At 40.4% G+C, this 118,872-nt stretch overlaps 6 protein-coding genes and 7 non-coding genes across 16 annotated transcripts in view; 6 read left to right on the top strand and 7 right to left on the bottom strand.

Annotated features, from left to right (window-relative positions):
• Window positions 1-2,672, bottom strand: part of shtn2 (shootin 2) — an 8,956-nt gene extending 6,284 nt beyond the window's left edge. The window contains exons 1-7 of the mRNA XM_019271583.2: window positions 2,511-2,672; window positions 1,708-1,757; window positions 1,282-1,342; window positions 1,059-1,153; window positions 706-886; window positions 312-409; window positions 135-216 (exon numbers count right to left, since the gene is read on the bottom strand). Coding sequence (XP_019127128.2) covers window positions 135-216; window positions 312-409; window positions 706-886; window positions 1,059-1,153; window positions 1,282-1,342; window positions 1,708-1,757; window positions 2,511-2,544 — 601 coding nt within the window. The 5' untranslated portion in view covers window positions 2,545-2,672. The remainder of the gene's footprint in view (window positions 1-134; window positions 217-311; window positions 410-705; window positions 887-1,058; window positions 1,154-1,281; window positions 1,343-1,707; window positions 1,758-2,510) is intronic.
• A 27,641-nt stretch (window positions 2,673-30,313) lies between these two features.
• vax2 (ventral anterior homeobox 2) lies at window positions 30,314-52,346 on the bottom strand. The gene is made up of 3 exons (XM_019271592.2): window positions 51,987-52,346; window positions 47,469-47,656; window positions 30,314-31,982 (listed from the first exon to the last, which is right to left on the bottom strand). Exons 1-3 carry the CDS (start codon window positions 52,219-52,221, stop codon window positions 31,485-31,487), a joined length of 921 nt encoding a protein of 306 aa, XP_019127137.1. The 5' UTR covers window positions 52,222-52,346; the 3' UTR covers window positions 30,314-31,484.
• Window positions 52,347-60,411: 8,065 nt separating this feature from the next.
• On the bottom strand, window positions 60,412-88,674 carry adisspb (adipose secreted signaling protein b). Its single transcript, XM_027284859.1, has 6 exons — window positions 88,303-88,674; window positions 84,108-84,213; window positions 75,101-75,240; window positions 67,945-68,083; window positions 66,123-66,248; window positions 60,412-62,429 (listed from the first exon to the last, which is right to left on the bottom strand). The coding sequence occupies exons 2-6, from the start codon at window positions 84,124-84,126 to the stop codon at window positions 62,329-62,331; spliced, it is 525 nt and encodes a 174-aa protein (XP_027140660.1). The 5' UTR covers window positions 84,127-84,213; window positions 88,303-88,674; the 3' UTR covers window positions 60,412-62,328.
• Window positions 64,078-64,148, top strand: trnag-gcc (transfer RNA glycine (anticodon GCC)). The gene has a single exon. It is a non-coding gene; the product is annotated as a tRNA-Gly (tRNA).
• A 1,396-nt stretch (window positions 88,675-90,070) lies between the features above and the next one.
• Window positions 90,071-113,834, top strand: rgp1 (GP1 homolog, RAB6A GEF complex partner 1). Of its 3 annotated transcripts, none has more exons than XM_027281487.1 (10): window positions 90,071-90,298; window positions 110,148-110,208; window positions 110,378-110,493; window positions 111,486-111,619; window positions 111,792-111,875; window positions 111,988-112,137; window positions 112,274-112,420; window positions 112,577-112,704; window positions 112,793-112,970; window positions 113,117-113,834. In XM_027281487.1, the coding sequence occupies exons 3-10, from the start codon at window positions 110,378-110,380 to the stop codon at window positions 113,338-113,340; spliced, it is 1,161 nt and encodes a 386-aa protein (XP_027137288.1). In that variant the 5' UTR covers window positions 90,071-90,298; window positions 110,148-110,208; the 3' UTR covers window positions 113,341-113,834. The 3 variants fall into 3 exon arrangements, with proteins under 3 accessions (XP_027137288.1, XP_027137293.1, XP_027137279.1); XM_027281478.1 differs by lacking the exon at window positions 90,071-90,298 and adding an exon at window positions 109,807-109,876; XM_027281492.1 differs by lacking the exon at window positions 110,148-110,208.
• On the top strand, window positions 92,985-93,057 carry trnak-cuu (transfer RNA lysine (anticodon CUU)). The gene has a single exon. It is a non-coding gene; the product is annotated as a tRNA-Lys (tRNA).
• Window positions 93,450-93,522, top strand: trnak-cuu (transfer RNA lysine (anticodon CUU)). The gene has a single exon. It is a non-coding gene; the product is annotated as a tRNA-Lys (tRNA).
• trnak-cuu (transfer RNA lysine (anticodon CUU)) lies at window positions 93,623-93,695 on the bottom strand. Its single transcript has one exon. It is a non-coding gene; the product is annotated as a tRNA-Lys (tRNA).
• trnan-guu (transfer RNA asparagine (anticodon GUU)) lies at window positions 93,838-93,911 on the top strand. The gene has a single exon. It is a non-coding gene; the product is annotated as a tRNA-Asn (tRNA).
• Window positions 94,253-94,326, bottom strand: trnan-guu (transfer RNA asparagine (anticodon GUU)). The gene has a single exon. It is a non-coding gene; the product is annotated as a tRNA-Asn (tRNA).
• trnan-guu (transfer RNA asparagine (anticodon GUU)) lies at window positions 94,973-95,046 on the top strand. Its single transcript has one exon. It is a non-coding gene; the product is annotated as a tRNA-Asn (tRNA).
• Window positions 95,426-109,676, bottom strand: gba2 (glucosidase, beta (bile acid) 2). Of its 2 annotated transcripts, XM_027281467.1 has the most exons (18): window positions 108,741-109,676; window positions 107,792-108,495; window positions 104,421-104,512; window positions 104,151-104,266; window positions 103,587-103,805; window positions 102,287-102,526; window positions 102,020-102,122; window positions 101,034-101,187; window positions 100,708-100,833; window positions 100,435-100,619; window positions 99,824-99,928; window positions 99,630-99,737; window positions 99,370-99,521; window positions 99,128-99,234; window positions 98,351-98,493; window positions 98,152-98,261; window positions 97,473-97,664; window positions 95,426-97,071 (listed from the first exon to the last, which is right to left on the bottom strand). In XM_027281467.1, the coding sequence occupies exons 2-18, from the start codon at window positions 107,986-107,988 to the stop codon at window positions 96,847-96,849; spliced, it is 2,574 nt and encodes an 857-aa protein (XP_027137268.1). In that variant the 5' UTR covers window positions 107,989-108,495; window positions 108,741-109,676; the 3' UTR covers window positions 95,426-96,846. The 2 variants fall into 2 exon arrangements, with proteins under 2 accessions (XP_027137268.1, XP_027137271.1); XM_027281470.1 differs by lacking the exons at window positions 107,792-108,495; window positions 108,741-109,676 and adding an exon at window positions 106,530-106,655.
• Window positions 113,835-113,940: 106 nt separating the features above from the next.
• Window positions 113,941-115,676, bottom strand: msmp1 (microseminoprotein, prostate associated 1). Its single transcript, XM_019271588.2, has 3 exons — window positions 115,318-115,676; window positions 115,134-115,242; window positions 113,941-114,600 (listed from the first exon to the last, which is right to left on the bottom strand). The coding sequence occupies exons 1-3, from the start codon at window positions 115,424-115,426 to the stop codon at window positions 114,429-114,431; spliced, it is 390 nt and encodes a 129-aa protein (XP_019127133.1). The 5' UTR covers window positions 115,427-115,676; the 3' UTR covers window positions 113,941-114,428.
• Window positions 115,677-118,872: the final 3,196 nt, after the last annotated feature.

The raw sequence follows: 118,872 nt of genomic DNA, 5'->3' as shown, positions 1-118,872 counted from the left end.
CTGTCCTGTGTGTGTGTGTGTGTGTGTGTGTGTGTGTGTGTGTGTGTGTGTGTGTGTGTGTGTGTGTTAACCTAAAGAAAAACTGAAAGTGAAACTGAAACTGATGATCATCAGTCTAACGTACGTGGGCTCACCTCGTTTGATTTTATTCATGGTCTTGTTCTGTTTGCTCAGTTTCCTCAGTATGACCTCTTTCTCCTCGACCTCCAGAACCAGCTGAGAGAAAAAAAAAAAAAAGAGTCTGTGATAATGCGCATGCACACCTAAACACAAACACACACACACACACACACATCCACACAGTGAGGTACCTGCTCTCTGAGCTGGGCCTGCTCTTTGGTCAGATCTTCCACCTGTTGCTCCAGCTGCAGCTTCTCAGCCAGCAGACCGTCCACTGACGTCTGCAGCTCTGACACACGGACAGGACGAGGTTTGTGATGAGTTATAGACTGTGACACCAAAAAATAAGCCGCTTCCCAAATATAACCACAGCGCGCCTGTGACGATGAGTCTGATTGATCGGGTTATGCATGAATTCATAGCACTTTATTGAAGAAAAACATTTTTAATTGGCTGAACTGTTTAAAATAGCTTCACATCTTCCTTATCATATACACCCCTTAGTGTTTTTGGCATTTTATTTTGAACTCTGTTCATCAAACAGACACAAAGAGTCTGCTTTTGTGTCATTTCACATCATCTAACCTGCGATCTTAGCTTGACTCTCCAGCAGCAGCAGCGTGTCCTCATCGCCGTCCCCGTCGCAGTTAACGGTGAGGTCCGCCTCCGGGTCAAAGGTCACCGCGGGAAAGTTTTCAGGCAGCTCGGGGATGAGCGGCATCAGCATCTGGCTCTTCCTCTTCAGGACTTTGTTCTCTTTGGTCACCTAGGCAACAGAGGAGACCGACGGTGAGTCTGGAGGTCGCTGTTTGTGTTATTTTAATCTATCAGGCGAGGAGAGAGTCTGATGTACAGTATGAAAGGCTGAGCTGTATTCTTATGGAAGGAAAGGAAAGGAAAGGAAAGGAAAGGAAAGGAAAGGAAAGGAAAGGACATACTTGGACAGCCAGCGCTTCAGCGCTCTCCCTACAGGAGCGTTCAATCTGGAACTGGATCTCCAGTAAATTCATCTCCTTCAGGAGGTGATTGGACGCTGGAAATTAAAAGAGTTGTTAGTCATGTCATAAAAATAAAGGAAGATGTGACTCTGTCTCCACCCGTTTTTTTTTTGTCCTGAATCAGGACGAGCAGGTGACTAAAACAAAATAAAACGATTCTCACCTTCCTCCAGCTCAGTCAGCCTCTGATTGGCTTCGTCTCTCTGCATCTCCAGGATTTCACACTAACGATCAATCAATCATCAACAAAACAGTGAGTGAAAAGATCAATCATTGATTTTATTCACATTTTATTTCATCATCAGGCAAAATTGCTTTTGTCCTTGTTAATGTAATCAAGTTTGTGGAGCGTTTTCTGCTTTTTTAAAGCTTTTTAAATCATCACCACGTGAAGTTGTGAAGGCCAAATTACGTCTTTCTATGACTGAACATTCATAATATTTGATTTTAGCATGAAAACTTGTTTGACTTTGGCCAAGGTAACAGTAAATCTGCTCGAGCAGGATATTCAGTGTTGATTGTCTCTAATGCACGTTCCAAAGCGGCGTTAATTAACCAGTAATCTACTGCCTGTCACTGACAGTGATACCTGAATGTCTCCCTCATCTTCGGAAGATAAACCACTCTCTCCGTCAGACCCTGCCGGGGAAAATGGAAAATCATTTTATCTTCACACAAACAGATGAATTGTCAGACTCAGCGGAGGGAGGCGACACAATCAAAGCTCCTCACATCCTGTCAGTGTGACTGCAAGAGGAACTTCACGAGGCCGGGTGAAGGATGTTGGGCGAGAGAAATACGGGAAGTGAAATCACAAGGATCCTTTTAAAAGCATGTTTCACTTTCTGGCATCAGTGTCCCACTTCACTTTCTCCAACAAGCCAAGAAATGGACGCATAACTCTGTAAAACCTCAATGTGTTGATACATAACGTGAGAACAACGCCGATCCTTTCATCTATCTATCAGCAAAAATGTAAATTAAATAGAGTTAAATATAGAACTATTTCACTTCATGTGGCCGGGGAACTGTCTTGCACATAAACTAACCGTAGCTTCATGTTTAATAGAAGTGAAGGTGGTTTTGATCCTTTTTCAAAAGAACTGTGATGAAGCGCTGACTCATTCCAGCAATGAGTCATACAAGCACTGTGTTAGGATCAAAGAATGTGTTTAATCATCAAATAAAGATGATAATATATAATTATTGAATGGATAACAGCATAAAATAGATGCGTTTTATGATTCATCTTGAACTTTCATACATCAAATCACCAATATTAAAGAAAAGTTCAGTTAAAAGTCAGATTTCTCAAATGATTATCTTACCACACAATGAGTAACGTACTAATTAAGATACTGAGAGTCTCTCAGCTACAGTTTATTATCTTACCTGCTGCTGTACTGTCCTCGTCTTGTACCCACATCCTGCCACCTGCACAGTTTTGAAGTCTTTGATATTCTAAATTAGGCCGTAAAATCCAACACAAACAAAAAGCTGCTTTCTTTCTGAGCAAGTGGAAAACAAGTGAGAAATCTCTTGCTTTAACCCTCCCCTGTTGACACGATCTCAAAAAGAGGAACTTTTTCCTTAGGCTGGACAAAAAAACATCTTAATCATCACAGTCTACTCTGAATTTATCGTCTAATAAGAGCATTTTCTGTGTTTTTGATCTAAAAAAGATGCATTTTTACATGCAAACATTGATAATGTTTGATGAATTTTGCTTTTAGTGCTGTGTGTAAGCTACAGAGGATGATGTGTTTGAACTTTCCCCCTTATTTCACACACTGAAAAGAGGGAAATGTACCCTCTGTCCATGCATGTGGTCTCTAAGGGACGACACTGTCTCTCTAAGGCACGATCAATGTCACTCAAGCTGCTTTTATTCCTCTATTAGCATCTGTGCTCCGAGTTCATGACCTCTGAAACGTCAGATCTGCCACGGGAACCAAATTCTGGGTGATAATTCAGGAGATGATGTTGATGACACACATTCCTCCACTATGAATAATTTAAAAAACTTATTTTATTTAGAGTACACGGAGAGTTGGGTCAGGGTTAGGTATTACATGCATTTGAGTCGGATGGTATCTGAAAGGATAAGGCTCGTGTTTTTCTTACCGTCAAGAAACCCTGGTTCAAACTGAAGACGTAAATCTTTAAAAAGAGTTCACGGATATAATTTTATTTATAAAACAGGCTCAGCAATTTCTGCAAACACGCTGTATTTTTTATAAAGCATAACTCAAACATGAGGATAATCATGGGTGCAAAGGACAAATGTAGACTACAGAGTGAAAAAGTTGGTACACAAGACCAAGCGGCACCCTCCGTGGAAACTGCAGTTCCTCAAACGTCCACTTGAGGCTGGCTCCAGAAGTGAGTCAGTCTCCATAAGTCCCCATGTTTCACAGCAGAAATAAACATGTTTACAGCCTGGTACAAAAAACAGTTTTGGTCTCTGTAGCTAATTTCCTCATTCATGACAACTGTACTGAGGATGAATTTATATACAACTCACCTGTTCAGATTATATTAAGGCTTAAAGTTATGCAGGATTAAGAGCATGGACGCTTTGACTGACAATGATCCATGTCTTTACCCATTTGTGGATTAGCAGGATAGCGACAACCAGCCACATTCAGCTTCACCATGGTTCTCCAGAAACCTACGAGTGACGTCATGGATACACGTCCGTGTTTTATACAGCCATTATGAACTGGACCACAATAGAAGATACCGTGTCAGTGTCACGTTTTGTCTCACTTATGTGTGAAAAGTACACGGTGGACAGATGGGTGTATTACACGTGATACCAGATTGTAAACGTGACCAACGGATATTACTATGAGCAGTTTATTACAAGATTGCTTATTTTGGCAGAGAATAAAAGAAATACTTTAATCAGTTTAAACATTTTACTGATAGCACATATGTTAACAAGTATCCCCTTTATATAATAGAAACTTCTGCATTTCTTTATATATCATTTCACTACACAGGTTTGGTTTTTAATAGGCGATATAAACGATAATCAATGATGGTCTATAACACAGAGGAATGAGTTTACACAGACTACCTGTCTTTAGGATTCATTCATCATTTTAGGTTGATTTATTGACATTTTACTGTCTGTGTTACACAAGGTTCTTTAAGTTCTCCATAAAATTTCAAAAATATACATTAAGAATTCAGATTTTGTGTCGAAATGTTTAATAACAGCCTTGAATAGCTGCTTTTTTACATGTGAAGTTATAAATAATGATGTTCTTTATTTGAAACACATTGTTTTTCTCTGAAGAATTTCAATAATTGTAATAATTCCTGGTTTAGAAATAATCAAAAGATCTGTTTTAAATCGCCTTCACATACACATGGATGGCCCGGACTAGCCGAAGGATAAAAAGCTGCTGTGATTCATGGCAGTGATGTCCTTGTGATTTAATGAGGCTTTTCTCTCTCAGTGTGTTGCTCTCTTTACAGCCAGCACCTGAGCGCCAAGTCCTCCTCCAGCCGTCACCCTGACCTTTACTAATGATTCTTCACCATGTTAATAAAGGTGAAATTGTCACTTAACATTAGCCGTTGTCTGGTGTTTCTTGCAGTGGGCGACATTGTCAGGAAAGCTGGTCCTCATTAAAAACTGGATCTTTTAAATTTGGGGGTTAAATGGAGACTGATTAGAAAAGCTGGCAGGATTTATTATAGAGACAACACGCTGAATATAGACGAGGCTTTACTTCTGGTGATGACTTATTTCAACCTGTCATCTGTGTCAAAAACAAAGATCAACATTATAATATAGTGTTCATGTGAGGTTAAAGGGTCATTAAAAATGTGTAGCATGGTTATAAACTTCATATCCTACAGAGAAAAGTCATATTTTATGATGCTTTTTTAATTTGTGCTTCATTTGAATTTATATTTCTGTATTTTATGGCTGAAATCATGTAAACAAGGTCATATCTTGAGTATTATTCTGGGACTTTTTGAGGGTTTGTAGCAACCTGGTGGATGTCCACAAACTACAGCTAAAGTCCCCAATATATAAACATTTAATAAAGGGTTAATACGTCACTATACAGTAGTACTGTAGGCAACAACTATAATTCCTCCTGTGGTGCTAATGCTAATAAAGTAAAACACAGTGTAATAATATCAAATATGTCCTATTGTATGTACTATGTACCTATGTACTATTTATTAAGTGTTTGTATAATGCTTATGCACGCTAAATATGGAGACTTGATGTTTTACATATTCCAGTTGTTTTGTCGACTTATTGTGTTTAAATGACTTAATAAATAAATAAATAATGCCATAAATTAACTTAATGTATTAAAAGCTCTGTAGTGTCATACTGGAATCAGTATTTTTTTTTTATTATTATTTAGTTTAAATTCAGATTTCTCCCAGGTTAATTTTGATGTATGTTTATTGTATGTTTGAATTATCTGTCTCTATGTTCATGTTGAAGGTATGACTGAGCTCCAGTGATCTATTTTAAGTCTCATCAGTGGCACTAGAGTCATTACTGAGGACAACTAGAGGTTATTTCTTCAAAATAAAAGCTTCAGATTTAAAAAACAAAAAAACAACGAAGTTTAACGAAGGTGAAGGCAGCAGGAAGTGTTTGTAAACATCCTGTTTCAGATTTAGCTATTAATAAGTGGTGTTATCCATCCTCAAAACGTGTCTGTCTGAAGTGGGATTCGAACCCACACCAGCTGTTTTTCAAAATAAAATGCCTGAAACCTGCATGTGCGGTTTTATAGTCGTTTGTCAGAGTTATAAATAAAACAAACACGCTTAGGACGTCAAGTCTCACTTAGCTGAGTGGACATAAAACCTCCACACAATAACACCCCAGGCGGGATTCGAACCTGTGATCTTCTTGTGCACCACCTCCTTTAAAACTGCAACACTAAACATTAACCTAACGTTCCCTTTACGCTCCCTCTGTCTGACAGGTTTACATGTCTTGTTTTTACAGCTGCAGCCGAGCGTTAAATTAAACATTTCAGATGTGTTACGCAGCTTTTTACATTATATAACATCTTATCTTATATAACATCCTATACTGCATATTATATAACATATATATATATATTTGGGCAGCTGTAGCTCAGCCTGTTGGGACTTGGCTTGGGACAGTGCAGAGTGTGGATTGGCAGCTGGAGAGGTGCTAGTTCACCTCCTGGGTATTATCCTTGAGCAAGGCACCAAATGGAAATAACACATCACAGTCACAATGTCTGCTTTAACCCTAAAAGACACATAGATATAGTTATACACATTTTTCTTTAAAAAAAAAAGTACCTTGACATATTTGGTACTTTCAGAAACTTTAAATTAAATTTAAAGTTTCTGATTCTTTGAGCACATCATATATCTGTGCTGCATTACTGTGAGAATTTACTGCACGAGAAGGACAAGAAAAGCAATTTTTAGAGTTATTTCTCAATTTTCTACGACTCTTACATATATTTGGTCAACCGACGTGCTTTGACACTTACATTCAGACCGTATATTTACTAAAGCAAGGCATGTGCAACACATTTTAGCAATTCATAAGGTGTACAATGCATTATGATGTAAAATAATCATATAAAAAGACATTTAAATATAATTTAGGGTAAAAAAAAGTTCTAAGGCAGGTATGAATAATTTAAAATATAAATGATTATAAGTGCTGAGGCTAAAAGCACTACTGTCTTTATTTGTGATTAATCAATTTAGATTAAAATGAGGCGTCGCTATGGAAACAGAGAGACAGGAGAGCATCAAAACAACAATCAAGACCAAATTAAAAAGGCTCCGTCTTATGACATCCATTCACCCTCTTTCAGTTTTAATTAGTATTTACATTAATTGCCAGTCAAGCTTTTGCTTCCCCAAACTCTGCCGCAGCTCCTCCACCGGAGGATCCAGCAGCTCAGACCACACCGGCTCGTCCTCTTCATCGTCTTCTTCGTAACATGATTGGCTCGGCATGCCTGTCATCCTGAAATCCTCGATCCTGGCAACCCCTATCTCTCATCTGCATCCACGCATTTAAAAAAAAAACAGAGGGTTAATGAAGCTGAAGCTGGTCTGTGACATCTGGTTGTTTAATACTCGGAGCAGAGTTGGACTGAGGTGACAGATCGCCACTGATCTGATGTGTTTTCAGAGCACGTGGCAATGAGGGTAGAGTTGTAATTATCACAGTAAAAATAAAATCACAGTAAAAGAGCGAGATCATGAGACTCACCTGCTCCAGCTCCGGCCTGTACTCAGCACTAATGACTGTGTGATTGGATTATCCTGGCGTTTTAGCAGCGACACAGCTGCAGCCCACAGAGAAGCTCACCTGCAAAAGGTCAAACTGGAGTCAACAAGAGGTCAGCGGGGTTGTGACCTTTGCATAAGACAAGGCGTGTAGGGGGGTGAAGCCTGCAGGAGAGGCAGATTTTGGAGAATGGTGATAGACAGGATGCACATTTCTGGGAATTCAGAGGTGGAGATGCTGAAGAGAGAGGAGGAGCAGGAGGAGGGAGTGTGTTCGGAGGAGGAAGACGGGATGCGTTGTGACAGCAGAGCCTCGCAGACACTGCTGGCCTCCTGGTGACTCCACTGTACGCTGCAAACAAACAGAGCCTGCCGCCGCCGCCACCACCACCGCCGGCTCCATCCTCTGTTTTTTTCTCCATCTCACACTTTCTCTTCCATCGTCCGAGCCATTACGTTTTGTCCAAACAAACACAGACACTTTCTTTTTGTGTGTGTGTGTTTGTGGAAACAGAAGGATATCATTTTCCATGACCCCAAACTATCCTCTAACCATCTGCTTGGAGCCAGCAGGGATTTTTCATAAGCTCTTAATAGGATATTTAATACGTGGGCCGCGTTTACCACTTGATATTATTATCAGCACGTAGGCACAGATTCAAAGTGCATTCATGTTAGTGTTGGTGTTTTATGATTCACTACTACAGTACATAAATATTTAGTCCAGTTGGCTGAGAATAGCTGCCTGTGAGTCAATTCCCTGCGGGGGATTTGTCTCTGCATTAGTTTAGACCACAGAGGATGATGAGTGAGTCTATTAGTGTGAGTAAATGACAATGTTCTCCTGTGATTAGTTTCAGCACACAGACACGAGCAGATTCACACACTGATCCACTGAAATATTTACAAATGTGTTTCAAATTACGAATGATTTTAAATCAGTTTCTCAAAAGATACAAGGTGAATTTCTCTAAGTTTATGAGCCCACTGTCGTTTAGCTTAAGAACCCATGGTGAAACTTTTCTGCTCCTGTGAGAAACAGTTAATTTCCTCAACAGTTATTATTACGTGTTATCGAACACTTCTTCAGCAGACAGGAACTCCCCTGGAAGAACGATAGTTAAAGCTACTATGCAGCTGTGTATCAAATAAGGGCTGAGTCTCTGTGACGTGACACGAGTGTAGAAATATTGCCTTGAAGCAACTTTGTGTAACTTTTACGACAGATTTTTAAATCATTTTACGTTACTGTTTGTAACCAGAAGCATTTTAGGAGCCAGTGTCGTGCCAGAACCGGAGCTGAGAAAAGCGTGCAATGTAACCGGGCTCAGCAGCCTCTATGGATGTTATGTCAGAAGTTATTAACTCACTAGTTTTTGATCACGTGTAATGTAATCAGAACAAATACACGTGTTTTTAGACCGAGACAAAGGAGAATCTATTTGCAAATGTCTTTTATTATCAAACCTCCAAACTCTTTGCCCGAAATGTGTGAAATCAAGTCCCTGAAGCTCGCACCCAACACTCATTGACATTCTTAGATCTTGGATTAAATATTACATCATATAAATCATACTTTTTTATTCATTTCTTCTGTGTGGTGTGTTCCTCCTGTGGACATGCTGTGTAATGTGTTGGACACCGTTTGCCATTAAACCATTGTGTCTTCATTTCTTTCTTTTCATCTTTTAATCACAATTGAATTATCATATTTTTTCGGAACGCGTACGGGAGCTTTTAGCGTTTATTATATTTGCGCACCGTCTCAGATTTCCTCTTCAGGGGTGAATTAAATGTTCCGAATTGGACAAAATTGATTGGCGTGATTTTGTGTCGAAATTAAACAACAAAGAAGTTTCTTTTATTTAATTAAACAGAAATAAAGAGCTTGTAGAAACCTGTTTGTAGCAGAGAGGTATTGGATTGCATTTAAAATGGATGAATGGGCATGAGATAGAAAATGCTAATGAGAATGAATGTTTTGTAATTAAAAAGAAAAGCAACCGATTTCCTTTAAGTGTCGCTCCAAACTCTTCTTTTTATAGTTTATATCTCTATTGTCTTTCTAGTTTTTACAGTAAACAGTATAAAATGTTCACAAAGTTTGAATGATTGATGTATTTATGTTGCATTGTGCATACATTTCTAAAAGTCTCCCTTGATGACCTCTGAACACTGTGATTTATACATGTTTGTGTGATCCCTGCAAACATGCTGTGATCTCATTGTATTAAATCTGCACAAACTTCCACGCTCACAAATTAAAAGCTTATAAAGTCGGTTTCCTCTCTCGCAGGCTTGGACGAGTGGAGCTGCAGCTCGAGGTCTTTCCTCCCTCAGCTCTGTAGGTGTCACTCTAACTCTGTGATCCGACACCTGTTGCTCTGCCACGCTTCCTCAACAGGTCCTCAGTGGAAACACCGAGCTCTGAATCTTATGAATGCAGGAAGATTTGAACTTTGAGACTGAGAAATTAAACAAATACTGCAAAATTATATCTACAAGATCTAATTTGTACACTGAAAACACTGAAAAATAATAAAGTTTGTGCCTGGTTTCCCTCCCTGGTGTTGGATCATTAATCAAAACACAGAATCCACACAGTGTTTCTTTGCTCCCATAATAATGTTTTATTCATCTATTATTGCAGGAGCTAATAACGAGTGTGTGGATTCAATATTTCCACCAAGATGAGCTCATGCCAGACTGAACTGAAGGGAAAATATAATAATAAAACCACCACTGTACGGCCAATGAAAAACTCCAGACACACCGTCAGTGTCCTCTGTCCATGGCTTTTGCTCCGTCTCCTGTAACGGCAGCTACATCACCATCCCACAGTGATGATGTCAGTGTAGGGGAAGCCGCCGTCTGCTGAACCCGGCACAAAGTGGCACAGACGGGCCTGATCTCCGGGGGTCATCATGACAGGAGAGGAAGCACGGTGTCTGGTCATGGTGGGCACACAGTGGCACTGTCTGCAGCTGAACACACACACACACACACTCGTACTGTAGTTTATACAGATACATGCATTCACACACACACACACACACACACACACAGGCAGCAGACTGTAGCTGACAGACAGATATTGACCGAGGCATCTGTCTGTTAGTCTGTAGTTGTTTCAGAATGATCGTATCACCTCTCGCTCTTAAATCATAACTTGTCTTGACTGCTGTTATTTTCACTTCAGTAAACGTCAGAACATCATTTGACGTCAGTCACCTTTCTGCTGAATGCTGCTTATAAATGCAATCACATATTTTCAGTGGTGCAAGAAGTATTCAGATCCTGTACCAAAGTAAAAGTGCTTTAAAACTGAACTTAAATAAAAGTATTACAGCATTTTTGCAGTTGTTTTACAATGATATCTGATGTTTCTGGGTTAATACTGATGTAGATGTTTAAGACGGAGCCAGTTTTAACAGTTTTATATACTGATTTCAAATTTATGAAAAAACAACAACTAAATAATAATTTTTCCAGCTAATCCAAGAGAGTTTAAAGTAATAGAAATTACCTTAATCCATGAAAGAAAACAAAAAAAATCACATTTATCATTAATCTTCCTGGACAGATCTGAAAACTAAAGATGTGGAATAAATGTAGTGGAGTGAAAAGTACAATATTTGCCCTCTAGAAGTATAAAATTAAAGAAAAATGTATAAATACTCAAAGTAAAAGTACCTTGAGTTTGTACAGTACAAGTAAAAAATTCAATTAGATACTTTTATATTGATCCCGAGGGAAATTCAAGCATCCAGTAGCAGCATGAGAGACACTAAACATACGTTAAATTTGTGAATTAATTAATAAATCAAGATGTTTCTCAGAGGAGAGTTGACATAATGCTATTTATTATTATTATTATGTAATCCTCATGAACATGGCTCGCTTTAGATTGGATAGAATTTAAATATGCAGACCGTCAGAGGGCAAAGGTCAAGTCCAGACTGTCCACACGAGTGTACACAGGCTGGAACAAGTCGTGTTTTTCTTTGTTGAATAAATAAATTATTAAAACATGAAATGCTGCTTGTTTTTAAAACTAAGACAATACTTCAGTGCAGCATGTAGATGTAGATTAGATGTAACAGGTTCTGCATTAAAAAAGCATGTAGATGTAGATTAGATGTAACAGGTTCTGCATTAAAAATTGTATTCAGTTACTTAATGATCTGTCTCATTTTGTTATTTTACCCTAAAATTGCAAATTATTGCGTTGTTATTACTGAAACATTGACGTGTAAACAGCATTTAATTGTAGCTATTTCTGCATGAAGTAAAAAAAAATACATTTATATTGTTATTTTATATATTTTCTGCTGGTTTAATTCATTAAATATTAAATATGTTAAGTAACCAGTGACTACAGCCGTCGATTCATATTTCCTGTTGCAGAGAAGAAGTTAAATGAACAGAAACATAAAATGGAAGTACAACTACCTCATTCTCCATCCTCATAACTCCTCCTAAAGCGTCAGATCAATCACATTTAATTCATATTTATCTGCAACAGATGATTTCCATCGTGCCGTACAAAGACCGACAGAGTCTGTCAGAGAGATTCAAAGCTGGAGTTAAATAACAGATCAGACTTTGTGTTGTTGAATATTCTGAAAATATTCACAGTAAAACTGTACATTTTGACGACACCAGACGGAAGAGAAGATCTGTATCCGTCACTGAGGCCACACCCATTTCTCCACCTCTGTTTCTCTCGTCCTCCGTCCATCCCGCCATCATACCATCACTCCTCCCCTCTGCGCTCACCCAAACATCTCTCCATACCTCGTGTATTTCTTATTTATTTCCCCCCTCCGCGCCTCCTCGACGCTCTCTCCATCCTTACCTTGTGTTTCCTCGCTGGTCGCCCTCCCTCCGTCGCCTCTCTCTATCCATTTTTCCAAAAATATCCTGTTATCCTTTCTTTCCTTTCCAACATTTCCAGCTTCTTCTCCATCCATCCTCCTTCGTCCTCCCCTCCTCGCTCCTCTTCTCCTTCTTCCTCGCCATTTCTCCTCCCACTGTCTCCCAAATCTTCCTATGCATCCCATTTTTTTTCAGTCTTTATTCACCCTTCATCTTTTTTTCCTCCCTCCTCCTCCTCCTCCTCCTCTCTGTGCAGCTGGTGGGGCCCTTCCATTAGTCCTGACATGCAGAGGCACTGATTCTGTAAAGGTCGTGACCCCTCACAGCGGGCTTTGCCAGGGCTTAGTCCTACACACTCACACATCTGCGTGCCCCGGGATGCCCACTGCATGCATAACTCAGCCTTTACACAACACACACACACACACACACACACTTGTATCTGCAGAGTATATATACATAGTGACATAAAAATGCACAAATGTGAACACACACACACACACACACACACACACACATATGCATGCACACACACACACAACTATGGCCCGCTTTCATCATGCTGACAAGACTTAACCCCTCCTTCACTAGCACCAACTGACTGCACAGCTGCTGTGGTTGTAAGTGTGTGTGAGTGTGTGTGTGTGTGTGTGTGTGTGTGTGTGTGTGTGTGTGTGTGTGTGTGTGTGTGTGTGTGTGTGTGAGTCAGATGTGGAGTGGGAGAGAAATCCTGCTTAATTGGACTGCTGCAGGCTTGGGAAAGACCCACAGTCACTCTCTTACTATTTTTCTCACCACCTCTTTATTTCTCTGTATTTCTCATGAGTCGCTGCCGTCCACCTGTACTCGTGTCATCGCGTGTTTCTCTGATCAACACACCGACGGCTGTGCAGCATCCACGCAGAGCCGTGCAGTGAACGCAGGTGTGGAATCCACTCGAACGCAGCAAAACATTAAAAGAAAGAAGAAGAAGAAAGAAAAGCTCAGAGGCAAATGAATCATCATCATCCATCATTTACCGCCTGTTATATTTATCCACACTCATCAGGTGTGCGGGGAGCTGTTTGTCCTTTCACAGGCACACAATCAGATTTATTTTTTCAAATATCAAGGACGTGCTGCAGTTCAGCTTTTTGAGGTTTTCACATATCACGGCCTTCGTATCAAACATGAAACAGACGACAGCTGCAGAGGGTGCAGCCTAAAAAAAAAAAAGTAATAATACTCATAAAGTAATAATACTTTTGGTACAATTTGCATTACTTTATTACCTGGGGGTGTTTAATGTCTCTAAATTTAAAGTTATTACAACTTCTACTGGACATAAAATGATTAGAAATTCTATTATAATAACATAAAAGGTTCACGCCTGTCTCCAACAGTTTTTTTTTTGTGCAAATAATGAACCAACTAAAAGACTAAAATTTAATTCTCACGTCTTTATTTCAGTCTCACACCAGCTGATGAACTTCCATGACAATTATTTATTAATTTTAACTGATTTTAATGCAACATATCTGCCTGTGAATCTATTTTAAAATCAGTTTTGACTGCACTGTTGGATCAGGTTGATTTAATAAATGCATACTTATACTCTAAAAGTTTATTTATGGCCTGAAGTTCTAATAAAGTTACATTTAAATTGTTCTGTACAACTTAACTGTACTTTTGAAAAATTATATATTATGTATAATTATATATAATATATATGTAGAAGTAAAGGAGGTCGGTTTGTTGTCACATTTAGGACTGCTCAGTAATCACCTAGTACAAAAGTATGCTGGCACACACATATACACCTGCATGCATTCAGTTTATTAGTGGAAATAATGATAATAAAACGTAAATAAATCAATAAAAATAAGAAACAGACTCACTGTTCCAGCCATAAAATAAATAAATAGTTATTTCAGAGTGTCTATGAACTTTGGCGATGAGTTAATGATAAAGTTTCATTTCAATTTTTATTTATTTCATCTGATTTTATTTATTTTAACTTTTTGTGCATGACAAAACATCTGCATGTTCATATTATAAAAGAAGTGGCTGCTCAGTTGTTTATTTTTGTTTTTCATAGTTTTGTATTAACAATTTCATTTTCACTGACTTATTTTTGCTAAAACTGTCAGAAAATGAATTTTTCATGTCCACACAGCTCGTTATTATTATTTTTTTTTATTGATAATGAACCACAACAGTCATCTTAGGTCCTGTTCCACATGATTTCAACATGAGTGCACCCAGTGAGTGCAAACCTTCTGCTACAGCTCCATCTGTTTGTGAATGAAACCTGCAGACTCGGCACTTCCACACTGAAAACATACCCCCCCCCCACGTCTTCATCTCATTTTACCACTGTTGTCATCCACTGAACATCTCCCCTTCCTCAGCTCTCCTCTTTCATCTCAGTCACCTCTCCCCTCCTCCCTCCTCCCGCTCTGAGCCCGTCGCCTCTCACTGTAACTGGCAACTTTGCCTCTCTCCCCCTTTTCATGGCCGTGACAAAGGGGGCCGGTGCCCTCTCGCAGGCTATGTTACAGGCTGTCACATGAGGCGGACACTCTGGGACGGCCCAGCGTTATCTGCTGTGACAACTCAGATTACTTCCACAGCCTCCCATCTGATCAGCACATCCAATTCAATTAGTGGCAATTAGTCCTGGTCCTCCTCCACCTCCCTCCTCCCTGCCTCCCTCTGCACCCACCCGCTGTCTCCCCCCTCAAAAAAAAAGCGAAGCTGCCGAGCTTTGAGCAACTCGCTCAAACTGGCAGGCTGGCTGGAGAACAACTTTGGAGCAACTTGTAGCTGTACCCCCCCGCCGCCTCTCTCTCTCTGCAGTTACCCCCCTCACTCCCACCACACACACACACACACAATGACTCATTCACACATCCATACTCATACCGAGCACATATTCAAAGTGACACATCACATAGAAACCAAAGTTTTCTGCACACAAACTCCCACAGATCCAATTCCAGGAGCAGGCGCAGGGGGATGTACATGAATGCACGCTGACTCTGCACCTAAGTGAGTGCACAAACGTGTAAAATTAAAGCAGCTCTACTAATATTTCTGTAATAACAACGACCAAACGTGAAGGGTTGTTGCAGAAACACAGAATTGTCACATAACTCTTTGGAGCCTTTTAGCGTCTTTCAGCTCATTGTTTTGGTTTGGTCGCTGCTATCTTAGCATCATTTTCAGCTTTAAATAGCCACTATATGCTGTTGCTTTCATGAAACAAATGGTAGGCAGAGCCTGTTAACATATAAGGGGAGTTTGTGGAGACTAAAACAGAGTAAATATTGGACTTATATCCACCAAGTGACAGGAAACTCATCAGAAAATCATTTTTCATGTTTTTTTTTGTAAGTGTACACTTCAAAAGTTCCCAAAAAGTTCAGACAGGATCGACAAAAGACTGTGAAAGTTGTCGAATGTTCAGAAAACACTTAAGTGTTTACAGGTTAGTATCATGGTTGGGTTTGAAAGGGGGCATCCTCGAAAAAAGCCTCAGTCACTCGCAAGCAAGGACCAGGGTGAGGTTCAACACCGAGTGGTTAGAAACTGAGTGGGCAAAGAGTCCAACAGTTGAAGTCTATGTCTTGCAGTGCACAATCAAAAGGATTTTTACCGATTTCACCATCTGTAATCTATAATATCATTAAAAGATTTGGAGAATCCAGAGAAAGCTCTGCGCGTAAGGGGCAAGGCTGAAAACCCCGCATTAAACGTCCGTGAACTTCGACCCCCTCAGGTGATGTACGATGAGTCCACTTATGTTGGAGTCACTGTTTGGTGTTAACTGAGGAAATCTTTTCTTCTCTCTGCAACGTGCTTGGCCCTCTGCTCTGGGTCTGAAACACTCGGGAGTTTCTCCAGGACTGGATTATGCAGAATGCATGGGGACCGTCCTGGTTCTTCTGTTCCCTCTTTCTGGAACAGGCCGATATATTAACCCTGAAGCTCATCGAATAAAATAGAGAGACTAATCAGTTTGAAACTGCTCAGCTCTTCTTTCTTCACCAACAACATTGTTACACTTCCTCATATCTTGACTTAGCTTTCTCAAGTTCTTTTTTGACCCGACTTCATTTGTGAGATACTCAACCTCGTCGGAAAGCGTCTTGCTCTGTGATTCTCTGCTCCTGAGAAAGGACTATCATATATTTTACTCTTTGGATCTCACTCTGTAGCTCCTCAATGTGTCTGGGAAACATCCTTTCTGTCTGCATTCATGTTTGTCGTGTGTCTCACGGTGCTGTATCACCAGTTTCCGACGACGACGAACACTGGCAACGCGGCAAATCTCTTCTTTCATGGACTGGTAACATACTCGGCATAAAGCATTACATAACACAGCTAAGCACAGGACTGTGTATGCTCGGTTATGTGTTTCCAACTGAGGCTTACTGTTGTTGTGATTGTTTCTGTGGTTAACTTGAGGTCAGTAAACTCTGGCTCGGTGATACGTAGCATCAGGTTTTTCTTTTACACGGACACAAGGTCATGGTATACAACTCTTTAGATCACACACATACACACATATGGACCTTTGTGGGCCTCTGTCTCTGGTGTTTCATGTTTGTGCAGACACGCACACATCCTTACTTCTTTAGGTTAGTACACATAGATTATTAATGTTGTACAAGGCATGCTATGCTGATCTCCAAATCCTCGAACCCACTAGCTGTTGATGTGGTCATAATTATTAATTAAACTATTAATCAAATTCCATATTTAACAGTTTAGTGTAATTTATAAGACATCAAGAAATCAATCAATTATTACATTTCCTTTCTTTATGCGAATGTTGCAACTTGAACAAAATGTACATGTCAGTGTTGTGTTGCTTTATTGTGCCCGAGTGGCCCAAAAAAATCCATTATTACAGATTTAAGCCACTCATAAACAGTTTGGTGAAGCGTTTTCCAACATTTTTGGATGGTGACCACCTTAAAACAACTCTACCCCGTTATAAACGTCTGCTGGTAGTTGACTACTTCAACCGAAAAGTCATTTTTAGAGGCGCAAAGAGGTAAAATAATCCAATCATTCAAAAAAAAAAAAACATGAAATTAAACACAGATTTGTTGTTCCACGAAATAAACTTGCCCGATAATAATCTACAGCAATGCCCTCTGGTTTGTGGGACCCCTTTGTTGTGCCACCCACCCCTTTCTTTCCCCATGCTCACCCCTTTTCCTCATACAACCTCACTCCCCCTCCCTCCCTCCCTCTATCCCCACTGTGGGTCCATGCACACCTGGCCTTCGCAAATTAGGGCCCTGGAAAACCAGCGAGCGGAGAGAAAAGCGGGATGCATGGCGGAACAAGGGGAAAGGGGAGGGGAGGGGCGTTTGGTCGACGGGATCTTTCAGCATTCCGATGGAGCAAAAAGTTAATGACGGCTCTATTGTGTTGTGAGAAAGTTGGCCGGAGGAGAAGTGTTACAGGGAATCACGGCCTGTGCCAGTGAGCAGTGACAAAAGGGGGCCGGCCAAAAGCTGCATTGAGTTTTTACCATATTTATATCGCTTACATGGTCGCTTTATGTCGCGCTGAAAAAGTGCACCCACTCATCCTCGCTTCTGCTAACAATGTAAACTTATTTGGAGCGGCAAAGTGGCAAATAATGAGAGGACTTTGTTTTCCTGTAACGAACACAACGAGACACATGGGGTCATCAAAAAGAACCCGAATGAGTTCTTGATGTTTCACATGGGGTCATCAAAAAGAACCCGAATGAGTTCTTGATGTTTCAGACGTTTAAAAAAAAACTAAGAAAATGTTTGAATTTCTGCAATATTTAAAAAAAATTAAATAATAATATCCAATCTTCCCCGCTCCTTAACTCCCTCTCTTGGTTCCCTCTTCATAAAAGCCGCCCTAACACGCCCGCCTTCCCTGCAGGCCTTAATGCATGCTGACAGCTTCCCTCCGTAATTGGTGATCACACCCAGATGGATGGTTCCTTAATTTGCTGTTCCCAATAAAGCCAGGCAGCTCAAGGGAAAAAAAAAAGGGGCAGCAGGGGCAGTTGAGCTGCGGTGATGGCGGTGGGGGTGAATCCTTGATTTGTTGGTTATAGATACAAGATCAGTAAACACCCTAGGCTGCGGGCCCGACAGTTTGACCAAGCTTTTGTTCACACGTCCGTTGAAAAGCAGAGTGGGGCCCCCTGCTTTGCTTCAGCCCCCTCTTCCTCCTCCCTTCCTCTTCCCAAATAATCCCGTTCTGAGCCCCTGCTCCGTCTTTCTCACTAGCTACCTCTGTTTTCAGTCCGGCCCGGAAATGCACTGCATGAGCACTGAAGGATGTTCGAGTGTGTGTGGGCGTCCTGGGTTTTTTTAGACGAGAGCAGGACGAGGAAATGATCTCTTGTGTGCATGTGTCTTTTCCCTTTTCATCGACTAAACGGATTTCTGCGGTCCGAGTGAATGAAGTATGAATGGGGGCAAAGAACGCAGTGAAGTTCCCGAGGTTATAGGTTACGGTCCGGGGTAGGAACCTCAGTTCATGTGTGGTCGTTTCGACTCTATTAGGAGAAGGACACAAATAGGATGATGAACTGGGTCGAAGTGGAGACCCCCCCTGTTACTAATGAGGGCAACCTGCGGTGACCCCAGGGGGTGCAGAGGGTCAAGCTGAGCCTGATGGGATGATCCAACTGAATGGTTCAAAATCAAGATTTAAAAATGTGACACCAGCTGCTCTCACGGCATTAAAGTAAAACTTTTTTTTTGGATTGCAGATGTTGAAGCTTTAAACACGCTGATGCTTATTTTCCAGTCGTAGTTAAGCAGCTGTATTTATATATGGTATGTTAAAGCTGGGTACATACGAGCTGTGGTAAGTGAAGAACCAAAACACAAGAGCAAACTGTGCATCTGCTCTAACTTAAAGGTCCAGTGTGTTCTTCTTAGAGGGCCTCGAACACGAAAGTCAATGTTTCGTTTGTCTGGTGGACCCGTATGTTGGTGGAGCATAATGATTCTTATTCTTTCAGGTGATTATATACAAATGAAAACACAGCTATGTATCTAAAGGCCTTATAGACACAAAGGGACTTTGTTTAGGCTGATGTTACCGACTCTTTATTGGGTTTTGGGAAATTGTACACTCAAACTTACCCAAGATTTAGCACCACCACCATCAGTTGGTCTTTATTCTCAAAGTGTTTTCTCTTGTAAATTAAAATACATTGTTTGCAGAGTAACTTTAACCCTTTAGTACTTGTCTAAGTATATTTTTCTAACATTTAAACATGGTTGTCTTCATGAAATGCCTTATTCTTTATACTTCTGTGTCTTCTCTATGGTCGTGTCTCGATGGTAACCCATGTGGACAAAATGTTTGCTTTCAGCAGTTGGCATGGCAGCCTCTTCCGTCATTGTATAAGGTGGGTGAGTGACCGTGAGTGGTCAAAAGATGCTACAAGGTCAGTCCATTTACCATTTTTATCCTCATATGACCGACCACTGAAGCGCTTCAAACTGAGCAAGACAAGAGCATTTTGAAGCGGTTCCCTCTATATTTACCATGCGAGTTATCAAATCTAGGTACATCTCTTCTACATGGATATCATCGTGAGAATGCTGACTTCTTATAATGTTTGTATCAAGTTCATATTTAACACTAAAGTCCACTGGAGACTGAGTTTTCAGGCAGTCGCCTTAACGGAAAGCTCAAGAAAACAACAGTTCTGGTCAATTACAGCTCCTGGAAAGAGAAGTTAGGATTCTTAAAAGATACTCATTCACATGTGCACACTGAATATTATTCAAATCAGGGAGCAAATGAAATTCCTGATCAAGATGAAGACGCACACTCAAGATCCTTTAGAAATGAATCAAGGTGGGATCAATACTAAAGAGACGAGGGGACCCAAGCAACCCAGAAAACTTCATTCATATGAGACGAGTGCCCTTAAGCTTTGAATGAGATACTTAAGACTTCACTGTAGCGACAAATGACTAACATGTAGACATACAAGGACACAGACACGCTCTATTAGGATTGTCTTATACAAAATCTTAAGTACAGTCTGCTTTCTTTCTGACTAAATGCTGTTTCTTCACCGCAGACTGCTCCCTGCTCTGCATCACCTCGCCTGTTATTTATAAAAGTGCACTCGAATGCTAAATTAAAAAAAAATTCCTTCACAGTGTCTCGGAAATGTGATTAGCTATTGTCGGTTTCTTTGAATGCTCCGCTACTCCACTTAATCTTGAAGTATGCGATGATAATAAAATATAAGAAGCTTTCCGGCACAAAAACCTTCCATTGATTAGTCGAGGAAGCACTCGGTGTTACTCCTGCAGAGCGAGAGGAGAGGATGAAAGTGAAAGATGTTATGGTGGATTTAAAAGCAGAGTTTACCAAGTTTCTTCTAACCCAGGTTTCAAGGTTTCCAGACGGTTAATGGCGAAAGATCATTGCTTTAGAAGCTGTGTGCATTGTGCTCCGGGAGACAAATGAAGGTGCCATCTTGTGTCCTTGAGGTGTGATCACTTTCTGAAAATCCACTGACCTAATCAAGGAAGATAAGCGAAGGAACGACTGCACCACAAAAGCAGCTTTATACCCAAGGCCGAATCTACCAAAGTCTCTCTGCAGCTCCGTCCACTGACTCACGGCACAATACAAAACAGCTCGGGGAATGTTCTTGATGCACTCGCCGCTTGTTTCACATAATATCTGAATACAGGCCTAACGGTCATAAAATGCAGAAGAAGAGGTAAAGAGGTGATGCAAAAATATGGCCTGTTCAGGTGTTTGGGTGCAACGGCAAAACAAGAGGAGAGAGCAGGCGTCCTTGAATGACAAGAGAAAAGTGTTAAATGAAGAGATTTAGGTAGCAGAGGAGATCGTTGCCTCTCCTCCCATTACCATCGCTCGGGTTTATTGTGCAGGAGGGCAAAACACAACATGCAATCTCAACTTTTTACGTCACCGGCTGCGCTTCTTTTGTATGCAGAGGCAAGATTCATTCAGACGCGTGAAAGGTTGAGAAATTGAAAATGGAATGAGCGTGGAGGGAATGCGGCGACGATGGGTCATCTACGATTCTTCGGTCTTAAATGCCTGTTTGTTGACATGCGTTTGCGGCAAAGAGGTCGACAAAAGGTGCTTTTGAAATATTATTTTTCTAAACAAACATGTTTGCTTCTGCACGATAATCGGCAGACCTTCAGGGAAAATACTCAATATGAAGGCACAATATATAACACGATGTTATATAATTGTGTTATGTGAGCTTTAGGAAGATTCAGACTTACGGTTTGATGCATAAATCCACCGTTACGACTATTTACTCTACATATTTCATTGTATATGGATTCAAATGTGTCATTATTTCTTTTTTTGTTATTAGATAGAAAATTTCTTGGAGGTTTAATATTCATCTTGAGCTTGGAAACAGCCAGAAAGTTCATTTAACCTCAACGGATGTACTTTCAGAAAACGTCTTTGTATTGATGACATGTTGGTTGGGGTTTGCTTCCTGGATCTTGTGTCAGGCTACAAGAACATTTTGGTTAAGGTTAAGGTCGAATCCCTTGTGTTACCAAGACTGTGTCTGTTGGGTGACCAATCAGAAGGGCTAAATAAATAAATCTAAACATGAGCGGGCGGTGATGAAGGTCGGGTTTGGTCACAGCTGCTTGAGCAATCCTCATTTTGTGGAAGAGTACGACCTCTCCAGATGTTAAAAAATCATTAAAACTGAACACATGGCTAGCTGGAAGATGGAAACTTTAAAAGGACATGGTACCATTCTTTTTATATATATATAACAGGATAGTATTGAATGCTAGAGCCACAGCCAATGCACTGAATTGGGCTCAGAAGGTAGAGCAGGTTGTCCAAGAATCAGATGATTGGTGGTTCGATCCCCAGTTTCCCAGTCGGCATGTCAAAGAGTCTTTGAGTGGTTGGAAAGGCTACAGTCCACTTACCAGTGTTTATTCTGGTTGTACTTAAGATGTTAATCGATTACAGGCCTTTATATGTTTTTGCATTTATGTAATTTTATGTTTATGTATGTTTGAATGAATAAAAGATTTACCGGGACTGAAAATTGTGTCACTTTTCACTTGTTCTGTATTAAACCAACACAAAAATCTTTTCATAACTTGTCTAATTAGCTGTACATAAACATAATTTCTAATTAACATGTTGTTATATTACTCTGAGTGTCTCGACAAACCTTTTTCACAGCAGACATTTTAACTGATCATTAAGCATAACCAAACTGAAGCAGCTAAATGGGATTCAGCCATCATGAAAAACGAGCGATAAACACCATAAACAATTTGCTTTTTAATATTAAACATGCATAATATACTGTAGATTTTTAATGCACACGTCACGTTGTCAGAGCGTCTTTCATCGGCTCATGCCCTGCCTTTTTTTTTTCTAAGTGTCTAGAAAAATTCCTTCGAGCCGGCCTGTTTCTCTTTCTCTGGAAGATTTTTCGGGGTCAGTTTGGTTCTCAGGAATGCAGCTGTGAATCTTTTTCGGCGAGCTTAAGCCCGACTCTTGTGTGAATCGTGTCAAAACAAGCAGACATCACTTAGTCCAGGAGAACGGAGAGAGGCGGGCGGGCTTGGGGCCTCCGCTGAGCTGTCCAGCCCTTAAGGTCACCTGGCAATTAACCTCTGACCGGGCAGCGTGTCCCCGCCCTAATTTCTCCATGTGTCTTTCACTCTGTCATCTTACACTTCCTCTACGATTCTCTGCAAATAAACTGCACGATACACTTTCATTGTGATGTTGCAGCTTTTTTTTGTCCACATTCAAATGTTTTTCCTGCACTCTGGCTCCATCACACAGGGGATAGTGATGCTGTGAACGGCGGGGGACGCCACAGTGGATGGAAATAATGTGTTAATCTTAGTTTCTGGTTATCTTTTTAAACTAAAACGCAGCTTCCACTAGTCAGTTTCACCCTTTCTGTCGTCTTGTTGCCTGCCGCTTCTCCTCCTTTAACCCCTCTCTTCGTCTGCTCGGTCAAACTAATCCAAACCCTCCCTTCTCCTCTCCCCCCTTCCTTCGACTAGGCGACCCTTGACCCTGCGCACCTCTTTGAATGTCACATGACCGTGCAGGTGTGGAGGGGTCTCTGCCCCGGCCAACCCCCAATTAGTGACCCTAATTAGTGGAGGGGCCCCCCTGATGGGACGCTGAGCTGCTTTATAGGAGGAGGGAGGAGGAGGAGGGAGGAGAGCAAAGGGAGAGAAAATAGGCTGGGGCTGCAGGACAGTGATGCATTCCTAAAGGTCTGTGGACCTTCCAGAATCACACACACACAAACAAACACGGTGGCTGTTAAAAGAAAAACAAAGCCAACACGGAGCTGAGAGTTCATTTGTTGATGCCCAACAAACAGCTGATGAGCGCTGAGGTGGAATTGATCCGGTGCTCGCCAACACACAAGAACTGAAACATGAGACTAGTGGGAAGCATCAGGTGCACATGACAGAGAGCTGCTCATACATCCATTTCATTTGTTTACAGTTTTTAGAGGAATATTTTTGCATATTTATGTTTCATATATATTGCATATTCCAGTTTTCTTGTCATAATATATAAAACAATAGAAAAAGAATGAATGGGTGCAGCCACAAAGAGTCAAATGTGACGAGCTGTGGACAATCACACATAATCATGTATCAGAAATACATATTTAGCATTTATAAGCTGGATATAAACATTTGAAACGTTGTTTAAACACACTGTAATGTAGGTATACACATATTAATGTAGATTTTATGTAGAATGTTTGCCAGAAATTATAACTTTTTCCCCTAACACATTATTTATTCTGTTCATACACCAGAATCCATGTAGAAATTACAGTTAGTTAAAACATTAATAAACATGTATGTCTGCTTAAAAACTGAATTAAAGAGTGCTTTAAATATTTTATTATTACTAACAAACAGTTTATAAATGCTTAATACAGATAGAAAATCTAACTGTATTAAGCATTTATAAACTGTTTATTAGTTATTAGTTAGTTACTATTATGTTGAGTAAAATTTTTATTTATTTATTTTTGAGTGTTTTTACATCAACAAAATTTTTTCTTCCTATAAAATATTTTTGATGACATCTTGAAGATCAAACAAAAAAAGTTGAATGTTAAAAATACATTATTTAACCAAAGAAGACACTTATTATTTATTATTATTTAATGTTTTTTTTTTTTAAACAAGTTGTTGCAGGTCTGTCGTGGAAGGCCCAGCTCCTGCAGCTTAGGTATAAAACATGGTATTATCAGCGTATAAACACTTTTTTTTTTTTTTTTTTGCTTAAAACTGATGCGATAAATACTTATTATTATTAAACTATTAAACTTATTGTCAATGCTAAGTGGTACTGAATTGTACTGACTAATTCCTTCTTTAAAGAGGAGTAAATCATTTTATTTTGTTTTATTTAAAAGTCAAATATTGCAAAGCATCAAGTCAAGAAAGTAGTTTAGTTTTTTTTTTTTAGAAAATTTTTGATTAAATAAAATTGCTCCATTTAGTGACATTTGCAACAACACTTTTATTTCGTTATTTCATCAGAATTTCTTTGCAAGTTTGCAAGAAAACAAATTGTATTTTGAGACTAAATACAGGAGAAATATATTTCAACAGCTGCCAATTTTTTCGTTTTTTATTGTCACATGTCATGGCAAAACCTTCATTTTTACAGTACTTTAAAGGACTTTATACAGTATACAGTAGTATTTAATATTAGAGATTGATAATTCGACAGTAAAACACTAATATTTAATGGATTTTTTTTTTATACAGCATTCATGTGGTATTTTTATGTCAATTATATGGCAAAACAACGTTTGTTTTGATGGGGGAAAAAACTTTTCAGTATTTATTCAGTAAAATATGGAATAAAATGGCAAACATAACCATAAAAGTAGTACTAACAGTACTAATATTTTTTACTGTAACAATTAGAAAAGGTTATACTACATTTATTACGGTAAAATTCTGGCAACCAGTGCTGCCAGTTTTTTTTACGGTAAAAACTTTGTTAAAAATTTTGTTAAAAATTTTGTTTGTTTTTACAGTGAAACAATGTTCTGGAATATTTATTTATTTATTTTTCCAAAAGAATTTATTCAAAATAATCGTCATTTATGGATCGTATACTTGAATTTTCAGCTGACCTGTTATGCACTGAATAAAAAATGAATTGGAAATAATTAATTGGAAAATTCTTCTCTCATATTATTACCAAATTTCCATTTTAAAGAATTGTCCTACTTACATTGAATCCTTTTTAGAAAATCTTTAGGAAACAATGATTAGTTAAAAAAAAAAAACTAAAATGTAAACAAACAAAAAAATATGTTATTATTAATCAAATTTGGCTTTTTGGGGTGTCCCAGTATGACCCTTGTATTGGGCTAGAAACTGTGCTGTCCCTTTCTAATTTTTCTTTATTGTCTTCATATAAAACGTTTTTTTTAAAATAAATGAAGCAGAAATGTGTTTTTACCGTGACTTTTATTTTAAGGAAAATACATCTACTGCTCATTATTTCTCTCCCTGCACACACAGAGCTGAAGCACATTGGTAGATTGGTTAATTTGGTCGCTGGTGAGAGATCACCAATTAAAAACACCAATAAAATACCAATTAGTGGAGTTCTGTTGCTCCTCACTGGAAGCTGTTTACCACCACAGTTTCTTCCTCTGCTGCAGGCCAGTTCCTGTCCGTTCCCTCCCTGCCCTCAGCCTCTAAGACAGGCCACCCATCTGGTCTCCTTTCTGCTGGTCCTCTTGCCTCTTCCTCGGTCAAATAAAGGTGCCAATCACTATAATTGGCACCCTGCAGTTCAATTGTCCCAGCTTGGAGAAGTGCCCCTTGCTAAAGTGTGGGCTAACAGAGGGGGGATACATGTAGTGTGTTACCTGAACATGACTTGTTCTTTGACATTTTATTAGTGATTATTAGATTGATTATTATTAGAAATCATCAAAATGTGATTTAATTGACACGTTAAAGGCTTTAATCAGTGAGCTGAGCTGGTTTTTTGACTTTAAGTTTCTGTCTCTTTCCTTGCCACTGTCGCCAAGTGCTTGCTCATGGTGGGAACTGGTGGGTCTCTGTAAATGATATTAGAAAGAGTGCAGTCCACCTCCGTATCTGTGCCTAAAACTGCAGTACCTCAAACGTCCACTTGAGGCTGGCTACAGAATGAGTTAATCTCCATAAGTCGCCATGTTAAAATGTCCAACTTCACAGCAGAAATAAACATGTTTACAGCCAGTTTTGGTCTCTGTAGCTAATTTCCTCGTTCATGACAACTGTACTGAGGGTGAATTTATATACAACTCACCTGTTCACATTATATTAAGGCTTAAAGTTATGCAGAATTAAGAGCGTGGACGCTTTGAATGGCAGGTAGGTGCCATTACAGATGGCTTATTTGAGCATCCAGGTGTCTTCTGAAACCTACGGGGTGACTTCACGGGGTGACTTCTGCTCTGATTTGGCGCTATATAAATAAGATTGACACAGCCAGTGTCAGTACAGGTCACATGTAATATCAAAAGGTTGCTGTATCGCATACAGTAGGCCTACAGTGCATAAATACTCTGCTGTAAGTAAAAGTATTGCATTACTGTATTTGTATGTATTTATTGATTATATTTTGTGTTACTATGTTGTCAAAAAGAAAATAGAAATACTTAAGTAAAGCACTCTACTTGGAGTACTTTCGATGCCCTGGAGCTTTAAGGGTGGAGTTTGCATTAGAGATGGTATTTTTTAATGCTACTGACGTTTAAATGACTCTTACAGATGATTTCACTATGTTTTCATTCTCAATTAATGAACAGAATAATAGATAATTAAGTTGTTGTTCTCGTCTTGTGCAAAACGTACGCCACAATCTACAAGTTCCTCACGTGAAAACACACAAAGCAAAACTATAAAAGCATGATCAGGACCTGACTTTTAGTCTGTGGAACCGGCCGATTATATTAACTTTAAATCTGTTTTATTGTTGATAAAAAAAGAACAACAAAAGGCTTTACCTGTTCCTATACAGTGTCTGCTCTGACCGCTTTATATCCAAGTCAATTAAACTTGTAGCTTTGAATAAGAGCGTATGCTCTTTGACAGACTAACCCGCAGTCATTTCACATTTTGTGAATTATATTCTCATATTTTCATCCAATTAGCGTCCCAAGGGCACTTCAATTCAGTCTTTGTGCGCCACCATGCAAAGCAAAAAAACGGAAATTAAAACGTGCAAAGTATTTCAGAAAGACGTGAAAAGGGTGAAACGTCCAACTGCCTTGATGGTTTTTTGCCACGCTGATGAGAAGGACAGAGATGTCAAGGTTTTTAATAAAGCGAAAGGCAGAAACCCTCAGCGTGAATAGAAAAAGAGTTGTGTTTGTAGATGTTGTTGACTGATTACAAAGAGAAACATGTTTTCACTGAATGGTCCTCTAAAAGCTGTTTTCTAAATTCATATCGCAGAAATGTACAACGAACGATGACTTTTTTTTAAAAAAACTGTCCACGGGCGCATCTTGAATTTTCGTTTTTGTGGCCTTGAGGCGGAAAATGAAGAAAACACAACACAGGAGGCAAATTACATAGACATATATTTATATGCATATGAATAAAAATACATATACATATTGTACAATATCTTGGCCGAGCGTGAAAACAGCTCTGTCAGCCCAGAAACAGAAGTAAGCCTCTTTAAATAAGTGCAAAATGTTAATGAGACAAAGAATTGTAAAGCATATATAAAGTTTTTTTTTGTTTTGTTTTGTTTTTTAACACTGAATCTTCCTTCGCATTTTGTTTTTCCTGTTAAAATCACATGGAGCGGACATGGAGATAACTTGTGCAAAGACCCATTTATATATATTCATATATAAATTTATATATATGTACATAGAGTTTGTTCATCATAAGTAGTAGCTGGTGCCATTAGCTTGACATTACTGCTTAAAGAAAAGACGTTATGGCCTGTGAAGGACCTCGGCTGTGCATAAAGAAAAAAATAAACCAAGCTGTTCATTTAGAAAATATATATATATGAAGGAACATTTCCACACAATCTCAAGAGGATTTATGAAGTAGCGAGAGCCGCACAGGCGCCTCTGAGATGGTGATAACCGAAACAAGTGCAAGATGTCAAAGATTGCACGCAACAAAAGCAAAACTTCCACTCAGCTGGAATGAGACGAAACTGCCTGAAAAATAAAAAATAAAAAAACTAAAGAAAGAAAGCAGAAAGAAAAATGAAGTGAAGACAAAAGGCTTTGTTTAACTGATGCAAGGCTTTACAAAGAGCTGTCGCGTGGACGAGAAAAACGGCATCTCGCTTCTTTGAGCGGTAGCTGCTCTTCGGTAGCCTTGTCGCGACTGAGCGTACGATACGGTAACTGCAGATTTACGTCACGAAACACCACCGTACAGTGACAGAATATGGAGCTGGTGCCGATTCGGAAAGTCGAGGGGAAACGTTTTCTTTTTTTTTTTAAATGTCTTGAAATCGGATTAATCGCGAGAGTTTTGAGAGTGAAACCCGCGAGACGACACGGCAGGAAAGCGACTTGGCAACGAAGCAACACGACCTTCTTGTGACTCAAGAAAAAAAAAAGAGGGGTTGTGAAAAGGTACACCGGCCTTACACGAGAAGCAAGCCTCCTGACCTCTCAGCTCCATCTCTCTGCTCAATATTTGATGCCACAGCGTGTGAATTATGGATGGTGCTTATAGAAAATAATACAGTATTCAACAACCGCGCAGGTGCATCGCTGCAAAGAGAGGCATGAGTGGGTAACAGGGGTTTTTGCAGCACTGCCGGGGTGCTGAACACAACAACAACAACAAATCACCTGCTACCAGTTGGCGCTACACAGGTGCAAAAAGGCCCAGAGAGCTGACAGACCAGGGGGAAACTTTCACAGGCTCAGAAGCTCTCCGTGCACTCCACGAGAAATATATCCGCAGCTGGAAACATGCTTGGCTGCTTCAGACGTACCCTGGCCTTTACCTGTCAGCAGCTTTTTGAATTGATGTCATGGGAGTGTCCGTTTTTAAATAGATGTCGAGTCACCTTCAGCGAGCGCGATTGGGAAAACGTATTAAACCTCACAATGAGCCGAAGCCTCGACATGAATAGATGCATGAACATGAGAGGCGGCGCACAGACGAGAGACAGAAGTTATGAAAAGGGGGCGACAACTCATCTGACACGCACAGATTGAGGGCAAATTGCAGGTTCTCGCGGGTGAGTTTTGATTTTCTTTGGACAACAAGGAACCCTGGACAAATGGAGGCAGAGGAAATACTACAGCTGATTCTTTCCTCCTTCAGCATGCCGTACGTGTTTTCTCGACCGCAGAGAAACGCGCGTCTTAAAGTAGGTTGAGGCAAATCAATTAAGAATAGAGCTGAAAGAAATAAGCGAAGTTTTTCTGACAATAAACGCAAAAGCTGAAGTCTGTCCTCAATGCGGATTCAAAGAGGGGGGAGGTACAGAAGGAAGTGTAAAAAAACCTACAAACATAAAGTGCTTTCAATGAGGAGGGGCAAACAGAGGAAGTCTTTTTCATTGAAGACGGGCCCAGGTGAAGTCTAACAGGAGGGCCAAGAGTCCATCGAGAGGGGGACATGGAGCAAAAACACAAATACCAAATTCAAGAAAAATTCAATGAATAAAAAGACAAATTTTTACGTGTGTCGCAGGAGCTTAAACGTGCACACAGTAAAAAAAAAAAAAAGCTTTTCTCGTGATTATGGATGTGACCTGATGGATCAACACTTGTTGCAAACCAATCAAAATGGGCGACATGAAACAGCAGGTGTTACGGCTCTTTGCTGCGTTATATATTCATCCCAACTAAGGCTGCTCACGAATATTTAAAATTATCAGCATGCCAATTAATCGAGTCATTTGCAAGGTGGCGTCTGTTTGAGTTACTGTCATATATGACAAAAGAAAAACATCAGATGGTCACGTTTTAGAGGCTGGAATCAGAAAATTTGGGGTATTTTTGCTTGAAAAACAGTTTAACGATTATCAAAAATTTTGCAGATCGATGATTCGACTCGTCGTTGCAGCTCTAGTCCGAAACACGCTGAGATATAAGATGCAAAACAAAAAATTCTGGATCGAATGTTGACTGAGACAAACTACCTCCTGGTCCGTAAATTAAAAATAAAAATCGGCATGATCTTTTAAAACTCTTTCCTCACGTCTTTTTTTGAATTTTTTTGATTTTTTTTTTATTCAAACCGTCTCTTAGACGTAAAGGAAGCTGTGAATTCAAAAAATTGGGAAGTTAATCTAGGTTCAAAGGTCATTTTCTCTGGACTCCTCCGAAGCTTTAATCCATAAAACGCTTTGGCAGAGTCTAACCAGCTTTCTCACAAAACTCACGTGTTCTTTTTATATTAAAATGGGATCTAGATATGTGATTTTTTTTTTTTTTTTTTTTTTGCACCATTTGTCCAGATCCTACCACATATTATTTTATACACATACACAACCAAATAAAGAATTTTACAAAAAAACTACTGCTGGACACCAAAACAGACTGATATTTAAAATGCTACGATTCTTTTTTTTTTTTTTCAGTGTTTCTTCCATATTGTGATAGCACATTAACTAAAAATTTAAACATGGCCACTTGGAATATGTACCGAAATGTGTACAGACGGCTCCGTTTGAAATACAATGTGTCACATTCAGACTGACTCGGAGTCTGAATATCCATGTCAAGTATTTTTTTTTTTTCCTGAACAGTTAAATGAAGGCCTGTATAGAGAAGAAAACCACACATACAAACTCACTGGACAAAAAAAGTGAAGAGTCACTTAAAACCACTGCGAAGAGAGTGGTGATAAAAACATCTGTCTGTCAGGGTTCACACAACATACACACATCGGCATTTCTGCCAAAAAAACACAAAAAAACCCAATTTTTTTTGTTTTGTGTTTGTTTTTTTTCTCCATCACATCACGTCCTTTTCACCATTTTGTGTCCAACAGTGCTGTGGCACAAAATGGTGCCGTGATGGGGGAAACAATCTGGTCTCTTCCGTTTTCACATTTCTTATGATCCAGGGACTTTTTTTTTCTTTTCATGTGTCAAACAGTTGGCAGGGTGCCCGACCGAGGAGGAAAGTCCCCTGGTGTCCTAAAAGAGGGACAAGTTACTTTAAGAAACTGTCTTCTTCCCTCCCAGATCTGCCTCCTTCCTGTCCAGCCGCATGTACGGCTCGAAAGCCGAAGAACCGCAGCCGTAGGCGGATGTCAGTTCGTGGTGAGCGCCCCCCAGCAGCGGCATGGAGAAGCAGAGGGAGTGCGGCGGCGGGACTCCCAGCCGCGGTGACGACGGGGTGCCGGTGAGCGAGGGCAGCGACAGCCCGAAAGTCCCTCCTGCTAGGGAGCTGGGTGGGGTGCTGCTGCTGATGCCCGGAGAGGTGGAGGAGCCTCCACCTGGGCTGCTTAGCAGGGAGCCGTTGTGCACCGGATGCGGAGGCCCCAGGAGGGAGTTGGGTGGCGGGGCGGGCCCCGATAGGAGGCGTCCCTGCTCCAGGAGGCGTAGGATGTTGCAGGTGGCCAACGACTCGTTGGTGGAGGAGGAGCGTTTGTCCGAATCCTTGGTGGTGTCCTTCTTCTGTTTGGTCCGGCGGTTTTGGAACCACACTTTGACCTGAAGAACACAACAAACAAGACTCATACGATCAGTTTTTGTTTAAAAAAAACACACTTTCCAAACATATTGTACCTTTAATTTCTCGTTCTACAACTGACAAAAGCTTTGCAAAGAAAGAAATGACTAAAAAAACAACTAAATCTTTCTGAAATTTGCCAGTTTTGAAGATATTTGGCGTCTCGTATTGTACCACAAAGCTCCCCTATCCTGAAAACTCCACCTGGTTTTCTTTTTTTTTAAACATCATAACGTGTGCAGATCTCTGTAACTCATCCTCACGTTATCCTACATCCTCTTTACATGCCTCAAAGTTAAACACATGTATGACTGACTCCTTTGTGACCCCCCCCTGCTTGATGCATATCTACGCTTTAGCATGTTGGTGAGAACACGCAACACCTTGGCGGTATAGTCACACACACACGCATTTATATATCCCGTGCAGAACAAGCAGGGATGCTGTAATCCCCTGGTACTAGCCATTGGATCAACTCTTGTTGTTTTTCTCTGCACATTTGATCATGGTTAGCTCCATGCACTTTACCTTCTCTCACACTTCACGGCTCTAACAGGCTAGAAATGCACATATGGGGACGGGGCAGTGATATCAGAGCTATGCAGCAGAGTGGGAATATTAGCGCAGTCAGAAAAATAAAGAGATGTGTGTTAAAGTCTGAGTAAAGGAAGAGCAGGTTGGACAAATGATGCAAACGCACCACAGATCGAGCTGTTTGTGGATATTTGTTGGCCAAATTATGAAATTTAAAAACATAAATCGACATCAGCAACATCGTCCTCTGTCACGGCAGCAACCTTCAGAGTTTCACCGCACGAGCCATCACGCCACCAGCCCCGCAGCAGATTGAGAAAAGCTCAGTGAACTCTGCCTGTCCTTGTCCGCCATGTTTAATTTATGCACCACAACGTAGCTTTAATGTATAGCGTGTGGGGGTAACGCCGGTTTTATGGTTACAGAAAAACCAAATGACAAAAACGTTTGGGTCGGTGCAGAGGGTGTTTGATTGGAGGGCACGGCGGGGTCACGGGAGATCGCTGCACGGAGAGCCACCACCGAGAGGAATCACACACGTGTATAATTTATACGATCCTGACCGAGTTTCACTGCAGACTCACTACAGCCAGTAAGACTGGCACAGCCTCGCTTTGATACAAATGTGCTGATAGAATAAGATCAGGAAAGTTTGACGTGTTCATTGTTTGCAGAGCGTTCCCACATAATGACTTGACCTCCTTTGCCTTTGACGTACAGGCACAAAAGCTGCCCTCAGTTATACATCAGGTATACAAGTTAATGTAAGATTTAGAAGGGATGCTATGATAAGTCATTTCTGAGATATATATTTACATGTAACGTCTTACATCTGTCAGAAAAGATGAAAAAGGCTCATCGTGGTTTCCTAAAACCCGAGGTAACATGAACAAATGTCTTGATTTGTTCAGTGAACAGTCAAATAAAGCAGAGAAAATCAAGTTTTAAGCAATTTTATGTCCAAAAAAAAGAGAAAAGTGCAGTTCCTCAAACGTCCACTTGAGGCTGGCTCCAGAAGTGAGTCAGTCTCCATAAGTCCCCATGTTCAAATGTCCAACTTCACAGCAGAAATAAACATGTTTACAGCCTGGTACAAAAAACAGTTTTGGTCTCTGTAGCTAATTTCCCCGTTCATGACAACTGTACTGAGGGTGAATTTATGTACAACTCACCTGTTCACATTATATTAAGGCTTAAAGTTATGCAGGATTAAGAGCGTGGACGCTTTGATTGACAGGTATGTGCCGTTACAGGTGGCTCTAAAGGCATCAATCTTCCTTTTGATGATCCACATGCTGGTTTTTAGATGAGCTGGGACTTGAACATGTGGGTGACGTCACGCATGCTGTCACATTTGGAAACTTGGATGATTTTGTTGTTATGTTGTTGATAAAAGTGTGGAAAACGCTAAAAGTTCTTCAAAAGATTGACATGCTTGGTTTCAATAGAAACCAGCTGAACAGGTTGAGTGTCTATTTCCCACTCATCCTCAAGTTTACTGCATCAAAACTTATTTAGACACACGACAGACTTCCAATCAACCTCTTCATGATTTCATAAAAAAGGTTTCATAACCATTTATTGATCGCACAGCAGCCAGACAGCACAGATAACCTGGATGTAGGTCCAACGCAACACACACACACACACAGCAAGGACTGTGTAAGCACACACACATTCATTCAAGTCACATGTGACCTGAACACACACACACACACATTTGCAGCGAGCACATGACCCCGTTTATCAGTAAGACCCGATGTTCTTACAGTCGAGATCCTTGCAGCTGTGTGGGTGTAAGAAAACAGACTTTGGTAGCTCCTGTAGTTCAATATTTATCCTGCGTTGTCCATTTCAAATCATGTTACCGGTCTCTCTTTGCAGATTTTCACTTGAATTTCACTTTAAAAATGACTAATTTGTTCACGCGTTTCATGCTGAGTTCAACTTCCTTTGGAGCTGTGAAAAACTGACTTTGACGAAAGCTACTGAGCTTTGACGGAGTGAGGACTCTCTAAACATTTCTCGAAGGGTGTTGTCAATTTAGAAATAATATTTCAATCAGTCCGGACAGAAAGCCTCGACAGTCACATCTAAAGTCAATCACTGGACTACTAGAAAGTGACTCAAGTATTTTGAACTTTTCTTGGCCGACAGCTGAGACGTGTTTGCTTCTCGGCCTAGACGAGAACGTCAATATCGGACGATTCTGCACATCGAGTGTCGGCGTTTTCTCACTTTGAATGCGGCTAAAATTGAGAATTTCATATGAAAATCAAACGAATGTGAAAGTGGTGGAAGCCTGCAGAGAATTATCACCTGAATCTGAAGCTTTTTTAGTGAGTTTCACTTCATTGTTTAGTCATCCGGCTGTAACTTTGCTCTTGTAGCAGCTGTTTCGAGTGAAAACCCACAATGCAAACCGCAGACAGTCATTGTTTGCGAGTAGCTGGTGTAGCAGGGAAAGAGACAAATACTTCCCTCAAGCTCAAGGGCACTTTATTGTTTCCGGAGGATACAGACAGCATCAACACTTCACATCCTCTATCCAACTTGTCTAAAGCTCCTCAACAGTTCTTGCGGTCCTCCGTGCAGCCGGTACCAGTGAGCGTTCATCTTATAAGCCACGAACGTAGCCGTGTTGGATGCGTGACTGCGAATCAGGCCGCCTGGTGTTAAGTGAGTGAGATCATAGTTCTGGCTACCGACCATGACACGAATAATGGGATCGGAAGAAGATCCCACAGCTCAGAGAGGAATACTGACGCCAGCAGCTCTTACTGTAAAGACCCGAAGAGAGGCACAGAGGGAGGGATAGTGGAGATGGAGATAAGAGGGGCGATGGAGGGAGGAGGAGGGAGAGGGGACAGTATGGTGGGATAAGCAGCAGAAATGATCCCCGTGTAGCTGCTTCGCCTTCCTCTCCATCTATATTTAGTTACCTCACGCTGCCTCTCTAAGATCTCTCTTTAACCCATGAAAAGCTTTCACTACAGATGAAACTCCCGACCGGTCCTTCTCCTTGATCCCTACGCTGTGGGCGTGGCTCGGTCTTCTGTTCGTGTCCTATCCATCGCTGGAAAAAAAAAAAAAAAAGCTTGCTGGTGGTGGATGAGAAGAGAAGAAAGCAAAGCTGCCGTTTGGTATATCTACACTATTGGATGTAAATCCTTTTTAATGGGATCCAGGGTTCAGAGCTGGGGCAGAGATTACAGAGGGAGATCTGGATCTGCCGTGACCTGCATTTCCCCCAGGCCTCGCCCTCTGCTCTCTGGCCTGGCACGGGTGGAGTCCGCATGAGGAGGGTTAGGACTGAGGTGGTTGAAACCGAGACCAGGGCAGGAAGGTTGGGCCAACCTAATATCTGCATCTTTAGATCTGTGCATGTAAATCAGAGATTGTTGGCTTATCACAGACTTCTGTTTTTTTTATTCTGTATTTTTGTCTCTTTGTTTCCTGAAACAGCTGGGCACTGCAGGTTTTAGCAAACACTCCTCAAACAGGGGTAAATGCTGCTTTTATTGGGGACTATTTTCACGTGTGGATGGATACATATTTTGATGCTGTAGTGAGTGTTTATGCTGCATATGTAGGAATAACAAATAACCGGCTTTGACTTCACAGACAAAACTTTTTGAATGAGATCACTTAATTATTCTAAATATTTAGATACAGGTTTTATTTATTTATTTATCTATTTTAAATGGGTTTTTTTTTTGACGAATCACCAGCCCTATAATTAAATACAGCCGCTAATTTCAATATGTGAATTGTTTCTGAAAGATAAAACTCTGATAACTTGTGTAATGATAATTATCGTGTTATGATTTATGAAGCAGCAGGAGGGCGAGTGGATGAAGATTTTTACTCTTTCTTTGATTTTCTTCTTCTTCTTTGCAAGAGAGTTGATTATTTCATAAATTTAATAAATTATTTTATTACCTGTGTGAGTTGTGTGAAATCCAAAATAAAAATTTGGTTTTTTTAAACAAAGCAAAACAAAGAAAATGTGTCAGCGTAACATTATGATTATAGGTGTAAAAAATATATTAGGAGAGTTTTAAATGTGTGCATGACCACAACAATTCAGACTTTTTGATTACTTTAATAATTTGTGTTGAGCTTGTTTTTCATTTTGTTGTAATTCTCCATGTTTGACCTCCATATATTTACTGTTTATTCTGTTTATACTTAATTCATCTGTGCTGTATAATTAAAGCTCTGTATATGTTAGTGAATCCATTTCGCTAATGCTTTCAAGTTTAATCTAAATCTAAAGTCTAATTTCAAGTTATTGTTTTGTTTTATTTATGGTATTTTTATGGTGTTGTTGGGCATGTTAAGCACTCTGTCCTGTGGTTTTTAAAGGTGCTGCACATTGAAATTTCTTTAAGTAAAAGGAGGTCTTTTGTTTGTGTGCATGATTGGACTAATATGATTATTAATGTGTTTAGTAAAGACAAAAAGAAAAATATATATATATGTATATATATTAAAAAATGTCAATTATTTTGAAACACCTCACTTCCACACCTGCTACCAACTGATCCCTCATTTTATTTTGAAAGCCACTTCCTGCCACATTATGCTACGTCACACTAAAGGAGCAGGAAGTAGCTGTAAAGGTGACGACGACACAAGACAAGGTGAGACGTCATCGGACTAGACAAAGGTAGGAGACAAAAAAAAAAAAAGAGAGAGAAGACGCGGGGTAAGTGTACGCGGGGCGGGTAAATTCAAGGTCAGGGAGAGATGATCAGGCGGGCATGCATGAGTACACAGGCCAGTCGGGCAGAGGTCAGCCAATCGGAGGCCTACGCTGTGAACCTAGACAGCTGCAAACAGAGTGGCAGGCAAACTGGGCTAGAGGTAGAAAGGTTAAGCCAGATCAAGACCAAATGTACAGATCAACTGGGGATCCATATGCGTCTGTGTTCAAATATTCAGCTAAGCTGTGCCGTGTCCCATCGTGCAACTGCAGTTTAAGATTAATATATTTGTTTGTTTGGATGTTTCTCATTATCCCGTCTCTTTTGTTCTTGTGTTTTTTTTTTAATCACTTCTCAGCTTTACTGACCCGAGAGAGCTTTAACGTGATAAAACGCTGCATAATACCCGTAATGCACAGTGAAATGTGACGACAAAGTCTTTAAGAAGGACGCTCGGTGACCGTCTTTCACACTTTCCATGACCTCTCCGGCAGCTCGGTGCTCCCGCCGTGACCCCGTTCAGACCCCCTGATCCCAGGCATGTGATGAGTAGCAGCACAACAATGGAAACTGTTTTTCATGGAGACTGTAGCAGGCACACCAGCCGCCATTGAAACGTACGTAACAGACAAGCAGATACTCAACCGTACGTAAAGTAACGGACCGATGGCGACCAACGTGACGGACCATCGGGCGCCAACGAAGGAACGAGCTGATGGCTCGACGCATTGTAGTCACACTAATTATTAACAATTAAAATAATGAATGATGAAAATTAGCTGATGTTTTGATGGATTACGGACAGTATTGTGCACCGGCGTCAGCTCAAAACTCATTTCCATCTGCAGCCACGAGTCACAATTAAAATAAACAGGTAACCCGTGAAAGCTAGTCGTCTAACATTTGTCCGATTCTGTTCAAAACATACGATGAAAATATATTTTTCAGCTTGTTAAAAGATAAAACTTAAATGAATAGGCCATATGAAAGCTGCAACGACTTATCGACTAATCGATTAGAAACAAAAATCGATTAATCGTTAAAGTATTTTCTATTTCATAGCAGATGAAACTGAATATTTTGGAGTTTTAAACTGACAAAACAAAACGTTCAAAAGACGTAACACCTTGGACATTTTCTCACATTTCAAATAATTAATCAAGGTTATTATTTTCAATTAATTAAGAAAATAATCAGCAGATTAATCCATAATAAAAACAACCATTAGCTGCAGCTGTACTAACACAGAATAAGGCTTAAGTTTGGGCCAAAATTTAATTATTATAACATTCTTGGGTTATTTAACTAAAATCTCTCCAGTCGGCTAATCAGTAATATGAAGAGACATTTCCTGCCTGAACCGCTAAACTTTGGAGCTTTTAGTGTAAATAGTTTTTGTCCTTGAGTTCATTTAAGGGGCAATATGTAATAATTTGGATTAAATATGACATTTTTAATGCAGCTTTGCGTACACCAGTTATTTATCACTTTATATAAATTATTATATGTTACTACCTGCTCTTTGTGTAAAGTATTAGTAGAATATTAACCCTTACAAAGAGAAATTACTCCACAACAATCATTTCTACACACAGCCACAGGTTCCTCAATAGATTAGGCAAATAAGCAGCCATTAGTTAAAGACATATATGTTCAAACTGTCTCTCTGTTGGTTTTTAATCAAAATCAGGTGACTTAAAGAACCTTAAACAGCATAAAAAACTCTGTTTTTCTTACCTCTTTTAAGTAGATGATCAAATTCAGCTGTAATCTTAATAAACTTCAAGATTCATTTATACTCACACACACTGTCATCTCTGTTTTTGTTCATTATATTCTGTTGTTCGTGTTTTTTTTTTGTTACTCTCGTGCCTCATGCTTCATGCTTTTATTGTGAAGAATATGAAAAGAAAGTGTTTTTAAAAACAGCCACAGACACGACGAGGACACAAGGACATGACCTCGGTGTCGCTTTGGGGAGGATTTGCAGGAATAAAATGTTTTTTTTAGTATTTGTCCACCTGGATTATATTTCTGGTATTGTGGAGTTTGTTTTAGAGCAGCGTTGAGATGATCATGTACGGTGAATTAATGTAAGAAATGTGAAACACTTCTTTGGTGTTGAGTCAGAGTCTGTTATGGTGACGGAGGTGGAGCGGGTTCAGACTTCCTGGCTGCAGTCCAACAAAAACGTACTTATATCTGCTGGTTACACCGAGCAAACCAGATTATTGTGGCATGAATTAAACTGATCAAAAAATGTGATGAGTCAGATAGAGTCACTTTCACATCACTGCGTCCCTCCTCAGTCTGTTTCATGTCGGATAAAACAGCTCTTCAGGTTAGAAAACATCCAGCTTTGGACCCCCAACCTGCCTCAAACTTAAACCTGCAGCACCACCTTCGCATTTTACCTGTTACCCTAAACCCTTGCACCCCCCTCCTCCCCTGCCCTCCATCACCTCGCCTTGCCCGGGTAAACCCGCTCTGGTGCTCCATCGCTGCAGCACATGTCCAGCCAGGTTCAGCCAGGGGTCAACCCCGTCTTACAGCATCGCTGGTAGATATGGCTGCCTAATCCTCCTTAGCGCAAAAGCACTTGGGACTGTTATGAGGCCCACCTCTTTTTCTCCCCCTTCATTCCTCCCTCTCTCTCTCTCTCTCTCTCCGCCCCTCCCTCCCGTCCTCCATCCATTCACCGCCATCGCTCCCTACCCCACCGGCTTCAGATGACGGCCTCTGCCTCCTCCCTTCACGTACTGTAATCTCAGAGATGTGCCGCGGCTCATTCGCAAAAGAAAAACCAGCAGGGGTTTGAATGTGGTCCATGACTTTTCCTGCATGTCACCCCGCAGTCATTCCAAACAGTGTTGGGTCTTTTCGGCGCTCGCTTTTTTTTTTTTTTTTTTGTCACATTAGGTTTTTCTGATTGTTTTCACAGCTGGGAGAAGAGAGTCTTAAAACCGTGGACGGCTTCACAACCCAACACCCTTTTTATCTTCATATTTATCTGTCTATTTCATGTCTGTCTGCTCTGGGAGACGTTGATCCATCCCTCGTGTTGCTCTTCCTTTTTTCTCCCCATTAAAGGTCAAAGAAACCTCCATCGTGCAGAGGAAGAAATGACGGCTCCTCGCACAGAAAAACACCTCAAATCGAGCTAAAGAAAAAACGGCAAACGCTCAAAACAAAAGAGTTCCTTCGCTACCTGAATGTATCTAAAGTGGTTACATGTTTTATTTACACTGACATAAACTTTGTGTAATTTGTAGAGACGAGCTGAGAAAATCAGTGCAGATGTGAGGCTCATTTACATCTGTAGACTATGGATGAACATATTTTTACATTTTCTGCTGCATTTGTGTGTAGAAATAAATAGTTTTCACATCTATAATCATATTTTAAGTGATTAGGACTGAAGATTTTGACTTTTTTTATGTGCACTTATGTCATTTTTTATGCATTTATGGTTCCTGGCCACATTATATTTTGTTAAACTCACAAAATAAGAAGTGAAAGCTGAATTTGTGCTTTAAAAAGGAGGGTACCAATGCATGTGACCGTTTAAAAGGTGCTAAACATGGACAAAAATACTCAGAGTCACTCTTCCACTTACATATCTTGAATTTTCCTGGAAATATGTCTGCACTTTTACTCGTAACTTAAGTATTTTTACGACTTGGACGTCCGTGTTTTCCAGTTGATGTTGTTTTGTGAACACTCGGTGACTCCTGGCAGGTGTCTGTAAGCTCCCACACAGGTAATCTGCCGGTTTAATTGTATTACACATTTGCCTGGTGAATGACACAAAGTGGCTGCATGGACGAGCTTTGACCTCGCTGATTGGTCTGAAGACGCGCGTGTGTGTGTGTGTGCGTGTGTGTGTGTGTGTGTGCGTGTGTGTGTGTGTGTGTGTGTGTGTACTTCTTTCTGATTTTCCAGTTTCCGCCTCGGCTGACGGACGACATGCTCCTCCATATGTTTGGTAAATGACACACTTCACTCTGCCAGAAGCTGATTGATGAAACAAGTCAATTCAATCTTTGAGACTGATTAGGGACAAAGGCAAATATGACTTAATTGCTATTATGTTCTTCTAATTATCTAATCAGTTGATTAGACAATCAGAGCCTCGCGGGTTTCTATCTGACCATCAACGAGTTTGGACAAAAAGTTCCTGTTTTTGAGGACGACTCTCCCGTTTTAGGTCACGGCAGAGTTTCTTCAAATCACGAAGGCAGCCAGAGTCTGTCTGGGGTTTGGACAATCGTGGCACTGTGCAGCCGCTTCCCTGCTACATCTGCACGGCTTTACGTCATGGCCCGAGCCCTCTATGCTCCAGACAAGTGTCCAGACACCGTCTGTCTGGGCCGTCATGGAGAACAATGCACACAACGAGGACATTCACTGTACGCAGACATAGAAACACAACTTGTCATCTTGTCTGCTGTCGCTCTCTGCAGCATGTACAGTCAAACTGAAGGTCTTTTAATGAAAGTAAAACACTTCTCTCTTTCGACATCGAAATCAAACCTGGAGCGTGCTCCTGTGTCCGTTCACCGCTATAACAAAGCCTAAACTTCTTAACGGGGAATTTAGATTTCACAAGAGGTCATTTAAAGGTCACACAGTCTCTATGAAACGGTTCTTTCAAGACATGACAACTGCAAAAACACCAAATATGTGCGTGGGGACATTTTCAGCTCCGAAAAAAGTTTTCACTGAGGTGTGTTTGAGGCTGTTTGGTATCAAAGAACTTGAGACAGAAGACGGGAGGAAGCGTGACACTGATCTCGGATGACTTGGCACACCTGTCGGTAAAGTTCACGCCGAGGTGGAAGGTGGATTTAAATCATATCAAGTACGGCGGGGAACATTTGTTTAATGAACGCCTTTGCGGCGCGAAGTTGCTCAGAGATCTTTGAAAACGTGCAACATCTACAATAATCTTCTGAACTGTTGATTGTGTGGTTGGTGGCATGCCCCAACACCAACTGCCACTGGATACAGGCTATAACTCCACCTGGGACACAGGTTGGAAATAGAAGATGATTGGCAGAGATGCTTTGGTTTCCTAAATTTGCTCGGACGACTTCGAGTTCTGACTTTTGGTCCAAACCTTCATTATAAAAAGTTGTTTCTGCTGAGCCGATTAAACCAAAGCACATCTATAATCTAACAGCAGTTCAATCGTGTTAATTTACTGGCTGTCGAGTCAGAGAGTTGACACATCGTTGACGATGTATGGATGGAGTTTAACCCGAGTTTATATTTGACAACAGTGAGGTTATGTACAGACGACATATCTTGAAAGGACGATAAAGAACCGATCTATCCAACTTGTGGATCTCAGCTTAAGTTGAGCTGCTTAACTTCGCCTCATCCTCCTGTAAACAAATCTATGAGGACCCCGAGAGCCTGTTAAACTGAATAAACAACAAAGAAACAGTGTGAGTCGAGGCGTTTCCTGTCAGTGAGAGAGCCTCCTGTGTGTTTTAAAGGTCTCCAGCGGAGTTGATCTGGGCTTGAACCCTCCTGAGCTTCGTTTTGTGTTAATGTGACACACGCTTACACAAAAACACGCCGTGGGTCTGGATTATAAAAGTTGTTGTTGTGCGGCTAAAAGGGGAAGTCAGAGAGACCGAGGACATTTTTAAACAAGCATAACTAAACACACGTGTGCTGTAAATACAGAATTTCTCATCTTAAAGCATATTTATGCACACATTTTTATCCCCTACGTTGGTTTTAAGAACCGTTTGACAACAGGTCCGGTATTATAGTCATGAATTAAGAAAATCTTTTGGTGCCACATGTCCTTGCTTGTATATATTTTCAATTGTGGCAAGGAAATATTTTAATTTGAGCCGCTTTCCTCCGTTAAATCCACGTCAAAGCATAAATACATCGACTCAAAATCCAGTTTCACCGTGTCCTCAAACAAACGCAAACATTTGCCCACATCTGTGCGTTGTTTAGCCAGCTTCACATTAAAGATTAAACATGATCACTGAGCTCTCTCTCTCTCTCTCTCTTTCCTATTTGCTGCGGGATTAAACCAGTTTAACGCGGCCCAGAGACCATTAAATCCATAGCTGCTCCACGGAAGAGCTGCAAACAACAATGGGACTGATACAATGGCACTGTATATGTCAGCTGCACTCAACTCAGGAGGACCGTGGAAGAGCTTAAAGTGACCACACAGCATGGGGTCCTGAAATCTCCTCCTGAAGTCTCACTCAGTGCCAAACCAGTCAGAACAGGCAGGACACGTCCAAGAATGTGTGAAGTTTTTGTGCAAAGAGAGACAAAAAAAAAACACTTGCAGGAAGTCGTTTGACTCATTTTTAGTCAGGATTTTGGGGTAACTGTGATAAAAACTGTCCCTAAAATGTTCAGAACAGAAATGAGAGATTCTCCTACGAAGCCAAAAATCTTTTTTAAATGAAAAGTGGATTATATTTTGTTGCTGAGCCTTTTATTCACAGGTTTTCAACATTATCTGGTCCTAGAAATAATATAAATAATCCTCCTGGACATCAATTAACAGAGCATACCTTCAAAATAAAAGCAGAAGCCTCAGTGAATATATAATATTTACATATTTTTAATCATCTCTGTGCAAACTGATTAGAAAAGGTGAGTGAAGCAGAGATTATGGAGGTGTGCTTGTACGCACAGCAGCCCCTCCTGCCGTGTTACACTGTAGCGGGGAGCCACCTGCCGGGATGAAGGGAGAGCTCGGAGCTGGTAACGGATTACTCAGTAACGCGTTACTGGATGCACGAAGAGTTACCGGTTTCCTCTCACGGTGGTTGGAGATAATATTTTTTTTTAAGTTTCTATCCGCGCGTTTCGGTTCAAAGATGAAAATGAGGCTGGATCCTAAAAGTGGATCTGAAGACTTGAGGTGCAGTTTTAGATAAATGTTTGTTTTTTTGTTTTTCTGCGTTTAATCGAGGAAATTAATGTTGAAGGTGAACTCGCTCCAAATCCATCTACAAGTTTTGGAGGTTGAAACGTGACAGCAAAGCACCAACACTCAGATATTATTAATGATCAGTATTATTAATGTAAGGGTCAGGCACGGACACGGAGAGTCTCCACCCGGTTTTACGCGCGGTTATTCTCTGGTTTGTCGTGTGTGTCGGACGCGGTGTGTCTCGGATTTAGTTTCTGCGACTGAGAAAAAGTTTTTGTGCGCAACAATCAGTGCGTCAGTGAGCAAAAGGCACTCTGTTTGTCCTTTATAAAGACGCACATCGCCACAAACAGACGATTTTAAAATATCATCAGAGTTCTGTGCATGTTGGAGACACTTTAGAGAAATTTGATAATGTATTATAAATTAAAAATGTACTTTATTTCCCTTCGTGGCTCCGGTTATCTTCAGAAAACTTCAAGAAAATTTGAATTTTTGCCACTTTTTTGCGTTTTGCGTCCGTGTGTGTGTGTGTGTGTGTGTGTGTTACCAATGTCTGCTGCCTCATTGCGTGATCAGTTTGAATACCTGACCAAACTAATTGGAGTTACACCATGGGTCAATGACCAAATCCCCAAACATTGTTAAAAAACACTTAACGATCCAAACCTCCCATATTCCTGTAATTAGTATTTGTGTTTCAGTCACTGATGACGAGCCCTGTCACATGTTTGGAATAAAGTTTAGAATAAAAAAAGTGTATCCGTTCAAAAAGTGCGTAATGACGCTTGGATCGTGTTCCGGCTGCTGAAACGTCTCAACATGTTTCTTTAAACAAGTTCAAATTCTGAATTTCCAGCTCAAATTGTGCCTGAAGCTCCGTGTTGTATTTGCTGTGTTTGGATCGTGTTTAATATTTGATGAACACATCGAAACCTGACAGAAAAAAACGCCGATTCTCTATTTATTAGAAATGCGACGACTCATTAGGCCAGACAAGACAGCTGATTTTATGATTTTACGCTTTTACGCACATCAAACTGTTCCAATTCCAGCAGGTTACAAGTTCATATTTCCATCCGTGTTTATTGAATCTGATCGAAATAAAGAAGAGATGTTTGTGCTCGAGAAAAGATCGAAAAAAATGCCCGTAGGTCGATTTTAGATAGATGTCTAGAGGCCAGCGTAGAGGGAAATAGTGTACTTTTCACCATGTGTTTATGTGTTTATGTTCAGAGCACGCTGTAGTCTTATTAGTACACACAAAATATGCGCGTAAAAATATAAATTTGGAGATAAAAATCAAATTACTGACTGGAAAAACCTGCAAAAGGAACTAAAAGCACCAAGAGACGCAGTAAATCACCATGAATAGACACCTGACACAGAAAATAACAAGATTAGATAGATAGATAGATAGATAGATAGATAGATAGATAGATAGATCTGCTGAATACAAACAGATAAAAGTTTTTTTTACTATAATGGAGCTGCTTTTATACCCAGCTGTATTTAATTTGCACATAAAAAAACCTTGGAAACCTGTGAAAGCCTTGAGCCGCGAACTAAAAACACCAAGTCACCTGAAAACAGCCCAAACAAAAAAAAAAGGCTTAAAAAAGGAAACCTTAAACTTCCATCTTCCATTTTTCCCCTGTGACTGGCCTTGAATGGTTCATTTGCTTAAAAATATGCACCCATAAAGAAGATGATAATAATAACAACAATAATAATAATAAAAAAGAAGCCAGCACTGATGCCAGCTAAAAGCATTTCGATCACTGCTCCAATAGCACACGGCATTAGGGAATCTCAGAGCGCTGGGTTTAATATTTCACGCCATTACTTTTTTTTATTATTTACATTTTGTTCTCACTTGAAGGTCAGAGCGGTTTTCAGACGGCTTCATTCAGCCAATCAGCTGCTGGCCCCTGCGTCTCCTCAGCTGCAGCAGCAGGAAGCTGAGGCCCTCCCATTAACACCCCTAGTGTCAGCACTAATGAGGGACACAGTGGCTGCTCTGTGTTCCCAAATCTGCACACACACACACACACACGCACACACACACACACACACCTCCTTCCCACCTCTTTCTATGTTTGAGTGCGTTGAGTTTTTTTTGTGGTTGGCGCACTGCACAGCGCCTAAAGTTTCTGCAACAAGTGTTTGTTTGTTTTTTCACAGCAGAAGTGATTAAAGCCGAACAAACTAACACGCTGACATTTAGGATTACTTTGAATTCACAATATTTTATTTTGTGGATTTTTTTTTTCTTTTTTTTGGAAATTTGGAGCCATGAACTGCGAATTTTACAAGTCGAGCGTGGCCTCCAGACGCAAAGCAGCGCGCACTTGTGTCTGTTGAGCGTGGCCTCCAGACGCAAAGCAGCGCGCACTTGTGTCTGTTTTTGAGATTATACGGCTCTATAGTGACTCAAATCTGTTTCTTTTTATATAAATACTGGTTTTACTGGTATTGTTTCGATACAATTTGCGCTTACAAACCGAATTGGCCATACACACAGAGGGGTTGGGCTCGAAATGTGCCATGCAGCGTTCAGGAGGAGCCCGGATGTACAGACAGACAGACAGCAGGCCCGACGGGAAGCAACAAGATACTTTCTTTTTTTATTATTATTATTTTTACAGCTGCAAAATAAAAAAAAAAAAACACACTGTGATGCTTGGTGTGTTTTTGTATTTTTAAGACACTGTGCGTAATTTGCATTTTTCAGGCTGCTGATGTTGAATCTTGTGCCAAAGAGCTGCGAACTCATCTGATTCTGAGGCTGTTTTGTTGTTTCCATGCAGTTTTTTTTAAATAACATTGACATGTTTTAATGTCTGGCTCCATAATCTGTCACTTCTCAACAAAAACAACAAAGCAATTGTGCAAATGTGAGGCCGCGGGCTTCGGTGCCCGTGTTAGGCCTTCACAAAGACCCCGGGGCCTCGTTATGACCGACTGTTTGTGTGTGTGTGTGTGCAGCAAACATCTGAAATAAACATGTCGCTGGAAACACTGTGCGCCTGGATCTGACCCTGGATGTGGAGAAGTCAGCTCTGACTGGACTGTGCTCTTTTTTGGGGGGGCGTGGCGGCTCTTTTATTGCTCGCTTCTGATTGGCTGAGCAGCCAATTAAAGCCCAAACACACCTGTGAGCAAATTAACGACATGACCTCCAACATTGGCCATAAAAACACAAAATAACACACTTTAATATTCAAAACGATCACATTAAAATCTGCAGAGTTTCTATTAGGTTCATTCAAACGTCAGCATGTCACGTGCTTTCCTCTTACCTGTGTTTCCGACAGGTTCAGCTGCCTCGCGAGCTCCGTGCGCTCGCGGCCCACCACGTACTGACACCGCTGGAACTCGAGCTCGAGCCGGTACAGCTGCTCGGCCGTGAACGAGGTCCTGGTGCGTTTGGGCCGGTCCAGGTCGAGACCCTTCGGCAGCACGATCTCCCGGATGGTGCCTTTGGCATCTGTCCAAAACAATAAGAACATTTAGAGAACATTTAGGGAACATTTTGGAAACATATCCAACAACATTTACTCACTTATAAGTCATTTGTATATGTATATATTGTATATAAGTAAGATTAAAACTGAAGTACTAGATGATAATTTGGGTTTTAAAATTTAAACTGCACAGTTTTCTGCAGAAAATGTGCAAAAGTTCAAATATGCCGAATATTTAAAGACATATGCATCCAAAAAATATTATTATTGTTATTATTTATTGTTATTTAAAGGTTCTTGGAAGGTTTGTATTCATGTAAACATGAGCTAGCTTCCTCTGTGTAACTTTAATGTCCGCTTCCACAGCAGGACAACTGAACGCCTCACCGTGTTATATCACTCCGCCCATGTTAACTCTTACACTTCAGGCACGGTGCGCCATGATAGAAAGTCCCTGCACTGAATACAGCGACACGAACAGCTGTTATTAGTTTAAATGTGACAATCCTGTCACTGAACCTGAGGAAAATAAATAAATCTCATCCTATACTTTTATTCTAAAACGTGACTGGAGTCAGTTTGTTTTTTTTTAGTCTGGAGTGACTCTACAGGACAACACGGTGCCAAACTGATGGAATATTCATGAGCGGTGCTATAGGCTAATGGCTTTAGACACACAGGGAGAGAGAGGGATGGATGGATGGATGGATGGATGGATGGATGGATGGATGGATGCGCATCTGTGCGTCTCTGAGTACAACAAACTGCGTATGTGTTATTTTTAAACACGCCTGAATAAAAGACCCGATTGTCATCACATACACAGCTGCGTGTGTGTGTGTGTGTGTGTGTGTGTGTGTGTGTGTGTGTGTGTGTGTGTGTGTGTTTAAAATAACAGCAAACATGTGAGGAGGTCTGCTGCTTAAATTAGAGGCTGCGTGAGTGATAATTGATCCATATTCAGAGCGAGCTGAGGTTTGGGTAAAGGTTAATTGTAGATGTGGGTCGGTTTTTGCGTGAACTCCAATTAAAATCCTTCATTTAACGCCGCTGCGTCACAATGTTGTATTGTAGACTTTATAAGACATGTATGTGGATGTAAAATACGCACACACACACACACACACACACACACACACACACACTGCGTCTAAAACTGATATTTAATTCACCTCAAACTAGTTAGAAAATGGAACCAAAGGCTTCACTCTCAACTGTTTCCACTCCAAGTGATAAGGCAGTGTGTCATCATCTATAAACAACAACAACAACAGTCTTGGGTCTTTAAATCTGCATTATTGTGCATTTTATTTTCAGTTGAGTTTGTTCCACCCTGTTGGCTGGAAGGCTGTCCTGATTTTTCAAGAATTGGCTACTTCGATATTTGTTTGTCTGTTAAATAGAAGAAAAAAATATATTTAATGGTAGCAAATTAAAATATTATCCTGGATGAGGTGTGTCAGCCATCACACAGGATATTGTCTACACTGTAAAACAATAAATAAATAAAAAAAATTAAAAAATCACAATTTCTTGATTTAATTTTGCTCTAATCAGTTCTTTTATTTCTCTTTTAAAAACTTCTTTCCCCGCATTAAAATCTTTATTTTTTATTTTTCTTTGGCTGTCGCCGATTTGTTCGTATTTATCACATTGAACTGAAGCGCAGGCCAGACAAGAGCTGCTCTTTGTCCAGAGGTTTTGAAGTCATGAAATATGCAATTCAATAAAATATGAAGAGCCCTGAATTAAATATGAAACAAAACTGATTGAACCCAACATCCACAGTGTTTCTATAGAGACGTTACACCAACTAAAACACTCAAGTAAAAAAAATATTGAATAATCTCATTTTTTTTTAAATTGGTGTGTTTGTGCTTCATCTTCTGTTGTATTAATGTTTATTTAAATCACCAGGTGAACGACACGTTTGTCTTTGAACGCAGCGGGTGTAGTTGAAGGAGAGTCGGTGCGTAAAAGGAAAAGTGCGGAGTGTTTTTGGTGCAGCGGTTGAATTCATTAAGGTGTTTAATGACGCGCAGTAAATCCATCACGTCTATACGTCCTGATCTGTGTTAAACAGTGACTCCAATCACACATTTACAGCCATTCCTCAGTGTTTGCATATAGGCCGGAGCTGCGTAATGAAAACAAGAGGACGTCTCCATCTTTACGCACGCGTAATAACTTTGCGTAATGTGTCGCCGGGCGAGTAAGAGCCTGCACCAGATATGCTACAAACCCAAATCTCGCAGATGCGTATACTTGCACATTTTCTCTCCAGAGAAATACAAATATCTAAAAAACAGAGAACGTTTGAGAGCAGTGGAGTGGAAACCAGCGGCTTGTACGCAGACCTGCTGACCTCTCGGTGACCCCCCTCCCCAGCCTCGCTGCAGAAAAGCAGAGCATCCAGACTCAGGCGTGAAAAACAAACCCTGACGCTGCAGGCGTCGTTGGCTCACTGCGGACTGTACAGTACAGTAGAGGATAGCACCTCCTCATGTGATGGGAAGCATTAACAAACGTGCTGATGATTCACAGAGAATCCATGAGCACCAGATCTCATAAGAGAAACAGTCAATTTAATGAAAAAGCTGCCTGACACATCACAGTAGATTCAGATTCTCCTTCTTTCTTCACCTCTCTGCGTTTCCTCTCCTTTATTGCTCAGAGCTAAACGAGCCGCACACGCTGCACTGACTGAATCATCCAACACAAACATTAAACAGAGCAAACAGAGGCCGAAAATATTCACATCCATTCTCCTTTAACCGAAGAAATGACAGGCCGACATATTGATCGTGTCCAGAGCAAACAGTCACACAGCACAGCGAGGAAAGATCCTGCGCACAGACACAGCAAACACCAGCAGAGACTTAAATATGTGTTTTTTTAAACGAGGATCTGAGTGGAGAGGAGGAGTGTTTGTTCTTGGAAAGCATTTAAATAAAATAAATAAATCTATATTTTTTTAATGCAGGAAACTTCACAATAACTCAAAAGAAAAAAACTGTTTTTATGTTTGCAATTACAAAGGTGTTAAATGCAAACCTACATGCACACAGATATATTTATATATTTATATATGTATATATTTATATATGTATATGTTCTATGTATGTTTTCTGGAGCCTGGTGACCTTTAAGCTTCCCTGCAACCATCCAACACATTTACTGAACTATTGAATTTTCTATAATTTAACGTGCAAACATAAACTGAGTTTGATGTTTTTGGAGCTGTTGAGTCTTAACACAGACCTATTTTTTAAAAAAATAGAATTATTGGGAGTAAATATTTAGAGAATAAAATACAAGAAATAAATGATAGCAGCGTTTTTTAAAAATATATTTTTAGATTTTTTTTTTTTTAAAGAAGTCTCAGGGTGGTTGAGAGGCTGCTGGCCTCCTGCAGGGGGGCGTGGACACTGGGAATAATGTTGAATTAAATATTATTCTGACGTTCATTAACGTGAGGTCGGCACACAAAGGCAATCAGCGTCTGACATGGAACACACACACACACACACACACACACACACACACAAACCCACACACACACACACACACACACACACAGCCTTATGTGATTATTGATGAAGAGCTTCATGATGTTTTATCTTTGTTGATTATCCTCATCAGTGTCCACATTATTATTATTATTATTATTATTATTATTATTATTATTATTATTATTATTCAAACTTTCACACACACACACACACACAAGGCCCAGCTCAATTCTTTGACTATTGATCTGACCAATCAATTGATTTATTTTCAAAATAAAAGCAGCTGTGACAGATGATCTGTGCCAAACAACTATTATCTGAGCTGATTTTTTATTTTATTTTTATTTTTTTTAAATATATTTTCATACATATATTTCTATGCTATTTATTAGAAGTGGACTCTTGCAGGTGTGGTCTGGTGTTACAATCATTTGGGTATCACGGAAGTGAAAGTAGCCTTTTGTTATGAGAGCAGGAGTCCACCCTGCAGCAGAGGTGTTGACCACTTTGTTTAGAAACGAACCTTTAAAATATTAATAATAACATTAAATTAATACTGGCCTTCTTTCAGTTTGTGGTGTTTTCTAGTGGCATGATTTGAAGAGGGGAAACACTAAATAACTAAAAATATTTTTATTTCAGATTTATATTTTTCTTTTATTATTTAAATAGTTCTGTGTGTCATTAGGTCTGTGGAAGCTTTTAATCAGGATCCTTATTGATTTAGATTTTAATTAGGGTTAAAATCCTGAAGTTAAAATGGCCTCATTTCCCTCCAAACTCTCTCACACACTCACAGTGTGACACTGGGTTTTTACGCACGGTGTTTCAGTCCACTCACCTCTCACTAATATCCTCCGACAGTAGTCTGGGTCCACTCCCAAAAGTTTGTCGTGTCCGTCTTCGCTGGAGGACGTCGGGGTAGATGCTGATGTCCCCGGGGTGTCGGTGGAGCTCTGAACCGGGGACCGGCTCCCTATCTCGGCGCGGCACTTTGTCTCCATCCGGTCCGGGCACAGCGGGTTGGGTCCACAGCGGTGGTTCCCATCGCCCATAGTCGTGGCCTGATCGAACATCTACAAGTAAGTTAGACTCTCTCTCTCTCTAAAACAAAAAAAAAGATCTTCCTCTGTTTGTCGCTTCTGCTGCTTCACCCTCGTCTTTCTACTTTCTTCTCCTCTTTGCAAGTGTTCTCCAGAGACGAGGAGAGCATGCCCTCCTCTCGGTCCAAAATAATAATAATAAAAAAGTAGATCCAGTTACAAGGGAAACATGCGGTCCTGCAACGGGACCGGGGTGCGCTTCAGGTGTCGCGGCATGACTCGCGGTCCGGAGTCCAAACCAAAGCAAGAGGGAGTCGGCTGAGGGGTGATGATGGTGGTGGAGAAGGAGCAGGAGGAGGAGGAGGGGGAGAAATCTGTGGATCCTGCTCTAACTATAGTAGCCAGAAGAAATGCATGGTGCAGGCTGGGAAGGTACAAGAGGGCAAAGCAGATCTATGGAGGAGCGGGGAGGTGCCACAAACACACACACACACACACACACACAGAAGCTCACCCACGTAGAAATAAAGTGAGAGGCGGTGCACAAGAAGAAGAAGAAGAAGAAGAAGAAGAAGAAGAAGAAGAAGCTCACAGTTCACAAAGCCAGGGAAGAAAGTTTCTCCTGGGTTGTCCAAAAAAAAAAAGAAAGAAAGCAGCAGCCTGGTCCTGCAGCCCCCCGGTCACATCGAGCGCGTCTGCGGATCCTTGATTGAGAGTTGTTGGTGGTGCTGAGATGGCCACAGAAAAAAAAAAGAAAAGAAAGGGGGGTCGGTGGTCTTCTGCTTTTGGAGAGCCCACAAGAAAAGATGTCTGCAGGAGGGGAGGGGGGACTGTCGGGGAAATGGTCACATTTGCGCACAGAGAGAAGTCTGGAGCACTCTGTGTCAGTTTGGATCAAATTTGCGCACAGAGCTGAAACATCACGTCTTGGAGCTGGAGGGGCGGCGCGCACAGCCCTGGCCCCGACACTAACACCGGAGAGAGATGTCGGTGTGTGCTGGATAACATTTGTGGTGACACGGTTACACTTTACGGAGAAGGCTGAACACCACACGTCTACGTCATTTCCTGGACACGCAGGGTCGTCGCCGATTGGTCCGACGGTTCAGAGAGCACGTTTTTTGACAAGAGGAGGATGAGCGGGCGCTGCAGACCGGGATCAGGCGCAGGAGGAGCCGAGAGATGATGAGGGCTGTGCGCGCTTTGGCGCTCTTGGAAACAGCCAGAAAACAAAAACAAAACAAAAAGAAACTCTGACTCTGACATTTTCTTTTTGTTTCTAGCAGTGGATGAACCTCTGACCCAGTGAGGTAAATTAAAACACATCACTCAACCAAAGACTTTCTGAGAGAAAAAGGAAGTTTACATGCCAAACACGGGCCCATGTATGGAGGCCAATGTATGTCTCCACACAAACAGACAGTCTGCGGTCATATTTAAGTCTTTTTACTCACAATCTTCCATTTGAATCTGTTTTTAAATAGTGTAGTGTCTCCAAAAACTCATTCTTGGTGATTTCTTCTGGAAATAAATGCAACATTAAACATTTTTATGCTGAATAATCTTTTTATTCGGTTCTATAAGTCGCCTGATTTTGATTAAAAACCAACAAATTTGAGTCTGAACACTTTTTTTTTTAGCACACATACCTGATTAACATGTGGCCGTGTTGAAACATTATTGTTGTGGTGTCATTTCTAATTATAAAGTGTGATTATTCCACAATGCATCTCAGTAATAATTTAAATGAAGTGATGAATAACTTTTTGAAGTATTCTACCCAGCGTAGCGTTTAAATGAAACATTTTAATTCAAATTATTATTATATGTTTCACCGTAAATCAACTTAAATGCTGTTCACACTAACGTCTGATGATAAATAGTTATAATAAGGTTTCCATATTCAGGCTCTGATTCAAACTTTGATTTTTAAACGTGTGTTTATATACTGTAGTACATTAGTATCTATGTATAGTGATACTTCACCAATATTTCCACATTTACACAATGCATAGAACACAAACATATATATATTTTTATACTATTTTGTTATATTTTATTTATATCATGCAGTTTTACTTAAAGTTTAAATGTATTTTATTTATTGATCTTACTGTTAATGCCTAATCTGACACACGTTAACCCACATTTAGAATTAGTTTGAATGACTTCTTCATTAAAATGCCTCAAAATAAACTAAAATTCAGTTTTTCTCATCTGAATCAGAGTGTGTGTTCAAGTCAATATGTCAAATTTGTTATTCGGGAGCTGTAAAAATATATTTTTTTATTCTTCTTGACTTCTTTCTGTCATAAGGAAACCTAAAATTCAGGCTCTGAAGCCAGTTCATGTTTATGAGCAGAAACCGAGCAGTGTTATCTTTTACAGACTCTGTTTCTCATCAACTGCATGAAGCACTCTGTCATTAAAACCAAGTGTTTGTGTTTAGGAGTCTGTATAAATGAAGGTGACCTGCCTCCATCAGTCTACACGCTCTTACACTCGTCCGCCTGGTGACCGATGAGAAGAAAATTCAGTTTTTCTGTTCAACTGAAACACTATCATGAGCACAGAACATCGCCTGTGTAATCTCAGCAGAGCCCGAGACACAATCTACATTACAACATAATCCAATTTTTTAAAAAAAGCCTGAAGATGATCAGATAGTTGAACCTGGAATAAGTTATCAGATTCAACAGGTGTTCCTGTTACTTTGTGCACACACACACACACACACACACACACACACACACACACGTCTTGTTTTATGAATTGTCGCTGCACTCCTACAGAAGCTAAGCGAGCTGTTAACACATAATCAGAGAGAAGCACTGCATGGAAAAAGAGGAGCGTAAACGGAGGCTACTATGTGTCATTTACTGTATGCATGCACAGCAAACACCACCTCCTCCTCCGCCTCCTCCACCTCCTCACAGGCGGCTCAGGATTGATGTTGATGTTGCAGCCTGTAGTTTGTTGTGATTGTGAGATAATTTCGAACTGAAACACGGGGAGGAATTTCCTCTTTACAGGTGAGACGTCTTTGAAAACACTGCAGCGAGGCGACGAAGAAGCGAGGGAGGAGGGGGATAGGAAAAGGTGTTTTTTTTTTTTTTGGAGCCGGATTATATAATTATAGTTTTGCTGTGTGTGTGTGTGTGTGTTTTTTCTTATTTTTCTTATCCGAGGCCGTAATTACTGCTCACAGCCATGGGTCGTTACTCCTTTCAGCTGGCCTAATCTCACAGAGGATGAATAGAAACTGTCAATCAGACGCTGCACTCAGCAGCGAGACAAGAGGGGACTGATTGCTGCTGCTGTGTGACACACACACACACACACACACACACACACACACACACACACACACACACACACACACACACACACACACACACACTTCTTCCTCCTTCTCTGCTGCAGTGTTTTCAGCCTCTCTGTCTCCTGATGCTGCAAAACCTCCAAAAAAAAATTTAAAGTTCATCTTTTTTTTTTATTTTTTTTTGATGACCGCTCAGCTTGATTTCAGTCTTTAGGAGCATTAAGAAAAATAATCAATGTGTCGTTCTGTGATTAGACTGACACCTCCTCTGATACAGAAAACTACCTGAAAATATGTATAGATATAGATTCTTGCTTCTTGGCAGCCTGAGGCAGAAAATAAGATGAAATAAATACGTAAAGTTTAGATCAGATTGATTTTTTTACACTCAAGTTTTGTCAGTGTTGAGCTTCTATATGTCGTCGCCTGTAGTGAGTATTTCCATTTTCTGCTACTTTATACTCCTCCCTGCTGCATTTCAGAGGATAACATTGAGCTTTTTTTACCATGTATTCATGTGTTTGTGGTCCATACACAAATATACACGGAGTAAGATCTATATAAAATAACACGAGGAATATAAAATAGTTTAAAAGAAGACTGGAGTTAGATGTTTACATGACACGTACATATTCATTAATATGTTTGCTCTGTAAATAACTTATAAAGAGTACAGATGCAGCATTTACAGTAACTTCTACTTGAGTATTTCCATTTTCTGCTACTTTACACTGCATTTTAAAGGACAGTGTTGTAGTTTTTACCATGTATTTATGCTACAGATGTCCACACGAGCATATGTCTATATACAGTGCTTAGTTATTAAAGGGGGAAAAAGAAATAAGGAATATAAAATAGTTTAAAAGAAGACTGGACTTAGATATTCAGATTACACCATATTCATTAATATACTGCGTGTTTTCAAGTGCTTGCTTACAATATTATTAATATTATTGTATAGAAGGAGTTTTTACAGCTACTTCTACTCGAGTATTTTCATTTTGTATGTACTTTTTTTTACCATGTGTTCATGTGTTTATAGATCAGAGGATGTTTAATTCACACAAATATGGTGAATAAATGACATATATAATATAATATATATAAAATGTTTTTAAAGATGACTTGAGTTAGATGTTTACATCACACCATATTGACAAGTGCTTGCTCATGGTGGGCATTGTTGAGTCTCTGTGAATAATACTATAACGATCACAGTCTGTGTGATCATTATAAGATAATTTGTTATGATTCGGTGCTATATAAATAAAAATTGATTTGTGTTGAAATAAAAAATGATGCATGCTAAATTACCCAACAGTTCATGATGTTTAAATGTTACATGCATCGACTCTTCTGCTACTTTTTAAGCTTTATTTGACTGAAACAATATTTTAAAGGCAGCAGGATTTTGCATGGAGCTCAACTATCACTGAGTTGAAGGAACTTGAGCTGTAGTTTTCTTTAAAGTCAGCAGTAGGGGAGATGAATTTACTTTAGATAACTTTAGATAAGTTCTGATCTGTCTGCTGTTTCCAGTAGAATAATGTTATTATTATGTAATTTATTATGGTGAGCTTTCAGCCTGAAACCAATCTGCAATCTGCGTCCTTGATATGTTGTTTCTATATCATGATGATGAGGAAACCAAATCATATTTCTGCTCCAGACTTCATTAAGTCGCATATGTCCTGCCACATGATACTGATGCCTCTAAACAGAGTAAAAACACACATCTACTCTGTGCCTGCGAATGCCCACAGGCCAGAAGGAGGAAAAAAAAATGTTTATTTGCACCATGCACCGACTGCCTCATCCTGCTCCCTCCTCCCTTTGTCCTAAACTCTACTCTGTGTGTGCGACTGTGCCTCGTGGAGATGAATCTGATCAATCAGATCAATCAACAGAGATTACTGTAATCCCAGAGGTCAGAGGGAGGGCACCGGGCCACTCAGAGTTCACACATCCCGCACAAGCTTCAGACAAATCTGTGCAGGAATGGCAAACATTTGGCCGCATGAAACTGAGATTTTTAAATCGAGATTCAAGAATTAGAGTTCAGAACAGTGAGTGCAGCTTCTGTTTGATCACAGCTGATGTATTTAGATATTTAACCCTCTACCTGAAGCAGAAATGCTATTTTAAGTGTATATTTTTAATAAAATGTCACATATAAGCATTTGTAGGATGTGTGATTATTACAATAAGTTGAAGGAAGCGCGCTGCGAGCCGTCTGGAAGCCGCCTCAGTGCGTAAAGTGGACGCAGACGCGCTGAAGGTTTATTATTATTTTTTATTTGAGGGCTGATGCTGCAGGATGCAGGTGCTTTGTTGAAATAAAACCTTTGGAATGAGGAGCGGGAGAGAATGTGGCGCAGGGTGGAGGTAAAATGTGCGCAGGAGTGTGATGGACACTCAGCTTTACGCAGCGTTTATTGCGAGTTTATTAACGGACAGACTGGTCTCATCTTTATGATCAAACATCAGCGACTGAAGTCCAGTCAGAATTTAAAATACATATTTATCAAAGAGTTTTTGTTCTCGACTCTCAGGTCATAAACTTGACTGAACTTTTGTTTACAGGCTGTTGCACGCAACGATTTTTTATTTTATTTTTTGTCATGTAGTCAAACTAAGAAATAATGTTGCGCGTTACAGGCGCAAATTATCTGGTAAATACAGTAAATCACAGAGGGCACGTGAGCAAATATTTGCAAAAATAAATAATTAATTAATAATAAAATAAAGTAAAAGCCTGCAGAAACTTTTCGTTCAACCGAATGTCTAAAAAACTCTAAAGAATGTCACTTCATTTGAATAAAATTTGGGTTATTTTCAAAAATCTATGAATCATCATAGATACTTTAATTATTAGTAGTTACTGAGTGCTGCTTAAAACTTGTTGTTGAATTCATATTTACTGGCAGTGAAGTCAGTGAACTTATAACTTACATAAATGCTGATAAAAATATTTTGTTGCACACTTTCAAATAATAAATATAGATATAACACGAGATGAAATGAAATAAAGTAATGTAAAGATGTTTAACTGGGCGCATTTTAAAGTCTAAAGTTTAAAAATTAAATATTATATAAATATTAAATATAAAAAAAACATTTCTCAGCATTAAAGGGACAAACTGTAAAATATGGTCGAGATTAAAGATTGAATAATATTCTGCCTGCAGAGCTCAAAGATGTTAGATATTTCTCACCGATACATGAACAAGTTCATATTAACGCACATGAACACCAATACTAGCACTATTAACTAGAATAAAACTAATTAAACATGTTTTTTTTTCTCCTGCTCTGCTCTGAAATATACTCAAATAAAATCACACACCCGGGAACAGAAACATTCTTTGGATGTGCGTAAAAACTGAGCCGGTGTGAAAAAGGACCGAGTTAAACATGTTTCTTCATCTTTTCATACAAACTGAGACCTCCGCAGCTCCGCATCACTATCAGCCTCTTGTAGAATAAAAATAAAAATAAAAATAAAGTTACAGACTCCTCTGGTCACAAAGCTGGACTCTCCTGAGCTCTGTTAGTTTGTGTCTCATGAAGCAGCAGCGTGGCTGTTTTGTCTGGATTCAGCTGCAGGACGCAAACTGTCCTGAGAGAGCAGAGCCAAACATCTCTGAACTCTTCAAACTTTCTTCTTTCAGTTCCTCATGTTAATATCTTCCCCTAATATCAAAATCAAAAAATCAAACTTTTAACATCAAATGTAAATGAAAAGGCGTAAAGTGTTCAGTGTTTGTGTTGGAGTCTATTTGTGGCAGCAGTTTAAGATTGGTTATATAATGGCTGGAAATGTGCCAGATATTTAAAATCGCTGCAGTCTTATTGTTGCAGATTGACAGGGTGTAAATAAAGTTTTAATTCAAGAGTTTTTGAAGGTATTAGAAGTTCAGCACAAGCTCACATACAACCCAACGCCCCCTAATGTCTTTAAATATTCACATTTATCTTTATAATGTTGAATTTCTACTTCCCATCACACAGACTGGTTAGTCTGCCCTCTCCTGACAGCCAGCAGTGAAAAAAAAAGTTTATTTAACTGTTTAAGAGAAGTTTGCTTTCTATCAGTGTTTGTGATTTATTGGTCATAAAGCTGACAGCTTCCTATGAGAGTCACTGTGCTGTAATCATGCTGGACGTCCAAAAAAATCATTTTGTTTTAAAATCTACACGGCAAACCTAAACCAAACATGTTTATATGACCCTCCATATGTCTGCAATGCAATTATTCATAGCTAATATTAGTTTAGTCTTGGTAATTCAGAAAAATATTTAAAAAAATTATGCAACCCAGTCTCTAAAAGTATAAAACAGCAAAGGAATCCACACAGAAATCCAGGAATTAGAATATAACTCTTTAAAAAATATCAATTAATTTGTGGCAAGCTAAAGATTTTGTGTGTAATTTCAAATATTCTTTTATTTTAAGTTAAATTTCTGACTTGCACATAAAAACTAAAACACAAGGAAAAAGTTACTTGTTAGAACCTGAGTCAATAAAATGTCGACAGAAGTGTTGTTGAGTCTTAAAACTACTTGGTGAGTGTTGAAAACAGGTCTATTTTCACACTCCTGAACCGGATTTTGGTTTCTTTACACACTAGTTTAGTTCAGTATACAATATATAGCTCAATATGCATAGGCAGTATGTTTCCAATAAGTTAAAATGAGTTGAAATTAATCAAAATCCCAGAAAAGACGTTCACATTCACCTGAAATGTTGATGTCAATATTTCAAAAAGGAAAATCGAGCGTCCAGAAATGTTTCTCAGTCTCCCGGAGCCTCGAGAAAAGAGATTTGGTCATCAGAGCAGCGACGTAGACTGCCACCAAGTGTCCCTGCGCTGAACTGACAGAAGGAGAAGTAGCAAAACTTACACACATTTCTTTTTATTGAATATACTGGACATTAAAAAATAAAAATCACACTCACGGGGGAGCAAATATATCAACAAATTAACTGCTACATTCTTCAAACAGTAACCTACTGAGCACTTCAGAGAAGAAACAAACCAGACTTTGACCTATACTACACGCAAGCAAACATCAAATCAGTCGATTTTTTAATTTGCACTACACCAACAGCTTGTGGTCACTTTATGCAGAGAAGTTTCACACAGAATCGTTTCCTTTAAGGCTGATGTATTCGACAAAAACAAAAGAAAAGAGGAGATATTATAGGGACAGTGCCAGGGCCAGATCATGGCACTTTCTCTGTGAGCACAAATGTAAATGAAGCAGTGCTGACGGAGTGATTGTGCCCGTCAGCAAGCAGATGGAAGAAGTGGGATTGAAACACTGGAAAGACCTCAAACAAGCAGCTGTTATACTGAATCTGTGTGGTGTGCTCCAAAACTGGTTTGTCGTGTAGCTACAGTATGTGACAGGATGGTTAAACATGGAGTTGGTACAATGAAAGGCACTTGTGTCGCATGTGTGTTCTGAAGGCGTTGTAAATCCAAACCAAAGAAACAATTCCTTCCCAAACTCTTTCTTAAAAAGAAGAAATCAAGCCAAAGTACGCTCATGCAAGATTATTTTCAATAATGGTTATTTTCTTGATTAGTAGATTGGTCAAAAATACTGAAAAGATATTTGTCACAAGTGTTTAAACGTCTTTGTCAGATCAGAAGTCCAAAAAAATCCACATAAATTATTAACATTGACAAAGTTATAAAACAAAGACGTGCAGAAAATCCTCACATTTGCAAAGCTGGTGCCAGAAAATGGTGATTTCAACTAATCCATTATCAGAATAGCTGCAGATTAAGTTATTTGTTTAACCGACCAATTGTTTCATCTCCATCCATACAGTACACAGCACATGTGCTTAAATCTGGGATTGTTTAAATTCTGTGAGAAGTGGCAAAACATTAAAAAAAAGATGTTTGCAGCTCGACAACGAAGAAGTTTGGTGGCAGAAAAATGTTTCCGAGATCCTAAAACTCAGATTTCGGTGTCAGTTCCTCGCAATAAAAAGACAAAGCTCTTCTTTCTATACGCACTATTTGACACAAATGTTTAATAATCATACAGGGAGATCCAACTGGAACATTATTACTTCTGCTGCAGCTGCTTTCCACACATACGCCTATATATAATATATATACGTTCACACGTGTTGTTTGGGATTTCCTGGGAAGAAGAACTTCAGTAGTAGTGAGTTACAATTCATGAAATAGTTGGATTTTTCCTTTAGATGTAGAACCCTGAGCACGCTGGAGGACATATATCAGCCTGCAGCGCCCCCTGATGGTTAAACAGCGACATTACATGCATTGCAGCATTGCTAATCTTTCTCCCTGAAACGTGCAGATTCCTTTATTCCTTCTTTAAAAGGTCAGTTTTATAATCTACTTAAATAATTAAATAATAAAAGAGCCCTTGTTTACTCCATCACCTATAATAAATCCACGTTGGATACAGTTTGTACATCAGGGGGAAGAGTGAACCGGCGCACAAGAGGTCGTGAAAAGGAGCTGGACTGATTCAAAGAGTGCTGCTGCCCTCTAGAGGTTCATTAAGGAAAACACAACTACAGGGTGGATGAGGAGAGATGGTGGAGCTGCAGAAAGATGGAGCAAATGTACAAACTGTCAATGCTGTCAATGTGGTCAATCCAAAAACCGAACACTTGAATCACACTGGAGGCTTCAAACACTGTACACTTTTTCTATTTGGGAGAATGGCTGCTGTGTATGTGTGTGTGTGTGTGTGTTGTGTTTATTAAGTGTATGTCAGTAAGTATGTGTGTACTTCAGGGAGGAAAGAAAGCAGAAGCTTTAAAGCTTTTAGTCAAATCCCTGCCAGTCGCTCTGCTCGGAGTCGTACTCCAACTCGACACCGATACAGCGAACTCCCTCCAGCAGCATCGGCGTACCGTGGTGACGATCTGTGACAAGTGACAAAGAGAGAAAGAGGGGAATAAATGATGTTGGTTCTGATGTTTCAGGCAAAGTGCATCTGCGGTTTTTATCTAGAAGCGTTAGTTCTGGTTTAACAGACTTTACAGGCTCGACTTCTGAAGATGTTTCCAGGATACAACCTGCACCTGCTGAGATGAAGCCACACTGTATTAAAACTTTGATTCCAGTCTAGTCCACCGTCTTTTAAACAGTTTTTAATATCTGTAACGAAGACCAGGAATCACACTAACTCCTGGAGAGTCTGATACCTTGGCTTTTTTGTACTTGCAGGCAGAGTTGTAGCAGTCCGAATCAATTGGTCTTGGTCTCGATTCTGGTCTCAAGGTGACTTTTTCAAGGTCTCCTTCTTGTCTTGGAATCAACTGCATTTTTACTGGGTCTTGTCTTGATTTTATTTCAACACAGTGTCCAATAGAAAACACACAGTAGTCAGTAAATTTTGCGATGTAATGCTTACTAAGATGGCTGGGACTGCGCCTCACCCAAAGCAATGTGGAAAAATATTAACTACATATGTAGGCTATGTACTGTCTGGTCTTGGTCTCGACTAAGTCTTGCCCTGCCCTTGGTCTTGACTTGGTCTCAATCCCTCAAAGTCTCGGTCATGATATGGTCTCGGTTAAAGTGAATAAATGAAGACTAAACTGTACAGGTGGAAACAAATGATAGTTCTGTCTTGACTGAACCAAACGCAAACTTCCATACAGTGCTCGGTGAAAGAACTGAAGTTTAAATTAAAATTTCTATTTTATAAACAAGATTTCTTTTAATGTAAAAAAAGAAATCTGTGACATTGTGGGGCCACAAGTGTTCGTACAGAAGTTGTGAAGATGGTTAGGATACTCTGAATTACAGAAAGTTAGAAAAACCCAATGCTTTTTAAATGCATTTTGAAAGACCTGGAGACTAAAAGTTGGGGTGTTGATGCTTAAATAGATTTTTTTGGATTCACGGCTTGTACAATTTTTGTTTTTCTGGGATGTTTAATGTTGTTATACTGTTTTTTGTTTTGTATCTGTTTCAATTCATGTGTTCTTAGTTTGTGCTGCCGCCTGTCTTGACGAGGACTCCGCTGAAAAAGAGATTTGTAATCTCAGTGGGACCTTTCCTGGTTAAATAAATAAAACCACGTTACTCCTTCAAGATAAAAAGCTCACAGTCAAATATCAGTCCCAAACTGCAAGAACATAAACCATGCAGTGGGAGAAAGAACCGACTGAGACGCTTTGTTTAAGGCAGCACTTCCCCCTCAGACCCCCTCCTCTATGGAAGTATCTGCTTTCATGCAGTTTAAGACCCTCTCACGTGGGTCACGGGAACGTCCCGCTCAGACGTTTGTAGTCCTGTCTGCAGAGCACAACACGGGAAATGATCAACAGAGTTCTGTCACCAAATGAGCAGCCTTGTGACCTGTGAACATTAGTTTTGGTAGACCATGCCTGTACTCTGCATCCAAAGCAAACAATGAACACGTTTAAACGTGGGACATTCGACAGGGGAACAGTTTAACCCACACAGCATTCATTTTCCTGATTACCCCCACCTTAGGCAACCCACGCGTGTGAGCCGGGTTCACTATGGAATTCTTGGTATGCACAAAAATAATGAACAAATGCATTGGTGGTTCAGTGGTAGAATTCTCGCCTGCCACGCGGGAGGCCCGGGTTCGATTCCCGGCCAATGCAACACACTTTTCTCCGCTTGTCCAATGCGTACAACAGAGAGAAAGGACTGTGCAAACCTACGAGTGCTGCCAATGTAAATAAAAGGTATATAATCATGATTAGAGCAACAAAAAGAAAAAACATTTTCAGCATCGACTACTAAATGTTGATTTTACTTCGCCCTTTACAGAACGTGACAGAGCCCAAGAGGACCGTCTTCAAACAGTCCGAAAGCTGAATATATTTCATTACAATGATTTAAAGCCACAAATCTGAGAAGATGGGACTGGCAACGATTAGTCACTGATCTAAACGCAGCACAGTGCAGTCCAGAGGCAGAGATTAATCCTTTGATCTGATCGTGATCCAGGCCTCACTTATACACAAACATCTGGACAGATGTTCAGGTCATGCCTTGTGAGTAAAAATAAACACACAGCACAAGCATCATTCGTCATTAAACACGTCAATACACGTACACAGGGCACAGACTACTTGGCCACTTTACTTAAATCTCCATCTGCCGGCACAAACGTCTGATTCAGTCTCACTGACAATGACAACTAGAGGCTCTCCTCTGCCTCGGGGAGCTTTACAACAGCAGAGATCAGAACAATAATGCATAGTATACGTTCTAGTCTTATTATGTGAGAATATTTAGAAAACTTCAGGGTTCTCACGCCGCCTTAAACATCAAACTTCCCAGGCCCATTTCCCTCAGATTTAAGGCAGAGATGTGGATTAAGGTTAATTACTGTTACCTGGACAAAATATGTAATTTCAAGAACTTTCAATGACCGATGTCAACATTTAAAAACTTACAAGGGCTTTATTTCCCCATGAAATGTTGGTAGACCAAATTAATCTTCCTGTTTTTAAGGACTGTTGGTGATGGTCAGTGCTGTCAAAATGTTTCTGAGTCAGCAGCAGGTGGCAGCAGAACACACGTGGAAAAAAAAGTGCCAGCTCTCACTTTAAATCTAAAAGAGGCAGAAATTAGAGACTCTGGGATATTATGTGTCTGTATTAGTGACGCTAACAGGCTTCAAATGCTGATTTAAAAAAAAACACAAAACATATTGGCTGCTGTTTTAATAGACGGTTCATTGTTAATCGTTCCAGCTTCTCTTGTATCTTTAGGTTTTGGACTGTTGTTGTCGGACAGAAAAGGCATTTTAAACACATCACTTTGGGCTCCAGCTAATTATTTTTTGGCATTTCATAAACCATAAACGATTAACTGAGATAATAATTGTCAGAGTAACCGATCATGCATGAAAATAATTGTTCCATGTGCACTTTCTATGATGATTAAACAGGCAGAAATGTTAATGTTTAACAGCGAAAAATAGTTTTGACTTTATATTGTCATAGTCTCTTAATGTCTATGACCTTATCCTTTAGTGGCTTAAAGTCCGACATAAACTAATCAGTGTAACTCAAAATGTGGTAAACCCCAAAATGATTTTTCTAATAGGAAGTCCTCTGAAGAAAGAATAAACAGAGTGAGGTATGGATCATCAGTTTCATCTGGATTTAACACAAATTTTAACCAAATCTTTCAAAAATCTGCAAAAGAAAATACGAATGACGCATTTCCACTATCCACCGCTGCTGAGGGACTATTAGGAGTTGGCTAAATTGAGTTAGTGGCTCTAATTCTCCATCGCAGAAGAAGAGAGCACAACAGGATGGGCGTAATTAAAAGAGCATCAGTCGATACAGCGTGGAGAATATGATGTAAATGTGTCATTTATGTTTGTTACAGTCACTCACTGATCTGATGTTCTCATCTGCAGCTATTTTTTAATCTCTCCAGTGGGTACACTTTGTTTTTATGTGCTAAGATTCAAACATTTCTGTGATATTTAACCTTTTCAGTGAGAAATTTCAAAAAAACCTTTCAAAAAAAATGTGACAAAAGGTTGGCTACAGAGTGTTGCAATGTGTAGAAAAATAAGATTACTATCACTTATACTTGTCAGGTAACCTCACCCATGACTCTGGCGTGAACTTTGACTTTAACGCAGGCGTCCTCGACGGTCTCGCTCAGCAGCAGCACCTCCTCACACAGGACTCCCTCATGCTGGGCCATGTACTCGCACGTCACCTTCAGACCTCCTGTTAAAAAAACACGGAGAGAGAAAAACACAAAGAAAAAACAGAGGATTGGATTTCTTCTTTTGCCAAACACACACATGAACACTGTTTGTTTGTCTCCCTGCACGAGACTGTGTTTTGAATATATGGATCAGACCGATACGAGACAGAAAATCGTGCCAACAGGATGGAAAAATATACAGTCACGATTATATTAAACGCCTGCTGCTGTGGACATCAGACACGTACGCAGCGCCAGACGCAGTGTAATATAAAGGGTGTTACAGTAATCTGCAATTAAAGGTCAGTAACCTGCTTCAGTTACAGGCATTTAGTGGGCAGGCGGCCAAGAGAGGATCACCTTTACCCCAAATTAGCAGGTTTAGCAGTGAGACTCACGCAGTAGAGTGTGCAGGTGCAGCAAGACAAACAGGAAAGTGTTTGAAAGTCAGTGTTTTTTTTGTTTTTATGATTCCTCAGAGATGGATTGCCGAGCTAACACTATCTGGACTGTCTGTGACTGTAATCCTCAGCCATCTGGTGCAGCCTGAAACAATGCCGCATTTTACTCAGGTCTGCCTGAAACGAAAACATGATCCACACACACACACATGATAACGTGTTTTTTCTTCCAGTAGGAAGTGAAGCAGCATTCTCAAAAGACCAGTCTGAGTTGATTCAAATGCAACACACTGGTAAAATAACTTTGCTGTGTCCTTTACATTTTGGCTTGAGCGCGCAGAGCGTGGGAAGTCTGAATTTGTTAGTCCAACAAGTTATTTTAAAGATTCGTGAGAGATTTTCTGACTTTTTTTTGCCCTGGATTTCTTGGTGGAAGTTGTTGAAGTTGTTGATGGCAGAACTTCACCGGGCACGTCTCCATCACGTCACAGCTAATCTTAAATCTCACCGGGAACTTGCTCGGATTTGATCATCTTTCCTCAGTTTATGTGTTATCAGTATTCTGAATATGATTCCAAATATGTAAATGTTTGGCGTCTTGTGGCTTCTGTGGGCTTTGAAACATCGACCAGAACGGCCACGATTAGCTCCGCCGGCCGCGGTGCACATTGAACACATCTCATCCTTGGCCAGTGGAATTTAGCCTCAAGAGTAAGACTCTAAAAATATACTTAGGGCTTAACAAAGCTTCTTTTTGCTCTGCATTTTTGAGTAAAAAAATATTTATTTGTGGATAATTCCCCTAAAAAGACACTAGAAATGTTTTTAGTATACTACACTACAACTACTACTATTTCAACTTCCACGACCCTGTTCAGCTATGGAGAGTTTCTGAGAGTTTCCTCATAAGATTATTAAATGTTGACTGTTGTTGAATCCTGAAAAGTGTCCGAGAGAACCAGAGCTGACCCACTTTTCTCTCTGATATTTCCTTCTTTGAGCCACGATTGCAGTATGATTGATGTACTGTGGATAAATGACTATCAGCAGGCTTAAAACTAAATTTCCAGCTTTCTCTGTTTATTTTCATTTAAAATGTTGGGTATTTTGATGATATAATATATTTCTAAAAGGATTTACTTAATTAAAAAAAATTAGAAGGTTGCGTACCACAGTTTGAGAACCAGCGTGCTATATGATTGTGCTAATCAAGCATTACAAACAGAATTCCTTGTTTTCAAAGCTTCTTTTAGATGCACCCTCTGCCGTGTTTATTTATGTTTTGCTTTTTTTCCATTTACTCATGATCTCTTACCCTCTGGCGCTGATGAGATATCAGTGATCCGAAGGTGTGGACTGGGTACCGGTGCTGGACAAACATTCTTCCCCAGACCTGGGACCTCGGGCAAGGTGAACACTATTTCATACCGGTGCTGCGTCTTTAGGAAGCCAACCTGCAGTGAGACAGAGAGAGAGAGAGAGATATTTAGAGAGCTGGAAGAGTCAGGTAAAGATTTAGCGATTAGGAGGAAAAACAATGGCTGTCTTGCACAAACTTCGGACTAATCCGTCTGTAACATAAGGAGAGAGGAGTGGGTGGAGAGGAAAATAATGGAGAGGGGGATTTGCACTGAAAAGAAACAGGCTTTGGCTCGGCCTCACGCTGCATAGTGTAAGTCCATTACAGCTCAATAAATAAAGGATTATTTTATGAGTAACATGGATAAGTAATTCTCACAAGCACTACACCGTCAGGCCGAGTTTTCCTTGAGGGAGTCCTCTAATTGAAATCATTAGTTATCACTCTGCTGATTTTAATCCCCCCTTGCCTCTTGCCAGATTGGTAATTTTAGCCTGACAGGAAATAAAACTGAATCACCTTCCTGGATTTCGTTCAACTCCAAAATCTTCCAATAATACTAATCCGACGTGAGGAGATTTGTCAGTAATTCAAGAGTTTAATCTTATTCACACGTCAGTCTGGAGGCTGTAGTAGTAGAGACTCTCCTAATGCTCCATAATGACAAAACATGAAGGCCAACTTGGAGGCCAACTTGGAGGCCAACGTGGAGGCCAACGTGGAGGCCAATGGGGAGGCCAACGTGGAGGCCACGTGGAGGCCAACGTGGAGGCCACGTGGAGGCCACGTGGAGGCCAACATGAAGGCCAACTTGGAGGCCAACGTGGAGGCCAACGTGGAGGCCAATGGGGAGGCCAACATGGAGGCCAATGTGGAGGCGAAACGTGGAGGCCAACATGGAGGCCAACGTAGAGGCCAACTTGGAGGCCAATGGGGAGGCCAATGTGGAGGCCAACATGGAGGCCAACGTAGAGGCCAACATGGAGGCCAATGGGGAGGCCAACGTGGAGGCCAATATGGAGGCTAATGTGGAGGCCAACATGGAGGCCTCTGAAGGAAGGACGAAATTCAAAGTTTGTAAAGAGCAAAAATAAAAATAAGCAGTTGTCATGGGTTAGGATATTCCTGTTGAACAACTGCACTATCAATGAAACAAAAATTTGACAATTAATTAATGAATTAAAACAATCAGATCACCCATCAGGTTGTATGTGAATTTTTAAATTGATGCAGCCAAACTGCTGCATCCAGCACATTTCGCACTTCTTCAATTCATATGACCGAAAGAGAAGAGGGGAGTGATACGGAGGTATCAGCCTTGTATATAGCAAAGAGAAAAATTCATGAGGGAACCATCGGAGAGAGGAGTGTGGAAAGGCCCCACAGAGTAGACAGGTAGAAAGAGAGACAACATGAGAGAGACTGCAGGGAAGTGCAGGCAAGGAGAGATAAAGCCTAAAGCCCCTCCAGCTAGAGCTACAAACGGCAGCTTCAGCCCCACATGACCTCTAGTTAAAGCGATGAGCAGAGCAGAGCCTGCAAACAGCATTAAGTGAGAAAAAAGAGAGAGGGAACTGAAAGAGCACTGCAGAGGAAAACAATAATCATTCTGTGAGCTCAGCCGCACACATGTCCAGAGATTGTGAATCATTTAGTTTGAATTTCATGTTGCAGATCTGGACAAAAAGAGGAGAAATGTGACCAAAAACTGACACTTCAGCCTGTGAGCGATTCAAAGTATGTCTGTTTTATGAGTCTAATGAATGTTCGCTCCGCTGAGTGATGACAGTAACATGTCATTTCTAAAATATTTTTATATGGACACACCCGGAGATACAACGACTCAGCGTTCATCCAAAACAATGCTGCATTTCTTTCCCCCCAACTTGAAGGGGAATGCCACACATTTTATGAGCTTGTATGTCCCAATCACCAAGACAAATCACTCTGTATTATATAACATACAAACCGAACATTCTTACATGTCAGATGCCGCTTCATGGACAGTGGAATGAGGAATTTCTAACATTTATTTGTGAGGCCTTTTAAATTCTGTACGAGTAAGTACGAGTCTCTTACTTGAGTTTTATTTGTAATCAGGGTTAGCGTGGTCATGAGCTTTGGGTAGTGACCAAAAGAACGAGAGCGTGGATACAAGTGGCCGAAATGAGCTTCCTCTGCCAGGTGGCCGGGCTCAGCCTTAGAGATTGGGTGAGGAGCTCAGACATCTGGAGGAAGCTTGGAGCAGAGCCACTGCTCCTTCGTGTCCAAAGGAGCTGGCTGAGGTGGTTCGAGTATCTCATTAGGATGATGGGTACCTTCCTTTGGAGGTGTTCAGGGCACACCTGACTAGTAAAACTGGAGACTCCAGGGCAGACCCAGAACCTGCTGGAAGGACTACATAGCCATCTAGCCTGGGAATGCCTTTGGATCCCCCCAGGAGAGGGACCTGACCCCGGATAAGCAGAAGAAAATGGATAGATGGAAACAGTAACATAACTATTATTAAGTTTTGGCCACTGGGGGTCAGTAAAAACAAGCTGTAACCACAATACTGACATATTATCGCTTGAAGTGTTTGTAGGGAACTTCTTAGCAAAATGTTAGGTCTACTTACACATTAAGAAAGAGCAATATTAGCATTTATTTGGAGCCCTTAACTGGATGGAAGTCCAATATTTAGGGAGTGTGAATATTGGACTTATTCTGTTTTGGTCTCCACCAACCTCTGAGCAAAATATCAGGTTATTTAGCTTCTAAATGCTCCATTATGTTCACCAGCTAGTCACTGACTCTGTGCAGTGGGTTTATTAGTTGTTTGCCTAGAAACAAGCAGTGAGACTGAACCAGAATATTAAAACAATCAATGGAAAGATGATCAATCGTTCAGTAAGTCCAGGTCAGGTGATAATTCTCTGTAGGTTTGTCCCTATGAGCCTCACCTTTATATTACCCAGTTATTTGATCCATTATTGATATAAAAACTACTGATCAGTGTTGCTTTATCCTAAAGATAAATATCTGTGCCGCCTCTTCAATTTCCCATCTCTTATTTAAAAGCAAGGTTTCCTGTATCCTGCAACCACGCATCCTTGCAGTCATTAATAGTTACAATTATAGTTCATGTGCGTGTCAACCCAGTGAAAAAAGTTCCTCAACATGAACATAATATGAATGTTTGGTTGGCTGTAAAGTGTCAAACAAATAATTGGAATAAAAAAATGTGTGTCCTCGGCAAAAACACCTCTTCAGATGATCTCTGTAGCACTGGCAGCTGCTCATTTCCATACCCTCCTGCGCAATCTTAATAAGAAACGAGAATACAGACACTGAGAAATTAACAGGAATTATCCGTTGTTCCTACATGACCCCGCCTGCCGCATAAAGGCTTTGTGAATTTCAAATAACCTTCATCAAAACTGTTATTCATACAGCTGTTGTATGCATACCGCTTCCATCCCACATACTCCCACCTCATCTTCGGTCGGTCTGCGAGGATCGCCCCCCCCTCCAGCCATTTCCATAGCAACACTAACCCCCCACCTCAGCTCCACGATGAGCCACGACGCTGATGCTGACAGTACTCCGTGCCCACTCTCAAGCATGTTGAAAGAGCTTTGAGAAGCAAGCACACACACACTCACACACAGGCTGCTCTGTAACTGCGAACAACCAAGTTTGTAGCTCATGTACATGCAAGCACACAGCTTTCAAGCAAATTGATTTGGCTGTGAATTAGTTTCAAGGCTTGGAAAGGCTTAGTAACAGTGAGGGTGTACAGAACTTTCCTTTGGGATTGTGGTGAGAAGTAGCAGAAGAGGGGCTGACCTGAAAGCCTTCTGAATGTGTTTGATGTCTATTAAAGCAGATATAGCATCCAGGTTTAATGCACTACAACTTCAAAAGTCATATTTACATTTAAATTTGTCATAAATTCCCCTTGAATTCAAAGCAGGAATGGAGAGAAAATGGGAACAGAAAGAGTTTAAATCACTCTGTAATATTGATATAAACAATTCTAGGACATTCACTACCTGCAGGCAGGAAGTCTTTTAAAATGCCACTCCAAAAACATGAGCTACTTGAGATGCACTTGACTTTGTGTGCCTGCAACTCGAACGGGAACAAATTCACGGCTTGTTAGATAAGTCATGTGATCGGCTGTTTGGCTGGGTGCACGTCTTTTCTCAAACATTTAAATAAGTGCTTGTGAATTGCTTTGACATTAGGAGCTATTGTTCATCGGTAGACAAAGATTTCATTGTTCACACTCGTTCATGTCCTCATCCAACATCTAAAAACTAGACTGCAGCAGCCTAACATCGGCACTCTAACATGCTCACTGGTAACATGCTGATGTTTAAATGTTTAATAAGGTTTGCCACGGTAACCATATTAGTTTAGAGTGTTAACATGCTGATTTTTGAAAATTAGCCCCCGCACTGATGGGAATATCATCAGGAAATGGAAGAATTTGGCCTTGATGATGGTGCTAAACGGAAAGTTGAGGGATTACCAAAGTTGTTACAACTCTATGAATGTCTATACCAATTTAATGGCAATCCATCCAATAGTTAAAGAGAGAAACATTTCACTCAGTCAAAACCATAAATGTGAACCCTGACAATATGGATATTGGGAAGGATGGGAAGAGATTTGGAGTCTTGGTCTTGGTTTAGGTGTTCTTGACTACAACACTGGCATTTTTTGTCCCGACCTAAATCAGTTTCACTCCACGCCCCATCTTTAGTGTCTCTATTCTGGCTACCCAGAACCATTGCACTAGAGGGGAATCACCAAAGTCAGCAGGATTCATCCTCTGGGAACCATGAATGTCTGTACCAAATCCATGGCAATCAATCCAATAGTTGTTGGGTTCTGTCTGGATCAAAATGGGTGACTCCTGTGACAAAAACTGAATCATTTAAATTTAAAATATCTTCAGGTCCAACTGATGTCAAGTTTTCCAAGTGTTGCCATGGCAGCCAGTTACAATATCTCTGAAAACCTCTTTGTTTTTAGTTTTAGTTTAACACCAATCTCCATCAGCAAACAAAGACCTGTAACTATAGAGATTAGTTATATCGCGTTAGGTTTTCTTATCTACCTTGTATATTGTGAGCCGCTGTAACAAGCGAATTGTCCCGGTGTGGGGTCAATAAAGTTTATCTTGTCTTATCTTAAGTCTCAAAAGACAGGGTGGGGGCCTGTGAAGCTAGACATGTAACTTTCGTGCCATAGGTTCAAATCCAGTCATGAGTCTTTGCTGCAAAGTTTCTTAGCATATTTTCACTGCTAATAATGGGGCTATGCTGAATGATGCACTTTACTACAATACAAATGAAAGAGAGAAAGTCTTTTACACAGAACATGTTTCATCTATGCAACACCTCATTAGTAAAGTTAATGGTGACTGTTTACCATTAACAGTCACAGGCAAGTTTTTCCACAGGAAGTCTGAAAAAGTTTCAAAGCGCTTTCTGTTGCCGCTGCTTGGCTCTCGATTTGATCACTTCCAGAGTGTAAGAGCTGACAGCAGAGAACTGATGAGAAGTCTGATATCATTGTTCAGTGCCGACGGAGGAGATTAACGGTGATGAGAAAAGACTTTAATCTTTTCCTGGATGTTTCGCAGATAAAAGCCTATCAATGCTTGTACAACCCGAGGGGACTGCTCCACTAGATCAAACGGTTACCTTCTAATATTATATCCGCCCGCTTGAAAAACATGGCACCCAGGGAAGTTGAGCCCCTAATTATGGTCAATTACAAGACTTTCAGAGACAGTGGGTGTTGGTTTTTCCAGGAAAACTGAACCTATCAAAAGGTGTGGTCGGTCATTCTGGAGAAAGATAGCTGATTGTTGAGTCTCACTCTCAGGCTCTTGGTTATGGTAAATGGAAAACAGAGTGCCTCGGAGTGAGTCAGACAACAACCCAAAGTGACCTTGGAATGAAACACAGCAATCTTTAACATCTGTGATGTCTGATTAGTGGTTTAGTATTGTAGCTCGGTTTGCCCTTTGTGTTGGAGAACTACTTTAATCATACTTGACTTGCTTTCATTTGCTTATATATTTTATAGCATGTGAGGTGTTTAATTGCACATTTTATTGTGAACCTAATCCACAAACATATTATTACTACTTATTAATTAATTTGGAATTAAGTTATCTGCTGTACAGTACATGGTGTCCATGGAGCAGATTGAGAACAATGTCTGCAGGCTGGGCAGAAAACTCATGCAGCATGTGACAATGGCAGATCATCATCTTGTACAACGCGCCTCCAAACGTTTCAATTATTTCATAACAGCTCCTAACAGCTAAGTTGATTCATGCAGGATCATCATGTGATTGCAACATTTGCAAGTACAGCAACACATTTCTTGTTTTACCAGATTAACAACTTGTACTATAGATCAGGGACCGTCAATAATAGCTAAAATACTTATATTGACAAGATACTGTGATATTGTTATACAAATGGTATTGATTAATATGACATGAAAAGAGAAAATCTTATTTTTTTTAAAACAAATGTGTCATGAAATCAATGATTATTTTCTTGATGTTACAACTGATTCTGAACAAACACACTGCAGACAAATACAAATACACCCAATTAAACAGCAAAAAAGAAATCTAAACTAGATTTACTTCATTATTATTTGACCAATATCTCAGTTCCACTGCAAATATGACACTAACTCTAGTAATATATTGACTTAAATGTTAGCACAATTGCTTCTAGACTAAACCAGCGGTGGTCAATAACCTTAACCTCAAAGTGTGACCATCATTCATCACATCACACAAGTGACGGGAACAGAGAATAAACAGGGTATAAAATTATCTCGACCTCCATCTGTCAGTCAGAAACATTAAGCCCTCCCTGTTCATAGCATGTTACAGTGGGCTGTTTGTAAGATGTGACTGTGATTAAAGATAACACTGATGGTAAGAGGGTGGAGCAAGGTCATGAGAGACCTGAATCTCAAACATGTAAATGTGGAATACAAGAAGTTGAACTAATAGAAAAGGAAGGTTTGTGGAAAATGTAAACAAATCTCACTCATCCACTGTGGCTATCAAGTGTCAGGCTAAACACACCTTGACCATGAAGTTTCCGTCATCCTCCGGAGTCACCATGACGACGGAGTCATGCAGCTTTTCGTCGAAGTGAACGTGTGATGGGGCTCCGGCAGCGGGGGGTTCCTCTGAGAAGCGCACGCCTCCCGTCTTTGCACAACCTGAGTGAGAGAGAAGAGGGAAGAGTCGCTGCAGGTTAGACATGTAGGCAAACACTCGCACTGGATCCATTTAAAGGGGGTGGGGAGAAACAATAAACGTGGTAGCGGTGGTCTTCTTCTTTCAGTCACTTAAAATGAGTGGACTGTGCAGCAAAGCACTTTACACTCAAACCTGCTCTGAATGTCTGAATGCTCGGGAGAAAGGAGAGGTCGAAAGGCAAAGAAAGCAAATATGAGAGCATGAGAAAATAAAACTGAAGAGGGGAAAAGAAGAAAAAGATCAGGATAACAACGGCTCTTCAGCACGGAGTTAGTCAATATGGAAGAAATATCCCAGAAACTAGAAAATGTTCATTAAATTGGATATATTTTTGATGTGGACAAGTAGTTAACAAGTAGTTTTGGGGGAATCTTAATATTTTTTTCCACTTTCTCAGAGACATAAATGAATAAATAGCTTTTTTTTTGCAATATTAAAGCAAATGTTGGCTTGATTGTTGAGTTTCTGTGGAACCAAATAACATAATCATGATCCCATAGGCATTTAGGAATCCAGCTAAACTAAGCAAGTGAACTAAAGAGGCTGTGAGGGGGGTATTTTTCCAAGCTTTGCCTGAGGGGAGGCCCAGTTTCTGACTTTGAAGATTAACAGTTGGTGGCACTAATTCTCCAATCAGGTGCGATTAGAGCATTGCAGAAGAAGTCCGTGCATTCGAAAGAGTGTCAGTAAAACATGATGTAGCCATCTGATGAAGGTCGTCTTATCATTGGTCCATTGGTTCTGATGTCTTTGCCAGCTGCCATTTTAAGTTTCTTCAGTGGAGCGCAAGTTTAAGTGATCTATGGATCATCATTAACAACCTCCACTGTTCCTAAAAGTTTTGCAACCTAACTGCTTCCAATCACCCCCAAAACCGTTCAAGATCAGTCAACAACTGACATGGCTCTTATGTGGAACCATAGATCACCCAAAAGGTGTTGGACAGAGTTGAGGTCAGGGCTCTGTGTGCACAAATATCATTGTATTCTGTCAACAATTCATTAATTAACCAAGAAAATAACTGGCAGATTAATCAATAATTTAAAAAGTGACAGCTGCAGCAATACATTTCAGTTTAATTAATATATTGTGTAGCCCGAGTTTAGCAGATTGGATACTCGGTGACCTTGTTTTGGTAATATTAGCTTTTTTGAAATACTAGCAATTGTCCTCCTCTGCTAGTATGATGGAGTGTCCTCACTCACATCTGTTTATTTAGCTTTGCAACTGCTGCTATAAATATTTCCAAATAGGAGTAGTTGCACCAAATACAGGCTATAGAGTTTGAACCCTAGTTTTAAATCATAGATTTATATACTACTGACAAATACAATGCGTCATCAAACTTCCAATTTCAATGAAATTGTATTACAAAGTCATCTATGCCATGTCTCCACGGAGCTCAGTGTCAAAATAAAGAAGCTAAAGAGGTTTAGGCTTACAACAGATTATTTCCCATTAGGTTTTAGTGCTGAGATTTATTGTTTTCCTGCTGAGGCATTTATTACCAGTGTGAAAGAATGGAAACCTGTTCTCAAAACGAACCCTGTACTCTGAAAATAAAGAAGCAACAATAATTCTCTGTGAAAACAAACAATTTGTCAGGATTTCTTTGCTCGAAAGGGCTTTGAGTCTGATTATAGAGCATCGCTTTCCGGGACCCTAAAGGAGAGTAGCACATGCGACAACACAAGTTTGATAAACAAGTACAAATAATATGTTGTCCTCCTCTGCTATATTTAAACAAGCCTTTAAATTATTAAATATTCTATTATTAGAAGGTTGTCCTTTAAAGAGCCACTGGGACACATCCATCGCTTGAATCTGACCATTTCCCAGAAACTTACCAGAAAATGGCTGCTGCAGTGTGTGTTTGTGTGCAAATTTGACTATGAGGTCATCATATCCAGTATCTATCTATCTATTCCCCACACTCACACTTCCCGGGCGCCATGTGTCTTATTACCGTCTTTCCAATTATTCTCGATTTATTCAAAAACTTCAAAAGGTGCTTTAATCAGCGGTCTGACTGCCGTGCTTGAGCTTTGTTTTGTAGCCAAAATCGCTGACTGCCAATTTTATCTAAGTGCTATGTGACAACAAGGCAGAGACGTGTGTTTGTAGCTGATTTTAAACACCTAATCACCTTCTCATCTAAAAATACACCCAACTCTGGAAGTAGGACTTTTGGCATTACTTCTTCGGCTTAGGTGTAGATCAACCTGTCAATCTAGATACCTGTTCAACAACACCTCGTGTGTTGTTGAACAGGTATCTAGATTCAACATTATTAATTCAGGAAGATAGATGTTGGCTTAATTAACACTGGCCATAAAACCAGACTAGTGCACAGCAGTCAGGCTGCAGAAGGAACATTAAGTTGCATTTCTAACATGAAATATAAGCGGACGCTTTACAGCAACTATTTCACTGATTTTTGTAAAACTGGATCATTTGATGGGGAAAATGTTTTCTGGTTTTCCCTCTGATGATAAAGTAAACTGCTGTGAACTGTGGCTGCTGTTAGCTCACTTTGTTAGCCAGGCCACTGGGGAAGAGGAGGTTTACAGACCCAGGGTGGGGTGAGAATGTGGACCAAGAGCGATGCCGAAATGAGCCGGGAGAGTGTCCAACAAGGCAGAGCATGGCAGAGAAAATGAGGCAGGATGATGACTGGATATGGCGTACAAAAAATCGTTTAAGATACATCCAAACTTAAGTTAAATGTATAATTAATTTAAATATACACTGACCTAGGAGGCAAAACTGACAAAATATTGCTGAATTTGTGCTTTTGTCATTGCTTTCCTCACTGGTTTGAAGAAGGCAGGGCTCGGATGGAAAAGGGTGATGTCAGCGTTAAACTTTAAAAAGTTATTCTTGCCAACCTGACAGCTGGTGAGATTTCATTCTTTTATATCCTTTTCCAGAAAGATTTTAGTTGGACTATGCCTCCCCAGGCAGAGGCATTTCCTTCCCCTTCATATCTGGACCAGAAACATTCTTTGAAGTCAAACACAACATTTTTGTCAAAAGAGAATAATTTGGCTTTGGAAAATCAACATTAGGTAAAACTGGTGCAATCTAACTGAGCAGAGCCTGGTAATATTGTAAGATTTATCTTGAAGATCAACCAATAAAATAATTAACCATATAATTGATTTATTACTCCAAAACCGCAGCTTTTTTTGGACTTTTTTTTATTAAATTACAAATCACTGGAACAATCCTCCCTTAATGTGACTTCAATGAGAGAATGAAAGGATATGAAGAGATGCAAAACTGTTCAAATTATATTTATGCTGATCATACGTCAAATTTCTACAGTGTTTCTCTAATGTTAATGCAGCATTGTAGGTTAACCCCACTCAGCTCTGGCCAGTTTACGCAGGGGGCAGGTTTATTCCCGATAAGAACATTATTTATTGTTGACTGTTGGTGAATCCTGAACTGAAATGCTTTAAAAACTAGAGCTAATTTGGTGGAAAAGGGAGTACTTTTTACTTTTAGAGATTGGAGGTCATGTACCACAAGTGGTACACGCACCATAGTTTGAGTACCAGTGCCTTGATGCATGTAATTGAATCCATATGCTCAGTTATCTCCTTGCATGAAGCACAGTCCAATGCTGTCCCACTTGGGTCCAGTTCCATTAAACTTTCATACAGACTCATATTAGAGATTAGAAATCCTTGCTATCAGCAATCTGGGTCACAATAATGAGTTCAGGAGTTGCATAATGTTCCATATGTTCAGGATCACCGTGGTGAAATAGAAAGTGGAAAAGATGGTTGGGGGTTGTGTTATATTAAAATGCTGTTTAATATCTAAAAAAAACTCTATATACAAAAGATAGCGCAGGACATCTTGTATTAGTAATATCCCGTAGTGGAAGATCTGATCAAAGAGATGTAAACCGACCAAAACAGACTTTATGTCTTATTCCTGTGAACCAAGGCAGTGCAATTTCCTAACAAGAGTCAGAGTAGGTTAATATCTGGAAATTAGTTTTCTTATCTGGCTTTCTGCCTTCATGAGAAATTCATATATTAAAATGAAAATTAATGCGTCCTTTCCAAATCGATTTCGACAATTTTGAAAAGTGATCTACTGCTTACAAAAGATATGGCTGATGCCAAAATGTTTCAAACCCATGTATCTGATGTCACTGAACATTTAGTGGTTTACGTAGCAAACAGTGAATGATTGAGAGCACGGTTTTAACAAATAGGGATTGTTTTCCTCAAATTAAGACATGATGGAAGGACGCCCTGAAAATCTAGTTGTAAATTGGTGGTAGTGTTGGCACTAAACTGTTAAACTAATGTGTTCTTTGCATTTTGTTGGTTTATAGTCCATCATAACAATAAATAAACATACAAATACAGTGAGGCAAAAGAGAAAAGTAATGACCAATAATCTAGTATTTAATTTGCTTATTCAAAGTAAATATGCCAAACATTCTCTTCATCTTCTGAATTTGCTACTTTTCTCTGTTTTATATTGCTGTGAAATCTTGTTTAACTGTTGGTTGGATAAAACAAGCAAATGACTTATCAGGAATCTAATCAAGAGATTCATCTATAATGAAATTTTCCTTGACATTTTGCCTTCGGTGAACCTCACATCGGACATGTAGCGCAATTCATGATGAATGGAGCCATGAAAATGAAAGCTCAAAGTGGAAGACATCACATTTAAGAGCTTCTGACTATCAGATGTTGGGTTATAGTGAAAGGTTGAGGTTATATTTAAGACACTTAATAATGGAAAAGGTGATAAAGATACACAATTTTTAACATGTAGTAGTTATGTTTATGTAACCTCTTCCTGGTTTTCCTTTGTGGCCAGCTGTGAGACAGTCCACCGAACATCTCTTGGATTGTATTCAACATCACACACCAGTGAAAGTATTCACTAGGGTGTATTTAAAAGAAGAAAGACTTCTGATAACAGGATCACGGCACCTAATCTGTAAGTTCCTCATCAAATCATATGACGGGATATATAAGGTCGCGACCCTCGCTATAAGAGGCTTTATGTCTGAAGCTTAGAAGTTCATACAATAGGGCTCCATGACTGTAATTACATTCACACACTTAATAATGGTAGGCTTTCACACAGGGTTAAAATGGTACATTATACGCTTGAAGTATATATAAAGAGAAGTGGCTTTATTTTCAGTGAGACTAAGTGAACTTTCTCTCCAAAGTGAGACATTTTCCATTCGAGAAATGTGGGGACTATTAAGGCAAACCATCAGTGGCATGAACTTCACTATTCAGCTCTTTCCTTAGAAATAGAGATTAGAGAACAAGCATTGCAATCAAACATTGACTGTTTAATCTCTAATTCTACTAATTTCAGAAAACAGACAGTAAGATTAACTCGGAAACAATTTCTAAGTACTGCACTGAGACGTTCTTCCACTGTGGATACAACATTTCAGTGTTATCCTAATGCAATTTCACCAACTATTACAAGTGGTAATTATTTCAAGGATCCACCAAAGGCTGTTTTGGCAGTTCATAATGTCTATTTTGTTCTTAGTGTAGAGTAGCAAAGCAGGAGCCGCTGGTTGTGGATTAATTCTCATTGTAAACTCCCTTCTGATATGCTCAATGTTCTTCAACATAGAAATGTCAGAGTTTGAATTATTTCTACTTCATTTGTGAGAAATTATGTTTGTTTTTCAGTGCGAGGCACAAATCATAATGTCAAAAAAGGCCCCATGAATGCTAATATTCATGAAGACTATAAAAAGAGAAAAGGAAAGAGTATTATTTAGTTTAGCTGAGTTTTTAACTCAATGACTGGACGTGTCTTACCCACCCTTTGACTTTTGTATAATGATTAAACCATCTTACACTGTCTTCAGAAAACGAACAGCTATAGTAAATCCAAAACAAGCCTCACAATTCTAAGTAGTAGTAGCACCATTGTGTAAGTTTGTCATTCACCAAGTTGCGTTCTGCAGTTAGTACTATGGCTCTATACTTAACCTGTCACGGTCACAGGCATACTGTCAAGCACAGCCTCATTAAAAGACTCAACGCCTCAAGTCAGAGCAATAAATATGATCCTTGTTTACAATATAAGCTAATGTTAATGAACTATTGCATAATGTGTGAGCAATCAACCATGTGACACCTGAAAGGCAAACAAGTCATTTAACTCCAGTGTTTACAGCGTGTGCAATATCATCCACTATGTCCATGTCCCATCTTTAGTCTCATCACTATGGTTATTAATTCGTGAGGCAGCTACCTTATTTATACAGGAAAAACATCTCCGTCACCGCCACACTTTATTACATTATTTAAATCTTTTACTCTTTCAGCTCACTTTATATTTCATGTGTTCACGTGTACAGGCAGCTTTAAAACAGCAGTGGACCTCAGGGCCAAGCCTTCGTGTCAGGCTCATTATCACAATACTGAGATTCCCGATGGGTCGGATAATCTCAGATGAAGCCAGAGCACAGACACACACTTACCCTCTCAGTAGTCGCAACAGCCCCATAACTGCACAGATGCATCTAAACACACAAATTAATATATGTGTGTGCACCCACACGCACCTCCCACTAAACTGGCATGTTTCAGATTAATCTCTGTCTACCTCTGTCCCTCCACTAATCTGTCTGTTAGTATATCTGCCTCACTCTGCTGAAAATGAGTGCCGAGTTCTTCTGTTTTACCAAGCTGTCAGTACGAAATATCCAAAATAAAAAGCTAAATCTGAATTGTGTACCACATTTGGTTTCCATAAATGCAGCTGGAGTTCACTCCACCCTAATACACCATCGCCTGCAACTGATCAATCATGTCACGTGATTGGTTTTTTTCTAACGTGTTGTCTAGGTTTCTTTCCTGTTTTGATAAACTTGTGTCATTTCTTCTCCCACTGCAAATCCCAAACCCTCTCCAGCTGGTGAACACATTCATTAACAAACACACCTGAGACTGTCGCATTTGTAAAACACAGGTTCGATTAAGTTGACTGCTTGTAAGCCTTCGGTAAGATTACACAAATCCATCTCTGTCCACCCTTTTCCTTCTGCATCTCTTCTCCTTCGACTCATCCACTGGGGAGATGGGTTGAAAAAGCTAATAAAATGTTTGTGTTCTACATTTTTCGACAAAGGTCGAATGACCAACTCCAGAAATCCTTGCCTATTGTGAAATTAGGAAGCAAACCCAAAGACTTCACAATAAAACCTTCAGAGCTCTAATTTGTGAAATATTTTTGTTGTCCAAAAGGTGACAACGCATTCCTACTTCTCCTTCTAAAAAAGGCTACAAATCCTCTCTCTGTGACATTTCAGTCCATCCCAGACGCATGAAAAAAAACATTTTGTAAAATGCTGTCAACAGGAAGTCAATAGAGAGTCTCCCTTTGCGCTGCCCTTCATTCAATGACCTTATCAAAGAGAACAAAGGCCTGTCGAGTGGCCCTTGAAAAACAACAAGTACCCATACTCCACCGGGGAGGGGATGAGGCATATTCATGGTCGTGATAAAAGAACATGATGAGTCATTTAAAACTCTCTCTCTCTTTGACAGGTCTTGCATTTCAAAAGCCTTCCCTGCTTCTGAGGAAATAAATTTGCTAGCCTTCACAAAAAAAAAAAAAAAATCTGTTGGAAAGTTGCTGACGCCGACTGGACACACCCTTATCCCAAGAAACCAAAGTGAAAGGACAAATCGATTGTGAATTTAAATTCAATTGATTAACCTTCCTGGAAAGCCTCCAGGATGTCTCACAGGTGAAAAGGTTTATGCAGTGCTCTCAATCACAATAAATTATACTGAAGATCTTTTCTTCACCAGGTTTTATTGCAACCACCAAGCCCTTCTAAGAAACTTTAATAGCACGGAAAAGATAAAGATCAAGTTTAATTAACCCGTAGAAGATTATAGGCTCCACCCTGCATGAACTACAATCTAGCTCTGTGCTATATGTGAAATATAAATTACAACTGTGGATTGAGTGGTTTTAAATCAAATGTCAAGGAGCAGAGATGGACCAGCTAAATGTATAAACTGCTGAAACAGTAGACTGCTTGTTTCTCCCTCACTTCGCCTAAAACAAATGTCATCTAAAATAAATGTGTGCAATCAATCAACATTACACTTAGGGTACATTCAGACAGGATAAAGAGCTGTGGCAGTGCGTGACTCGGGTTGAGCCAGATATAACTTTTGGAAAAATGCAGCCCAATGTCACGCCTCGGCTGCCAATCACACGCTGATCGGTCAAACCTCCACAGTCAGCCTGAAACGTCTCTGAAACTGAGACTATCCAGGTGGATTCATGGACTAAACTCTAATACTCTACCTATTTGTGTTCTGGCTTTGTTTATTTCATGTACCCAGTTTCTAAATCTGTATCTGGCTCGCAATTTACGGTGCGAAGTAGTGACACAAAGAAGTTTCCTTTGGTTTATGTCCAAAAGCAAGCAGTGGTTGAGCAACGTAGACAGTGAATGAGAGTGAGGGAGCACCAGCCTCGACAAAGCCGATTAATGAGCAAAATAAAAAGCTATTTGCTGAATGTTTCACAGGGGATACTTTCAACACAAAGAAACACACCCTCAAGAGCCCACACACACTGTCACATAAGCGATGTACCTTAATCCTAAAAGAGTGGGTTAGTCTACATTTCAAATATTAACTACTAACTGCTTCAAAGTGGTTAGAGCTGTCGAAAATCACAACTGGACTTAGCACTACTGAAAGATTTAAGAGAAGTACCTTTAAGTATTAAAAGTTAGTGAGCATCACAATAATTACAAGTGGCAGTGAATGCAACAATAAAAACTCACTCTTCTTTGCAGCAGCCATGTCACAGGAATCGGTCCAGCACAGACACACTTGGACACACCACTGTCACAGCCTAGTCATCTCAGCAAGTCTGACCCCAGAACGACCCTGCAAAACAAGTTAAAGATAACAAAGACAATTTGAGAGGAAGCATTTAGCTCCAGTGAAAGTGACAGAAAACAATAGGCAATGATTAGATCAACAGAGGAGCAGTGGGAGATGAGGAGCCAGGTTGAACACGTGAGAGAAATAAAAATGGGGAAAATAACAGATTCCCAGCCACTGTAAGCTTCCCAGTGTGTTTTTGTTTTTAGTACATGACCCCAGGTTAGCCTGTATTCAGCTGGGAGCACAGCTGTGCAGCACTAGTCAGGCCAGGAGTATCCAGACTCCCGACAGAGACTTCAATTAAAAGGAAAACAACAAAACAGTCTAAGAGGATTAGCTCGGGCCTGTAGCTGCTGTTCGTGGGCTTCACGCAGATGGAAAACGTTCATCACATCTCTGGGAGGTGTTCCATATAAATATGTAAAAAAAAAAATGCTGTTATTTTACATAATATTAATGAAACAAGTGAGACTCATTACACTGTTACACAACCCTCATTATCAGAAGTAGGTTTAGTATTTGCAGTAGCAACAAATGCTAGTATTAGTATAAAAGCATGCCAACTGGTGCTTTGTGAACATCAGCATCTGAAGAGGCATTAACCAACACCGACGTACCAAACTTGGCGTGCAGGTTCAGAGGTGTCAAGTTTAAAGAACACTGCTACACCAGTCTGGTTTCTTGAGTTGGCATTGCATTCGCTCTTCTAAAGAATAAAGATTCACACATGCAGACTCACACACTCAAGATCTATTGACTTTGTCTTTCAATAGAGGGTTTTTTTTCCCCTCTTAGAGATGAAAGTGTCTGAGTTTTCTCTACAAGCTCTGTGAATTTCTATGAGGGTCGTTTTCAATTCAGAGAGCAGCCAGCAACGACCTGACTGAAGCAGCCTTCTTTAACTCTTTATGCTAAGCTAATGCACGACCTCAGCACAGACAGGGTCGCCCACTGCTCGATCCCAGCATGTCGAAGTATCCTTGGTAGATACTGAAGATACTAAACCCCGAATTGCTCCCAAAGGCTAAAGCGTTCAAAGCTCCTAAAAACTGATGGCACCTTGCATGGCACCTTGCATGGCTTTCTTCTCTGGTCTGAAAAACTCAGAACACACATTTATTCTTCGTGTACACAGACTTCGACATTGGTTATGTACGCAGTCATGTTTTGACCAGGCTTGATGAAGGTAATCATCAATCTTCGGCCTTGGAAATGTTCTTATTCTTACTAACTGTGCGAAGTCCAACCTTGTTCTTAAGATACTCTGATTGCTTTTAGTGGGTGGCATTTCTGTTGAATTGTTCCTTTCACACATTTTGTAACAGGAACTGTTCCCATCTGCGAGACAAGTGACCCAAAGATTCAGATCACTTGTGGTTTGCGCTTCCTTCCTTTAATGGAGCAAGACTGGGAACGAAGACACAGCGCCCTTACAGTCTTTGGTTTGTTTGCTGCGACACACGAGGGAGTGGGGGTGTCACATCACGGAAGAGAAAACTTATGTCACAGGCACTGAGAACGGTGTGAAATCAGAGGATGATCTAATTTTTACGGTTCAAAATCCGAGTGCTGCTCTGGACGCCTAAATGGGTCGCTATGATTAGAAAACCACTGAGATTCAAATGTGCACACAGCAGCGTGACACATAAAGTGTGTCCGATAGGAGGGAGGCAAGCTCACAGGTTTTTACGCAAATGTCTTAAATGAATGTTGCTACATCAAATCCATAACTGAACGCTATGGTATCCTATCAATCTCTAAAAGCTCCTGTTTACTACACAGTGGGTCTTATCTTCTGCAGTCGTGACCATCTGTAACACTGTGCTGACGAAGATAAGAACTGAGAATGCAGTAACATCATTAAAAATGACTCTAACAGGGAAAGATACACCAGCTGTCAGAGAAGAAGACTTTTCTGCTTTCAATAAACCCCCAGGTACCCAAACATCCATCACAACCAGCTAGTTGTCCAACTTAGACCTCCCATGCTTGTACGGAGTTTTCCTTGTGCTTGTTAGGGACATCATCTTCAGGCTTACCTCCAAATAAAGCTTCACTGTTGGCTTGTTTAAAACCTGTCAAATTATCTGACTCCATCATACTTTGCTGTTAACGAGTTCCCAGAATTACAAAAATACAACTTCTGTATTAATAAACCAGAATTATTCTTTAAATATATTATTCATTTATTTGATTAAGCCATCATAAAACTTGGAAACCATAGCAGGTAGTGTAGCCTAGTGCGAATGTTGATTTGAACATACAAACATGGCCAGAAAGAGAACAAATGACGCAGATGTGTGTATATAAATTAGTTGTTAATGATCTAATAAACACAGTTAATAGCATCTTCAATAATTCATTCTGTGTATTCATTCACACCGTGTCAATGGCTGCATTGTACAGACAACCTGTACAGTAACAATCAAAAGGTGCGAACACTGAACCTAATTTACATGCATGACCACCCCATTTAAATCCTTAAGCCCAAACAAGCTTTGTTGCTGCTGCTGCTGTTGCTCTTCCTCAGCTCTGGGTCACACTGTACAAATTAAAATTGCAGATGCCACAGAGAAGCAGCAACAGGTACTGGTCTCCCGCTTTGAATTCACGCTTGTTGTTTTGGGGAAGTGATCTGATCTCCTCCGTGTGAAACAGGCGCACGATGGGTGTGACAGGAAACATAACGTGCACGATATTGTCTGTTAACCCCCTCTGTCAACTCTTTGTTATTAAAGCTTGAACACTTGTGTGGATCAAAAGAAGATTAATCTGCATCAAGTTTGTCAGTAAATTAATGTTGCAATTTTATCAAGCAAAAAAAAGCTAAAATAATTCACAGGCTGCTTATTTTCTTCATTTATTATGATAGTACACTGAATATGTTTGAGTTTAGACAGACAAAAGAAGCAATATCAGTATGTCTCTATGAATGTTTTACTTCAACTGGCACTTTATAGATCAAGAAAACTAGTCATTAGTTGCAAAGTTAATGTCATCATGTCATCATGACATTGTTAACCCTGTATACAGTATACAGCAGCGCTTGTGGACACTGACTCACTGAACTGTTACCCTCAACATCTTTCTTCACTCCTGCTCTATAACATATGATGTACATGAGCTAACATATAAGCTATATTATTAGTTTAATGTCTATTTACAATGTTTAACCCTCTGCTTACTTACTAGTACCAACATCAGCTTACAGATATAATGATTTAGAGAGGTGTTGATTCGATGTTATGGTCATTTGAAGGCTATAGTTTGTGCTGCTGTTTAACTGTATTATGTTATACTTATCAACATAAGATTAATCTCTATTGGGTTTATCAGTTAATTAATGGTTTCTGTCACTTCATCAAGCATAAATCCTAAAATAATTCACAGGCTGCAGCTTAATAAATGTGAATATTTGCATATTTTCTTCATTTTATGATAGTACAATGAATATGTTTGAGTTTAGACTGTTGGCCACTTATCTGGCACTTTACAGACTAAACACCTGATAATCAGAAGATTGTCTGACAACGAAAATAGTCATTAGTTATAAACCCCAGTATAAAGATAATCAGTTATCATGTTATTGTTATGTAGTCTGCTGTAGCTTTTTTTCTATACCGTGGAACACCGTTCTTTGCCCCTGCTCTATAACACACTATGTACATAACCAAACATAAAAGCTGAATCATTAGTTAAATGTCTGTGTGTGCCGATTAGAACAACAGCTCTTCAATAATTCATAAATGTTTTTTTATTATTATTTAATTCCAGAGAGGTTGCTGATTCAATGTCATGGTCATCTGGAGGCTGTAATTTGTGAGGGGTTTCTATTATGCTGTCCTGCCCAGTTACACCAGTAATGGTAGACACATTAACCTGATAGTGTGCAGTAACATTAGCAGTATATTGCAATGCCTCCTTATGCTGATATATTTAATTTGCATTAATTTAAACTCTCCCAGAAGGGGTGTAATTATATTTAGTCGCTTTTCAACGATTGTTTGCACACACACACGTAATTAGTCAATAAAATTTTTTTAAAAGTTGTTAAACGTTTTGTATTGTTTTGTTTTCAGTCGAGCTTACCTGACTTCATTCACCGCAGACGAACAAACTCCTTACACGTACAGCTCGTCGTCGGTGCCTCCGTTGAAGTGTTGTTTTGTCACGGGCAGTCCAGTAGCGTTACCACCGGGAGAGCTCAAAATACAAAATACAAACGCCGACACCTCCACACCCCTCTTCTGCTCTCCGACACACTTTCCCCACCGGACAATTTCCGCATTAGATCACGTGGTTCACTCGGGGCTCCTCGTGTGTGTGTATGTGTGTGTGTGTGCTGTTTTACATGTATGGGTAAATATAATACACGTTCCGCTGGTCAGACGAGGCACCTGGACCGCCCCTGTCTACTCCGTTTGGCCGAGGAGTGAGGATCAAAGCTGGGTCTACTGCAGCGGTTTCCCTGCCTCTCCAGCGCCACCTGTAGTTTATTGTAGTGGAGTGGCGACACCTAGTGGTGGTGTGCGCGCATAGCACGAGTGAGAGTACTAGTTAGTATACAAGTTATTGTTACAAAAATGTGTTTTCTTATATCTTAAACCGTTTTGTGAACCATTGGAGCCCAATGTGAGGTCTTGACCTCCAGGTCTATCTTGGACTATGACTCCCACCCACTCCATGAGGCGCTGGACAGACTCAGGAGCACCTTCAGCTAGAGACTGCTGGCACCAAGATGCTCCACAGAGAGACACAAGAAGTCTTTCCTACCTGTGAGCATCAGTCTCTACAACTCCTCCCTCAAAATATCACACACTCCAAGTCAAGTCCAGTAACTGTTGAACTGGCTTGTGTAATATATAAGTGAAATCTGCCACACATGCATACTGCACTTTAAACAATCAGTGTATTCTCTGTACAGTCTCTCAAAGACTAAATTCTTTATAAGGTTACATATTGCATAGTTCACTGTTACCTGGTTTTTATTTTACCGTCACTGGTTTTATTTAACTGTTATTTATACATGTGTATATAGTGTGTTAAAATAGGATATTTTATAGGTGTATAGGGTTAAAGTTTTGTTTTCTTGCTATTACTTACTATCTCACTTACCGTTTGGGAGCTGCTGTAACAAAAACAATTTCTCTGCGGGGGATTAATAAAGTATTTCTGATTCTGATTCTGAGGTTGGGAACCACTGGGTGACTGGGTCCAGACCATGAGGTCAAACCTTCTTCAAACATGCCAAACTTTATGTATTTATCTATTACTTCATATTCAAAACATTTTTTATATGTAACTAAATGCATATACTTAAGTATTGTACTGAAGTACCAGTGATATTGCCAGTCAGTCCCCATGTACCTGCATGGATTTTGTTCATTGTGGTTTAGTTGATTTATATGGTTTTTATATACTGTTCATGCTTTTATTGTCTATTCTTGTGCTTTTCATGTTTCAGTTAGAGTCTAATAATGTTGTTTTGGTTAATCCATATTTCTATTTGCATAAATAATACAAATAAATAGTTGTTTTATTTGCATTATGAGCCTCTTATTCAGTAATTTTATTGGTACCTGACAACATAGTATAGGGCTGCCCTGAATGATGTTTCTACTAACATTATTTTTCTTGTTCAATAACTTTGTAGTTTCAATCTATATTCTGTTTTTATGGTGACTTTGTAACAACAACAACAACAACAACGTGACAGTGCTTCTTACACTTTGATGTAACAGTAGTATTCATTATTATTTATAATTTTGTTCCTGGACAAAGTTTACGACGTTTATGTCGGATTTTGTTGACTTCTCCGCCCCCTGACCTATCCATCATTCCCGGATGGAAGAAAAAAAAGACAAACAAGGTGTCTGACAGTCTTTACAGTTTCGTTTAACTTCGCCTGGTTTAAAACATGAAACTACGTGTATATATCGGGTAAGATTTTGGCCTTAAAGACATTTCTACGTGGTTTTATTTAAATTATTGATGCGCCAACCGGAGGTCCAGCACCGAGCACTAACGCTTGTCAAGCCGAAGTTTGAGACTCGAGCCGCCGTTAACGTCAAAGCTCGTCTTCACGGTAAGAAAGTGATTCATATCAAAGTAAATTTAAATGATTAAACTGTAAACAAAAATAGAAAAAGAAAGGCGCTAATTAATGTTGGGTAAAATACTGATATTAATGTAGGTTATTACTGCGTCACACATAGCTGCTAACGTTAGCGGCGCTAGTTTAACACATTGACGATAATTAGTACTAACTTGTTAGTGTTAGTTTGTAACTATAGTCATAAACCAGACTTATTCATTTTTACCTTTAATAATTTGTGTGTTTTAAGTGTGCTGAGTGATTAAACTGAAATATGGAGGCTATCGAGGTGGAGTCGGTAGTTAGCAGTCAAAGCTAATGTACTTTCGTGTAAGCACAAGGTCGATGGCGCACTTTCATTTTGAGCTTCAGTTCAAGTGTAACTAAACCCTCAAATCACTTTTTTAGAGATGACAAACAACTTATATGAGTATTTAGTATTGTTGCTGATCATATAAACAGTTTAGTATTTGAATTTTGCATATTCTGCTACAAATAAGTATAGCAAACTCCCTCTACTGGTTGAAAAAAGCCCAAAACTGCAGTTCCTCAAACGTCCACTTGAGGCTGGCTCCAGAAGTGAGTCAGTCTCCATAAGTCCCCATGTTAAAATGTCCAACTTCACAGCAGAAATAAACATGTTTACAGCCTGGTACAAAAAACAGTTTTGGTCTCTGTAGCTAATTTCCTTGTTCATGACAACTGTACTGAGGATGGATTTATATATAACTCACCTGTTCAGATTATATTAAGGCTTAAAGTTGTGCATAATTGACTCATTCTGTAGCCAGCCTCAAGTGGCCATTTGAGGAACTGCAGTTTTTTGGCACTTAGCTTAGCTTCACAAAGAACTTCAACTTTATTTATTTATATAGCACCTTTCATACAGAATTGTAGCCCAAAGTGCTTCACCGAGTAAAAGCAGAAATAGACAACAGCTAACAAGGTGTAAGGTAAAAGAGCAGTTGCATGAAAAACTAGAGATTAGAAGAAAAGTGAAAAGCATAAAACTACAACAACGAAACAAATAAGAAGAAAAATTAGGACCTATAGGGTAAAAAGCATAAATTAAGAACAGTTGCAGTAAAAAAAAGATAAGACCTGTACAGTAAATAAGCACCAGAGATAAAAGTAACAGGGAGTGATCAGCAGGGGCGCAGATAGTGGGTGTGTCAGGTGTGTCATGACACACCCACTTTTGAATGATGACCGTAGATCCGTCCCACCCACTTTTATGTAGCTTAACGTTTTGGGTTTTTTTTGTTTGTTTTTTTTTAAACTTTGTCTTCTTCAAATCTTTGATTCAAGCATCACGAGGAAACCAAATATGAATTAACATAATATTTGGTTTACGAGGTGTGTGCTGATGTGCATGGCGTTGTGTAACAACGCGTACGCATCAAGCAAGTGACTCGTTTGGACTGTGCAGCAAGAGTGTGGAGGTCGTCGTCGACTTGGTTGCCACGGTTACCAACTGATCATGGGACAGCTAGCTGCACGTTCAGCACGGCATGGCATGATGAGAAGGACAACAAAAAAGCAAAAGACTATTGCGTCATTTTTCAAAAAGTCACTTCTGTAAGTAAATTGTACTTTTTAAATATATACTTCATCACACCACATTGCATTCTGAGGGTCTCGAAGCAATGTCCTCTCGTGAAAGTAAAATCGTACGAGGCAAGAGACAAACTTTCGCCTTCTGTCTCCGCGTAGCCTGTAGCCTACATGTAAATACCTCGTTGGACATTAATAACGTAATGCCGTTTATAATGTTAATCTGACTTTCCTCGCCACGCACGAGCATAGGCCACTTGTTTAACAAGAACTGACTAAACGCACGTAGCCCACCAGTTTCTCAGCATTTTTAAAACGAGTTTAGCATTTTTGTGAGGGGGTTTCTGTGTGTGATGACAGTTAATAATTTGTAATGATTTTCATGAGCTACTTTAATATCATCATTGTCCTGGCCTGCAGGTAGTGGCAGTACGTGTGTGGTAGTAGGATTTGATATAATATTGGTTGAAATAAAATAATTAGCATATCCGTGTATGCTGGTTTTGGGTTCGACGGAGCTCCGTGATGTCTGGGCACAGGTTTGGCCTACACAGGATCCAGATGTGAAGTAGCAATGGAATGGTAGCTTAGTCAACATGGCTCCTACAGTGCAGTTTGTGTCCTGTGGATTAAAATGGAATAATCGCAAGAAGTCATGGTATAAGGACAACGTTTTAGGTAGGACGTTGGTTATTCATTTGCCCACTGCTGCGACACATGACTTGAGCTCATTTGGTTGTTTTGAAGCATTCCCTGAAGAAGGTTCTGCTCATTGTGCGCTAAATTGTATTTTTATTGTGCTAATACAGACGGGGGGGGCATTGGGGCAGCTTCGTCCCCCCAGTTTCTCAAACCTATCTGCGCGCCTGGTGATCAGGACATTTAAAAAAAGGTTACCGGCGTCTCCTGACTGTACAAACTGTGGGCTGTTATGTAGCCATACTGACACACACATCAGAGAAAGCCACTCGCTATCTAAGATAACATTACAACCCATTTACCATTTAAGAACATGAAAACAGCTATGAGTGTGCTTCAACAGACACAGAGAGTCTTGACAATAGGAGGCCATCTAGTCAGATGGCTGGGGCTTTTAAAACCCACTTTGAATGGTTGCATCATGGCCCGGCTAGCTCAGTCGGTAGAGCATGAGACTCTTAATCTCAGGGTCGTGGGTTCGAGCCCCACGTTGGGCGCTAATCCTTTTCATATTATGCACTTGTGTCATTTATGTCGGTATGTTGTCCCCTAAAACAAGCATCTTCTCACACCAAGCCACTTTTTGCTGTTTCTTGGTGGATTTTTTTATTATTCGTGTTCCACTGGGTTTTCTTGGACTCCCTGGTGTTGGAAGGACAATTGAACTACTACTACTACTTCTACTACTACTACTACTACTACTTCTACTTTACTGTTTTGGTGCATTCAGTGGAAACTAGAACCTAAAGGGTTGGTTGCATGATCCCACCCAGGAATTTCTTCTTTCTATATTCTACACAGTCTACACACAGGAAACAAAATCCTATGCATGTGGTTGCTGGTCTGGCTCAGCTATGAACAGGAGACCTTACAAATCCAGTTTCCACATGCCCGGCTAGCTCAGTCGGTAGAGCATGAGACTCTTAATCTCAGGGTCGTGGGTTCGAGCCCCACGTTGGGCGCATACGTTTTGAATTAGTTGAAGACAAATCAAAAAGACAAGACCATTGCTTTTATTTGCCATCTGTTTTAGATGAGTAGTCAGAAAAACAAAAAGATTAGCGCCCAACGTGGGGCTCGAACCCACGACCCTGAGATTAAGAGTCTCATGCTCTACCGACTGAGCTAGCCGGGCTGTATCAAGCCACGCCCCCTTGGTGTCATCTGGGACAAAGTTAGGTCGGCAGACCCTCCCCCCTCAGTTCACATCCCATCCCCCTGTCAGTGCACATAGCACATAGACAAAGACCCAGAACTGTGCAGCACATAGCGGCTTCGTCTCTGTGGCGCAATCGGTTAGCGCGTTCGGCTGTTAACCGAAAGGTTGGTGGTTCGAGCCCACCCAGGGACGACTATCTTTTGTTCTTAGCGTTCTGTAACCAAACATGAAAATCCAAATGCTGGTACTTTATGTTTATTGTGCTGTTGTTGCTGAACCACAGCTTGGAATTGCTTTTTGGACCATAGACGTGCCAATAATTTTACAGTTCATGTTGTTGTCAGTGATGTATTTTATTAAATCTATCAGGTTCCAATGATTAAAGATACAAAAAGCGTAGTTTCACCCACCCTCTACACCCCTCTTTGTCAGCCTCCTCCCCTCCCCCATTGTCCCTATTGTTTATCCAACGTCTTTTGTAGCCTTACTTTGTCTTCTGTGGCGTTGTGTTCAGGGGAGGAAGATAAAAGTCTCGTCCCTGGGTGGGCTCGAACCACCAACCTTTCGGTTAACAGCCGAACGCGCTAACCGATTGCGCCACAGAGACTGGTGATGCCATTGGGTAGAGGTATGGCTTATGACAGTTCACCGCTCTACAGAAGATGTAGACCATCCACAGATTGGATATTAATTGGAAAGGGAGCACACAGATACCTGGGTGTTAACCTGTCATAATGTGGCTGGTAGGGATGTGCCTCAGTTAGTCTGATGCGTTCGTGTGACTCAGATTGTTGAGGGATTTTGTCTGAACACAGCTGTCATACTGAGTACAGACACCAGAATTTAGTTTAAAGAGATTACGTCCCTGGGTGGGCTTGAACCCCCTCACATAAAGCCTACACCTAGTTTTCGTATTTACTTTTAGAAGTTGGACTGAATATTATGGCAGACTTTAATCATGGTATTTTAAATGTAGTTTAAGAGCATTGTAGTACTCAAGATGGGTCTTGGTCTCAAGACCACTTTTTGAAGGTCTCGTCTCGGAATCGACTGTGTTTTTTCTTGGTCTTGTCTTGGTCTCAGACAAAGAGGACTCAAGCCCACAACCACCAGGATATCACCAGTGTGTTCATGTCAATCACTTAATAATGTAGAGTTTGTTCAACTGAAAATACTTTTACACATAATATCCAGTACAAAGCAAATACCAAACGCAGTTGGAGGCCACACCCCCTCATATAAAACCTATAGAAGTCTCTGTGGCGCAATCGGTTAGCGCGTTCGGCTGTTAACCGAAAGGTTGGTGGTTCAAGCCCACCCAGGGACGCTATCTCTTTAAACTAAACTGTGGTATCAATACACTTAATTGCATAGTCAAACAAAATCAGGTGCATGAATCAATCACTGAGATCCAACCCTACCAGTGGATAGAAAAAGGCTAAGGAGTGTCTACAAAAGATACTACAGAAAGACCCCATAGACGTGGTGACTATATCACGGACTGTACCCTTGTTGAAACCAACCTCTCTCTCTTTCCTACCACTTCTTTTCCTATCTTCCATGGTTTGTGCCCTCTCGGGGACGTAGTATTTTGTGTTTAAGTAACCAGACAGCATCAAGTAAATGAGTAACCATTGCTCATCATGTGTACTTCATAACTCCTGGATTTTGTTTACATGTACATTCAATTAATAACACAACCAAGCTGTTGTTGTATCGTCCTTTATTCAGCATGATTGTCATGAGTACTGGATTTTATAAAACATAGTAAATGTTGCCACTACATTAATATACTGTAGATATAGGCCAACATGCAACAAGGCACCAAATTGCTATTTTAAAAAAAAAAACACCATTTCTTCATTTCAAACACTACTCATCTCATATTACATCACTTAGTACAGCATTCAAATTTAAGTGGAGGAAAAAGAAAGAGAAAGTGTCTATTTTTTAATCAACAAATCATGATTGACGGCCCACTGATGGACAATAATGACTACATATAGCTGGTATAATGACACAACAGTCCTTAAATAGTTAGCATATAAACTCGTTCCACGTATGCAAACAATATTACTGACATGATTGTAAAATGTAGTGCTTGCATGTGTGTGTACATGCGTGCAAACAGACAAGACAGTCAACTTTTAAATTAACAAACACACTAGCTATAATTTTGACATTTCCCGGGATCCACCCTACACTGCACGGCTTAAAAAAAACAACAATGATTTGCAACCATTTGCAGTCTATTGAAAAACTCTATAATGGCATGTCGATACTATCGATTTTCATCCAGTGGTATTGTTTACAGCTTTTACACAAGTTTTTGGTTAGTATTACAGTACAAAATCATGACTATAACCGTTTTTTACCTCAGTGCTAACATATATAACAAATGTCAAGCTTCAAAGCTTCCCTTTTATTATCAACAGTATGGTAGTGATAGCAGAAAGGTGTTGAAACTTGTCACAAGGCTGCAAAAGTTGCACTTATTGTTATTTAATCCTGGTGCTGTTTGTTTGATGTATTTTTCTATTAAATGATAAGAGGCTCACCAGAAACAATAAGGAGAAAAATAAGACATGTAGAGAAAAGTTTTGTAGATAGGTGATTCTTTGAAACAGTAAATCATGAGACAGGCCCTGCAAAAAAAAAAAAAAGTTTTCTTTTTATAGATTCATGCATTGAAAAGACAAAAAAAGAAAAGAGTAGATCAGCTGTTCAAATCAAACAAAATTGGTCAAGTATTTTAACTTGTTGGAGAACATGGTTATGTGTGGAGTGCTGCTGAATTCTTATTCATTGCGTTCTTTCTTCAGCAAGTAACCTAACGTTTCACAAATTTCAAACCAGAATATACTTGGCTGCAACGCTAAAAAAATTCAGTCAGAAGATTTTTTTTTCTTTAATCCATGTAATATCATGATACAACAGTAGCTAATGACTTTGTCAAGCGTAAACCATCTTAGTCCCGACCTCAAACCTCAAACGTCTAAACACCTGAAGCAAAACGGCACGGATGAAACGGAGCCCTGCAGATAGGGGTGGTGTCTGCAGTGTTTGGAGATCGTTTTCAGAGGAACTCGTTGTACCTTCCCAATCGCACCAGTCTGTTGGCTAAGTCCTAGCTCTGGTTTTCTCTCAAATCCTGCCTGTCTGTGGTCTTATCCTTTTGTGAAGTGTTCAAGGCTAGCTGCATGGCCCAGATACTAAGAGGCCTCATGTATGCTAGAGAGCGGTAGATGCCCTTCTCACAGTAGGCTTCAGGAGTCTGGAAGGCCATTCCCAGCTTCTCCCACACAGTCCGATAGCAACCCTCCGCCGTGCGCATACCCTCCTCCTTCATACCCTGTGACAAAAAAAAGAAAGAAAGACAGAGGCAGAGGCGTGAGTCAGTATTTCACTCCATGCCTCAGTCAATACCAGACAGACAGACAGCTAGCACATACTTTTAGGGTAGTGTCTTCAAACAAAAATCATATCTTTCCCTTTACTATAAAGCTAGAGTCGGGAGATTAACATTAACATTTGAATCTACATTTTCAATTCAAATATGACTCCTAACTGTGGAAAAAACAAATTTCTCCAATAACATTTTTTGAACCATATAAACTTTGAGGACTGAGTACTTTTTTAAAGTTATTCCTCAGCTGCTTAGGCGACACAACACTTTACAGTTGAATAAATAGATCTATGATTGTATGATACAGCTTTATTGATTTACTCCTGTAGCATCAAGTAGACACTTACTTCATGGATCATCGTGGCTGCCAGTCCATACACCACCCCGATCCAGACCTCGTCTGACTGGACACTAGAGCGGTCGGGCACTCCTTCGGGACGCATGCCGTTAACTGCCCCCATCTGGCCTCCAGCGAAGCTCATAACATTCAAGTCGAAGACAGATTTTAGTGCGCTCTGGATTTTTTCTTTTGGAAAAGCCTGGAGAGGAAGTAACATCGACATGAGGGAAGAAACATATGTTAGGTTACTATGTGCAAAAGGACATATTTTCAAGATTTTATATATATCAGACCCCTAAAAGGCTATTTTGCTTGTACATGTATTAAATGTTTAAAAATGGTCTTCTTTTGGGCAGCATTGTCTGATATCAACCCTCTGTTTGGAAGTGGGCTACTAAATATGTTTATGTCAATACTAGACTTTACAATAGAGCTAGTGATATGCTGGTAGGTATTAGCTTAGTGCAGATAAGGTATTATGTGTAAATGTTGACCACTAGATAAGAAATCGAAGTACAGAGATCAAAACTATGTTTATAAACAGTGCCACCTTTTACATAGTTTGTCCACAAGAGAGAAGTGACTCAGCATGTGTCATGGACACAATCAAAAATCAAAAATGTCTGCGATACATTACATTGATTGTAGGCCAGTTGGTACTTTGGGTTATTTCATGTTTAACTTGCCTGGTAGTCCTCCAACCCAGACGCTCTCAGGAACCAGTGACCGGCGCACTGGTCTGACATGACACTATTAGAAAGGTCTCTCCCACTGCTGTCATAGTTGTAGTACTTGCCTAGAAAATAGAAAATAAAATCTCAACTTAGCTGTGGAAATAACGTCAAACGTTCATACTGAACACAACAAATCGTTGTGTGAACTTACCGTTCCACAGCAGTTTGTCGAAAGCAGCACTGCCCCTGTCCAAGATGTCTTTGTAATGCTGGTATGTCTCCTCGTTGTCCACCAGTTTGGCCATCTTACACATCACACACAGGGACGCCAACCACAGCCCGCCACAGTACGCGCTGTGAAATACAAATAAGTTTTAAAAAACAAATCAGAGATGCAAATATAATTTGAATTAAAAAAAAAAACTGCGTGGAATACGAATGCAACCTTGTGATTGACAACTAATTTCAAGCTTAAACTAAAAGATGAGACGAGTTTAACCAAAGCCAGTAGGTTGGATTTACTTGGTTAGGTGGTGTAACCAATAAACCTAACTTTAAACTTTAAAAGAAAAAGCCTTGTGTAAGTGAAGTCAACACTGTGCTTGTCTTTTTCTAAGTCCTTATGAATTCTCCTTCACAGCTTCACATCATCAGTCAAAGTCTTTCATCTTTGCAGCAGCCTGTCACATTTAGAAAAGTGCTGCAGCTACACATTTTACATAATTATACACAATTTTACCCAATTTCCATTTCCTCCCCACCCTCCCTTCCCCCTGCTATGCAATTCAGATGTGAAGTTGTAAATGCAAATGTAACTCACTAGTTTATTTCACTGAGGAGTGATACATTTATCAAAATGGAAAGTATTCAATGCTTCAAGGTTCCTAATTTGTTGAATTTGAATATGTTACGTGTTGGCTCTGATGAGAAAGTATCACTGAGCATTAAGCGGAGTTACTTGTGTTACCATGTCTTTTCATCCGCTCACCTTGGTCCAGTTACTGCCCAACCATCATACGTCTGGTCAGCATATCCCGAGTTCTCTATCAGTCCATCTCCATCAAGGTCAAACTTCAGCTCTGATGCTATCACCGCCTAGCAGATAAACCAGAATAAGACAAATAATCCAGTATACCGAGGTTTGTTTTACTGCCACAGATGAAGTGCAAAGTACACAAAAATACCAATTTCTATGCAGTGTTAGTTTAAGACTACATCAGTCAGTTATACCTGGCAAATGGGCCACATGTCCCGCAGGTACTGTCTGTCCTGGGTGAGATGAAAGTCCCTGTAGACCTGCAGGACAAACTTCAGGTTCAGGTCTTTCCAGTCTGCTGTGTCGTGGATGAGGTAGGCGTTCACCCTCTGCCACGGCTCATCATCTAGAGACGAGAGAGTGATCATGTTTTACTGAGAAACGACGACTTAACTGAAACTTGTGACTTCCTAAAATTTAAAGACAAAGAAGAAGAGATTCTGTTTTTGCCTACCCGGGTCTCCGATGTCGTGCGGCACCACGTTTTTGGCCTTGACAGGAGAATACAGCCCACTCATGAGATGGAGCCTCTCTGTTGGGTCATGGTGAACCACGCTGCCAGCTGAGAGGACATTCATGCTGTAAAACTCGGCCCTGGTGTTGCTCTTTATCAAGTACACATAGCTTAGATAATAACACTTTACTCACCGATCTCATATTGCACACTCAAGGCAAGTTTGGGCCACAGCATGATGAGTGCAAAGGAAGCATAGAAGTGAACGTCGTACGTGTTGTACATTCTGTACTCCTGACCTGGGAAACAAAAGCACATTAGCAGATCTTTCTATGCACGTGTTGTATTTAGCTTTTATTTGCTCTCGTGAGTCACTTCTGGTTTTTGAATACAAAAGTGAGCACCAAAAATAAATGCCTCAACGCCACATTATTTTCAGTTCTGATCACATGGATGTTGTGGTATGAAGTGGAAATAGGTTGTAAGCATAATACTGGAACTGTAGGCTTGGCAACGAGATGTGTTTTGGTTACCAAGGACAGGACAGACTAGAAGAAATCCAGCTGGTTTTACTGGAATACAACATACTATGTCGTCTACTGCAATAAGGTTGCAACTAATGATTTATAATGATCAAAATTGGAAAAGTCCTCAATATAATTTCTCTTCAATTTCCTCATTTCTTCAACCAGTTTGACATGAAAATCCTCACATTAGAGTTGCTGTAAGCAGTTAATGTTTGTCATTATCACTCAAAGAACTGATCTAATTAATCGTTTAATCAAAACAGCAGCTTGTATTTTACCTTCTAGGTACGCAAATCGGCCGTACTCCTTGACAACAGCAGGCTGAGCTGGCAGCCCGCCGTCCTCACTGCGCACGCCACCGCTGACATCAGCGTCCTCTGGTAGCTCCGTCCACACCGTCCCTCCATCCACCACAAAGTACAACTCGTTAAACAGAGCGGACTTATACCAGGAGGGGAGAGTGCTGCAACACACAAGCGAATGTATGAGCCAACAATTATAGCTGGAAAACAGGATGTCTAACATCCAGGGGTTTCAAAGCTGTGAACTACCTGTCCTGTAGTATAGGTCTTTGCCACTCCTCGATCCTCCTCTCCCACTCTCTGTAGTGTGTTAGGGCGTAGTGACTGAGCGAGGGGGACGCATCCCCTTTGGTCCCAAAGTAACGAGTGTATCTCCTGAGGACAGAAAAGACACGAGCTGACGATGGCGACGGAAGTTCATCAACAAATGCAACAAATACCGAAACAGAAAACATTGTAGTTTGATTCATTAAAAGCATTTCAACACGTAAATTCACAAGTTTAAGGCCCGTTGCACATTGATGGGATAATAAATGTTTGACAGTGTCTCCAGCACCAACATACGGTAAATGTACCTGATGTGTTCCCTCTCCCTAGAGCCGAAGGTTATTATGGGCATGTCCCAGGCCAGGCAGAACTCGAGGGTGTTGCGACCCTGAGCCGCCACCGAGCAGCCCACAGCCAGCGCTGCTGCCACCTTCTCTCCCTTTGGCGTCGGCGGGCTGGATCCTAAGCGAGAGAAAGGGGAGGGGTGGTTAGCAGACATATCAAACTTGAAACTTTTACCCCGCACGACTTTGCAAATATGCAAAAGTTACTAACAGCAAAAATACTATGCAAATGTGATGATAATACCAGAAAGTGCATATTGTTACACATCTGCTGTGGTTTAGACCTCGCTCAAGTCTCATGTCTATTCACCAAAACCACTGAAGACCACAGATCATCATGCAGTGACTTACTTTAGTCACAAAACCACCAAAATGATTTGGTTTTATGTAACCCATTTTAAAACAGGTCACCCTATATCTGGTCCCAATGTTTAATACTCAAGTGATGTATTGCTATTGTGGGTGTTTTACTGAACTGCTACATTCATAGAGTGTTGTGCTTCTTCTACGGTAGTATTCAACATTCAATTCCTCCTTCTCTAGTTGAGGTGCCCCTACATTCTCTGAAGTTTTGGTATAACATAGATACCACCTTGATATGTCCCAATATATACTTGCATTATAACATCACTTTATTTAATATGGAGTAATATATAACACTAATCCTTTGACTCTAAGTATCTTTAAAAAGTCCATATGTTTCTCTCAGATCCTGGAAAGTCAGTATGTTTCCATTCATGAGTAGTGTGCACACCTTTCAGTTTGTTAGTCAGGTCATTCAAACTTAAATCTATCATCCCTTTAAGCTCAGCAGTCACACTTCTTTCTGTACATCTTCAGTTCTACTTCTTCTTTCCACTTCTTATTTCTCATTACTGCATCCTGTTAAGTAACTTAGATACTAATCTGAGTCCGTCTCATGCCTCCACAGTTCGTTTTAAAGCACTGACCTGTAGGAGAGTCCAGTCGCCCATCAGTGATGAGGTCAGTCCACAGGCCGCTGCAGGTTCCCTTTGGACTGAACGCCGTCTGGTGACTGACTTCCCTGTCAGGCTGTTAAAATGTGCACACAAACACAAATTTACAGATTTCACAACCTGCTGATTATTAAAAAAATCCACTTCCCAAAAATAACGACTATTGTCACAGATCATGTTAACGCCCTGGGAATTTTGTGCAGCTACCTGCAGCTAAAATTACAACCTCATAAATCAAACCTGTTCTCGGGCTGCGATGCTCAGAGTGTAAGGGTTCACTGTAGTGCAGTGATGTAGCAAGACCCCAGACACGGCCTCCCCCTCCTTCTCCAGGTGGAATGGTTCATTCCAGTGTCCCCCGCTCTTGTCGTCCTTGTGTCCCGACCCGTTGACCATAGTGAACATGATGGAGACATCCAGAGCGTAGTCGTTCTTGTTCTCCATGTCCCATACAAAGACTGCCACCGGGAGACTGGAGTCCTGTGATAACAGAGATGCCAATATAAATGTTTATTTTACTCTACAGAGTGTTTCTACTAAAAAGTATTCGAGTAGATAAAATAAACAATATTTCATTGATGCTCTTTTTATTGAGGTATTGTCAGTATACTATGATTTGAATATCTTACTCGTGCGATTGCTTGGCTGTTATGTACGGTAGGTTAAACATTAATAATTGTCCAGGGGTTCCAACATTTACTTTGAAAAGCTTGTGTGCTTTTCAGTGACTTCCTATTTAGTGTTTGGCCGACCTCATTGAAATGTTGACTTTTTAAGAGCCATGACTTATCATAAGTTGATGCTTTAATTGTAGCCCGACTGATAGTGGAGTTTTGTGGCCAGAACTGATACTGACATTTGAGAGTTTAAAAAAAAATACACTAACAATATTTCAACCATGTTTTAGTGTTTTTTGTTTTAACAAAAACAACACTTTATTATCTAAATATTTGGGCTTGTTTACCTTTATTTGATAGTGCCGGGTAAACTACTGGGGCGCCCCCAAAACCAACAATGTGGATCGCTTAGATTTGAAATTCTCGATACAAAGCAAACAAGATTTTTTACAGCGTAAGATTAACTTGTCAATGCTTTCTGGTGGACAAATCAGCTGACAAGAGATGCCTGCAATAAGCTAATATTTCCCCCAATTTATCTGTCTTGTTCTAGTCTTAAAAAAGGTATAGTTCAGGTTTTTTGGAGACTCATACATAAACAGTGTGTTACCTACAGTAGACAGCAGTCAGCATGCTCTATGTGCAGCTGAAGTGCTATGATTGAGACAATGTAGCACTAAGAGAAAGAGCTGTGTGAAAGTCTGCAGTGAGAATATGCTCACTATTGTGCACCCTTGAGCTGATATTTGTTTATGTTTAGTTGGGCCTTTTCTTATGTGGCTAAAACACATTTTTCTGCAGACCTTGTCCACAGCAGTGCTTTGTTCTGTCTGCTTCTCCAAACTGGGAGTGTGCTGACCCCTGCCACTCCCTCTATTAAAAGCCTGCGTCTGACAAAAGTATTCCAGGGTTGCCTCAGTTACCTGATAGTCATGGGGCATGACTGGGGAAACCTGTCTGCAGGTTAAGGTGACGTTCTGTCCCGGGAGGTGGTAGACGGTCCAGGCACGGGGGTACAAGGAGTGATAGAAGGCGTACTCTCCACAGTATCCCCAGTTCCAGCCTTGTAATGTGGGAGGGCGCTCCACAGATAGCACCTGCTGGTAAACGGTTTGCCCTCCACGCCGCAAACACACTGTAAACTAAGGGAAAGAAGCACACATGAGTCTTTATTGTTTGCGTATGTGTAGGTTAGGAGATTAGAAATTAATCATTACCAGGCTGTAACGTACTTTTTATTCTATATTGAATCTGCCTTATTTACATTTCTCAGGCTGGAGAATGATAAATGAACACTCCTTATGAAGTTTTTATGACACCTAGACCTGCCTCATAGAAATCTAGAGATAAGTGACTGCAGGGGTAAATGTTGGACTTTCAGATTCTGATAAGTCAGTGAATCATTGTATGGATGTTCCTGAACCACCACCAGAGCATATATAGATAGTTTTTTCACTCCCTTTAGCTAAATCATTCTGTTTGTATACCTGGTTTGCTGTGACAGTTTTGTAGTGGTACATCCCAGGGTTTAGCTGCCATCTGCAGAATTCCCCCCTCCAACCTCTCGTGATGGTACCTCCTCCGATGCCGCCGAGTGGAGCGCCTGTAAATTAGAGTATGGTGTCATGAAACAGATTAATGGATAATCCAACGATTTATGAGACTGAAGTCTGTGTGTTTGTTCACCACTGAGCTCTGGCAATCCCACTCGACACACACTGACTGCATGAAACTTGACAAACTGATGTTGAACTCACCGTATATTTGACGCAAGGGCTGTGCGCCAAACATATCGATGAACGGAGCTTTCTTTTCCACCCTGGTCTTCTTGTACCACCATTTTAGATACCTGCATGAACATATATAAACAGTAAATAACCATAAGTTGGCTGAAAACAAGCAAGGGAATCCAGAAATACTAGCCAGTCACGTGTTAGAGGGTTATGAAAAGGGGTTCTACAATTACCAATCACAAGCGTAGTTAATAAACCTGCCTTTTTTCTCGCTTGTTTAAAGCAGCTTTAGCCGTTTAGCACTCTGGACCAAAGCTGTAACAAACAGTGAACAATTTGCACACTCTCTCACACACCGAGGCCGAGAGAAAAGAGGGGATTGTACGACTGAATGAAGGAAGCACTTGTAAGATATGGGAGGGGAAGGTGAAGTCAAAGTGGCAGCTCGACTTTATCCGAGTGAGGTTATCAGTGGGAGTACGAGCATGTATGTGTGTCTATGTGGCGCAGTCGACATCAAGCCAGGGTTGTAGTGTAAAATATTAATTAGGTTATGTTACAAAGGCTCCTGTTGGAAAGAGGCTGGAGGCTTGGAAGATCCCAGGCATGGTAGATTTTCAGCTAATGAAGTAGAACACTGCTGTGTCAAGTTGAAGAGCTTTATTTCAGTAAACAGGCTAAAAAAAAAAAAAAAAATCAGCTTCAACTTCTAGTCGACACTCAGCACCTTCTTTCAGGTGAAGCTCTGTGACTTTAAACAGTCCTTGATGGGTCTCAGGCAATATTTAAGGATGCAAACGAGATGCTGACTCTCCCACTGCACAGAATAATCATAATACGCCTGAGGCAAGCTGACAGGTTGATCACTAACCTGTCGGCTTGACTAAGCAAAGTGCAGTGACTAAGCACTTACTTTGCAGGTGCTGCGGCTTCCAGTTTCTGAACTCTGACCCGTTAAATGTTCAAAAAGTCCCAAACCCAAAGCCGAGTGCTACAACTCAACAAGACGCTCTACTGTTAGTAGCATTACCGGCTATCATGTTTCGCCCTCGTTCTTCTGTGGTCGGAGCAGACTTGGGAGGAAACCAAGCTTTAAGATCATTTAATTCAAAATGATTGCCACAGGATATTAGTTAGCAGATGGTAAGCCATCCAGATCCTGAAGCGTCTGGTCTCATGAGCAGTCGTGAGTGTAGAGGACGGCCAAAACATTTGCCCCACCTCTAAGAAATATGGAACTTCATGTACATGTTCTTGTTTCGCGAACGTCTTCCGCCGTGACTTGTTTCTGTTTCACCTACACTTCAAGAAACACTGGTATAACAACCTAACATGAATGTAGTTCAGCAGCTCTTCAGTATCTGCATTATCCAAAGTCAGGGCAGGCACACGGCTTTGTGCTCTGGATTATGACCCTGTTTACACACCAAAGCAGTCAACGTGGGTTCCCCTACAAAAGGGAGAAAGATCCCGTGCAACTGCAACATTGCTGCGCATGACAATGTAGCACCTGACAGTATCGCAAACAATAACTTTACCGGGAAAAGCTCAGTCCGGAGGAACAACAATGGCCCCTCCGGTGAGGCTCCACTCAGGAGGAGATGAATGGGATCGGTTAAAGTGAGTCATTTGAAGCTATTGTCACGTTCTTGATGTTCTGCGGCTCAGCTGGAACACAAACAATTGTCCTCACACCGTGATCCAGCTCTGTGAATACAGGCCAACCTGAATCTAACCTGTGAACGCTCGAGCTGCCAGCAACAACCGGTGACACATTACCACTGCTTATGGGATCTTGTAGCACAATGACAGCAAAAAGTTTAAAGTTCTACTGAAACACAAGTACCATTGAGCAGATTTAGGTCGGAGCACCGATCCACCGATGAGGTACGAAAGCTTGTAGAAACTCAGTATTCGGACGTTCTGGTGCCAAAGAAATCAAGTTACTTCTGAATAGGATACGGTTCAAGATGAAGTTTCAAATCTGGTTTTAAATTTCTGAACTGATGAACTTCTACTGAAAGTTCCTATATTTGACAGTATGCCTAAATATTTGTAGACACTTTAGCCTGTGCAGTACAGGCAAGCGTTCAGTGTCATTCTTATTATAATAGTAATCATACATTGACTCACCCTAGGCACACCCCCACCTCTCACACACATAACGAAGAGCCGAAGGTGTGGTTCTACCTAAATCCTTATTCCACACACTCTCCAAACAAACAATCTCCTTTTGAGTAATGACTATTACATTAATCGATGCACAACAAATGTTGCCATGGTGATCAAGCCGACCTATAGACAGCCACGCCCACCCCACCCCTGCATGAGCCTGAGCGTGGTTGTTTCATAGAACCATTTGACACGTCTCCGAAAAGCCAAGCGAGGCAAATTTGTGGTTTTATCTGTTCACTGCTCCTGCGTACCTGCTTTGTCTCAGTGGAGCAGCTCTACCTCACTGCAATAGTGATGATTTGATGAGTTATTCTATCAAAGCTGCTAAAATAAGTAATGTTATCTGCAAAAATTATACCAGAGAAAGTTTTTCTTGGCCACGCGCCTCCACCATCCACTAAAAATCTGAAGAATGTAATACTTTGCATCTCAGATGTCAGCGGGTTGTTGGATAAACAAACACAAACCAGATCAACACATGTCGAGATCTGTGCTGGATTCCCCGCCCCCCCGTCGCCATCAGGTGACAATTCAGCTGCGAAGAGTCTTTGCTTCAGGCGTTTTTTGAGTCAGAGTGAGGAATAAAACAACACCCTCAACTAGAAGCTAACCTGGGACCCGAGGGGAAGTCTTTTAACACGACCACATCCTTTTGATGTAGCAGAACTCTTACAGACAATGCGGTAACACAGAGGAAGAATCACAAACAAGAAACACCGAGAACAATCTAACCCTGCCCTGATGAATGTTTCTTACTGTGTCACTGCTGTAATAAATGCAGACAATATCACGTTTTTTTGTCGACAACCTGTGGGAGTGTCAACCATTTACAGGATTGTAACACACACCCGCACCTCCGTTTGTAGGTTAAGAAATATGACACTATAGGCCAATACCTAGATTAGATTAGATCGTACTTATTTCATCCCACAACGGGGAAATTTACTTATTACAGAGTGTAATATATACGCTACAGAATTAAAGTAGAAAGGGCAAAACACATCGAACAGACAGAAGTATCTTATAACCTACACAATAAAACAAAACAACCTGCAAAACCTCCTCTAGACATTGCACCTTGGGACACGCACATAGGTTAAATAGTATGGTTGCTATGACATATGGCGGTGTCAACAGAGCAGAAGCCCTCCAGGGTATGCCCTGAACTTAATCTGTGCTACAGTGTTGTGTACTTTAAGGTGAGATCGCGGCTGTCTCACCTGATCCCGAGGCCGACGTGCTGCAGGACGTTGGACAACGAGACATCCTTGGCTTGAAAGGGCTTCCTCTTCTCCTTGAACTCGTGCGCCAGACAGATCCGCCAACCCTCCTTGGGCACGCCGTATCCCATTTCCTTAGGGACATACCTGCTCATGAGGTCCGCTGTGGATTTCTCACCCCACTCTGTCGTTGTCATTTTTATTTTCTTATTTTTTTTAGCAGGATAGGGAAGAAAACACTTGTGGTCGCGATCACAGGGAGCCGTCACCACCTTTCGTCAACACACGTCAGTTTATCGTGCCTTCGCCGTGGAGCACAGAGGAGGTAGCTGAATCAGTATGTGGATCAGTGAGCTGTATAGAGTCATTCCTGTATGGCAAACCGGTTCTGAGCTGGTCTGAATACCTGCAGAACAAGGGCCGACAGGTAAATGCTGCTTTTTTTCCAGGTAAGTGGTCCCAGGGCCATTATAAGGTCATTGCTGTCAATGCAAGCATGCACCCTCTGCAGCTCAAGAAGTTCAGTATCCTTGAGGGCTCTGATTTGGATTCGTGTTGTTGTTGTTTTTTAGAGATGACAGACCACCCTTTATCCTTTGCATGGACTCCGGATGTGTGTGCACAGTCAGCAGCTGGGGCTGGATTGATGGATGACAGCTAAAGACCAACAGGAAGTGTCGAGGATGCTGATCTCATTCAGTCACCTACAATGAGATCAAACAGGACAGACGAAATGGTTAAAAAAAAAAAAAAAAAAAATAGGGCCAAGCATCAGCTCAGTAACCGGCAGTTAGCTGCAAAGAAACTAAAACCATCATATCGCCTTAATAATTCATCATTTAGCGTTAGCTGGAAGGAAACTCTTCGCTTTAAAGACACTAAACAGTTACTGACTTTAGCTGACTTGCCATTAACAGCAGGAGAGAAGAGATTATTATTGTCTAAATACCGGAGAGACGTCGTCGTCATCCGCCGCTGCTGCCGCTGCTGCTGCACACCGACCTCTGTCAGAGCTGTTTAGCTTTAGCACGGCGCTCTATCAATGGTGTGTCGTTCGTGAACGTATGGTTCAATTTGAACTGATCTTTTTATATGACTCAGGAGTAGTCTCAGTGAGTGATTCGTTCACTTTCATGCAGCACGGTTCCCTCGCCACAAGCTCAACAGTAAATATAAATGTGACCTCTGCCACTTGATGCATGAGTTAGTAACATTTCTAAAGATTCAATTTGTGTGGGAACAATTCAGTTAAACAATTTCTCTTATGAACGGGCCAAACTCGTTTGGTTTTGACAGTGATTTTCAAAAAGTTTGTGACTTAAAATCTGGTATGAAAACGCAAATTGTACCAAACTTTTTTTTAAAAAAGAAGCTCAAAGTGCAAAAATAAATAAATAATTAATTCATATAGATCGGTCTTTTGTCACGTTTACATCGCCCACAACAGCGCTGCACTACTGAATGAACAAAATGACTCAAAAAAAAAAAAAAGATTTGTTCAATTTACCGTCCGAGATTAAGTGAACCGATTCAGTAAAAAGACTCGAACTTCCCAACTACGCTCTATAGGCAACTCCTTCATGTTCGCGTGTTATTTTGCCCTCACTTCGGTCTTTCGGGTTGCAAATTCTCGAATAACCGCCTCCTGTTACAAGATTCACGGCTCCAAACTTAAACCGAGCCTCTTAGACTTAACTTAAATTATAAGTCAAGCCATGGCTGGGGTGCTATTGGGGTCCAAATTTAGTAAACAGCCTGCTAGAACTGTGTGCCTGACGAGCCTGACTCCGGGATATAATGTACAAACTAATACGGCTGTACCATTTGAAGCGAAACAAGTGTGTGGGGGTGCTTTTATTGATTTCATTTATTGACAGGCACGCGCACATTTATATAAAGATTAAATAAAGGATTCAGTGTTATAAATAAAGGTTTATACAGCGGTTATTTATATATAAACAACCGTTATTTATATATAAATAAGTATTGAGCGTACGCCTCCCTACCAGTTACCATAGCAACAGCCCACCTCTCGTTGTCCGTGCCACGGGACGTTTTCTAAACGTCCGACCAAAAACTATCACGGTGACTCTTATTTAGCTGTTTTATTCTTTAAAACATGGTTTAATTTAGATTAACCCTCCACTAGGACGTTAAATAGAAACATATTTTTACATTTTTTGATATGTGGATTTGCCTGATTAGCAGTTTTATTTTCTCCTGGTTCGTGTTTGGCCGTGCAGCAGCGGATACATAGTATCTCTACATGTTGTTTATACTGTAGCTTTGAATGCTAGCTGGCCGGATGAGCTATGCCTAGTTCTTCTGTCGAGTTTTGTGTTGTTTTATCCGACAGGTACATTTAGGTGAGCCTTTTTTGGGGGAGTTGTCTTGCCTGCGTATCGTTTGAGGTCAAGGTATGTGTTCAAATTAGCTGTAAAAATGTAGTAAACAAGTTCTGTCTGCAGTCTGATAGCATGTAACGTTAGCAGCTGTAGTAGTATCTTTATGTAACAACAGTATTTATACTTTGTTCCCCTTGTTATGGATCGTGTCTTTACTTTGTAGCCTTGTTGCTTGTTGTAGATGATCGAGGTGGTGGCCTCCATGGCCCGAGGCCCTGTGTTTCTCGCCGGAGAGCTCATGGAGTGTCTCATAACATTCACCAACCCGATGTCCCACCTCTCCACCTCTGCCACCAGGTAGGATTAACCTCCTTTCACCTCTTTACTGCACATAGACACGAAGATACAACCGTCTGTCTCTACATTTATAGTGTACTTTGCAAAACAAAGTGCCTCTAAATCAACAATTGCAACAATTGTGTGATTAAGCTGTATCCTTTATTATGGAATTTTCTATCCTTAGGTAACACAAGGTCACGTGTTGGCCTTGAGGTCCTCAGCAGTTTTAGTTGTTTGGCTTTGAGTAGGTGCCACCAGATCTCAACACTGTGGTGGCCAGGGTCGAAGAGACCTGTTGCTGCCTTCCTAGTCATAATAGATAGCTTGCCGTTGACGTAAACAGACATCTGTGTCTCCAGACTAGAATATTCTGACAATAACACCTCCATGGGTAAAGACATTCTCTGTGACTGATTCTGGGCGTGTAGTATTTGTGGTGTTATCTTGGGGTTTAAAGTCTATCAACCAGGATGAGTTGGGCAGAATGTGAGACCGACTCAGGCACTTCTGATGAACTTTGAGAGTGTCTCTAATTCTCCTTGATCAAGCGTCAATAAATAATACAGCATAAGACATCAGAGGCTGCTGAACGCTTTCTTCCTTCCTGACCTCACCATTGACCTTTGACTTCAGCAATTTCTCCACAATATCCTTCATAACAAGACATTCTGCTATGTGTATAGGACCTTTTGACCTTTTTTGGAGTGGTACTGGTCCCCTTGAGCTAGGCACTGAATCCCCTCAGCTGCTCACAGGGTGCCTGCCCATTGCTCCACCATCTCTCTCCACATTTGCATGTCCCTTTTATATGTGTGTGGTTGTATTTCAGGGTTCAAATGCATGTAAAAATACTGAGTGAGAAAAGAATTTCCCCTCGAGGGATTAATGAAAAGTATCTCTTCTTCTTCTTCTTTCTTATGCAATCATCTTAGTTTTTGTCTAGTGTCTTGTGATTCAATCATTCAAGCCGTTGATTAAGTGCCTTTTATTTCCGGACTGTGTCCCATCAGTGAGATGCTGGCATGGGCCAGTGCCCAGATCCACTGCCAGTTTCATGCCAGTGAGAGCAGAGTGGCCCTGCCAGCCCAGGGCAACAAACAGGACGTCCAGGCTGAGAGCGACACGGTGCTCATCCCAAGTAGAGGTTAGTGACACGTCTAAACATAAAAGTACGTTTACATGAAGTATGTGTCGTGTTTTGAATAAGTCACCTAAACTAACAAGTCTTCAGTCAGAGGTTGAACAGCTTCTGGATACATTTCTTTAATCTGTAATATGCCATGAATTGCCTCAACACTAATTTCTTTCTTCTCCAGGAGAGCGAGGGCAATGTGTGCTGGACACACCGCCTAAGATATTATTCTGTGATCTGCGGCTGGATCCCGGGGAGAGCAAAACCTGTATGTCATAAACTATGAAAAATCAACTATTTAAATGCTTCATATCTAGTAATCCTAATGGCCATGTAACATTTTAAATAAACAGTTTTGTTTCTGTCCAATGATTCCACAGATTCATACAGTGAGGTCGTACCCATAGACGGTCCTCCTAGTTTCCGTGGTCAGGCGGTGAAGTATGTCTACAAACTGACCATCGGCTGCCAGAGAGTCAACTCTCCCATCAAACTGCTCAGAGTTCCCTTCAGAGTGCTGGTTCTGCAAGGTGAGTCGAAACGAGGTGTGTCACATTTCTTTGGAGTGAAAAACAGAATAAGTAAAACTGCAGCAACAACCAAATAAATGCTGGTAACAAACTTGGTCACACAGAGAAATCTCAAATGTTCTTATGTAACCTGTAGGCATGCCAGAGCCTCCATTTCCCCAGGACGAGGAGGTCTCACCCTCCAACCCGTTCCTGGAGGAAGAGGAAGCGAGCCGCAGGGATGCTCGGCCTTTGGAGAGAGCACTGGACATGCTGATGGTCACCACCTCGAGACGCTGCCCACGTGAGTCGGCCTCTCCGTCTCTCTGCTCTTTGCTATAGTTTGAAGCATTCTCTTATCTTACTCTGTTTTTGTTTCGCGTTTTATTGTCATATTATGTGCCATTTTATTCTCTTTTCTTTGAGACAATTGTCTTATCTTCCCTTTTATGTTGTGCAGACATGTTTAATATCACCAATGTGCGTGGGAAAGTGGCAAAGTTCTGCATCTTCAAGACCGTTTACAGACTCGGGGAGGACATCATCGGAACATTCAACTTCTCGGAGGGAGACATTCCCTGCTTGCAGGTTTGTCTGACGTTCCTGTTTATTAACATTATTTTTTTCTATTTAATCAGTGTATGAATTCTAACATTGCTGCCTGTATGTTTTCCAGTATTCAGTGAGCCTTCAGAGTGAGGAGGAGATCCAGCAGCAGTACCAGCGACGACCTGGACAGGCCACCAGTGTGACTGGACACGGACGACACATGGAGTCCTGCCTCCACACCGCCTCCAGCCACTTCTCTCTCCCCATCCCGCTCAACGTCACGCCGGGTTTCAGCACAGACACAGGTCAGTCAGCAGTAGACTGAAACACGTCCGTCTCTAAAGGGACGTTTCAAACACCACATTTATGTTTTATGTTATTTACTCACTGGTCTGATGGATACAGAGAGACTGTGAACTTAACAACCAATGTTTGACCTCTGTCTGTACAGTGATGCTGAGGTGGCGCCTGCACTTTGAATTCGTCACTGCCCAGGACCCGATGGAACCGCCCACAGTCCTGCAGAACCAATCAGAGGTCACAGTTTGGACCGGGGCGGAGCACGTCGACGTGGATACCTTCAGCTGGGATCTTCCAATCAAAGTCCTGCCCACCAACCCGGCCTTGGCGTCCTACATGTCCCACTTCACAGGGAGCAACAGCATTAATATCTGACTGTCGTATGTTTGAGATCATCGGGAGTTTGTGTTTTGTTTCTGAGGCAGACGTTTGCACGGTCATTTGTGTGTGTGTGTGTGTGTGTTTGTATGTGTGAGTGTAAAAGAGGGACGCCTTATTTTCTTTGCATATTAGCACAGTGGTGCACATTTCAGGAACAGAGTAGCATTTTTTTGTTCTCATTCCCATTGTATATGCAGAGCCAGTGACCGATTCTTGTATGCAACCTATGTATTTCCTTTTTCATATGTATCTTAACTTCATGTGCATCTTTCCTTCATAGACCTCACTGACCTCATGAAGTGCAACTCTCTCTACGGTTGATGTGCATTTCTGTATTTAATTTCCTTTTTTTCACTTCACATTTAATGAAATAACAGATTCTTAATCAAAATATTTTTACTGTTTAACATTTTTTTTTTCTTTCAGCTGTAATCGAGATGTAAATAATACTACATAATACAGAAATGAATTAAAAAGGGTGATTTAAATTTGATAGAGGACATTCATTATTTACACAAAGACATCTTTTCTCTTCGTCAACAAGATTTTTATTTAGAGGGTAAATGAGTTACAGCAGAGAAACAGGTCAAATTCAACAGGGATAGTTACATATATTAATGTACGTATATATTTGCTTATATTTACAATAAGTCGTCATTGGATTAGTTAAAAAATGGCATTTGGTTTAATAGAAATGGAAAAATGTTCAGATATGGAGTATGAAAAACATCAACAATCGCTATTAAAATAAAGTTGTGTAGCTCATATCAGACATGATTAGACTAATCTCTAATATCAAACATATTAAAAGTAAAGTTTCATCTAAGATGCCTAAATCTTTCTAAATTTGTTAATGTGGTACATCAAAAATCTGCTGTAAAGTTCTACATTTCTTTCTTAAATATGTTTTCACAGACTCACATTTCCTTCTTTGTTGATACAATCCAAAAACTACAGATGCTGTTAAAGTTTTATATTAGTACAGTATGTGTATAAAAGTGGTTATTGATATTTAACTAGAGCGAATATTGGTTTCACAGGCGAACAGATTGATCAGGTAGTCGCTGGTCTGAGCAGGTTTTCTACCCCTCAAGCTGTTGCTGCAGCTGGAGCGATCCGTGGCTCGGGTCCTGGATGTCCTCGCCTGGGGAGCAGGGCAGGCGAGGGTCGGCTGTCTGGACCAGGGACACTTTGCAGGTCACCGGCTCCACCCGCACCTGACACCATGCGGGGAAATCCACCGGCCGATGCACCCTGCACGGTTATCAAGGTAGAGAAGAGTTTTTAAAGCCCACTTACAGCTCCACCCTGAATACCCTGAATAAAGGCATACAGACTTAATACAAGTGTTTGGGTAACTAAGTACATTTATACAAAGCCCTGTATTCATGTAAAGTTTGACGTACTTGTACTTTACTTGATTACTTCCATTTTATACTACTTTATACTTCTTGACTACACGGAAAATCATCACAGTTTCACTGCACTGCATATATTTGACATTTAGTGGTGAATTATACTGCTGATTGTGAAATATTTAGTATTTTTATTATTATAAAATATGATAGATTATTGATGTATCCTATATCCTATCCTATAGCTTCAGAATAGGTTGTTTACAGCAATAGTAATTACACAATAATATAAAATACTGAAAGTTTCCCTCATAAAGACACATCACATGTGAAATAGCTTTTACTACTACGTTCAGTCCGTCTGAAGCCAGCTGCAGTGTGCTAACTGTGGGCATCTGGACACCAAACCACACGGGCTGTTTGTGTACTCACGTCTCACAGCAACCGACGCCGACAGGGTGCAGACAGGTGCACTGCATACAAGCGTTGTCCATCCAGGTTTCACCCAGTGAGTAGTGTCTCTCCTCGAACACACACAGAGCTGCAACACATGGTGATCAAAACATCAGAAATATGTTTTATTTTAAGACTAGGTTAGATTTTTAGAGCATCTCACCTTTGGAGTTGAAGTGGCACTCCATGGGTGCAGCAGATCCACCACTGGTCCACAGAAGAAACCCTGCAGCAGCGAGCACAAAGTTAACCCCGGCGAGCTCCATCTTCATCTGGTCTGGTCGGCCTCTGGTTCCTCTTCTCCCTTTGCTCTCTTATTTATACATCCTGAGGCTTTACAAGCGCGGCGTGGAGGTGGGATCAAGCACCGTCATGTGGCCCACAGGCCTGGCTGAAGAAGGTGTCAGCGGTGCCATCCATTGGGGAATGAGGAGGTGGTGGAATCTTGTATCTTGGCGCTGTTTTGGGCACTCTGGAGATCACCTCGCTGCGCTTCAGCGGGCATGAACCTCTAAAGTGATAGAAACAATGACACATCCAATGCGGTGACTAAGAGAGGGAAGGGTAGGAGGTGAGATGGAGGGCAGGGGGGGAGAGAGCGAGAGAAGGAGAGGGGTAGGATGGAATTATCAAACATGATTCATCCCCATTCAAACTCTCATATGGTTTTCCTGCCAGGTCCAGAAACTGAACACACAACACTTAGATTCATGTTTCTACATACAGTCTGCCACTGAAGTCACACAGACCAATTTGAGGCGAACGTTTCATAAATTAGAAACATATCATGCAAGGAGTCACTGGATGATTTGATGAGTATGAATTAAGTGCTATGGCCTAACAGTGACCAAATCTACCAGATTTTACTGGCGACGTCCACCCCTCCAGTAAAGTTTAGAGACTTGGTAAATCAAAGACAAGCCAATGCGGAAGTGCCCAAAACTGCAGTTCCTCAAACGTCCACTTGAGGCTGGCTCCAGAAGTGAGTCAGTCTCCATAAGTCCCCATGTTAAAATGTCCAACTTCACAGCAGAAATAAACATGTTTACAGCCTGGTACAAAAAACAGTTTTGGTCTCTGTAGCTAATTTCCCCATTCATGACAACTGTACTGAGGGTGAATTTATATACAACTCACCTGTTCAGGTTATATTAAGGCTTAAAGTTATGCAGAATTAACAGTGTAGACGCTTTGATTGACAGGTACAGGTGGCTTGTTTGAACAACGAGGCCTTATTCACAACGTCTGTTCAGAAACAATATGTCAAAACAATGTAACGGATATGTTGCCAGGAGACCAGTCTAGCGAGTAACGCCCTGTAAAACAAACATGTTGTTTCTATGGGTTAAAGCAAGAACAAACAAGATATAACTTGTTAACTGCTGGTGGACAGACTTTCTTTTGTAGGCTAGCTGTTTCCAATCTTTGTGCTAAGATAATCACTGGTTGGCTTCATCCTTGTATTTACCGTGTAAGCCTCTGGAAAAATCAAAGAAATGTGCATTTCCAAGGTCAGGAATGAATCTACAAGCTCTTTAAAAAGAACAACTATAATCATTATGAGATCATTAGGCTACTAAAAATCTAGAAGCTCAGATAATTCAATTAATATCCTTAATTTCAGTCTCCACATAAGCCCCAAAATCCATTATCTGTTACTTTACTCTATGTAACGTGCATGTCTTTGAGACCTTTGTGTCAGACCACACAAGTTTAATCCAGCAAAATGTGAAAAATATAAAATGTGATCTGACCTGATCATGCAGCACCGCCCGCCTGGGCCAACAAAACATTAGCTCATCTTCTTCCACTTGTTTGCTATCTGCAGCTCAGGATGCCAGATCATAGGAAAAAACCTCTCAAGCCTCTCACAGGAGGCCCCGGGGCCTCATAACATCAGGTTTTACATGTTACCCCCACAGTAGTCGGAGAGTGTTGATAGGTCTCCACCATCAGTCAAGGGATGCTTCTAAGTCATATGACTCACACTTGCCTCTCTGAAGACTTGTTGTAATTCAAGTGCAGTTGTCATTATTAATACACAAGTAACAATAAATAATAACACCTGATAGAAGAGATGACTTAAGCATTTTAGAGGCCAGTCTCCTTCCTTAGATGTCGTTTCAGAGGATTGAAGATGGTTTTGATTGCAGATTCTTCCATCAGTTCAACTCAGGGTGGAACTCTTCTTCCTGTACAATACACTGATGATGAGTTCACATCGTGTTGTCGTCACAGTTGATGAAAAACGAGGACCTCATCAAAACAAACGATGAGGATTTTCCTGTCACACGCCTGTCGCCCTTCACGGATATGAACTTAACTGGTGGCAAGTGCATTTTAATTTGATGAGCCCTGTTTTGTTGGGAAATAGTAAATCAATATTTTCCAGATTCACAAACATTAAAAGGCTTGTAAACTAATGCTGTAAAAATGCTGATAAAAAACAAACAAAACAACTAATGCTGGTATAATTAATTAACATATTTCTATCAAATCTAAATCTAATCTAAAAATCTGCAAAAACATGGATCATCAGTGGACCCGAGGCAGGCTGAGCCAACTGTAATGCCAAGCTGTTAATTATGCATAACTTTATAGCCTTATATGTGAATATATGAACTAACTATAGTGTTTTAAGATAACATAAAATAACATAACGGTAACACTAACATGGGTAAATAGTAGGGCGTATTGTATTTGTGGTGTTATCTTGGTGTTTAAAGTCCATCCACCAGCACGAGTTCAGCAGAATGTGAGAGCGACTCAGGCACTTCTGATGAACTTTGAGAGTGTCTCTAATTCTCCTTGGCCAAGCATCAATAAATAATACAGCTCCTGAACACTTTCTTCCCTCCTGATCCACCATTGACCTTTGACTTCAGCAATTTCTCCACAAAAGTTTACACTATATACACCTTTCAAGTATACAGAAATGCATGTTGGATCATATATACATAACAGGAAAAAGTAATTGCATGGGGTAGTATAATTCAAGATAGAGGTGAATAAGACCTAGACCTGCTTTATCATTTAATTTATAATCTCACTTCTACAATACGGGACCTTTAACCTTGATTTGTCAATTGAACAAAAAAAAGTTTAAGATCTACGAAAGCGTATTTTTTTGGTTTGTTTTTCGGGGTAATTATTTGTTTTTCTGAGTAATTCTTTTTCTGTTTTTCATGGTCTTTTTTTTCGGAATTATCGAGGTATTTCGAAATCCTGCAAGAACATCCAACCTGCAAGTGACTTTTTTTCTTTTTCTTTTTAAACTTTATTTAAACAAACAATATTACATGAACAATGACAAACTCAGACAAAAACATAATAATCATACATTTTAAAGTAAAGTCAAACCAAACAATAAATTATTGCTGTGGTGTATATCACATATCAAACATATAACAGATATAAAGAGGAAACGAGGAATGAGAGTCACATCAAATAAATAATAGTTAAATAGAAGTGAAATCATATGAACATTTCTAAGTATCTCGATAATTCAGGAAAAAAATTACCATAAAAAACAGGGGGGGAAAATAGTCAGAAAAACAGAAATAATTACCCTGAAAAAAAAATAAAAAATTACTCAGAAAAACCAGAGTTGTTTGTTTTTTTACTTTACTTTTGACTTTAATATATAAAAAACATTACTTAAATATATAAAAACATGACTTTAATATATAAAAACATTACTTTAATATATAAAAACATT

The sequence above is a fragment of the Larimichthys crocea genome, chromosome I (genome assembly GCF_000972845.2).
Source record: "Larimichthys crocea isolate SSNF chromosome I, L_crocea_2.0, whole genome shotgun sequence".
Taxonomy (NCBI): Eukaryota; Metazoa; Chordata; class Actinopteri; family Sciaenidae; genus Larimichthys; species Larimichthys crocea.
Note: the sequence above shows the minus strand (reverse complement) of the source record. Positions and strands in the feature narration are given on the sequence as shown.

Coding starts and splice junctions, on each gene's coding strand:
- vax2 (XM_019271592.2), bottom strand. CDS start 52,221: ATGTTCGATCAGGCCACGACTATGGGCGATGGGAACCACCGCTGTGGA. Junction 47,657..51,986: donor TCGGAGGATATTAGTGAGAG/GTGAGTGGACTG, acceptor TGTTTTGGACAG/ATGCCAAAGGCACCATCCGG. Junction 31,983..47,468: donor TGAACCTGTCGGAAACACAG/GTAAGAGGAAAG, acceptor TGTGTTCTTCAG/GTCAAAGTGTGGTTCCAAAA.
- gba2 (XM_027281467.1), bottom strand. CDS start 107,988: ATGACAACGACAGAGTGGGGTGAGAAATCCACAGCGGACCTCATGAGC. Junction 99,929..100,434: donor CCGATTTGCGTACCTAGAAG/GTAAAATACAAG, acceptor TTTGTTTCCCAG/GTCAGGAGTACAGAATGTAC. Junction 98,494..99,127: donor TGGGCAGTAACTGGACCAAG/GTGAGCGGATGA, acceptor TGTATTTCACAG/CGCGTACTGTGGCGGGCTGT.
- rgp1 (XM_027281492.1), top strand. CDS start 110,378: ATGATCGAGGTGGTGGCCTCCATGGCCCGAGGCCCTGTGTTTCTCGCC. Junction 111,620..111,791: donor GGTGCTCATCCCAAGTAGAG/GTTAGTGACACG, acceptor TTTCTTCTCCAG/GAGAGCGAGGGCAATGTGTG. Junction 111,876..111,987: donor TCCCGGGGAGAGCAAAACCT/GTATGTCATAAA, acceptor ATGATTCCACAG/ATTCATACAGTGAGGTCGTA.
- msmp1 (XM_019271588.2), bottom strand. CDS start 115,426: ATGAAGATGGAGCTCGCCGGGGTTAACTTTGTGCTCGCTGCTGCAGGG. Junction 115,243..115,317: donor GTGCCACTTCAACTCCAAAG/GTGAGATGCTCT, acceptor CATGTGTTGCAG/CTCTGTGTGTGTTCGAGGAG. Junction 114,601..115,133: donor GGCGTCGGTTGCTGTGAGAC/GTGAGTACACAA, acceptor ATAACCGTGCAG/GGTGCATCGGCCGGTGGATT.
- adisspb (XM_027284859.1), bottom strand. Junction 68,084..75,100: donor ACGGAAACTTCATGGTCAAG/GTGTGTTTAGCC, acceptor GTCTCACTGCAG/GTTGGCTTCCTAAAGACGCA. Junction 66,249..67,944: donor TATCTCATCAGCGCCAGAGG/GTAAGAGATCAT, acceptor TTTTTTTAACAG/GAGGTCTGAAGGTGACGTGC.